The 121,896-nt window shown below is 44.6% G+C and overlaps 3 protein-coding genes and 2 pseudogenes across 10 annotated transcripts; 3 read left to right on the plus strand and 2 right to left on the minus strand.

Annotated features, from left to right (window-relative positions):
- Positions 1-17,325: 17,325 nt before the first annotated feature.
- LOC115328773 lies at positions 17,326-18,743 on the minus strand (annotated as a pseudogene).
- Positions 18,744-39,020: 20,277 nt separating this feature from the next.
- LOC115328783 (zinc finger protein OZF) lies at positions 39,021-75,849 on the plus strand. Of its 7 annotated transcripts, XM_040503585.2 has the most exons (5): positions 39,021-39,145; positions 42,430-42,485; positions 57,554-57,729; positions 60,205-60,315; positions 65,785-68,045. In XM_040503585.2, the coding sequence occupies exons 4-5, from the start codon at positions 60,288-60,290 to the stop codon at positions 67,107-67,109; spliced, it is 1,353 nt and encodes a 450-aa protein (XP_040359519.1). In that variant the 5' UTR covers positions 39,021-39,145; positions 42,430-42,485; positions 57,554-57,729; positions 60,205-60,287; the 3' UTR covers positions 67,110-68,045. The 7 variants fall into 7 exon arrangements, 6 of the variants coding, with proteins under 6 accessions (XP_040359519.1, XP_040359518.1, XP_040359521.1 ...); XM_040503584.2 differs by lacking the exon at positions 39,021-39,145 and having other exon boundaries at positions 42,348-42,485; XM_040503583.2 differs by lacking the exons at positions 39,021-39,145; positions 42,430-42,485 and adding an exon at positions 50,953-51,057.
- Positions 75,850-86,966: 11,117 nt separating this feature from the next.
- Positions 86,967-87,707, plus strand: LOC115328787 (annotated as a pseudogene).
- Positions 87,708-88,279: 572 nt separating this feature from the next.
- On the minus strand, positions 88,280-109,393 carry LOC115328785 (zinc finger protein OZF-like). 2 transcript variants are annotated; one of them, XM_029990184.3, is made up of 3 exons: positions 109,251-109,393; positions 100,106-100,216; positions 88,280-94,666 (listed from the first exon to the last, which is right to left on the minus strand). In XM_029990184.3, exons 2-3 carry the CDS (start codon positions 100,131-100,133, stop codon positions 93,504-93,506), a joined length of 1,191 nt encoding a protein of 396 aa, XP_029846044.2. In that variant the 5' UTR covers positions 100,134-100,216; positions 109,251-109,393; the 3' UTR covers positions 88,280-93,503. The 2 variants fall into 2 exon arrangements, with proteins under 2 accessions (XP_029846044.2, XP_029846045.2); XM_029990185.3 differs by lacking the exon at positions 109,251-109,393 and adding an exon at positions 100,595-100,630.
- LOC120846063 (fatty acid synthase-like) lies at positions 100,170-121,297 on the plus strand. Its single transcript, XM_040217694.1, has 4 exons — positions 100,170-100,236; positions 119,919-120,245; positions 120,559-120,759; positions 121,224-121,297. Exons 1-4 carry the CDS (start codon positions 100,170-100,172, stop codon positions 121,295-121,297), a joined length of 669 nt encoding a protein of 222 aa, XP_040073628.1.
- Positions 121,298-121,896: the final 599 nt, after the last annotated feature.

A 121,896-nucleotide genomic window follows, 5' to 3' on the forward strand; every position in this document is an offset into this window, starting at 1 on the left:
TCCCACATCCGGTTTCTGCGCACGCGCAGTGCCCACACCTGGTGTGGGCACACGCGGGCTTGTTTGTCAACAGCGTGTTGGTCTATAAACGGCTCTGGCCACGGTCGTCTCCGTGCGCTCTCTGGTGCTGCTCTTGTTCGGTGCCTCGGGAGGCGTAGGGATTTTTCGTCTCCTCAACGAAAAACGTCACGAAGACAGACGGATCTGCGGGTTTGTTAGAAAAGAAAACTTCGCAGCAATCTTTCGGCTCCTCCCCCCACTATGTCATAACACAAAGAATATTTTTGTTGACGAGTTTAGCGACCCAGGAGTGAGATAGAGCTGCGTTCGATTTACTTGCAGCTCCTGCACCGGTGCAGAAAAGTGTGGGGCGGTGTACTTCCGGTCGTATCTCATTACATATACCGGAAGTAGACTGCCCTACACTGTTCTGCACCGGCGCAGGAGGTGCAAGTAAATCGAACGCAGCTTTTATCTCACTCTTGGGTGAAGTTCTTGTACCCGCTGCGTTCGAAAACCTACCCGCGTCCAGCGTTGCTGCATCTGTCTCGTCACGTGACTTGATCCGCCGGAGTAACTCGGCGCCATTCGAGTAAGATTCGAACGCAGCCCCAGAGTGCCCATCTGCTGACCGCGATCTGAACAATCTGATCTGCCCCACCTTCGGGCGCAGCCATCTTAACGTCACGTGATCACTAATGTGGCAAACAGGCAAGATGGCGGCAACCGGGGGGGTGCCATTTTTGACCGCTGGTTTACCGCTCTAAGTTTACTCAAGCTCGTTGGGTTTGACTGGGCGCACGCGTCCTGCTTAGCGAGCGCGCCAAGCCGAGACGCGCGTCTAGACGCACTGAAAAACGCGCCATGTGGGCTAGCCTTTAGACAAAAACAACGTACCGCTCGAGTTATTTCGTCTGCCCCCTCTGAAAGGCGAAGTCGAGCTCGCTCGACTTCCGAAAGTCGCAGGAAAGGTAAGCCAGACGCAGACGACGTTGCAAAGGAGCAGACGACGCTCAGACAGGGGGTCGCGATCAGCCAACTCGGCGTTCTGACGTCACCGGTACTTCCTTTCTCATGCGCAGAAGACGAAAATGAGCCCACTTGCGAGGCGTATTGTCTACTTATTTGGGGTACAACAGGAACTACGAATTTTAACAGGTTACTTGTCCTACAAAAGAAAGCGATTCGATGCATAGACAATTTAGATTTTTGCGCTCACACCGCTCTTTCTTTCTCCAAACATAAGATTTTTACGATTCAGCAACAATATAACTTCAAATTAGCCTTATTAATTTATAAAGAGATAAAAAAAACGGCGGGTCCTCGTCTATAGGTATATATCCAAGGAAAATTACGACATATAATTTACGGCATGAGTTATTCCTTCAGGAGGGAATTCGCATAAATTACGGGTCACAGAAATTGAGCTTTTTGATTCCGGAATATTTAAACAGATTTTCAGAAGTATTAGATTTTATAAATTCCTGTTCTTCTTTGCGGAGCTTTAAAAAGAAAATAAAGGAGTACATTTTTACGCTCTCGGCTTAAATATTGGGCCGCTGCTTCATGCTTTCAGATTCAGATGATTACTATTTTATGCATTCATTTATGAAGTGATTTAAGGCAAATCATCCCAGTTTGTGTCTGGTTTGTGTTTAGTTTGTGTTTAATTTGTGCTTTGTTTGTGTTTAATTTATGTCAAAACAGTTTCTGTGAAAATATTTTCACCTTCAATTTTCTATGTATGACTTCCACACTGCTGCTGCGACTGGTGTAGCGCCGAAAAGGGGAATGGAGCCTCGTCAGGTAGCTTCGGCAACCTTTTGCTCCTCCCTCCCCGACATTTCATATGTCAAATAAACTTCAATTCAGTTCAATTCTCCTGGCGTGAATTTTGAGTCCACATTATACTAACTTTTGTCAATCACTCTGTGAGCACATTTAAAAGGCTCTAATACCATAAAATAATTTTAGGCGTTTTTTTTTTCTGTAAGAATGTCAAATACGCCCCCTCGGTTAATTATTGACGAACTTTGACAATTACAATATTGAAACCGACTTAAAAAAAAACAACATTTTTTTCATTTGTTTTCGTTTTTTGTTCAAATGTAGATATGATAGCTGTCTACTCGAAAATCAAGTTGAGAAAGTGTATTTTGTTTGCATGTTCTATATTTAAGCCTCAATATCGGAAAACGACATCTTCGTTTTGCAAGACCTAAGTCAGACATAACGACCCGTGCGTTTATATGAATTGTGAAAAAAAAATTCTTGAATTTTTGTCTGCGTTTTGTAATAAATTATAAACGTATTTTGTGGTATTGAATAGTTATTTATGTTTTGATAACACCAGGAAACCACGAAAAGCATATCTAACCAAATCACCAGGCCTGGTAGACATTCAATATCGAAGAGGCACATACGTTGTATTGTTTCGATTTAGAAAACTTTCACTGTAAACTAGCATGACTAGCTATTAGCTGTCATATCACTAAGACATAGAAAGTCACCACATCATTGATGTATTATATACAATTCGTTCCGAAACCAAACGCTAGGGTTTGTTCACCGCACATCGCACAGATCACCAGGGAATGGTCTTTCACTTACGTAATACACAAAAGTGATGACAACGAAACGGTCCGAAACACACGGAGAGACTATTGCGGAGAAGGGTAGGGAATAAAAAATAAACGAATAAAAATAAGATTACCCAACTCCGATCTTAACGAAAATTGCGTCAAAAGAAGATTTAGGTTCGAGCGGTGGCAAGGCGATAGCTCCACGCCTGGTGGAGAGTCAGACAGAGAAGTCGACGACACGTAAAGCTAAAACAAACAAAAAAATTTAATCAAGACAGAAAAACTCAGCCCGCACACGGCAAAAACAAAAACCAACTCGTCCGGGCATTCCCTAAAAGGGACACAACCAAATGCGCGCGAACACGCTCTCTACAGCATCGTCAGGCCGCTACGCCATGACGAAATAAACCCAAAAACTAAAAAATGCTAACAAACATTTAATAAAAAAAACATTCAGCAAAAAAAAAATGATGCTCACATTTATTCTTCTCTCTCTTCCGCACAACCACAACGGTTGTGCGGAACGGTGGTTGTGTGGAACAGTGGCTGTTCGGAACAAAGTGGAGAATAGATTCGAGCAGCGATGCGCGAGAAGGTAACCGAAACGCAACATGCCTCGAGCTTTATGTCGGGAGAGGAGCTTTCGAGATAATTACTGTAGTTACTCAAACTTTCTCTTTCCCCTTTTTTCATAAGAGCACGTCAAGCGATGCTAACTTTTCATATCGGGAGAAGGCCACTCTTCACGAACGGTTATAGTTGACAAGGATCGAGGCTGACTTCGACCCAATTAGTCTCCGGGCAGAATAAACGCAAGTATATTTGCCAACACGCTCGTTTTTTGTGTTAGTCTCCGGGCTTTGCTGTTTCCCAAAGAAATAACCTTTCGGTGCTATCGGATCTCCGCGGAGACAGATAGAGCGCGGCCGTTTCAAGGGATAGGGTGCTCGAAGCTTGGGCGCGGTATCGTTTCACGCGTGCACGGATGGCTGGTTCAGTGATGGAAGTGCCATTTGACCTTTTGGAGCAGGCCCTGTAGCAGGCAAAATGTTGTTTTGGAGCAGGTAGTGGCTCTTTTGGAGCAGGGTCCGGCATATGTTGGCATATTACTTGAAAATGAAATAATGCTGCATTGCTATATAAAGCCCATCTTTATTATTTGAACACAGCGCCTGTCGCCTTTTTAATACAGGATATATAAAATTGAACAAAGTAGACAGAAAAAAAAAATTTTAAAATAAAGTTTATCTGCTCGTCAGATGAAAAAATACAATTAAATATGTCACACTGAGTTCTAATGGTACAGGATATTTAGTTTTATCAGCCTGCACTTCTTTTAAGGTATCTGCAGCAGCATCTAACGACCCTCACTGTTGTGGAATGTTTTAGTTCAGATTAGAGTCATCTATCGGGCAGCAGCTTCAAATATTGCGGTATCTGACATTCGCATCAAAAATTCCGATTCATTTTCGATGTGCTTGCGAAGCAGACTTGTACCGTACGCATTACAAGTAATCAAATTACTTGTAATCGATTACTTTTTGGAGTAATTTTGTAATCAGTTGATTACTTTTATTAGGCAGTAATCATAAGAGTAATCTGATTACTTATTGAAGTAATAAAATTACTTGTAACCGTTACAATTTGTCCACGGGACCTCCCCCCCCTTCCCCCGGCAAACGCCTTTTTTTATGAAATGACAAAAATAAAATTGGCTTTTTTTTTCGAACGGAAAAAAGAAAGATTTTTGCGGAGCTGTAGGAAACAAGTTCAATCTCTTTCTATGAACATGTTTCTGTGGAATGTCCGTTTTTTTGTTTTGTTTTTTTTGTTTTTGTGTTGTTGTTTTTTTGTTGTTTTTTTTTGAGCTGGGGCTGGGAGTGTGGGAAGCCACAGTGCGTGACAAAGGCCATTCAGGGCGAAGTTTGGGGAAGTATAATGTAGCTTTGTGAGCCCTTCGTTCAAACTAAGCCCCCTCACGCACACACACACACAGAAATAAAAAAAAAATAAAAAAAAAATCCTGTTTAGGGTACCTACTCGCAGCCCGTAGGAGAACCAGAACCGAAGAATGCCTAAGGCCGATGCAAAATATAACAAAAGCAGTTGAAATATTTCCCCATTTCCTCTACGTGGTCTTTGTGACAAGCAATGTTTCGAGTTGAGAAGTGGTCGGGGCGATCTCTTCCGCTAATGGATACTACACATGATCCGTTTCAAATCCTGGAGCTGCTGCTCCTTTCTATAACATGCGAGCTCATCCACATGTGAATAATAAAATGAGCGACGCAAACATTGAGCGACAACCCTTGCTCAAGCTTAACAAGATCTAGAACCCCCCCCCCCCCCCCCCCGCACACACACACACTGGCGAACGCCCAAATCATTAAACGTCTTCAAACGAATTCTATGCTTGTGTCCGCATTGTGAAGGTGCAACGACCACGAAGAGGGGGCCAGTTTTTCTTCTTCAATACTTGTGCAAATGTGAAATATAGGTTGGAAGTAGTTCATCGTTATTAGCGCTAAAGATGTGTCTTCACACAATAAATTAATCGGAAAAGTAACGATTACTTCTTTAAGTAATGTCCAATTATTTTTGCCGTCGACTAATCATCTAATCTAATCGAATACATTTTAGCCAAGAGTAATAGTAATTGTAATCGATTACTTTTTTTTAGTAACGTGTACAAGACTGTTGCGAAGTCACGATCGGATCACGGTGAGTTAACCCGTTGAGTGCGCTCCTTGGCATGCACCGACGCGCTGCAGAGAAGCGACACCCGCAGAGCAGACACCGCAGTCGCGCAGTGCTTTGTGCTCCGAGAAGGACGGTGAGGCTTTACCAGCACTATACTTTGTTTCAGCTTCGGTCCAGACGCAGCCAAAGCTACAAGCGCGAGCTCCGGGCTTTCAGCATCCCTGCCAAGCACGCGCGCTCGTGTAGTGCAAGCACCGTTCTGGGCACACATGCTCGCGCTTGCAGCATCGGCTGCGTCTGGACCGAAGCTGAAACGAAGTATACATCCAGAGTTTGGTGCAACTCAACTATACTTCGTTTCAGCTTTGGTGCGAGCGCAGCCGAAGCTACAAGCGCGCGCATGGAGCCCCTAACGGTGCCCACACTGCACGAGCCCACGCGCGAGTCAGGAATGCACAGAGCATTGGGCTCGCGCTAGCTTTGACTTCGCTGGTAGCTAGCGCACGGGAACAGGGCGGGCCAACATTAAAAACATCCACAAGCACGGCCTACTTTTTTTTTTTTTTTTTTTAAATAGGCTGTTTAGTAAGATGGTTCTTCGCTTAGCCTCTGCGGCTTTGGTCTCAGATGTTGCTAACGTTGTTCCTTTCAATGATGATGATGATAATGCGCCCTCGTAGTTTCGGTTTGCGTAACAGTCGCGGCGCAGAAAAACCGCGGTACCGCCACGCGCTCTTGATAAGACTGTAATTTTTATTTTTTATTGCTAATCTCATCTCGACGCAGGCATGGCGCAATTCTTCAGTAAAATGACAATTTGGCGCTACATGTAGCAGGTTTGCGTCCTTGGCGCAATTTGGCGCAATTGGCGCAGCACTTCAGTCACTGCCGGTTTCAAAATTTCCCCTCATCCCTAATGAAACCGGTCCATCCTCCTGTGTGCGTCTGCAGGATTTTTGTCCCGCGCCGCCGGTTTTAGCGCGCATGCGGCGTTGTTTTGGCAGGCAGAACGCGTTGTTTACCGTCGATATTTTAAGGCCGTCGTGTCCCCATCCTCCCAGGCAACAGTTCCTTTGCTTTCCCTTCTGCAATACTCAAACTGATTGACTCCTCCTGGGAGGCCGTCACTGTTCGCCGCGTCACCGACACATTCGTATCATTTCACTCCTCGTGACACAGGGTGCGCTGCTCGCTTTAATGTCACGGGCCGTCCCATCTCCCACAACAAGCGCGAAAGGTCGTGGTCATCTGCTGGTTCCAAAAGGGCGGGGCGTTCACACACTCTAAAACTGGGCCCTCTTAAAACTCCCAAGCCCTCTTATTTTATGAGGGAAATGGGCGAGATAAAAGGGACCTTTTTTTTTAAGAGTGCACCCAAAAAAAAAGGCGGGGTCTCTCAGGGGGACAATAGCGGAGTTAACAGGGACATAATTAGATTTAAAAAACGCAGACCAAAAAAGGCAACCATCCCTCTTAAACGCCAAGCAACGTCCCTCCGACTTTATTTTTTTTTTTTTTTCCCCGAGGGGCCGAAGGGAGCGACCTTGAACTGGCATGTAGTCCGGCGTCGAGTACGCGAGAATTCTGTATAGGTGCGCTGCAAAAAGTCCCAAATACCCATCTCGCACAAAAGTTCTCGGAGGAAGAAAGGGGTACCGCGGTTTCCCGCTTTTCGCCAAGAAGTTTATACTCCAGAGTCGTTGACTCGTTGTTCGTCCTGGCGGAACTGAGAGGCCATTGCTCTTTGTCTTGGCTCCCGCTTATACTAATACGGATCACCGAATCGTAGGTGAGTTATTCAATTAACTGCATTTCCGTGACGAAAGTCGCCAGCTTTATTCATTTCTTTTTCCTGTTGCGTTGTAGTTCAATGGGGATTGGATGCAGAACAACGACGGAACTTCTTTGCCTCCGCTCTTTGCTGCGTGTCCGTTCTTTGGCGCGCCTCCCGTCGAAACGAACCGCTCTCGTGCGCTTTTGGTACGTTCGGAAGCCTCGCTCTTTGCGGTTTGAATGTCGTTAGTTTTTTTGTTTTGCCTAAATTAGCGCGCCTTCCGTCGTAACTAGCGACTCTCACGCGCTTTTGGTAGTTTGAAAAACCGAGCGGAGCGCTCCTGGCAGTTTGTAAGCGTGTTCAAGCCTGTTTCTTTTTTTATCCATTTTTTTTTTTTGGCGTGTTATTGCAGATATTAGCTACATGCACATGTCGATGAAATCATGTCGTTCAACGTGGATGTCCGGGGAATATGTCGTGGCGCTTGCCACGACTGTTCCTGTATGGAATTTTTGAGGGAAGGAACCAGTAGGAGTCAGCACCCCGACTGGTGTGCTTACTGTGGGCATCCTCCAACTTCACACAATGAAATAGGTAAGTTCCGTTCGGTTCTTCCATATGAAAATGTCATGTCTGCTGTTCTCTAACAAAGTATCTAGACCGTTAACAAAAAAACAAAAAAGAGCCTCTGGCAGGCTTTATGTTCAAAGCAGTGTTGCCAGGTCTACTGATTTATCAGTAGATCTACTGATTTCGTTCCGGGTCTCCTGATTCACTGAAAAAAAAGAAAATCTACTGACTTTTTTTTGTAAACATATTAAAATTTATTATGGCCCCATCAGTTCCTAGGGTCGCCCGGCCATCAAAGGAAACTCATATTCTCCCAGAATTAAAAACGAAGCACTGGCTAGATGGCCCAGAAGCCCGTCCTATATTCGAGTGACTTAGCCGTATATTCATCTATTTATTCACTCAAAGCAGGTTCGACGGTTCAACGTTACGTTGGACGGTTCGACGGTGACATCCGGGCCAGAGCCATGTGTGGTGAGAGCTTGGCCAGTCTATGATCTCGCCGCTGTAACGCCCCCCTCCCAAGTGAGCCAATCAGCCTGCGGCGCAGAGCGAGAGGCGTGAGCGCATGCGCGTGAACTCTCGGCTGTTCTCAGCCATATGCTCCCAGCTGAGCGGAGAGGGCCGCGATTTTCATTAATTCGCCCGGTGGAATGCATGGGACCGACATCCAAATCTTGGTTCTTTACTTTTATTCGGCAGGCTCTGGCAAGAAAATGATATATGTTAATCCTCGGTGGCTTAAGACGCTAACGAACTAAGTTCCTCCACGTTTGAACGCAAACTTTTAGTCAGGAGAAAAAGAAATAAGCCCGTAGCAGACGACGCGTAGCCTCAACAGTACTCCGCGCCGACAGAGTTGCGTCAGAAACCTTCCACAGCCCAGTAAGGAAAGATGGCAGCTTGCAGGGGACTTCCATTGGACATGTACGCGCGCACTTGCCGGAACGTCTTGTTTTGTTTTCGTTTCGAAAATAGCGACAGGTGGATGTCGCACTGTCACCCTCATCTGTTGATTCCAAAAGTGGCTCAGTCTCGATTTCAAAGAATAATCCTCGAAATCGCCACACAAATCAATTACTCTAGACTATTTCTTCGAAGTGTGGTTTAATGGCAATAGGAAAACATGGCAAAACACAGATTTCGTAGAATCTACTGATTTTTGAGCAAATCTACTGACTTTTTGGGGATGAATCTGCTGACTTTTTTTTTCTCCGTCTGGCAACACTGGTTCAAAGTTCGCGCATATGGCGCGTGGTTTGCTCGCTTTTCAAAGCCGCGAATATGTGCATGCTGGACTGTGGGTTTGTAAACATTAAAATGGTGCATTGAGGAAAAGTTTTAGAACGCGGTTCAAAAGCGTTTCGGGCAACAAATGCTAAAATATTCTGTTGTATTGGCACCGACTAGTTTGTAGGAAAGACCGGTCGGTAAATAAACTAGTATCGCTTTAGTTAAGTTCCGTATACTAACAGTTAGGCTAACGTTTTTTACCTTGTTTTTTTTTTCAGAAGATTTGACTGATCTTATGATGTTTGATCATCCAGCGTATGAAGAGGTCACAGACGAGAAGGATGACTCCTTTGAGGACTCGGAACGTAGAGGTAATACTTTTTACGTATAAGTGGCGGCCTCGCGTTTTATTAAAAAAAAAAATAAAATAAAATAAACATTCGCCAGGTGTATTCAAGTGACACGTAGATACGATATACATATAACTAGGCCCTGCGCGGATAACAGTTTGAGTATCTGCATCCGCAGACTTTGTGTCCGCATCCGAACCGGATCCGCAAAATGCGGAACCATGTCGATGTTGTTGCTAACCACCAGAGGTTACCATTATATTTAGGCTAGCAAAATCAGCAAAAATCAAGCCGACCGCGTTCTTCCCCGCCGCACGCGGGATCGGAAACTAAACTTTCACCTAAAATCTAAACGCCTGAAAAAAAAAAAAAAAAAAAAAGGTTTGGAAAGAGAGGAGGGAGATGCAGTGGGTAGGAAGACAAAATCCTTTCTGTGATGTTACCGAGCGTATGCGGCCGCCTCGAGTCTCACGGTGTTTCGTGTCTGCCAGCAGGCAGATGCGCCGCAAAGTCTGAGTCCAAGGCCTGATCGGATCGACTAACGTGTTGTTCGAGAAAGATCGCGGCCTGCAGGCACCCAAATGTATATATGTATATATTTAAAAAAAAAAAAAAAAAACGTTTTTTTTTTTTGTTTGGGGCGGCTACGGAGGTTGCGCGCGGCAGCCGCTGGCATTGCTGGCGTCGTGACCGGACGGATATGAACTACCAGACTTTCTTGGCTAAAACTCTATGCATCCAAAAAAAAGAAAGAACAGACAATTTAAGGGCTGCCTATATGCGTGCGCGGCTGATTCCGAAACTTTGCAAACCACAGGGTCGCACTCGCTGTCGAAGCACTTTTGTTTTTGGTCATGAACTGCATGAACACACCACACTGCGGAGGGGAGGGGGGGGGGGGGGGGGGGGCTTCTACTTTCCTGTGTCTTTTTCGTTAGAGGTTTTGTTTGCCCGAGAAAGTTTTCCGCTCTTTCCCTGCCAAAGAACTAGCTTTCTCGGCACGATTGATGCGCTGCATTCTTTACTTTTACTTTTTCTGTAGATAGCAGTTTTCACGACATGAAATGCACTAACTGAAGCGATCTTCAGTAAGAATCAGATCTTCCTTAGGATACCTATAGCTTCTTCGAAACGCGTTTTGTGGAAATACGTTTCGTGGACAACTTTTCACGGACATGCATTTCATGGACACAAGGTTCGTCGTCGCTGTACGTTTTGTGGGCGGGCACATGCCCCTGCGACGTTTTGTCGACAACAAATTTCTTCTCTGAAAGCTAGAGCGCGATTCACTAAGCCATGTCCAAGCCATGTCCCCCTCCCCTCCCCTCCCCTCCCCCCCCCCCCCCCCCCCCCCGGGTAATCCAGGCGAGACGCAAAAAGTTTGTTACGGAAATAGCAGGGTTGTGTGAGACGAAACGTCTCAGATTTTTCGATGGAACGAACGCGGGAAGCCTTTCAATCAACCGTCGCATGTGGACGAAACGATCTGTAGATGAAACGTCAGTCGACGGACTGAATGCCACCGGGCAAAAATTTAGATACGGATCCGCGGATGTCCGCATCCGCAGCCTCTGACATCCGCATCCGATCCGCAATCCGCCAAAATCCGTCTAATTTTTATCCGCATCCGCCAGTTTACTGCGGATATCCGCGGATAATCGGCGGATATGCAGGGCTCTATGATATAACACCAAGTATCTCTATTATATTGTTTCATTTTTTGTTGTAAATTTGAAGAATTAATACGAAATAATTGCAAAATTACTGAGAAATGCACAACTGTGATGAAGACAGTGAGGCACATAACCTTATCTTATACAAAAAAGTTCGGTCTCTTAACATGGGGATATTTACTTCACAATCCTCAACATCGCTCAAAGTGTGAATGTTACATGTTACAGGACCCCAGGCCTCCCTTGCGTCGGACGAGGCTACGCCATCGACGTCAAGCCAGCCCTACGATGTTGCAGGACCCCAGGCCTCCCTTTCGTTGGACGAGGCTACACCATCCACGTCAAGCCACCCCGACGTAATTCATCGCTGCGAGCCTTGCGCTTTTCAAACACGATTTTTTGTTCGTTTTGACGCGCATTTTAAGCAGCTTCATACGAATCCAGATATTGTGTGCCCAGTGTGCCAGTCTAAGTTCCGTCGCATGAGACGTTACAAGGATCGTTTTAGAGACTGTAACGTTGACTTTACTCATGATCAAAGAGTATCTTTTCAGCCAACCAGCGTTGACAGTAACACCCCCGGGCATGCTCAGGCTGCGGAGGACCACACAACGGGAGAAGTGGGCGGTTCAAGTAACAACGCGGCTAAGCTAACTGACTTATGCAGAATGTTAGAGGGGAAACACCGATGCACTAAAAAAGTTGTTGATGACGTTGTAACCAGGGTCTCAGAAATATGCACTTCGAATGGAGTTGCTGTTGACTTATCAAGCTTGAGATCTGATAAGTTGCGACAGGAGCATTTCCTAAATCAGGGAATTTATGTCCCGCCTGTGGAAGTCACACTTCCCTCGGGCGCCAAAGCATACCAGGTTCCTTTGCAGGAACTGATAACAAACCTGATGAAGCACCCACAGTTTGTGAACCACTTTAAATGATCGTGTATTCCAAGTAGACAATATGGAGTGTTGAGAGACTTTTGCGATGGCACAAGGTTTCAGTCTCATCCTGTCTTAAGGAGATATAAGGAGAACACTTTAACAATGGTACTTTACTGCGACGACATTGAGATTGCAAACCCGCTGGGAATGAAACGAGGTGGAAAAGGTAAGCTAAGCGTGTACTATATTATGTTCACAAACTTGCCCCCCGCCGACAGGTCCAAGTTGCAAAACATATTTCTTTTAGCTGTGGGGAACTCCAGGGAGCTCAAAACAACAGAAGCAAAACGAGTGCTCTTGCTTGACGTTATTCGAACTGTAAACCGTTTGGCCGGTCCTGGTATCAGATTCGATACGCCTAATGAAACGGAGTTGTTTCATGGTTGTATTATAGCATACGCCGGCGATGCTTTAGCATGCAATAATATTGCTGGATTCAAGGAATCTTTCGGTCCGAACGTTCGGTTCGGTTGCCGCAGCTGCAAGTTGCCAACGTCTGACTTTTCGATGTTTTTCTACCATGTAGAATGTCCACTTCGATCTGACAGACAGATTAACGCCGAAGTAATCAACCTGGAGAAAGCTGAAACCCCGGCAGACCGCTGTTCTTTGTCGAAGTTGTCTGGAATTAACGGTAAATCAGTGTTGTCCGAACTTAAATACTTTTCTTTAACATGCGATCTGCTTTATGATCCATTTCATATCTTGTTAGAAGGAATTGTTCCGAAAGAAATCAGTCTTTTTTTGCTTAATGCTATTCGCACGGAACGGTGGTTTTCTCGAAAGCATCTCAATGACGCGTTGTCAAGTTTTGCTTTTCACAAAGCAGAGAGCAAGAGCGATTAGTCAAAATTGTTTGATTCTGAGCTCGCTGTAGTAACCTCTGGAAGTGCGTCACTTGTTCTGCTTCTCCATCTGGCTCTGGTTTTTCGGGATCTGATTCCAACGGGCGAAAGCAGTCACGTTACTTGTCTATCTCTGCTCTGCCAAATAACGTGGCTGATTTTGTCTCCCTCTTTAACTGCAGAAGGTTTTACCGACATTGAGTGCTTGGTAGCCGAGCATCAAAGGCTCTTTATATAGTGTTACGGAGCAGACGCCTTTATTCCAAAGCTCCATATGCTGGTTCACTTCGTTGAACAAATTATAAAGTTCGGCCCGGCTAGACATCATTGGACGATGCGATTCGAAGGTAAAAATGCGCTCCCGAAGTCAAAGAAGTTTTTTTTAATTTCAAAAACATACCTTTTTCTGTCAGTGAGGTCTACCAACTTAGTCAGTCCTACGCACTTTGGAACTCGTACTAGAGAAAGAGACACGACGTTAGAGGAATAAGATGGCCTAGAAATCAACGCCATGGATGAACAGGGTACAGAAGGACACAATTTAGAGAGTTGTTACGACAACACCGGGGGAAGCAGTTTCTTATTCAATGCACAGGCAGGGACTCTTCGAAGACGACAGTGGAGGGCCCACTTCACTGAAGACCTAGAGACTGCTTGCACCAGCTGTGGAGGGGAGGCACATAGTGATGGACTGCCAAGGTATAAGGCTGGAGCGAGGAACGGACTTGTTCCAGGACGCTTTTGCCATTCGGACAGGGGCGGAAGCCAACATAGACTCGGCAGATGAAGCACAAGATCAGACCATTAGAGCAAGAAGTATATAATGTATATTGCGTAACCTCCAAAAAAAAAATGTAATGTTTTTTCACTGGAATAATAAATTATGACTTGCCGAACGTTCATTCAATGCCCAAGCGTAGCGCTAGCAGTCTGAACCAGATGCCAAAATGTCAGAACTAACCATCATCTAATTTAAAAGATTTAAGTGATTTTCTAAAAATTTCAATGGGAAAATGGGGCCCATTTTAGCTCGTTTCAGGCGACTGGTGCCATTCAGCTTCGAGGACTATATTAACTGCCATCTTCCGATAAAAACTTCAGAAATTCGCTTATAACTTTTTAATAAAATAATGGTTAGTTCTGGAACTTTTGCATATGGTTCGGACCACTAGGATATCATTTGCGTGGAGAATGAGCGTTCACCTATGCATAGCCTAGTTTCGTAGGAAAAAAAAATACTGTTTTTGTGGTGGAGTACAGGGCATGGACTCTATTCACCCGGAAAAAAAAAAAAAGGAATGGCCACCACAACCCAATTTAAACCTATGTGCTGCGGTATGCACATCCACTCAGCCGTCAATTTCACGTCTACGAAACTTCCACAGTGAGGTCCCGGCATAGTACAGGATGGCAAAATCATAGAGTTATTACAGTAAACGCTAGAGGCTCAGCTGGCGCTAGTTTCTATGGGACTTCCGGTTGCAAATTGAAGCAGACAGCATGCAGTCTACTTTTCCAGTCTTCCTGTGTATTCCTATGGGAAAACGCGCGTGAATTTTGTCTCTTCGCCGGAAAATAACATTAATAAATTTTGTTATTTCGGTTCTACCGGATAGTATGTACCTTTATTAATATTGTGAAAGTGTAATTGCTTTAGTTACAGCATTTTTCCTTTACCACTGAACGATGTTAAACTTTGCTATATTTCAGGCCCAAACCTCTGTTCCATGGCAGGTATGTAGAAACGAGGGACGATTCTAAGCAAAATAACAATCGATAGGAATGTAGAGTGTGTTCAAAGTTCGCCAGCATTCCTTTGGTGCTTATATATTGCTAATAGGCCTGTCCTAGCTCACTATATGAAAATGCCCCCGTCGTGCATCTTTACGAGTGGTTAAAAAAAAGCTCGAAACGTAAAGAATAAAGTATGTGGGCTACGAAAGGTGTATTTTCTTATTATTTCCTATGTTGGGCAGTTTTTATCGCGCGCCTGTTCTCTGGCTTCCCCCTATTTGCAAAGATTTGGAGCGTGCGGGTGATGATTTGAACACAGAACAAGCATCTTCGCATGCATTCATGAGCAGAAAGAATAAAGCAGTACTTATTTATAGTAAATCGGACTTTCAATTTATTTTGCTCATCTGCAAGCACAAGGAGTTACTTATCCAGCGTTACTGCGTAGTTCTTGCCGTCTCTCATGGTTTTCCACGTGTCCTTCGTTCGTTTGGCACGTATACGCGTATACAGCCATGCTGGAAAGCGCCGGCGCCATGTTCGCGCTAACAGTGTCCGACAGTGCACATAAATACATGTACGAAGCGGTTTTAGGGCCGTTTTTCATGCCACGATTTTAAAATAAAAACGCCGTACCTGACCAATTATTTCATCTGCGTGTCTGGGAAATGTTCCAATGTGCCTTGTACATACAGATTATTCGTGATATTTGCTCTTATAATCGAGCGCAGGGAGGAAATGCACTCACTTTTTTCCGTAGAAATCCATTACCGGAAGTCAATTTCGGACTGCTTGCTGTCTGCTTATATTTGCAACAGCACACTAGCGCCAGTTGAATCTCTAGCGTACATTATAATAACTCTATGGGCAAAATAAGAACTTTCCAGAGAGCGGCTCTGCCAATGGCATTCCTTCAGCTAAGCTATGCAATGGCTGGAAAACACCACTATAACACTGGAAGCTCGAACTGTCTAGCTATATTTGTGAGGAACACCGATACAAAAGTCTAATTACACGTTCATTATCCGCAGAATTTATTCGAGACAAACGAGAGTAAGAAAAAAAAACGCAATGAAGATATATACAAATGCATTGCACAGTGCAATACTAACCACACATTGGCCAACAATACACACGATGCAGTAAACCAAGCAAAATAATGGACGTGTTAGTACAAAAAACATTGTTTGGCATATATGACACATACGGTCCGAGAATTCCGACATACAGAAACACGGAAACAACTGTCGGCAACAAGAATACAAAGCAACAGAAAATGGTGATCCCCTAAATACAAAAGCGATATCTCAAAGCAGGTCTCATATAAAAACATGAGTATGAGGATTCCAGTGTAGGGAAGGAAGCAAGAACACTTCAAATAAGAGCGAGTTCAAGTCAGTTCGGTTCTCTACACCTCTCTTCAAACCAGTGTTGAACACGCATTATGGAGTTTTAAAAATTGGCACACTGTCAGTTGTAAAGCCGCTTGGTGGTGTGGGAATACGATTATACTAGGGGGACAGCTTTTCTTGGCCTTTTGGAGAAGAGAGCTCACGTGCAAGCTCCATCAGTGCTTAAAATTGCAGAAGGCATAAGTGCCAGTGCCTTTAACTGCATTGCGAAGAAAAGTTATCCCCGAGTACAGCAAATTTCAAATCGGGAGCACAAACCACTGCAGTGCACACACACACTCGAAAATCGGTTCCCAGCCGAGTTGATTGCTGATATGGGGAGGCATGCTGTTACAGGACATAAAAATGAAAACCTAAAAAATTGCTCTGAACTACAGTATCAGGATCACAAAAGCAGAAAAAAGCCATTATAGGAATTGAAATCGACACACTTTATTTTTTTAGATAATCAAATTGAAACTGGTCACACATTTATTTACTGCAAGTGCTTATCTTTTATATCGACAAAAGCAAAAACAAACATATTAGACAACACCACAAATGAGCCACACTTACCTATTTAAATCAAATGGAAAAGTTAAAGATTAGTCATTACACTGGACCTCTTTATCACTTCTGGGAAAGAATTGCTCCCTACCCCTCGACACGTTTCTGTGATTACAAACAGCAGTATTCAGATGAAAGGCTTGTGAGCAATGCAAGAGTTTGGCTATGCATGCACAATCCATCTGTTAAACATACTGAATATACAACCAACTGTTCTGAGAAGTCGACAGAGCAAATGCCCACTCCCTGCCGCCTGAATTATGCAACCGCTCTTAGGTTCGTCATCCATTGCTTTGGCAAATGCCCCACTAGGCAGACGCAATAAAAAATATACAGGAATATTGCTGTAATTTTAAGGCACTACATTCCTCTCATTTTAAAGCACTGCATAAATTTCTAAATTTCAACAGAAATGGTGTATATCTCTGCATGAGTCATACAATTCCACATGTTACAAACCATATAAAGCTAACCTTGCAGCTGATTCATAAACCTTTCGATGTAAGTGCACTTGATTGTGGCGGATCAAAATGTGTCATTCTCGCCCATGTTCACTCGGTTACGGAGGGAAACAAAAATTCAGAGCAAAGCTTGCACTTGTATACCCTTTCACCTATGGGTGATCAGATTTCAACTCTGAAGGCTTCGGAAAACAACATCTGCTCATAAGGCTTCTGACCTGTGTGAATTTGAATATGGTGGGCCAGATGAGAATTCAAAGCAAAGGTTGGGGGACAAAGCTTGTATACACTTTCACCTGTGAGTTATTTGTTGTGGTTCATATAATTGCAATTCCACACAGCCCACACTATAATGTTTTTCACAGCTGTGTGTTTGTTTATGGTGGTTCAGATCGGAATAAGCCAAGGCTTGGGGACACAGCTTACACTTGTATGGCTTTTCGCCTGTGCGCTTGATTCTGTACGAGCAGATCACAATTCTAAGAAAAGGCTTGCAGATTGGACTTAAATGTCCAATCTGCAAAATTAAACACACCACTTAAATGGTGTGTTCAATTATGGCTTTGCAGATTGGAACTTTGGGCAAACGCTTTGGGACAGTGCTTGCATTTAAATGGCTTTTCACCAGTGTGTGTTCGATTATGCCTTTTCAGATAGGAATTTAGAGCAAAGGCTTGAGGGCAGAGCTTGCACTTAAATGGCTTTTCACCAGAGTGTGTCGATTATGCCTTGTTAGTGAAAAATTATGAGAAAAGGCTCGGGGGCACAGTTTGCACTTCAATGGCTTTTCACCAGTATGTGTTCGATTATGGCGGATCAGACTCATTTTCTGAGAAAAAAATTGGAGGCACACATTGCACCTAAATGGCCTTTCACCTGAGTGTGTTCGATTATGGCGGATCAGATTGGTTTTCTGAGAAAAGATTTGGGGGCACAGCATGCACTCAAATGGCTTTTCACCGGAGTGTGTTAGATTATGTATTCTTAATTTACAATTCTGAGCAAAGGCTTGGGGGCACAGATTGCACTTAAAACGTTTTTCGCCTGAGTGTGTCCGATTATGGCGGATGAGAGAGCTAGTATGAGAAAAGGCTCGGGGGCACAGCTTGCACTTGAATAACCTATCACTGTTCTGCTTTTGAGTGTTGCTGAGCACTTGCGATCCAGAGGTGGTGACATGGGAGGGTACTGGTACTTGTATTGTTCATCACCATGGGCAACCAGGTGGTTCACGATCCCGTGCTGATCTCTGGTGACATAGCTGCAGGAACAGCACCCGAACCAGATGTCCTCAGTGACTTTCAATGCGCAGCTGGTCTCTTCCAAAAGTGCAGCTCCCCCTCCTACAAGGCCTCATGGGTATTAGGATACATTAGAAAAGCACAACAAAGATAGCCACTTGTTTTAGAAATAGGCAGTCACTATTGTAGTTCTGCCTCAGCTGAGTGCTTGAATATATTTTTTTTCCTTTTTACTTCAGTTCAAAACACTGTATTAAGTAAAACACTTAATTCATGGTTAACTTTATTTAAAACCATAGTTTGCACAAAAATTAAAGAAAACATTCACATGGCCTTCGGATGTAGTGTTGCTCTCTACCTTCCCGAATATGTTTTCAACAATACGACATGTTCAACTACCAAATGGACAAATGACATCTGAAACACAAGTGAATGTTTTCTGTTTGCACAAATTATAGATTTTCACTAAATCTTTGTGGCATGTTTCGCAAAGAAGAAAATTAGGAAGCAATGGCTGACTTTCTACAGTTCATTGTTTCCCAATGTTATCCGTTGTTACAATGTTACAAGCACTGCTTTGGGCTACGACCACCTATAGTCTAGACACAGCCACTGTCCTCTCTTTATGAAAAAGGTTGAAATGAAAAACTTACCAAGACTTAAGGACTGGATTGGTTCCATTCGAATTGTTGGCTGTGATCAGGTTTATATGTAGGGATGGGCGATCACGAAGGAGGTACGGGACAACTTGAGATGACTAGGACCAAATGCAGAGAGCAATCACCGTAATTAAGAACAAAGCAGGCACACCCTTCAAGTGTATCAAGTTAGCAAGAGAGCCATGAGGATAACACACAAGAGACACACAGCTACAATTTTGCCATTTTGAGATAACAATGACAAATGAATTAAAAAGTTGAATGCCGTGTGCTTAGCAATGGGTGCTCGCTTGCATATGTTAACACAATTAGTTTTCTTGATTTCTGCCACATTGCCGTGACAGTACAATTCCTATCAGTTAAAGGGGAGACTGGCAAAATATGAAATTGGTGATAACTACTATGCCACTGGAACCCATTAGCTTTACCTATATATTTGCTAAATTTGTTTTGTAGAGCACTTTATGTTTCTAGTTAAATCGGAGTGAACCTTGGAACCCTCGGATTTACCCATGCAGGAAGCTTCTTTCCAAAAAACGTTACATGTTGCTTAATGCTCAACATTACAAGCATTTGCACACAGCGAAGTTTAAAAAATCTTTAAATTGGATTTTAAAAAAGTTCGAGAACAATTTCGCAGCCAAAGCAAATGTCGAGACTTACAAAAAAAAAAACACTACCGTAAAATATAGGGGAAACATCCACCCCATTTTCACTGAAATTTTGGCTAATCTAGACATGGGTGCTTGTCCAGTCCAACTGGGCAGTTAACCTATAATTACTAAATTCCGAAGTTTGGGAAATGTTATTAGTTGGCGCTGGAATGAAGTGGGCGCTTCTGCGGTATTTTTGGTAATTAGCAAATCAAATACCTAGATTGTGCTAATTTGGTAAGTAGTAAAAATAAACATGGTTTCATTAGGAAGCTTGTTAAGACTCATCAAAAACTCTTAAATCATTCAATCTTAGGAAGAGTTAAAGCATGTGTGAAAGGTGAAAATGAGTAAGTTTCCACTCGTTGAACAGGTGGAAGGCTGGCGATGCAATAAGCACTGATGATTTTGTTATCATCGGCATTTTCACACTGGCAGCCTTCCTCCTGCTTTATGAGTGTGGGAATTTTAGCGCATCCCCACGCTTCACACATGCTTTGTCTTCCTATAATTAACTAATCTTTTAAGTTTGTAATGACGCTCAGCAAGTTTCTAGACAGGACCATTTGTTCATTTTCTCTAATTCGTGGTTCTTTTCTGCAATCTTCGACGTCCCTTGCGGTCGGCAGTTTGTTCCCGAAAAGAGTTTATTTCTCAAACACCTTAGTAGTAGGAACTTTTAAAAGTGTTTGCAGAAACAGCTGGTATAGTCTGCAATGAAGTGACATCAACTTTGGAGGATGCTGCATCCGCATCACTGCACCTGGTCTTACACGAGCATGGGAGAAGGCACATGTTGCAGTTCCCAAACGCACAGTCGAAAAATTGATAGATGAGTGTCACAGTGATGCGATTGGTTTGAGTCATTTTGGAGCAGATAAAGACCATCTTGAAGGAGAAAAAGAATTTTGGAGCACAAGTATACACACTTGATTTTCATTCCTACAACTGTGAATATTATATGTTAAGATTCACGTGATGCCCCGTCCATTAAAATACATTTTTCTACTTTGTTTCATTACTACTGGTCATTATTTTGTTAGCATCAATGCATGGCAGGTTTGATTCCATTAAACGGCTCAAACACAGAACTAACTAGCTGTTTAGTTGCATGTAGAAGCACCAGGCACGACAAGAATATGCTAAGTGGCTAAGTGGTGAAGAACAGTATAAACCTCTGTGAATGGTTATTTTATGCACAGAGACAAAGGCAAGCCACATTACGTTTCATGAAACTAATGTTAGAACAGAATAATATTGAGCACCCAAATGGGTGTTTCATTGAAGTCCTAAAGGTCGTAATAAAACTTTAATTATTCATTCACATAAAAGCAAAGCTTTTGTCATTTGATTATTAACAATGACCTTTTATATGTGGAACTTTATAACTAAAATCGGCATATGAATGATAAATTAAGCTTATAAACAATTCAGTGGAACTCACAAAGCTTGATCCCAAGTTCAGACCCTCTGCTCCAGCTAACTTAGTTTCAATTCACTCTGTTCGCTGTGCCATCGCACGGATAAAAGCTATGCGAACGTGATAACATAACTAAACAAAATAGCTGACATAAAAATATAAGCCTATAAAGTCCTTTAGATAAATCTGCCCACTAATGCACAAATATCCTCGCTAAATATGGAGATTAAAAAAACATTGTCAGAATATTGAAGTCTACCATACGCTAGCGGCAGTTTTATACAAAATATTTTTACTACAAGATAGGGTTTTTACTTCAGCCAAATACGATATAGCTTCGCCAATACTGGAAACTCCTCCAAAAACCTATGGGAGTGGCGGCGAACGTGACAGTGGCACCTCTAGCGGACTCGGAGTCTACGGAAGCCGACGAAGCAATAGAAAAGTATAGGCTCCGCGATGTCCTCGAGCTTTGCGAGCCCCGTTTCTTCCCCCAACAGCTAAAACAATTCATTACGGTCAACCCGTTTGCAAAGCGGAATTCACTGATCGCAACTGCTACGACAAACAAACAACGCGCGCATAAACGAAGATAGAGCAGTTTATTTGGAGGTCTCAAACGCCACTCAGGGGGATCACACGTGTTTGAAGCACATCTGGGAAGCGGAAAAAAAGGCGTTTAGCCACTCGAACTACGTCATAAGAAGTTACTGTTTATCCGTTACAAACTGCAGCGTTGTCACAATTTCTTACCTGAATAGGTGATCATTAAAACATGCACAAATAATGTTAAAATTACCAGAGCAAGCGCACCAGACTCTGCAACATTACAAAAAAAAAGTAACGAGAAAAATGAACGTGCAAACACGTTCCCAACTTTGCAGAAAAGATGGGGTCCCCATCCCAGACGAAAATAAAAAGAAATGGAGAACAGTCGCGAACAGCGGCCGGCGATTGCAACGAAGTTAGCAGATGATACAAAAATACAAATCACCCAGCAAAGACCTTCAAGGACGACAATCGCACGGGGCGTCGGCTGAAAATGAGCAGGTGGTGCTCGCCCTCGGTGTTCAGTCCACAACAAACAAAGCGGAAGCAACACGACGCAACTATTAAAAAAAAAGAGCTTCACTTTTTTTTTTTTTTCAGCTGCACGTTACACGTTTGTTTAATCGCTTTCGCGGCGTTGGTAGAAACTAAGAACAAACGAGCTGCAATCTGCTACGTGCTTTTTTGCTTTCGGTTTTTTTTTCCAGTGATTTTGGCAGGTTGTTTGTTTGCTCGCTTGGCGCAGCAGTTCAAAAGTACATTACAGTACTTGTTGACGTACATGTCCAGGCAATCCTTGCACATCGTACCTTTGTTTTGAGTGTCGATCAGCGGCCTCAAGTGCGTTTTCAGCTGAACTTTTGTTTGGTGAAATATTCGTCTGTTGAGGCGTCAGTGGCGATTTTGAAGCCAGACTTGGATAGCTGTTCCAGTTTAATTTGAAGTAATTTAATTACTCACATTTGTTCGGTCTTCGGGAAGCGAAAGAAGGAATTTCCACCACATCAGAAAAACTTGTCTTCGCAATAATGATGGCAGGCACATGGCATGCCTGCCATCTCCAAGTATGCGCTGGTGTATGCCCAAAGACGGCCGGTTGATCGACCAACGATGACTCATAGCAGACGTGACTGCTTACTCAAATAAAATCCACATAGAAATCTATAACGAGCTTACACTTCTTAATATATTTATTAAGTATCAAAAAGTACATATGAAGATTTCGGATCAGATACTCAATCGAAGGTGAACATAGGAGGTTATCATAGACGACAGTGGAAAAACGACAACAACAACAAGGTTGCAGACCGCCCTCCAAATGTCCAGGCATAGCGTAGCAGACGAAGCGGTGGTAGTAACCGACGAAGCGAAGGAAAGAAATTAAAAACTAAGTCAAACAAGGCAAAACAAAATACGCAATGGTTCGAACGTCAAGTAAGCACAAGAAAGAAAAAAGAAAGCAAAAAAAACATAAACACAGGAGGAAGAAAAACTGCGGCGGCGTAGCGTCGCCTCAAACATAAAAAGAAAGTAGACTTTGAAAAATGGAAGGAGGTGCACGACCGTCCATCGGGTGTTCTTTTTTGTAACTCCGCTTTTATTAGTTTCAGTAATAGCGTCAGATTTGCATGTGCACAATCGTCTTTTTCCAGAGCATACTGACATCGCAGTAAGGTACATGGTTTGAAATTGCCTTTTGCTTCTTCATCCAGAGACATCGGGATATAGACAGCCCGCCTATTCGACGAAACGGTTTTAAGCAATACAATCATGAGAAATTGAAATTGCAGCAACAAAAAGAACTGATTGATATGCACAGTAAAGTTGAAACGTAGCAATGTTCTAAAACATTTTTTACATTGCCCTCTTCAAAGAAAGAGGGCGAAGGTACATTCGTGTCTTGCTTGGCAAACATAAGTTCCGAGTCTTCTGACGGCATGTTTTCTTTGGGAGAGCCCTAAAATTGCACCCTACAAGCTGTAACACCTTTTCCTCGCAAAGAAAATGTCCTTGACTCATGAGGTAGAACCTACTTTTTAACATTAAAAGTAGCGAATACCAGTGACAATTTTTTTTTTCATTGCTCACCTCGCACGGAGATAGGCCAAACAATGCATTGTGGAGAGTTCGTCTGCTAGCGGAGCCTCCAAGCTCGCCAGGGGCGCTGCGATCACTTTTCGCCCGCGATCCACGGGAGTTGCCAGTAATTTGACGTGCAGCGATTCATTCGCATGAATGCCGCAGAATGGATGCGAAAACCATCATGAGATTCTTCTAGCTATTTACGGTCGCAACGTCACTCGTGCTGCAAAAGTGTAGAAGGTAGCGGCGATGATCGACGTCGATACCGAAAATCAGAAGCGGGAACAGAACAAGCGTAACAAGTCGGTGATGGCCACTGGTATCAATAATCAACATCTTGTATCTACTATTTACAGCGAGCCAACTCAAGTCTTTTGAGGCCTGCAATAACTTCTTATTGCAATCACCGGGTCAAAGTTTGGTCTACGGACCGCTTTTGTTCGAACGAGCAGACGACAAAAGGCAGACAAATTCGAAAGAGCAGACGAAAGTTTGAACGATCAGGCGGCCATGTGAATTTGAAGACGCACTCACCCCGCGGGTGGTCCGGACAACTTGGCAGTTTTCTTTCGTTCATGTTGGAACACAACAACTACATCTGGCGAGCATAAAGTGTTGCCCGCACAAGCACTCGTAGTTCGACAGCGTCTGGTTTGCCCTTGTCCACGTTCTCCGACGAACGGAGGGGGCAGAAACACATGAAAACTGATCTTCAAACCTTTCCAGACTCTCTTGGTGCAGCCCCGTCGCAGCATTTTGACGAGAAGGCAGGTTTTCTGTCTGGTTTCTCCCAAAAGAACGCAGGAATGCATGTCTCGCACCGCGACTTCTGCCCATGGGCACCCCAGACCGGAAGTGTGCCCGACGCGCCACCACCGCGGTGTGACGTAGGAGAGTTGGGTTTGTGCATAGGCTATTCTGGCATTTACTACGATTGTGAAATGAAAAATTTTTGAAATGGAAATAATATAAAATTGGCTTACCTATTCTTCACTTTATTTGGTCCAAATAAGCAGCACAGTAAAGGTTGAACCACATGCAAGATATTTAGCGAGCAGCAAGAAGAGCGACGGCGACCAGAGTCAGCGACGGGGATTTCTCACTGTCGCTCGTCGTGTCACTCGGTTTCTGGATTGGCTGTGGCTAGGGTTGTGTCCAGACGGAACAATAGTCACGACTAGAGTTCCGTCCAGACGGAAAGTAGCAAACCTTGTAGAGTTCCGTCCAGAAGAAACGACAAGTTCCGGCCAGACGAAACTATAACTGCTGCTAAAGCCCTGTCAAGATGGAAGAGAAACGCGCCACTGAAGTTTCGTCCAGCAAACACAAGGTTATATCCCTGTGTTCCTCCCCTCACCCATTATGGAGTAACAACTGACAATGTTCCTCTGGTATTGTTAATACAGTCTTCTTGAAGTCATATCCACCTGTCCCACCCAGCAATCCTACAGCATTTCTACTGCTTCCTGGAAAAAAGTTTGTTGAACCTCTGCAAACCACATCCCCGGCCTATATTACGTCATACCGATTAAAAATCACCTCCCATGCAAGTGTATTTTTCTTTCTTTCTTTTTTTTTCGTTTTTTTTTTTCAGAGTATTTACTGGGAGCCAGATACAGTGAATACTGTGGATACCATTTCAAAACATTTATTTAGGAATGGCAACCATTCTAATGCGAGATAAGGCTGGGTGCATTGCCGTAATAAAGCACTCCCTGTTTCAACTTTCCACGATGTCTGTCCTTGATTGTAGCGCATAGTTTTGTAATTACGATCTTACAATAAAAACCTGGTATTGTGGCTCCACCTTGTAAACAATTCCAAGGAAAAAACACCCTTGGCATCCCGACAAATTGATCGAGAGCTTGTTATTGTTACTCCAGCTTGGACGAAAAGAAACAATATTTTCTACTGGGCCCTAGGGCAGAACCGTCTGGAGCTGGATGGATGGATGAATGAATCCGGCTGAGCCCTTTGGATCGGGCGGTAGCTTACGCTACCTAGCCATTTTGCTTTACCATTTAACCTTAGAATATTTAACTGTGAAAACTATAGTCACTCCACACTGCAAAGAAAGTGAGGCTATAAAACCCCTTGCCATCAGTTAAGAAAATACCTAGTTTTCTTTCGCTTTCTGCCACCATTCACTTAATCTTTGCTTGGTAATCTCTACTGTCTTGAAATCCACTCTTCCTTCGCTGTCTCTAAAACCCAATGACTTTATTAAATCTATGTTGTCTTCGGTAGGCATGGGTTAAGCCCTTTACAGTAGAGTATCAAGTGCTCAGCCATCTCGTCCTCCTCTTCACAAGCAGTGCACACTGTATCCATTTCCTGGTACTTCGCTCTGTATGTTCTGGTTCGCAGAACACCCGTCCTCGCCTCAAACAACAATGAGCTTCCCCTAGAATTGTCATAAATGCTTTCTTCGGCAATAACTGTTTTCTTTAATCTATCTTTCCAGAGCCGTCTTTGTCTGCATTCCCTCTAGCCACCAACCGCTTATGGCCTGAATGTCCAACGAGACTGAATGTCCAACGAGCCTGAATGTCCAATCGGTCACGTGACAGGCGAGACGGAATGTACAACGAGACGAAAGGTCCAATCGAGACGGAATGTCCAACGAGCCTGAATGTCCAACGAGACGAAAGGTCCAATCGAGACGGAATGTCCAACGTGCCTGAATGTCCAACGAGACGAAAGATCCAACCGAGACGGAATGTCCAACGAGCCTGAATGTCCAACGAGTCTGAATATCCAACGGATATAGAATGAACCTTGCAAATAATTTAGAAGACATTTTTTTGTTGAATTGTAGGATTACTGATAGTTACGGCGGTGAAAAATGCGTTCGATGAAATGGGGAACGTGACATTTCGGTGCGGAGATATCGGTACGCAATCATTTCGGTATGTGGTCGCTTCGGCACCGGGCTTTTCAGCACCGGGATTTTTAATGCACGGCTATTTTAGTATGCCGCTGAGCTTGTCCCACTGACGTTGCCTCTGTGAAGTCCCCAAAATGAAATTAAAATTATGCTCGCATATTTTGTAGAGTTCGTAAAATCCCCAAAACAATTCATTTATTGTTTGTTTTATATATCTAGATATAAAGATGATTTCCATAATTAAAAAAAAGACGTTTAAAAGGTCACACATGCTACAAGATCAAAGACTGAACTCGTTGACCATTGACAACCTGTCACGCGTTTGATTTTAGAAGGTCGTACCACTGCAGCGGAAACAAATGTGGGACCCACGAGCGTCCTCAGCCACCGTTTTTCCGTATTGTACGAGTTGTATTTTTCTTATTCCTGTCCCTAGTCCCTCAAAGATGATGTCCCTTGCATGGGAGAAAAGCGCCTGATTGAATTTTCAGTATTATAATTATTATTAGGTGAAGTCGGTGTAGTTCGTGTAATTACTCTAAATTGTAGTTTTTGTTTTCTTCTTTTTTATAGAACAAACCTGGAAGTTTTAGACATTTCTGATTGGACTTCTCGGTCACCAGAAACAAAAATTCAATTCTCATATCAAAATCAGCGATAGAATACAACGTTCCTTCCATTAGGCCTTTGTGCAGCTAATCTCCTCAATTGGTGAGCTTTTGTCTGGTGATTGTGCGGAGGGTTCGGCACATTGACGCTTATCGCGACGATTGGTTCCGCATGCTTCGGCCACCAAAGGGATTGCTGTCGCAGTGAACCATGTATTAAGCAACAAGTAGGTAATATTAATAATTATTACAATACTTTTTTAGGGTTAGCTTCTGTCGTTTCTGCCTTTCCTGGTCACGTGGCATGCAGCAATCGCACCGATACGCGCCCAGGTAGCATACCAAGGCTGCGATCGGATTTCAACTGGTTCTAACTCTGTCACAGAGCCGCTGCGACAGTGCGACCGTTATTTATTCATACGGGTACATTACAAGTGCTCATATGACCACGGCATCAGGAAGTCAGCCCCTCGCTCGGTCTTCCCAAATTCCATAATGCTAGAGTTGCGAGTGAACATACTCACGAAGAACCCGACTTTTATCATTTTGAATAACCCGGGTACGATTCACTATCGGACCCTTGCCAATTCTGAGAGCTGCATTCGTCATCCTCTCTATTTCTGAAAAGAAGGTCTCACTGTTGACCCCCTCTGTCACCGGCAATCTACAACCCAATCCTAATCAACTCTTTTCGACAGTTCGACAAACGGGGACTTTCGCCCCATTCTTCATTCTGCGAATCAGGACGAATTGTCCTTCTTCCAGTTGTCCAGAGACCAATGGAATTTCGACGAAGTGACCGGATTCGTGGTGCAATACGCTTACCCCACAAGAATAGAAAGCCACGTGGAACCATCTATTGTTATATTCACACATGATGCAGGCTATTAGTACATCCGGGTGTGAACCTTCTGCTGCACGCCGAGATAGATGCGTTCGCTTCCTTTATCAGCAGTCAAGCTCCCACCTACCAAGACGTCATGAACTACCTCGACAGAATGGCGAGCTTTGGAGTGCTTCCAGAAGCCAGTTAAATTACATGGGCTTCTGAAAACCACTATGCATGTCACATGCAGAAAAAAAAAAAGTTGCGTACGTGTGATACTAGTATTATCGCTCTACTCACTGACATACAAACCTATTGGGCGGGAATGATTGCGTATGTAAACTACTGATGACTGAAGTGTACAGTGAGTAGTTGTCTGTTCCAAAGATAAATGAACAAAAATAAAAATTTCTCAAATTCACACAATTGTTCCGCATTTACTCAGGAATTGTCGGGTCACACCAGCCATTTACGCGCATTTACAGGCGCGTTATGTGTAGATTGTATTTAAAAAAAAAAGATATATATATATTTTCTTTATTAGTGGGAAATTACGCTTGTGCAAACCCTTGATGCCTCGCACCCACGGCTCCCAAAGCTCCTTTTAAAAAAATAAATATTGACTCTGCGCATAGTCAGTGGCGCTGGCGGGCGGTCATGTGTTTGCAATGCGGATCTCCGCATGTAGCTCATCTATATAAATCGAAATGGGCAGGGATGAGGACTGAACTAGAAATTCCTGGGATCTGAAGCGCGGCTTTTATAGACGCCACCCAATTGCGATCCACTAGAATACCCGTACATTGCATCCCTATTATATATTTCAAATTGGCTGACCTATGTCATCGGAACATTCCAAACATTTGAACTGTTAATATCAAAGGAGCGTTTGGCGTCGTACAATCGACACCTTTAACCGATTGGTACATAGCTGCGCATCGGCACTCAGCTAACAACCATCAAGCCTTCCTATAGATCAGGGATGGGCAGCATTTCAAATACAAGTATTTAAAATACGTATTTCAAATACTTTGTGTATTTTGCATTTGTATTTAATTACAAATTGGGTAATATATTTGACGTGTGTATTTAAATACTAAAACGTGGGTATTTCAAATACAATTGTAATTAAATACAGTTTTGTGGGCGAAAATACATCCCTCAAATTTATTGTCACTGTCCAGAGCAGGAAGAAAACTACGTTCTGCACCGAATGCAGTGTCTCTCAATCAAGCACATGCGTTTAGTGACTTTGTGATTACGATGCTAGTCCAGGGCAAGAATAGTGACGAAATCAACGTTCACAGGCAAACTGTCTAAATAAGTGCCTGTGACAACCTGTGATGCTTTCCAGCCTAATTTCCATTTACAATTTTGCCTGGAACATTCTAAATGCGCGGGTCGTCCAGATTTTTGTAACTGGTGCGAGATTCAAACATAAAAGTTCTCTAGCTAGTGCCGCGCGTTTTGGTCCTCTCGGTTCTTTGTTGGTCCATACCAAAATGTAATCGACAAAAAAAGCTGCTTGAAGCTCTGTACTTTTTTCACCTATTACGTCCAAGCTGATTACATTTTTTAGTGATTATATTTCTATTACGTTACTAGAGCCTCGCACACTAACTCCCAAGTGTGCGATGCAAAATTAAAATGAGATACCCAGAAACCCGTTGCAAAAAAAATATCGTCACTTCGCTTGCAGGAGTACGAGACATTGCTACTCACCTGAAAATACATGGCGGGTAGTGCCGTGCGCCGGCCGGAGCGGATAAACGAGAAGTCGCTGACGTAAATTTTGAGGAATGTATTTGAAAAAGTATTTGGAGGAAACCAAATACATTTGGTTGTATTTGTATTTTGTATACTTAAATGCATTTTAGGAAATGTAATTGGATTTGTAATTAAATACATTTTTGACGAAGTATTTTGTATTTGTGTTTCGATACATATTTGCATGTATTTTGCCCATCCCTGCTATAGATGAAATTATAATATTTATGTCTGCTCTGTTTCTTTGTCGGTCCGTCAACGTCGGCTTTCGTGGCACGACATTTTAGTATGATGTAACTACGGCAATGCCTTCAGGAACGCGGACTAAATATACAAAGTCTGTACATTTAGAAAGGCAAATTATTCTAGCACGTGACAGGCGAGACGGAATGTCCAACGTGCCTGAATGTCCAACGAGACGAAAGATCCAACCGAGACGGAATGTACAACGAGCCTGAATGTCCATCGAGACGAAATATCCAACCGAGACGGAATGTCCAACGAGCCTAAATGTCCAACGAGACGGAAGATCCAACCGAGACGGAATGTCCAACGAGCCTGAATATCCAACGTGCCTGAATATCCATTATTGGATCTTTCGTCTCGTTGGACATTCAGGCTCGTAGGACATTTCGTCTCGTAATCGCCACCAACCTCTTTCTGTGGCCTTAACTTTCTTCTTAACTGAGACCTGCTCTTTCGTAACTCCACTATAGTCCAAAAACTTTCCTCTTAATTTCCTAGTGCATTGTCTCCACTTTGTGTTTATACTCCTCATGTATAAATAGCTGAAAACCTTTCGTGTCCATTGCTCCCCATCCATTTGCCTCAACCAATCCTCAAATTCTATCTTGCTCACCGCTTCCCTGCTCTCAAATGACGCCCATCCCATGTCTCCTTGTACTCCCTGGTTTGGTGTTTTGCAATGTGCCCCCAAAGCCAGCCTACCTACTCCGCGCTGTTTTATTTCTAGTCTTGCATGCACTTCGGATTTCATGCATAGCACTGCGTTTCCAAAAGTCAAGCCAGGCACCATGACCCCTCTCCAAATCTCTCTCACCACATCGTATACCTGTTGTAATTCCAAAGTGCTCTATGTTTCATTACAGCTGCATTTCTGTTGCCCTTAACAATTATATACTTTTCATGCTCACTGAGATATTGTGCACCATCACATATCCATACTCCTAGATACTTGTATTTACTAGCTCTCTCGACTGTAATATTCTGTATCTTCAGCCTCGCAACTACATCACCGCTAAAAATCATGGCTGCCGATTTTTCACTACTGAATTATAAACCTAGTTCCTCTCCTTCCCTACCACAGATGCTCATTAATTCCTGCAACTCTGTCCTGTTGTTAGCCATTAGTACGATATCATCCGCATACATCAATCCCAGTAAGGATTGCTGAATTTTTTGGCGTAGCTTACTGTACGAAAGGTCGAATCCAAGCCCACTCTTCTCTAGTCTATCCTCCAATCCTCTCAGATAAACAGCAAAGGCAATAACGGGCACCCCTGCCTAAGGCCTCGTCTTATCTCTATTTTCCCCGTTACCTTTCCTTCCCATGTTATAATCACCTTATTATCTTTGTAAATGTTCCTTAATATTCCTGTTAGTCCTTAATTTAGGTTTAAGCTCTTCACTATGTCCCAGAGGTTCCTTTGCTTCACATTGTCATAGGCACCCTTGATATTCAGAAATGCCAGCCAGAGCTGTCTGTTTTCTTTTTGCGCTATTTCTATACACTGTGTTAGAGAAAATATATTGTCCTCCAACCTTCTTTGTTTCCAAAACCCGTTCTGTAACTTCCATCGTAAACCGGAGACACGGAAAAATAAAAAAACGGACAAAACAACAACAAGTCTCAAACACAGCTTCTAGTTTATTTGAAAAACCTCCGCTCTTATATATACACAACAACCCTCCTCTCCAAAGGTCGACACACCTCCTCTCCACTCCATCAACGACATCTCAATCTGAACCAATGACACATGCTACCTCCCTTCCTTTCCTACCAACCAAAAACTGACCCCTTTCCAATCCATGAAACAGGCACTCAAACCCTGCTAACAATGAAAACACCCCCCCCCCCCCAAAAAAAAAAAAAAAAAAAAGATAGATTTTTTCGGACCCGACCAGCCACAACTGATAACGGGCCTATCGAACAGACACGGTGTTAACATTCAAACACCCCTCAAAAAAAAATTTAGAGACATAGAAAGCGTTTCAGTTCACTTCCGAAACCCAAGGACGGTGTGCTGACACAATTGCCACGCTCCAAAATACATAAAGTCTCTCTCACAACTCTCCTACCATTTTCTTTCTCTTTATGCAATACCTGGGTATCCCCCCCACTCAGGCTGACAGTGATTGCAGTCTACAACAAGTTTAGCTATTTCTGAATACTGCGCATTGTCTTTTACCGCCCTTTTATGTTCCAGCAACCTATCATTCAAACAGCGACCAGTTTGGCCTACATAAGACAATCAACACCGCAACGGAATGTCGTATACAACTCCTACTTGACAAGTTAAATCAGGGTTTTGGTGTTTCTTTAGGCAACCCTGACGACCACCCGAAAAGGGGGTTAAGCTTTCCAATTTATGTTGTGCCTTGAAAACTAAATTTACTCCGAACCTCTTGGCCACTGACTTCAAATTGTGAGATATTCCATGATAGTAAGGCACACAGACCACATTTTTCACAACCGGTTTTTCTACCGGAGCCGAACTGAACTTTCTTAACACCTTGAGCATAACGCTAGAAATCACATCCTGGTGATGGCCCGCTTCCAAAAGACGCAACTTTTGCAACCCTATTGCCTCTCCAACGTGATGTACACATGACTTTTTACACGTGTTATCTACCACAGATGCGATTACACCCCTCTTGACTAACTTCGAGTGACAGCTGTCAGCAGCCAACAAGGGTTTTGCCGATTCCTTACCAAACCTCCAACACAAGCCCTCTTGTGTGTGTAGTAGGAGGTCTAGATACTGAATCTTGCCCTGAAGAGTGCTTCCTTCCGTGAACGTCAAATCGTGGCACTTTTCTATTATACACTTCTTAACCGTCCCTGCTAACCCTTCCTCAAAAGAACAAATCAAAATGTCGTCTACATAGCGACGAACTACAACAGCTCCACTCGGCAAAGACCGCACAAACGCGTCGACATAAACATCCATTTCATTTAAAAAAATCTCTGATAACACTGGCGCAATTGAAGACCCAATACACACTCCCTCTTTTTGGATAAAAAGAGCACCTTCAAAGTCTATAACAGTGGACCCCAAATAAAACTCCAGAATGCTCATAAAGCTATCCACATCAATTCCAGAGGAAGACTGAAATTTTACTAGATGGTCATCACACCACCTCTATTTGGACATTAACACGTGCGGAAAGTTATGGCAATACTATTGAGTATTCAACCTGGCTGCGATTGTTGTCGTCAAAAAGGGAGGCGCTATGGAGTGGGAGCAGAAGGAAAGCTATAATTTCCGTGTCAAAGCGAACTGCATGTGAGGCAACGAAGGTTAGAATTAATCGCCAAGGAATGCCTTTCAACTTGTCGGGAAAGCAGCTAGATAAAAAGACAGAAGCATGTCTGGGGAAGGTACCGAAGTTCTCCGTTAACGTGAAGCCATCTAAGGTGGATATAGTATCTGATGTGCTTGAAATCACGAAGAAAATTTCTGATCAGGACAAGAAAAAAGTTTTTATTGATGAATCAATAAGGAAGGTCTAAGGATAGTGGATCAGACTTTTTCGAGGGATAAGGTATCCTGTAAGATGTTCCGGGATGTAAAGAAGGACCTAGAACAGAAAGAGCTTACTTTACTTCAGACAGACAAATCAGGCAGGTTTGCTGTCCTAGGAAATGACATGTTTAGAGCAAAGGCAGCTGAAGCGGTTGATAAACTTTTTAAGCCGTATGTTGGGGACCTCAAGAAAGCGAAAAGGAATGTGGTAGCTGTACTTAAGGAGTGTGACTTTCAGACGGTGGTAAAGAGGCTAGGGGAGGTTTCACAGGCTACCTTAAGACTGAAATTTTTGTTGAAGGACCACAAGGCTGGCTTCCCGTTGAGAGTAGTTGTGAACGAAAATGGTGCTTGGCAGAGGGTGTTGTCGGTTTTTATACAAAAGTGTCTAACCGGAGTGGAGGTCGATAGCCCGTTATCATTGAGAAACTCTGAGCAATTAATAGAAATACTGAATCCCCATCACAGGAGAAGCTGCGAAGTAATAACTTTAGACATCAAGGATCTTTATTATTCTATGAATAAGTCGGAGCTTTTGAGGAGGGTCAGGAGGTGGTGTGATGACCATCTAGTAAAATTTCAGTCTTCCTCTGGAATTGATGTGGATAGCTTTATGAGCATTCTGGAGTTTTATTTGGGGTCCACTGTTATAGACTTTGAAGGTGCTCTTTTTATCCAAAAAGAGGGAGTGTGTATTGGGTCTTCAATTGCGCCAGTGTTATCAGAGATTTTTTTAAATGAAATGGATGTTTATGTCGACGCGTTTGTGCGGTCTTTGCCGAGTGGAGCTGTTGTAGTTCGTCGCTATGTAGACGACATTTTGATTTGTTCTTTTGAGGAAGGGTTAGCAGGGACGGTTAAGAAGTGTATAATAGAAAAGTGCCACGATTTGACGTTCACGGAAGGAAGCACTCTTCAGGGCAAGATTCAGTATCTAGACCTCCTAGTACACACACAAAAGGGCTTGTGTTGGAGGTTTGGTAAGGAATCGGCAAAACCCTTGTTGGCTGCTGACAGCTGTCAGTCGAAGTTAGTCAAGAGGGGTGTAATCGCATCTGTGGTAGATAACGCGTGTAAAAAGTCATGTGTACATCACGTTGGAGAGGCAATAGGGTTGCAAAAGTTGCGTCTTTTGGAAGCGGGCCATCACCAGGATGTGATTTCTAGCGTTATGCTCAAGGTGTTAAGAAAGTTCAGTTCGGCTCCGGTAGAAAAACCGGTTGTGAAAAATGTGGTCTGTGTGCCTTACTATCATGGAATATCTCACAATTTGAAGTCAGTGGCCAAGAGGTTCGGAGTAAATTTAGTTTTCAAGGCACAACATAAATTGGAAAGCTTAACCCCCTTTTCGGGTGGTCGTCAGGGTTGCCTAAAGAAACACCAAAACCCTGATTTAACTTGTCAAGTAGGAGTTGTATACGACATTCCGTTGCGGTGTTGATTGTCTTATGTAGGCCAAACTGGTCGCTGTTTGGAACATAAAAGGGCGGTAAAAGACAATGCGCAGTATTCAGAAATAGCTAAACATGTTGTAGACTGCAATCACTGTCAGCCTGAGTGGGGGGGATACCCAGGTATTGCATAAAGAGAAAGAAAATGGTAGGAGAGTTGTGAGAGAGACTTTATGTATTTTGGAGCGTGGCAATTGTGTCAGCACACCGTCCTTGGGTTTCGGAAGTGAACTGAAACGCTTTCAATGTCTCTAAATTTTTTTTTTTTTTTTTTTTAGGGGTGTTTGAATGTTAACACCGTGTCTGTTCGATAGGCCCGTTATCAGTTGTGGCTGGTCGGGTCCGAAGAAATCTATCTTTTCTTTTTTTTTTTTGGGGGGGGGGGGGGGGGTGTTTTTATTGTTAGCAGGGTTTGAGTGCCTGTTTCATGGATTGGAAAGGGGTCAGTTTTTGGTTGGTAGGAAAGGAAGGGAGGTAGCATGTGTCATTGGTTCAGTTTGAGATGTCGTTGATGGAGTGGAGAGGATGTGTGTCGACCTTTGGAGAGGAGGGTTGTGTATATATAAGAGCGGAGGTTTTTCAAATAAACTAGAAGCTGTGTTTGAGACTTGTTGTTGTTTTGTCCGTTTTTTTATTTTTCCGTGTCTCCGGTTTACGATGGAAGTTCTTCACCAGCTCGCCTGTGCTTTTACCCTTTCTTCTGTAACTTGCCCAGTATGCCCTCGCAATCTACCCATTCCTCCAGTCTGTTCTTTATAATTTGCACTACCAACCAGTAAATAACTGGTTATGGGACGATAATTTCTAATATCAGACTTATATCCCTTTCCCTTATATATGATACTCATCCTACTAAGCCTCCATTCATCCTGAATATTTCCTTTTGTTATCACAGTGCTCACTACCTCCCTTAGTTTTGCCTTAGATTTAGGACCCAAATTCTTCACCAGCTTGATTGGGATACCATCTTTGCCTGTCGACGTGCCACTAGGGACTCTTCGTTCCACCTTTTCCCATTCTCTTTGTCCAAAATCCGCGATGTCACAAGCTGGGCTGCTACTTCCTTTGGTTCCCCTATCTTCCACATGTACCCGTTCCCGAAATTTCTCCTCCATCACTGCTCCTATATATCGTATCGGATCATCTCCCTCCAATTGATCTCCCTTATGCGAGGGTGTGAACCTCTGTCTAGATTGCGTCAATTCACTGAGTGAGTTCAAATGCTCCCAAAACTTCTTGGTTGCGTTTCTATCTTTCTTGCTTACATTACTCATCCATTCCTCACCCTTTCTCTGAATTTTCGCATTAATCAAACTGGATGCCTCTCGGCGACATGTTATAAAAGTGTCCCATTTTCTTTTTACTTCCGTTTCTGACTCCCCACTACGCTTGGAATGCCTGTGTTCTCTAGAGGCTTCCTGACGTTTTTGTATCGCTTGCTTCACTTCTTTGTCCCACCAGCTTTTTGGTCCATGTCCTTGCTTGCCCTTTCGGTTACTCTGAACTTTGTCTAGTTCCAGAGCAAAAAGCCTGGTTAGGCTCTCATAGGTCCAATCTGCATACCGTTGCCCTGAAACTGCTTCCTCTATTCTTTCAGCAACTATTTTCAACTCTTTGTCGCAGCAGAAAGTTTGCTTTGAATTATGTTGTCTAGATTAAGCATCTACTTCTCTGGCAAAATCTACTGGGCCAGCCATCGTTCCGTCTGGACGGAACTCTCCTGCGTTCGCTTTCATGCGGTTTGTCTCCTCGCGCGACTGATCAAGCGAGAGCGAAGCGGGTCGCCGTCGCTTGTCTCGTCGCTCGCCAAATCGCCTACATGCGGTTTATAGGTTAAGATCCCCATTAATGCCGTCCCTTCAAAGGGCCATCGATCCCTTTGACCCACGCGGTAGTTCCCCGATGTTCCCTTTATCGATATCGGCACTTACCGCTCGCTTGCACAGAGTCAAACCCAGTCCATTCGTATCGGCGCCTTCTTCTGCTCCTTCAAGTGCTTGAAATTTACCACGCAAGAAACGCCCCAATGAACGAAGCTGTCGAAAAACAGCGACCATAAAGAAGAGCCCGAAATTGCAACAGTGATTCGGCAGTGAATTCGCTTACAAATATTTCGCGATTTTGCCATTTTGTTTTGTTCGAGAGGATTTGTAAACTTTATTATAATTATTCTTGATTTATTGTATTATCAATTTTTTTAGACTTAATTTGATTCCTTTCAAAACAGCGTTTAATGTAATACTTACGCAGGAAGGCTCGTTATAATTCAGGAACGAAACCGAAACTAACTTCTATTTTAGTTGTATCCTGCAAAGTAGTCATTTAGTTGACGAAATGGTTCGCGAAAACTTTATTTTGTGACATACGTGTCCTATCCAGACAGTTCAAACCATTTTTCAGAGTTCAGTGTCTCTTTAAAGACGTGGTCTTTCATACACCTTAGTGACGAGTTCCTCAAGATTGGACAATATCTATCACATCTGCAGTTCCTGTTGTTTAGTGATGAGGCAACGTTTCACCTGGACGGGAAGGTGAGCACACAAAACTGCCGCTATTGGAGTTCGACAAAACCGCACTGAACGCTCGAAAAAGCTTTGCAGTCACCGAAGGTAACAACAATCCGGTGCAGAATCTAGCGAGAGGGCGTCGTTGGCCCCTTTTCCTTTAATGATAACGTAACATGGAAGCACACCTACCTGAAGATGATGCAGTTCCTCCCCGAGTTGGAAGCATTACACATGCAGCGGAACGTATGCATCTTTATGCAGGATTGCGCCACTTCGCTGGTCGACGAGCGTAAGACACTGGCTGGACAACACCTCCCCAGGAAGCTGGATGGGCCGGGGATCACTGAACATGCCGTGGCGCGCCCCGATCGCCAAACCTCACGATATGTGGATTTTCGTTTGCGGGTTTGAGAAGTTCCAGGTGTACAAGGGCCGCATCCTCACACTCGACGAAGCAGCACATCAAGGCAGCGTTCGCTCTCATCACGGACGAGATGCGAGCTGCTGCATTCGGTGAGTACGGGACTAGGGCTTGGCCTCCGCATTTGGCGCCTAGGGGGCCACGTCGAAGCCTTGGTTCCAACCGAATTAGAGCCGTATTTCCCTGCCTAGAACTGACCTGACAACAGTCTTCGGAACAACTCACACTTCCTGTCAAGCGTACGGTTTATATATATATATATTTTAATACTGACAAAGGCCCTTTGGCTCTTGTCTATCTACTTCCTCGTCATTGTATTTTTTGCGCTTCTTTAGGTGATCATGAACCAACTGGCCCAAATTGTCATGGAACCTGGCCACTCTTGATGCGCCTGCCCTCCCGTTTCTCTGAATGCCCATGCAAATTATCTTTGTACGTGGCCTCTTCTTTCCGCAGATATCGCTCGCTTTATTAGCCTTATCCTGTACGTCCGGTGTCGCACACAACACCTGCAAATCAGTAAAAAACTCAAGTCACAAAAAAAAAATGCAAAGCCAGCTGGTGAAGCGACAAAACATTAAAATGAAGGAAACACACTGTGTCGTCTGTTTCGTCCTCTTGTGTGTTTCTTTCGTTTCAAGTCAATGTAGATCACCAACACGCTCAAGTCTTTACACTATTGGCTCTCTCCTTCCCCCCCCCCCCCCCCCCAAACCTCTATTACAACGCTTCTCGCTCTCTCTCTCTCTCTCAAGTCTTTAATTAACAACAAAACGTCTTTATCCACAATAAACAAAGACATTATACAAATAAACAACTTAGCGAGCCTAACCTGCGTTTAAAAAACAGTCCACTAACAACCTGGAATTGTACCCAAACCGGAGTACGTGAGAAACGGTGTGGCGGTGCTGTGCCGCAAACCGCTAGCAAACCACCAGACCGAAACCGAAACTAAACACAGGTGTTTCGTCTGCTGCCTCTCACAAACGGCGTCCTCTCCTTAGCACGAACAGTTTTCTACCTCTAACTTTTTGTTCCGGTAATGGTAAATGTGGGCATTTTGGCATCTTGTTCGAACGTCTGGGGCTACGTTTTGACGCAGTTGGAGCTCCCCGCAATGTCTAGTTCATGTCTGCGCTGCGAAAACCCGGTCGTAGCCCAAGCGATCGAGTGCACGCCGATGTAGCGATTCTGGTCTGTTCGTTTCCGAAGGACTCAGGTCAACATAACCAGCCATCTCCGTATGGCAACGACGACGGATGTACAGTTGTGACACAACAAAAATGGAAAAGCAGCGAAACGCAATTGCGATCCTCTGGCGGGTGTGCGCTGAATCGACTGCGGCTACTGAGAGGCGCCCACAGTGTGAAGTTGAACGTCGGTGGTCGCTTGTCGTATGAGTTGCTCTCGTGACTGTCGCTAGTCGCCAGAGCGTCAGTCAGAGAATTGCAGAAGGGAAAGCAAAAGAAGAGTTTCGCGGGCATTGGTATGTGTATGTCGGTATGTCACCTTTGTTTAGGGGAGGGGGGCCTTTTTCACCCAATTGTTCATTCATTCTTCCTGACAAGAGGGCGCGAGCCGCCGCCCGATTCAAAGGCTTCAGCTTCAGCTGCTTCAGCTGTGTGGCTTTGAGCTGTGTTCATTGATCCATGACTCGTTTAGCATTATTTTGATCAACAACAAGAATAACCGCAGCGCGTGAAAGACTTCTCTGCTCAAGCAGAGGTACTGTACCCAAGACTGAATCGTTAGGTGCGAGGCGATAGCGTTGAAATAAACTTCGCCAGTCCCTGCTTACGGCCGCCGCTTCATGTAAGACTTCTTCAACGTTGACTTTTCGCGCTTTTGCCGCGGAGACTTGCAGGTAAACGAGTAGTGGATCAATGTAGCGATGCCGGCGAGTTGGCTCATAATTACAAACTGTTAACAGCGCGCGAAAAATAGAGACAAAGGGAGGAATGGGCAGGGCGGGTGCCGAGCTTCAACTGAACATTTAATGGAACGCAGTGTGTAGAGTACCATCCGACGGCACTCTTGCAGAGCATTCAAGTGCCGTCCGACGGCACTCCACTCACGCCTTCAAATGCCGTCCGCTGTAGCTGTAGCGTAGCTTAACAATAAAAAAAAAAAAAAAAAAAGTAGCGTAGCAGGGGTATTCACACGAGGGAGAAATCCCGGGGATTTCTCCCCGGCACGCGCATCCCACGACGAAAACGTCAGGCTTTGCGCACGCGCTTCGGGCTCCACGGACGCAGATTATTCAACCAGACTTACCCCCCATTCACACTGGAAGCGGATCCGCGTTCGCGAAGCGGTTGGGAACGCGGTTGTATAGGTTGTTTGCACATGACGTCAATCCGCCATTCTGTTGTTAGTTTGTTTTTTCAAACAAATTTACTACATTGAAGGATTACATCGTAACCGGTTGAGTGAAGTCAGCGGTGCTCTACACAATTGAGGGGGCATGTAAATCCTTGGAATGCTCGAGTTTGGCACACGCCAGACAGCTCACAACAACAAAATGGTGGACGAAATTACGTCAGTGAAAACTCCCTATAAAGATCCAGTACAAATGCACGCGCATTTGATGTCATCAAATGCGCGTGCAATTGTACTGAATCCTTATACAACCGCTTCCAGTGTGAATGAGCCCTGAGGGCTCATTCACACTGGAAGCGGATCCGCGTTCGCAAAGCGGTTGCGAACGCGGTTGTATAAGGATTCAGTACAATTGCACGCGCATTTGATGGCTCATTCACACTGGAAGCGGATCCGCGTTCGCAAAGCGGTTGCGAACGCGGTTGTATAAGGATTCAGTACAATTGCACGCGCATTTGATGACATCAAATGCGCGTGCATTTGTCTCATTCACACTGGAAGCGGATCCGCGTTCGCAAAGCGGTTGCGAACGCGGTTGTATAAGGATTCAGTACAATTGCACGCGCATTTGATGACATCAAATGCGCGTGCATTTGTACTGGATCTTTATAAAACCGCGTTCCCAACCGCTTCGCGAATGCGGATCCGCTTCCAGTGTGAATGGGGGGTAAGTCTGGTTGAATAATCTTGCGGGGTGGCGGCCACTTGAGCAACGTCGGCGAATGACTCGCGTGCGCCTGGTTTGCCGCACTCTGGACGGCTCACTGATCGGGTCGTACCTATCAACGGCAGTGCGTGTGAATAGACGTACTGGCCAGCCTGAGCCACTGCATGCCAGGACTGTAAGACATGGTCTGTCCGCGATCCCTGCAGGCGTAAGTGAGCTTCTCTCTGTTCCGCTGAGGGAGCGCAAGGCTCTTCCGCGGGGCAGGGAGGAATCCCATGAGCTATGCAGACGATACGGCCAGCACCTGTTCACAAGTTGATGGCCCGTAAGAGGTACGCCTAAGGGTCTTCGCGTGTGCTCCGTGTCACCCTGGGGCGGGGCGTGGTGGAGGCCGCGGTTGCGGGCTCGGCTGCGCGGGGTGCACCACACACAGCGGTGCGCTCGCGCGTTTGGTCTTGTGGCTGGGGCCTCCGCCGTGGTCCGCGTGGGGGTGGGGTGGGGTACAGCGAGGTTTCTTATCTTCCCCTCTGGGTTATGATTATTCGTTGTTTTTATACATGTATATATGTTATCTTGTACTTACGACTACTGTTTGTTTATGTTTACACCTACTCAGCGGCGGGCTAGCAGGCGCACTTGCGTAAGGGTACTAACCTTTCAGTCTAGCCTTGCACGCCGCTGAGTGGGCAAACTTTCTCGTGCAAATAAAAATTATTATTATTATTATTATTAAAAGCCTCGCGTTTTCATCTCGTGATGCGCGCGTGCCTCGTGTGAATAGCAACTTAGTCCAGATGTCTGCCCCATACGCAGCCAAGGAGATTAGAAGGGTAGGAATTGTATGGGGCATGGGACGTTAGCCGCGTATCCTCCACAAGCCATGCTCCCTTGTCGCCTCGCCTCTTTCTTGTTTTCCTCCTTAACCTCCTCACTGATCGGGCCAACGTGACCACAGCACGTGACCGTCGCGTGGTTCATGGTTGCTGGTAGTAGGAAGCGTGGCGCTGGTGGGTTTCATTTGTCAGTCACCACAGCTAGAAACTGTGGCCCTCGCCCAGCCGACCGATTCTACGCCTGCTGCGCTTCGTTATGTACCTTCAACTATAAAGTAAATGCATTTTGTTTTCTACAGACTGTTACCATCTTGAAAACGACAGTATTCGACTTGGAACATCAGCGCTGTAACGATTGCCTGTTGTCGTGTTTTGGGTAATGCACCTTGCATCTGCGTGCATCAGCGGGGTGTATTTTTTTTTTTATCTCCTGGCCACTAATTAATACACTAACCAAAACAAGAATAAATTACATACACGCATGGGCCGTGTTCCAAAATTTACTCGATCTTACTCCAGGGTAAGAGTTTTGTACCCTTGGCGTTCTAAAACCTACCTGCGTCCAGCGCTTTTCAATCTGTGCTGTCACGTGGTAAGATCCACCGGAGTAACTCGGATCCATTTGGGTAAGATTTGGAACACAGCCATGATTGCATAACTATGTTGACCCGACAGGTTGGACCAATACTTTTACATATATTTTTTTTTTTTCGGCGATGATTTCCACGCCCGCGCTTTCATCGCTCTCATGTTATATCCCGCTGCAATACGTTTGGCTTTTCCTTTTCGTTTCGACCTCTATGCAGGTCGTCCACTGGGACATTTTATTGCGGTCGTGAGAAATTGAACCAGCTTGACCTGACTCGAGGTTGGGTGATGTTTTATTGACAGTTGGAAGTGCATGGAGCACACCATGCTCCACTCCGATGGGGTCCAGCCAGTCATGGGTAAGTTACTTTTAAAAAGTAATTCGTTACAGTTACAGTTACTTTCAGAAAAAAGTAGCAAAGTTACCGTTACAGTTACCACAACAAAAGAGTAACTAGTTAGTTACTTCTAAAAAGTAATGACGTTACTTTTCAGTTACTTTTCTATAACACAAAAATTACGGAAAAACTAGTGTTTGAAAGAAAAAAAAATATAGACACGAATCAGCCGGGCTTCCACCATAGCGGTAAATTCAAACTTAATAATTTAGCTGGAAAATTAGTGAATATTACGAAAAAATTAAAGACCAAAATTCAACTGGATGTGTTTTCTCAGATTTGAACATGAAGACTTCTTGTCGGAGTATTCTTTGTTGCAAAGTTTGCATACTGCGGTCAAATAGTTAGCAGCCACCTTTACCACAAAAAAAATACTCTGTACGCCGGCCATGCTGGTTCTTTGTTCTGTTCTCATCAACATCTTTATCCTTGGTAGCACTAGCACATTGCTGGCTCGTTGACGATTGCACTGGGTTCATGGACTCCTTTCATATATTTCAGTTTGTACCTGGCAAACCAAAAACAAGCCCTGTGCAAACAGCAGTAAATTTTGCTTCCACCGTTGAAAACACGCCGGACTAGTGGCGCAAATCGAAATACGAAACATGCGCAGTGCGGAGTAGTGGCGCTAATCAAAATACCAAACATACGAAGTTCCCTCCGCGTGTATGTTGTTTCACGGTTGATTCACCCAGTTAAAAAGCGTGCGCAGAAAAAAAAATGCAACTGAGATAGTGCTTCAATATACTAAGATGTAAGTGTTCAGTCACAAAGTACAAGCAGGTGCGTAAAGATAACTACATTCTTCTTCTTTTTTTTTTTTTTTTTAAATCTACACGTGGCTACATTTGGATAGTGACTCGCGAGAAAGAATGTATTCTCAAGTTTGTACAAGGCCAACTGACGTTCAAATTGTCGGAACAGACAATTTGGAAAGATCAAGGAATAGCAAGATTACACTCGTTTAATGATATATTATTCACAAAGAACTGAAAAGTAATGCCGTTACTTTCATCGTTACCTCAGAAAAAGTAATAGAACTACAGTTAAAAGTTACATTCTTAAAAAGTAACTCGTTACAGTTACAAGTTACCGAAAAAGTAACTAAATTACAGTAACGTGTTAGTAGTAACGCATTACTACTTAAGACTAGGTCCAGCCACCACTGCGACCATCGGCCGAAATCCATCATTTCCGCAGTGCGGCGACCGTTAAAAATCTAAGAGAATTGTTGATTGATTCCTATTATCGCAAAACTATGTGTATGTAATATGCCATGGGCTTACCGGTGAAAGGTAACCCCGCTCAAGAAAAGTCCGTCCGATTGCAGCAGTCGACCACACTGCAAGTGCCCATCCCGTAGCCGTAGGAAATTAGCGTCCCGGCGATGCCAGGCTTTCGTTTTCTCCGTTGCGATTGCGGCGATTGCCGCGATTGTCTCGTGTACCAGCAGCAGTGTGTCGTCTGCTCGTGATCCGCCTTGACCGCTTGCTTGCTTCACGTCCAGCCGTCGACCTGATAAAACCTACCGGACGGAGTGCGCGCAACCCCTGCAAGGAATCCTTCTAGAATCAACCATCTATTTTGCACGTGACATGTCACACGCATCAATTGTCAGAGGTCTCACGGTCACTCTGGCCGTGAGGCTTCACAAGTGTTGCAACCTATTCCCCCGTAGTATTTGTAACTTCCTTGTATCCAGTGAACCCAGGTTTAATCCACAGTGTGGGCTTACTTTTTTTATTTTTTTTTCTCTGACATTTTTTGTCTTGTTGAGGCATTTGGCAATATTTACGACGTTTTTTTTTTTTACGATTAACACTCAAATTATGAATGTTGACGACAAAACTTCGCTGAACAAAATGGTATAAGACTCCATTTCCAGAGGTGCATAAAGGACAGCGGGGCTTGTGTTGCCGGCTGGACGCCGCGGAGCGGCATGTACGAGGGGGCTAAGTGGGTTAACAATTTTGTAATTAGCAGCCGCATACTGTCGCCGCGAAGCGTCGTGAATGCAAGAAGGGAAGGGTGGGGGGGGGATAACAAGCTCCCCAGTGATAGACGTGCCGTCCGACTTTCTTTCAGACGGCACTTGTAGGCGCAAGTGGAGTGCCGTCGGACGCCACTGTAGACACAGCCTTAATGAAAAGAAAACACTTAAGTAAAGAACCACACCGTCATAGCGTCAACACGTGCTCAAAAAAGTTATCTCTAGTGTAAATACAGCGATGTTTGACACAATTATCACCCTCCTTTCCTATCTCGTAGGCTTCTAGCAATTCTCTCGCAGTTTTATCAGCTCCTTTGCCCAAAATCGTGATGCTGTTAAACTTTGGTTCACACGTGCATGTGACACAGTGTAAAGGAAGGTGTTACCTTCCTTTACACTGTGTGTGGTGCACGACAAGTGCACCACACACACACACACTGGTGCACGACAAGTGCACCAGCGTGGGAGGCTGCTGCACTTGTCGTGCTGGCCTCGCGCTTCGTAAAGCAATGTACCAAATGCTAAAGATTCTCAAAGGCCACAGCATCGTATTAAACAGAAGGGTATTTGTCTCCCAAAAAGTTTTATTAGGTTCCTTGGAGGTGATTCAGGAAGGATAGCCAGAAGCATGAATCGGCAGCTGTGTTGAGGACAGGGTTAGTTATTGTTTCTCTATCTTGTCGCATGATTCAATAATGCAGCTACGCTTACTTTTCACATACTTTTCGTAGATACTTTTGGTACTTTTCATAGATCACACACAGGGATGGGCAGTATTTCAAATACCTTGTGTATTTTGTATTTGTATTTAATTACAAATTGGGTAATGTATTTGACGTGTGTATTTAAATACTAAAACGTGGGTATTTCAAATACAATTGTAATTAAATACAATTTTGTGGGCGAAAATACATCCCTCAAATTTATTGTCACGATAATTCTTGTTTTTATGCATGTGGTAAGATATAGTCTCCATCCTTTATTCGGCCATGGGGCTTTTTTCTTTTCCTCCTCCGGCTTTCTTTTAAAGGCACTGTCCAGAGCACGAAGAAAACTATGTTCCGCACCGAATGCAGTGTCTCTCAATCAAGCACAAGCGTTTAGTGACTTTGTGATTACGGTGCTAGTCCAGGGCAAGAATAGTGATGAAATTGACGTTCACAGGCAGACTGGCGAAATAAGTGCCTCTGACAACTTGCGATGCTTTCCAGCCTGACTTCCATGCATATTTTTACCTGGAACATTCTAAATGCACGGATCGTTCAGATTTTCGTAACTGGTGCAAGTTGCAACAATAAAAAATTATCTAGCTATATCTGCATGCCTTGGTCGTCTCGGTTCTTTGTTGGTCCATAACAGAATGTAATCGACAAAAAAGCTGCTTGAAGCTCTGTACTTTTTTCACCTATTCCGTCCAAGCTGATTACATTTTTTGTGATTATATTTCTATTACGTTACTAGAGCCTCACGCACTAACTCCCGAGTGTGCGATGCACAATTAAACTGAGATACCCAGAAACCCGTTACAGGTGCCCTGAAGTCGCTGACGCAAATTTTGAGGAATGTATTTGGAAAAGTATTTGGAGGAGACCAAATACATTTGGTTGTATTTATATCTTGTATTTAAATGCTTTTTTGGAAATGTAATTAGATTTGTAATTAAATACATTTTTGACAAAGTATTTTGTATTTGTATTTCGATACATATTTGCATGTATTTTGCCCACCCCTGATCACACACGAGAATGCAAGAGTTTCGTGTTGCTTGGGGGAGCCGTCAATTTAAGGGTGGACGGAGCCTGCATGGGGCCCGCAATCCGACGCCAACGTTCTACGATAAGTTCCTAATGTAATAGCCATGATCGTTCCTTATGGCTGTCGACAAAATAAACCCGAATATCCAGTTGCCATTTTTTTAAACAACTTTAAAGTTGAGAATTAAGCTCGCTTTGCTTACCCGCTAATTTTGTTCCCCAATGTCAAAAAGAGAAAGCGAGTAAGCGGCAAAAGACTTGAGGGAAAATTAGGCAGATAACCGTAGCCTCTAGTATTAGCGACGAAATGTTTTGGTGGCTCCACCTCGTGGGCACCCTCATGTGATGGAGCTAATAGGATGCAAGCAGACGACACGCTATGTCGAAGCGCAGAGTAACATTGTTATTTTGCATCTATTCCGATTAAAAACGGGTTATTTATTAAAGAGACATGTATGACGTTTTCTTGAGTGATTTTTGTAATGAATAACAGTGCCTCGAGGTTGCTTTTCATATTAAAAGAACTTTAAAATGTTTAAAAACAAGCATGGAACTTCTTGTTACAGATTGTGTGGCGTGATTAAAGACCAACGACCAGTTCGTGCTATCCACTTTTCCCCCGCTTACTCCTCTTTCTCCTTTTACCCTGTCCACCACTGCCCGTTTTCCCCTCCCCCATGGTGAGGAGGATCTTCTGCCTTGCAGAATCTCGAATCTGGTCTTCGGCCTTTAAGGGCTATTCACAGCGCCTCTGATTCTTTTTTTTTTTCATTTTTTTTTTTTTCCGGATCTGTGGAGGCTGGTGTAGAGAAAGGTTTTGCATTAACCAGAGTAAATGACGTGCTGTCTTCTTAGCTTTTTATGCACGCACAGCTGTGTTGCAAAACGCCGCACACTTGTATTAGCTGCATTGAGCTTGCCGATACCATTGCGACTCGACAGTTCCTGATGACCGAATGCTCGTCAGCAACTGACGCTAGGCTCCTCCCGCATCGAATATGTGACAAAGAAGTTTGTCACAGCGCAATTTCTGCTCGAAAGAAAAGCAAACATTTTCATAAATTCTTAAATAGTCAGACATGGCCCCGGCAATTTCAGGCGATTGATTCATTTGTTCTATTCAATTTTTACTAAGACTTGTTTAGAAATTTAAAATGGCTCGCTGAACAGCGCATCACGCATTATGCGCATTTGAATCAGCAAATTTAAACACACGGACGGTAGTAATGCATAGCAGGTGTACACCTTATTTTTTGGGACGCTGAAGTGTCACCGAGTTAATCGATTAAAGACTTTGATTGCGAGGGGGTCTCGCATGTTTCGTGTTGATTGGGTGAATGAGCAGGGGTTTAATTGAAACAACTCCGGAAGCCAGCAGCCGCTTGTTCCTGCCAGTTGTTCTGAGGAAATGTTTGTTTGTGGGTTACAGAATTTTAAAAAAAGGAATCAGCTCGGAACTAATAAGAGACCAGCACTCACAGAACAGATTGGAACCAACAGGATACACGGAGTCGCTTTCACTGAAGTGTTTACGACACGTGAGAGGTCCTCGAATTTCGCGTTCCTATTTTCATATTCATGAGGCATTCTTTTCTCGGTTTTATATTCTCCAAATCACAATAAAAAAAAGAATGCTTTATTTGCAGTGCAGTGATGTGATTGCTGCACCAATTGCGCCAAGGGGCTAACCCTGCTACATCCTGCTACATTTTGCCAAAATATGGGTAAACTGCGCCAAGCCTGCGCCAAAGGACCAATTTCGGTCGCCTTTCAAAACTGAAACTAAACTGAGTACCGTGATTGAGCACGCGTGAGGTAGGTGGCGCAAGGGACCGCCCGACACAGTACCCTGCATCAATCTTTCATCCAGTGGGAGGGAAAGGCTCCTTAATGCCAGGTAACTTTGCCGCCTTTGTTCGTGGCCGGGGCCCAGGGAACCTAGGCCTGATAATCAACGTCTGACTAAGAGGTTCAATAAGTGTTTACTCTGTTGTCAGAAGAATTTTCTTCTAGAGCCTCGCGGAAGGCAATGTAAATCCTTTGTTGAGATGTGAACCCCTCCGAGTATTATCGGTCGAAGTCTCCGGTGAAAAAAGAAAGGCTCGACGAGCGATTAAACTTAATTGTCGTCGTTCTAATCAACGAAGGAAAGATGGTGAAACTGGGAAGTATGTCACTGGAGGGGTCAGGGCGCGTGGCGCCACCCGACTTCAATTTTCAAAATAGGTTTGAAACGCTGACTTCAGTTTCGGTTTCTAAAGGAGAAAGTTTTGAACTTGATAGTGAAGACGCATTCTCACCGGTAAAGAACTACAAGTTTCGAGCTGTCGCTAGCTGACCCGACGTCTTCCGATGCGGTCTAGTCACGGAGTGGCTGAGCAATCAGCGGCGTTCTTAGTGAAAGTTTTCGAGAAGAAACTCGCTTATCGCACAAACTACTGTGACCATCTGATTTTTTTGCGATGCGATCTAGTCGCATCACGCGAGTGCTCCACATTGCCGGTGTGAACGCGCCTCAAGTGCAGCAGAGGCTGAACTATATTTCGGTCTGGAAGCGACTGCTCCAAATTTGTCCCGACTTGCGACTTTCGCTTTTGCAGCAAAAGTTGTCTCTTGACAGCTACGACTTGCCGGTGTGAAAGCGCCAAGTCCCAATAGACCCACAAATTCATACTAGAGGCTCTTGACGCATACGAATACATTTTTCTTGGGCGGAGCAGCATAACCATGTAACGCTTGATGGAGGCGTCTTCGCAGTCCCGTCTGCATATGTACCTCGCACCGAACGAATCAACACGTAAATGAAAGTAAACATTGATCCTTTGCTCAACTTACGCCACCGGGGCCTGTTTGCTCGAAGCCTGTTGTGCCGCCTTTTTGCCGCTGGTGTGTATAGGTACAGCTGTAGTGCTTTAGTGGGGGGAATTCACTTTCTGTGTTTTGTACCTGGCGAAAGCAGTTGTGAACTTGACAGTAAAAGCTTCGAATATTTCTCGCTCTAACTTCAGGTAAATACCATTCATCCGAACTGGTAATTGGGGTCCCGTCTTCATCTTCCTCTTTTCCGCCACCTCCAGCAAAACTGAAGGTGGGAAGTGCACCGTGCACGGTGCCAAGCCGTTCAACCTGCCTTCCAAAGCTCTTCTGTAGGATATCACGCCAAACGCGTGATACTCTCCAGCATGTCTTTAGAAGATGGCTTTAGAACAAATGGCTTTAGAAAATATTTATCTTGTAACTCTGGTTTCTATGCCGCTAAGGAGCAGTGTCACCTTTGAAGTGCAAAATGTAGGCTTTTATAATAATTTTCGGCGGTTGTTTTTTCAGTGTATGATATTAGTCTTGAGTTTGGTAGGTTCATCGGATTTATATGCATTTATAATGGTAGGCTGGTTCTTGCTGGAATTTTACAGAAATATTTCCAGGCTAAGGAAACTACCCAGTGTAAAATGGGGAGTGGAGAGAGGATTTATACCAATGAAATATTGCGTTACGACTCATATTTCAGCCATTTTTAATACCCTTTGTAAAGGAAACCTACTTTGACTAAAGCCTTGTTTGAGAAGAGTGTGTTCCTTTTACGCCCTTTCTATTCTTATCATAAACGGTAATAATATGCTTGAATATCGAAGAGGAACTCTCGATCACTACCATAAATGAGCTCATTTAGAGATGCAATCACTTTTTCGTTCTCAAGTGATGTGCTAACAGATGTTGGCATCTGCTCCAGAAGCATCAGTGGTTGCTCCAAACCAATATTTTGCCTGTTACAGAACTTGCTACAAAAGGTGAAATACCGCTTCTCTCACTGATGGTGGCAGACTTCTCTAGGTCCGACCTTCATACATGGTGAAGCGATGCTCCCCTTAACTGGCTTCAAGGGAGAAGAATCAAAAGTCAAGAATTCCTTTATAGAGCGAGGGTGACAGAGCCAACACACGTGCTCAGTGAACTTCAATTTTAGGTCAGGAAATGGCACAAACATGCCGTCTTGGTGTTTCTGTGTAAACTTTAGTCGCCCTGAGTGTCGCGTGAAAACATCCAACACTGAATTGACTATGCTATCATTCAAAGCTTCTCGATCGTTTTGGTTACCACCAGGCATTCGTCAACAAATCGAAATACCTTACTGGCACTGCTTGCACCCAAATTCTCTCTAATGGTTTGGTCAATTTTTGCCAAAAATATGTTGCAAAGCACTTGAGCTAGGCATGCACCTAGACAAATTCTTTCTTTTTGTAAATTATACGTGCCTTCAAACAGAATGAGAATCCACTGAAAGTAGAACCTGAGCAGTTCCAAGAAACCACCAACACCAACACTGCTAGTATTTGGAACTTGGCCTTACCGTTTTCGTCGATACACTCACGCATTGATGCGAAGAGGTCCTCGTGGGGAACAGAGTGAACAAATCAACCACCTCGATAGACAACGCAGCCGCATTCGCGTGAGTACCAGAATTCAAGTACTCCACTCCCGCCTGTAAGTTTTGCACCAAAAATGGGTGACTAAGTTGCAGGGTAATTAATTGCTTCAGAAGGTATTGGCTCTCTGACAACTGTCATGCCGCTCTTTCGGTTACAGTGGTCTTAAAAGGTGGACCCTAATTATGGGTTTTACCCGTGAAAAAGGCTTCCATGTTCCCAACATTGCTTTTCTTCTTGTCCCTTTCCAGGCTGCGCGACTCAAGGCCGGTGCACAACCTCAAAGCAAAGCTCTTAACTTTCATCGGATCCAGAGACGTCGGTTTGTGGAGTTCTTAAAAATAGCGGTGCAAGAGAGTCCCAAGGTATCCTGGTGCATAACAGTGAACCCCCCCCCCCCCCCCCCCTCTTCTTATCAGCCTGGAGCAAATTCAGCCTATTTTTGTGAAAAAATGACACTTCTTTGCTCAAGTTTCTTCCATCAAGTGATGAGAACCTTTCTTTAGATTTGGCAGAGGTGCTGGGTTTTGCTGGCAAGGATGGAAGAGCGGAGGAGAAAAGGATGACGCTCGCCTAGAGGAGGTTAGAAGATTGGTGGAAATTATGTAGGGTAAATTGAATGAAATAAAATTAATTAGCGCAGGCGGGGCAGAGAGAACTTCGGACTCCCTCCCGTGTGGCTCCGGCCAAACGACTGAATTTTGTCTCCCAGCGGGTTCAAAAATTCGGTGTTGGGGTAACCAGAGGAAAATTAACGACTCTCACTAGGAGGGGGGGAGGACGGGGGAGAAGGCAGGGAGTGATGTTTGTAGTATCTTTGACTGAAGTGGCAGTGAAAAAAAAAAAGGCAGAGGGGAAGTAAAGTTGCTTAGAAGCGCAACGGGAGGAACCATACTCTTGGTCCTTATTGGTTTCTAGGCTAGGTGGAGCAAGCTACCGCCCGTTATGAAAAGTACAGCCATTGGCATCCGTCCATCCACCCAACAAACATATCCAGCGTTAACCTTCGATCACACTTTCGTGCCTTGTGAGCCTGGAGAGTCCTTGCACAGATGAAGCACATTGGAAGGCAACCAGCGCTGCTGGGGGCCAGGCATACAAAAGAGACAAGCCTTGCCGTTCTTACTCAATCAGTGACAAAAATAATTTTTAAATTTTATTGGCAAAAATTAAGGTACTCTAAATGGCTCACAAGACATCAGCTGCAGACATTTGCCACCCACTTTAAGCATCTTTCCCGATTTACACTTTTGCAACTCGATGCCTTGCCTGTGGCCTGAAACGAAGGCTGCAAACTTTGGCCCTGTTGTCCGAACTCGTGGTTGCATCCCTCTGCCTGCGTTTCCGAAAACCAGCGGTGACAATGTGTCAACGAAATACTCAGAGTCTGTGTACTACATACGTAGCATTTTTTTTTTTCTTTTGTGGAAATATGTATGTGGCAAGCATTGCTGTCATATCAGCTGCCATTGTGATGGCCTTGCTGCTGAGTGTACAACCTTCTGCAATATTCATTTTGCACCACCAAATTAATTGTTCCCTGTAAGAACATATGTGGAGTGACCACCAACATGGTGGCAATGACATCACGGGTTTTTTCTCTCTGCAAAATTAAGCTATGCATCGGCAAGTGCTCAACCTCGTCACGAATGTGGCGCTAGCAGTCCAATTTAGATACCAATGTTTCAGAACTAACCCCTATCTAGTTATAAAGTTTTAAGTCATCTGTAGTTTTCAATGGGAAAGTGGCTGAATACATGGAGCTGAATGGCGCCAGTTGTCGAGTTTCCTATGTTGGGGTGCCCACAGCAGAAGGGAAATGAGCGACCATCCAGTCCAGGCTCCCAGGCAGAAAAACGTCTATCTCGTGCGTTCCTTTTTAGCCGTTCGCACATGTCTCACACCAGCCACGGCGCGCATGGGTCAGTCAACAATCACCACATCTCCCTTTTTTTTTCAAAGCAGGGTAATTGACAAGATATACAAAATATCTAGCTAAATTTAAACATATCACAGAGTAACTTACAATATATACAAAACGTCTGGCCAAGTTCAAACACATCACAGAGTAATTTACAATATGTACAAAACATCTGGTAAAGTTTAAATAGCACATTAGGTGACGAACAATAACTCGGACAACAAACGCATATGGTGCAAAGTATCTTACAAAACCTCTTTTAGAGTTTACATCCCACATCAATCTTCAAAACCCAGTCTGACAGGCTCGCGCACAATTCGCCCTGACCTGTTCACATAAGCCTGAGGCACCCTGGCAGCGTCTGAAGCAGGTCCTGCAACAATGTCACTTTGCGTACTGCCGTCTAGACTTTTGTCCGAATCGTTGGTGTCCTCCTCCTCTCCTACGGGAAAGTCGTACGACTCGCCATTCTGGTGGGAGGAACCAGAAGGAAGAAAGTGTAAAGCACTTCTGTTTCATCTCAGCCTTCTACCAGAATCTGTTTCCAGCAAGTAAGATTGAGGTTTGGGAGCTCGCGCTGCCACTGTGGCTTCCGACTTCCTGTCGTTTACCCATAATTTATCTCCCACTTTCAACGTACGTGGCTCTGTCACTCGGTGTCGTTTGTTGAAGCCACTACGTTGCTTCTCGCGTTTTCGACGGTCCTTTTGTATTACTGTTTTCAGATCAGGGTGCACCTGACCTTGTAACTTGGGGAGCATTGGCACCCTCGTCTGAAGACGTCGTCCCATCAAGATTTCAGCACGACTTCTTCCCATCAACCCTGGGGTGGCTCTGTAAGCCAAAAGGGCTAGATAGGGATCTGTTAACTTTTGAATGAGACGTTTAACAGTTTGCACCATTATCTCTACCTCGCTATTTACTTGCGGGTCCCTTGGGCTAGTCGTAACATGACAAAACCTGTACTTTGATGCAAATGTTTCAAATTTCGAGCTTGCAGATGGGGGTCCGTTGTCTGAAATGACGATTTCGGGCATACCATGTCGAGCGAAGATATTAGGTTGTTCGATGACAATGTCGGCATGAGTGGAAGGGAGCAGGGCTATTTCCGGAAACCGTGACAAGTAATCGACACCTACTAAGTAATCTGAATCGTTTATCTTGCAGAGATCCACGCCCAGTTTTTGCCAGGGGTAGGGGGGGAGGGTGATTGTTGGGATCATTGGTTCCGCACTTTGGTTGCCATACTGTGCACAAACTCGGCAGTTCTGTACCAACACACCAAGTTCCTTACTTCGGCCTGGCCACCACACACATCTCTAGCCCGAACTCGACACCTGGCTATCCCCTGGTGACCGTCATGCAAACGGAGCAAAGCCTCTTTCCTTAGTTCCTAAGGAACAATTAACTGTGTCCCCTTCAACAAAAATCCATCACCCTGGGTTATCAACGCCCTCACCTGCCAGTACGGGCGTAGAAATTCGGGAATTGATAGTTTCACGGGCCAGCCCTTCTCACATAAACGCTGTAGCGACTTACAGACAGGATCAGAGGCTTGATACTCTTTTACTTTGGAGACAGTTTTGTCCAGTTCCTAGCTCCATCAGGCAACCTGGCGAGTATGCGGTTACTTCTCCAACTTTTAGTTCGTCGGGAACTGCCTGTTTGTCTTTGAGTGGAGCACGAGACAAACCGTCAACCGTGATGAGCTGCTTTCCCGGTACGTGAACCATTTTGAAGCGGTAGCGCATGAGCCTCATGCGAAACTTCTGCACACAGGGAGGTAAGACGTCAATAGAGCAAGTTCCCAGCAATGGAACCAACGGTTTAGAGTCAGTCTCAAAGACGGCATCAAGCCCTCTAAGGTACTTATCAAACCTGTCAGCAACCCATGTCAACGCCAGCGCCTCTTTCTCGATCTGTGCGTACCGCATCTCCGCTGAGGTTAAAGAGCGAGAAGCAAATGGCAATAGGTCGTCGGTCGCCATTTTTCTTGGCCTGAGAAAGAACTGCGCCAAGGCCGAACGACGAGGCATCTGCAGAAAGAACAGTGGACAGGGTGGGGTCATACATCGCCATGCACTCAGCCGAGCAGATGCTGTCTTTGATTGCGCTCAGAGCTGCCTCTTGGGCTGGGCCCCACACCCATTCAACATCTTTTTTTAACAATTCCCGCAAAGGAGAGGTCTTGTGTGCCAGGTTAGGTAAGAACCGACCCAATAGGTTGGCCATACCTAGGACTCGTCTGACCTTCAACACGTCTGTAGGAGTTGGTTCCAAAGGGCTCTGACCTTTTCAAGGTCAGGCTTTATGCCATCTGCACTGACGCGGTAACCCAGAAAGGTTACTTCCTTTTCCCCGAAAATGCATTTGGACTTGTTAAGAGTGACCTTAGAGTCTGACAGCTTATCTAAGGTTTTCTTTAACCTTTCATCATGTTCAGCTTTGTTTTTCCCGAAAATCAACACGTCATCCATAAGGTTGACGACTCCGGAAGACCCTCCGAAATTTCTGACATTCGCTTCTGGAAGTATTCTGGCACAAGGCTTATACCGAATGGAAGCCTCGTAAAGCAAGACCTTCCATACGGCGTGATAAATGTCATGAGCTCCTGGCAGGTCTTTGATAACTTGATTTGATGAAACCCTCAGTTTGCATCTAACTTTGAAAAAAAAAAAGCCTCATCAGCGAGCAATCCTAATGTTTGATCTACTGTTGGAAGGACAAATCTCTCCCTTCGCACGCTCCTGTTTCGTTGGGTGAGATTGACACATATTCTTACGTCTCCAGACGGTTCGAACACAGGTACCACTCTGTAGGCCCTTCAACCCGACGGATTATCCCCATTTCTACCATTTTCTCAACTTCGCATTTTACCGCATCACGCAGTGGGATCGGAATCCGCCTAGCTGTGAGTGAAGATGTTCTTTCTTGGAGATTGCGCCAGGACCCGACGGCGGAGGCAGCTGATGGTCGCTGGCGGAAGAATAAACCAGACAGGACTCCGCGGATAGGAGAAAAAAAAAGAACACGTCTATTTACAAGCGAAGCTCATTTTCGAATGTCGCCGCAGAAGGTAACAGCACGTGCTGTCCTTGTCTTCTTCTCTTTTCCAAAGCCTCTCCTGCCCCAGCTCGCACGAGCGTCGCCAGTTCACCCACACACAGGGGCGCACGTGCAAACGTCAACACGCAATGGAAAGAAAAAGAAGCTCGGTCCTGTTCCCGCGTCCACCCACGGTGATGGCGGGGCCGATTCTCACACCTCCCGACTAAGTATATTTTTTAGACCCGAAATGTCAAAAATAATATATAACAACTAAACTCAAACGTGTACACATATCAGACACACCTTACACAGAGTTTGTGACTCAACCCGTCAGAATCCAAACTATCAAAAAAAATTTTCACTAAGATGCAAATCATATGTTAGTAAAGTGATTCTTACTGTGCCCGCCACGGCTCCAAAGGAGTGACAAATGTCGTGCTAAAACTCGCGTTGCATCTAGCCTCCTAGCCTCGGTCTCTTTGCTGACAAGTTATCCAAGCCATCCAGATTTCGACGGGGCTTGAATCGGATGGTGCATAGCCGGTTCCGGAACATCCCCGCGCAAGAGCAACGACAGTTTATGCTCTGTCCTGACTTACGAATCAGGAATGGGCCTCGCTGGCGGTCGTCGTTGTCGATGTCTTTTGCAATCTCAGCTCTCTCACACGTGGCCGGCTGGTAGTTGGTCGAGTTTTCATCGGCGTCCTTAGTTATATTCTGGGACGACTTCATCTCGAAGACCGCTTCCTCGTCGCTGTCCCCGCTTTCCCTGACATCTCCACCGGCCCGCTGTGACGTCAGCCGCTCTGACAAGTTGTCCGACTTCTTGTCAACACCCACGTCCTTGCCGTGGTCGTCATCAGCTTGCCAGAACGTCTGCCACCAAAGCCAAATATCAGGTTCTTTTTTGTCGTCGACGTTCACGTTCTCGTCATGGTCATCCTGTCGACTGCGCCAGTGAAGATGTTCTTTCTTGGAGATTGCGCCAGGACCCGACGGCGGAGGCAGCTGATGGTCGCTGGCGGAAGAATAAACCAGACAGGACTCCGCGGATAGGAGAAAAAAAAAGAACACGTCTATTTACAAGCGAAGCTCATTTTCGAATGTCGCCGCAGAAGGTAACAGCACGTGCTGTCCTTGTCTTCTTCTCTTTTCCAAAGCCTCTCCTGCCCCAGCTCGCACGAGCGTCGCCAGTTCACCCACACACAGGGGCGCACGTGCAAACGTCAACACGCAATGGAAAGAAAAAGAAGCTCGGTCCTGTTCCCGCGTCCACCCACGGTGATGGCGGGGCCGATTCTCACACTGTGTGTATTGCAAATGGTGTAGCGTCGGGAATCAGGTGGATAGTGTATTCGCCGGGAATGGCGCACAGGTTACGAAACATCTGGGGGTACAGCACTTCTAAGTGATCATTGTCCTCCGAGATATCTTCTACAAACTTAACAACTCCCAAAGACTCAGTCGCTGGCAACCTAAGCAAGACGTGGTGCAGTTGGCTGACTACGTACACTGTATGGAATGAAAGGTTTTCTTTCCAATGCAACTTGGCCCTGAACTTTCCCAGTACATTTAGGCTCTGCCCACTCGCGTCCGTTAAGGCTACAACAGCTTTTTTCAGGTGGCCTGGAATGCCCGGGAAGGTTGAGGTTACTACGGATACCTTGGTGCCTGAGTCAATCTTTGCAAAGACTGGTACACCATTGAGAACTATTTTGGTATATCTAGCTCCCGCACCCTCTCTGTGTTTAGGGCTCTGAGAAAGAAGTCTTCAGTCTCTTTGTCGATGGCCGAAACCGGTACCCTCTTTTTAGTTATGCGAGATGTCTTTCGGCAGACCTGGCGGAAGTGCTCCTTATTCTGGCAGTTGAAGCACTTTTGGCTTCTCGCAGGACACAGTGACCGCTGGTGCTGGTCTCCACCGCAGAACTGACACGACTGTTGGAGAGACGATTCGTCCGGAACATTGCCCTTCCTGTCCGGCAGCTTGGAGTGGCGGCGCACAGCGTCGACATCCGGGTCACAGTCCTGGGTATCTTTGGACGGCGGCAGATCGATTGATCGAAGGGTGTGTTGCTGCTCGTGCACTGTTTTCTTTAGTCTCGCCTTGGCTGCTTCAGTGGTAAGAGTAAGCTTGGCGTCCCTCCAGGGATTCGAGAGCTTCTCGTTGAGAAGGCCAACCACGAATCGGTCTCGAATCATTCGCTGTTTCATTTCGCCAAAGTCACGGCGCGGCACATGCCACGGCACATGCTGTGCCGTGAGGAACAGATCGACCGTCTCGCCCTTCTTTTGTTGCCAACGGTGGAAGTACGCGCTCTCGAACACGACCGGGCGTTCCTTCACGAAATATTCATCGAACTTCTTTTTTACGTTGTCAAATTTCTTTGTGTCCGCTTCCGCTAGGCCAAACATTGCCAAAATGTGTCTTGCCTGTTTGCCCATGGAGTAAAACAGGGTACGGACTTGCGCCTCTTCACTTCGCTCGTTGATACCAGTCGCGTAGTGGTACTCATCAAAGTGCAGTATCCAGCCATGCCACTCCGAAGAATCCTTGAAATCAAGCGGTGGCGGCTGCTGGAGGGAGGCGAAGAATCCTGGCGGATTCTGTTTAGCGGCTTCTGCCATCAATCCTCAGTTTTGGCGTGGCGTGGCCACTTCTGACACCATGTCGAGTTTCCTAGGTTGGGGTGCCCATAACAGATGTGAAATGAGCGACCATCCAGTCCAGGCTCCCAGGCAGAAAAACGTCTTTATCTCGTGCGTTCCTTTTGAGCCGTCCGCACGTGTCTCGTGCCAGCCACGTCGCACGTGGGTCAATCAACAATCACCACACCAGTAACCAAGAACGGGTTGTCCCATTTTCCTATCTATACGTTCAGAAAATTGCTTATAACCTTTTAATAAGATAAGAGTTCTGAAACTCTGGCATGTGGTTCGAACCGGTAGTGCTACTTGGGCTCGGCAATGCATCAGTTTTTTCTGCGGTGAAAAAGAAGAGCGTACATTCTTTTAGGAGACATGCTGTTCATTAATACGATTACTAGCTGCAATCATCAGGTTTTGAGTGGTTCCCATTTTAGGTTCGTAAATGTTGAATCCTCGTCAATGAAGCTTGGACCATACGTTTGATTTCTATGAATGCAGATCTCTCTTGTTTGCATGGGACCTGATGCATGTAGGTAGAGCTTCTCCAAAGTATATATCGCTTCATCGCAAACTACATATAATGGTTGATTATGTAAAGGGGAGATGCGGGTCATAAAATAACTATCTTTTGCAAAAAAATTTATTTTTGGTTTTAGGCGTTTAATGATCTTTGAATGTTCATATTTTATTATAAAAATAATAAGGACCATTTATAATTGCAAGATTTGTGAAATAAACACTTTAAAAAACTGACAACCCAGAACTGCATAAATTTGAGCCATTTTTGTGTGCGCGCTTCTTCAAATGGTTGTCGTTGCCACTACATTATCTCTTCTTCATTGCAGTCGTCTGTAGCTTCAATTTCTCACAAGAAATTATTACAAAAAATTATTTTTCCAACCGTGGAAAGGTGTAGCTATGCATTTATGGTATCATTCAGGGAAATTTTTCTCTAATTTTGGGGCATCTTCACAAAATGTGCACAAGAATTTTTAGTTTTGGTATTGTCCTATACAACAAAATTTGACATGCATATGCTTTAGATTAAATGAATTGCAACTATCTAGGTTTGATTGGAATATATCTTATATTTATAAAAAACATTAAGAAATGTTTGTTAGCTTTTCGAAAACTGTGTTTTCCTGGTTTTCATATATTTTAAGCTAGGATAGGTCTAGCACACAGTATTGTTGTTGTCCATTGTAGTCAGTGGTTAAAAAAGAGCAAATCTGTTTAGGCTCTTTTAAGTTTGTTGCCATTATCCGCATGTCTGCAAGATGTTTTTTTCTGCATGTTCAAAGCATCCAAAACCTAAGGAACAAGCTACATCGAAACTAACACAAGACTTATATAAAGCAGATCAAGCATAATAAGATGTGGAAGCTTAATTCAATGATATTAAATAATAATATATAGTTTTCCCTGGTGCAACACCGTAAACATTTTTGTGGAAAGAGGAACATGGCAGCTTTCCTAAATCCGAAGGTTCCGCGGTTCAACGAATTTACGAAACAAATTTGGCATTAATATAGGGACAGCTAATAGGTTCCCATATAGTTATATCAAATTTTGTATCGTGCAAGGCCTCACTCCTTTAACTGTTAGTATTTTTTACAGTAGTGGTAATGCAAGAAGGAACAGGTTGGTTTGAGATACCTTCGAACTCTAAAGGCTGAACTGCGTGAAAGGGATTTAGCGAGCGACGAGACCGGCTAGAGCGACGAGAGTCAGTGGCGAGCGACGGGGATTTCTCACTGTCACTTGTCATGTTGCTCAGTTTTTAGATTTCTAGAAAATATTGCTCAACAACTTGGTCGCTTGCTTCCGTAGTTTTCATGTGCTTGGAGGGTGTGCTCACTTTGTTCTTAACTACTGTCATTACTCATTGCATTAGGTTTCTAGCATCTCAAGTGGTCCCAGGCGTCCCTCTTGCTGTTACGAGACTCCTTACGAACCCAACCTTCGCCAGCGATTCGAATGGAACCAATTCAGTCCTCAAGTTGTGGTGAGTTTTTTTTTTTTTGTTTGGTGATACCTCTTTTATAAACAGGGCAGTGACGGTGTCTATACTACAGGCTGTCATACTCTAAAGCAGCGCTTGTACAGCTGTCCACAGACTCCTAGGGGTCCGTGCCGTTTCGGAGATCCTCTACCGGGGGAGCTAAGAGCCCAGATGATAATGTGCAGGGTGATTGGATTTTTCTTCAAGGAGAGGGAGGCAAGCAGCGAAATTGAAGGAGAGGTTCATGGCAGCCGCGAATTGACTTTGGGCAAGATAAATATATGTTGGGCTCCTATTGGTGGCGTGTGTGAACTACGGGGCGCTTCTCTAACTACCATTATCATTGTTTGTGATGTCACGGGTAGGACAGACTGGGGCAGATTACGTAAATGTTGGATGCTTCGGCTCTTTGGCTCGCTTCATTGCTGCTTGGGTAACGCGCGGGAAAGCGTGTTTCATGCGTTGCGCTTATTTTGGTATAGTGATAATTGTAGTAGGACAATTTACCAAAGCTTGAAACCGTGGCATGTGTAGTCGTGCTAACAAACACTTGGCGCTGAGGTGTCAAAGCGCTCGATCGGTAGTGTGCTGTTCGCTACCTCAATACAAGAAGCTGGATGATGGAAATAGAATATCCAGTGCTTTACCCCGCTATGTCCACCACGGCGAATAGGCTATGTTTTTTTTTTGTTATAAATTGGACTAAATAAAACTGAGAAAGGAATGTCCCATGAAATTGAAAATAGGAAAGCGAAATTCGAGAGCTTCGCATATGTAGTAAACACTGCAATGAATCTGACTCCATGTATCATGTTGGTTTGAATATGTTCTGTGATTCCTCGTCTCTTATTAGTTCCAAGTTGATTCCTTTTAGAATTTTGTTAACCAGTAAACACACATTTCATCGAAATAACTGGCAGGAAGAAGTGGTGACCGACTTCCGGAGTCGCTTTAATTAAATCTCTGCTTACTCACCCAGTCGACGTGAAACGTGCGAGACCCCCTCGCGATCGAAGTCTTAAATCTAGTAAGTTGGTGACAATTTAGCGCCCCAAAAAATGAGGTATACACCTGCTATGCTGTTTAATTTTGCGGACCCAGATGCGCATAATGTGTGATGCACTTCTCAGCGAGTGATTTTAAATTTGTAAACAATTCTTAGTCAAAATTAGATAGAACAGATTAATAAATCGCCTGAATTTGCTTGGCCATTTCAGTCAATTTAAGAATTTATGAAAAGTTCTGCTTTTCGTTCGAGCAGAAGTCGCGATGTGACAAACTTCTTTGCCACGTATTTGATGCGGGCGGAGCTAACTGTCTGTTGCTGACGAGCATTTGCTCATCTGCAACTGTTGAGTTATGCTTGGATAGAAGCGTCGGTATCGGCAACTTCTATGTAGCTAAAACAAGTATGCAGCACGCTTTGCAACACAACTGTGCACGCATGCACAGCGAAGAAGACATCACATAATTTACTCTGGTGAATGCAAACCCTTTTTCTACAGTAGCCTTCACAGATCTGGAAAAAAACAAGAATCGGAGAGGCTGTGAATAGCCCAGATGCATGCCCCGCAAGCTGTAATGTGAAGCTCCAGGCTTGATTTTGAACATTTTGAAGTTTTTTAATATTATAAGCAACTTTGAGGCACTGTTATTCCTTAGGAAGATCGCTTACAAAGATGTCAAAGGCATTTCTTTCATAAATAAACCATTTAATCTGCATAGATGCAAACTAACACAGCCACTCCGTGTTTTAACATAGCACGTCGTCTGCTCGCATCCTACCAGCCGCATCGCAGGAGGGCACCCGCGAGGTGGTGCCACCAAAACATCTATTCGCCAATACACGAGGGATGTGGAGGTGAAAGCGAGGAAGCGAGCTTTCTACCAGGTACTGGGCTAATGCTAGAATAGAATGAAGGGGACAAGGTCAGTTAAGATGGCAGTGAAGGAAGCTGAAAGAGATATGTGGGAATTGAGATTGGAAAAAAGCATGCTATGCAGCAAACTTTAAATTAAGAAAATAACTGTTTTGAAAATGAAAAAAGTGTGCTCTCTATGTGGCAATGACGGGTACGGAGAACCGTGACTTATCGGTCAATATCTGAGGTGACAGATACAGAAACCTTGGGGCAGAGCCACTAGGGAGGAAGTACCAATTTCTCTTCAGCCTCCAGCTTTGCTATTTACCATAAAATACCTGCGAAGCACCTATTTTCTTCAAGTGCCCACTATTAACATGTTCCAAACATGGGAATACTGCAAACTATACACTAAGTGTCCGATTCGACAGAACAAGCACCCCTTTCCAGATTATTCCCATTTTCAGGATAAGTGTGATGAGCATTCTTGCTGTATTTTATGGTAATTGTTCTTCAATCACTTTTTCCAAGCTAATTTCCACCAGCACTCTAACCTCTTCTCCGTTGCATCTACTTTACTGTAATCCAAATTGCCAGCTTCTCCAGCGAAATTCGGGCACCGGCACGTCTCTCACTCCTTTGGGAAGGGCAGCACTAAACTACTTACACATTAGAATCACATGCTCAATTGTTTATCTCCTTTCTACACATAGTGCACATTTTATCTATATCTTCAAATTTAGGCTTGTATGTGTCTATCCTTCAGACTCCTGTTGTGGCTAAGCCAGCTAAGTACTCCCTGTGGAATTATCGCCTTGCCAAGGTGTGCCCGCGTTTACCAGAGTGATTTCCAACCAAAATGTGGCTGCTCGCAAATGTGCATAGACGAAAGATGCCAGACAAGCTAGAAAGTGGCCACAGATGACAAACCCAAAGAACATCATAACATAAGGAAAGAAGGTTACACATTTGGCTGGAGAGCCCCAATAAATTGAGCTAATCTTTGTTGCCAAGGTCACGCCTTTTGAAGGAAGCAAAACCAGCCACTGAAAGTAGTTAAATTTGGCGAACTCCAACCCTAAGGTCTTAACTAAACTCTTTTTATTAGTGGACCATCTTGTGTCTGTAATAATGAGACAAACTTGCATGTATTTACCTAGTTTGTTCCCAGAAGTAGCTGTCCTTAGCCTGCACTCCGGCTTTTAATAGTCACAAGGCAGAGTTACATAGGGAAGGATTGGTCCCCCAAAATTCTGTCTATATAGAGGTGCATCTATATTAGCGGGACATGACTCCACCACACGCTGTAATTCTTTTACTGATAACTTCATGGAAGACTTTCCATCTGACCTGCCATAATCAGTCATTGCCAATTACAAAACAATGTACCTTACAATCTCCAGCAATATTGTTTTTGTTCTATTTTCTAAATATTTAGGTATCCAGCCCCCAGAAGTGTTCAGATCTAGAATCTGAATCCAAAGGCACTGTGGTAAACACATTTTCTTGTGAGAAAAAGAAAATTTTTTAGAAAATAGAAAAACTTTCGAAAGTGAGAAGATATGTAAAGTATAATTTATAAATCAAAATAATAAAAAATGTTTGAATTTTTTAGGATTTTCATTTTTCAAGGTTAGGGGCTGCCCTTAAGGGTGCCAGTTGCATTGGAGTGGTTCTGTGAATCGAAATTCGAAGTGCAGCAAAATATATAACTGTACAGCTGTGGCAAAACTGCATTAGGACTACTCTTTTCCATACTAAGTGGCTATCTTAGTTGGGCTTTCCTTGTGTGTGAATAAAATCATTGCTGCAGTGAGGAACAACAGTGAAGGACACCACGGTAACTTTGTCTAGAGTGATGCGAGTGGTACACAAGCAACATGGCGAGAAAAGAGAACGATTGGCACCTTGCAATAACCTGCCGTCTGGAGGGGTGCCAACCAAACAAAGTTTCCGTTGCGTGGACTCGTTTATGACTGAAACTGATGCACCCGTGTCTATTAATACGGAAAACGTTTGTCCTTTGACGGCTATTGAAACAAAATTTCTTGGGGGAGGCGGAGGCTGGCAAGAATTGAACGAAGCGGCGTTACCTCCTACTGCCGCCGCGTCTAGTTTCCCTCGTTCTGGTAGGAAGTGGATTGCTCATGGGATGGTCGGAATGACGCCGACGAACGTGGCGAAGGCGAGCGCGGACGCCTGTATGCCGATGGTCTTGGAGATGAAGATCGGTTACGAGGTGGGAAGCTTGTTACTGGGGAAGCGTATGGATACGTCGGATAGGCTGGTGGCGAGTTGTAACTGGAGTGACCAAAGAATCCGTAGGTATCTCCTCATTCTTCAGCGATGCGTCGGCGACAAAAGCAAGCAATGTGATTTTGGATTCCGCAGTGGAAGCAGCTGGGGCGGCTTCGAACAGTGGAGGTCCACTGGGCGTTCAAGTAAGTGGTCCTCGGAGGTTCGGTACTCATCGGTCTTTGGAACCTGGGTTGGAAAGAAATCTGGGCAGCTGGCTGGGAAAGAAGTCTGGGCGCTGAGTCAGCATGTAGACGAGGGCTCATTGTAATTGCAGAAATATTAGGAGCTGCGGCAGAAAGCTCCTCTCGAATGGCATCCCTTAAGGACATACGCGTCGCTGCAGTTGTTTCCTCGAGTAATGTGGCACTGTCGGGAAACATAATCCGAAGCTCTTCCTTGATGATGTCACGGATGACTGTGTGTATAGTTTCAGTGACGGGGATTTGCAGTCGCGAGGGTAGCGAGGGTAACCTCGTTGAGGTGGTTGCTGGAATCCTGGCTCTTTTGGTCTTGTTGAGGCGACGACAGGCTTCTATGATGCTCTCGACGGTGCGGGAGTCACGGGCCATGAGGTATTGGAACCCGTCTTCTGATATTCCTTTGAGTATATGGCCAGCCTTGTCTGCCTCTGACATGGTTGGATTGGCGAGTTTACAGAGAGCAAGTACGTCCTCGATGTAGCCGATGTAGTCCTCGTCGGGACTTTGGGCACGGTAGGCCAGACGCCCTTCAGCCAGTTGTTTGCGCTGCGTAGAAAGTCCAAAAACTTCCAGAAACTTCTCCTTGAATCAATCCCAGGAGGTGAAAGCGTCTTCGTTGTCATTGTACCAGATCATCGCCGTGTCTTTGAGGTAGAAATTAACGTTAGCAAGTTTAAGCGTATCATCCCAGCGATGGTGCGCGCTCGCTCGATCATAGTCGCGGAGCCATTCGACGACATCTTGGGTGGCTGTGCCGGCAAACAATGGAGGATCACGTTGACGGCATCTGACGGTCAATGACGTTGTGACGGGTGGATTCGGCATGGTTTGGGATGTTACGGTGTTTGTGCCCAACGATGGCTGTAGACCCCGGTGATTACCTGATCGAAGCTCCGTGTCGGATCCTCAGCCTTGAGGTAGGGGTCGCCGCACCTCCACCAAATAATAAGGCGTGAAAGGACTTGGGAGACACGGCAACCAGGTCTTGTCAGTTCGGTCTTTAATTTACGACCAACTTCCTCTTCCTTATCCCCGTGGCTACTTCGTCGTTCTTTGTATAACCAAATTATGTGATCGTGGTCTAACCGTAACAATATGGTCTTTTCTTCTAGGTGATGGAGCCACATTGTTGGGGGAGACCAGCTGCCCACTGAAAGTCACCGAGGACATCTGGTTCGAATGCTGTTCCTGCACCTATGCCACCAGAGATCAGCATGGAATTGTGAGGCACCTTGCTGCCCATGGTGATGAACATTCCAAGTGCCAGCTACCTCCCAAGTCTGACTCTAAGGCCCAAGTGCTTGGCAACACTCAAAACCACAATAGTGAAAAGCTATATAAGTGCAAGCTTTGCCCCCAAGAATTTGCTTATAATTCTCTTCTGACCTGTCATTACAGAACACATAGTGGTGAAAAGCCATATAAGTGCATGCATTGCCCCAAAGCCTTTGCTCTAAATTCCAATCTGCGACGCCATAATCAAATGCACACTGGTGAAAAACCATTTAAGTGCAAGCAGTGCCCTCAAACCTTCACTCAAAGAAGCTACCTGAGAAAGCATAATCGAACACACATTGATGTAAAGCCATTTAAATGCAAGCAGTGCCCTGAAGCCTTTGCTCAAAATTCTTATCTGAGAAAGCACAATCGATCGCACACTGGTGAAAAGCCATTTAAGTGCAAGCAGTGCCCCCAAGCCTTTGCTCAAAATTCCTATCTACAAAGCCATAATCGAACACATACTGATGAAAAACCATATAAGTGCAAGGAGTGCCCCCGAGCCTTTGCTCGAAATTCCGATCTACGAAGTCATAATCATTTGCACACTGGTGAAAAGCCATTTAAGTGCAAGCAGTGCCCCCTAGCCTTTGCTCAAAATTCCGTTCTACGACGCCATAGTCAATTGCACACTGGTAAAAAGCCATTTCAGTGCAAAGAGTGCCCACGAGCCTTTGCTCGAAATTCCGATCTGCGAAACCATAATCGAACGCACACTGGTGAAAAGCCATTTAAGTGCAAGCTGTGCTCCCAAGCCTTTGCTCGACTTTCCTATTTACGAAGCCATAATCGTTTGCACACTGGTGAAAAGCCATTTAAGTGCCAGCAGTGCCCCCTAGCCTTTGCTCGAAATTCAGTTCTATGGCGCCATAATCGAACACACACTGATGGAAAACCATTTAAGTGCAAGGAGTGCCCCCGAGCCTTTGCTCGAAATTCCGATCTGCGAAGCCATAATCGAACGCACACTGGTGAAAAGCCATTTAAGTGCAAGCTGTGCCCCCGAGCCTTTTCTCGAAATTCCGATCTACAAAGCCATAATCATTTGCACACTGGTGAAAAGCCATTTAAGTGCAAGGAGTGCCCCCGAGCCTTTGCTCAAAATTCATATTTACGAAGACATAATCATTTGCACACTAATGAAAAGCCATTTAAGTGAAAGCAGTACCCCAAACCTTTGCTCAGGATTCCCTTCTACGAAGGCATACACAAATACACTGGTAAAAAGTCATAATGAAACACTGGTGAAAAGTCATTTAAATGCAAGGAGTGCCGCCAAGCCTGTGCTTAAAATTCCTGTATAAGAAAACAATCGAATGCACACTGGTGAAAAGCCATTTAAGTGCAAGTGGTGCCCCAAGCCTTTGCTCAAAATTCCAATCTCGAATCATAATCAAATTCACACTGATGAAAAGCCATTTAGGTGCAAGCAGTGCCTCCAAGCCTTTGCTCAAAATTCCGATCTACAGGGGCATAATCATTGGTACACTGGTATAAAGCCATTTGAATGCAAGCACTGCTCCAAAGTCTGCTTAAAATTCGAAGCCATAATCATCTACACACTGGTGAAAAGCCATTTAAGCTCAATCAGCACCTCCAAGCCTTTGTTTAAGATTCCCATCTGGGAAAGCATAGAGTCACTAAATAAAGCTACGCTTTCAGAGTACCGAAACTTCCAAACTACGCGTCTGAAGCGCGTCAGGCGCCGCCAGCTTGGGTCCACTCGTAGATGGAGGAGTGCTTGTAGCTGAGCCAAGCCGAGCTGTAACCGTCTGCGCCAGCTGTCGTAGCCGCAGCTGTGGCAGCGAATGAAGGTCATGTTGTTCGTATCTTGACGTAAGGAAAAAGGTGCGTGCTGAGCGACAGACTTCAGCATGAGCGCGCAGTAAACAGTAAAACAGCAGCAGGCGGTGGATCGCTGGACCCAAGATGGTGGCATTGCACGATGATGATAGCGACTCACGTGACTGGCGCTGTCCAATGATGCTGCAGCGAACCAGAATATTGTTGAATAGAGCGACTGTATTGTTGGCAAAAAGCCAAAGAAAAGGGATGCGGTACTCTGAAAGCGTAGCTTATTTAGTGACTCTAGAAAAGCATACCGTAATATCCCGAGTCATCGCCCACCCCCGTACCGCCTGAAATTCTTTAAAAAAGTGGGGTGGGCCATGTCTCGGTGGGTGTGCACAAACACTTGAAAAAAAGCGGAAAAAACCGCCTATTTTTCTCTGCGTATCTAGCGCTGATGCACAAGAGATACATCAAACTCAAAACTCGATTTAGTTTCATTGTTTTATAGAAAAAAATGCTCACGAAAGAATATTTAACTATAGCGAAGTCCGTTGCTAGCATACGCGCTAGAAACACCACCGATCTGCATATAGCGCGAACGTTTGTTCCGTGAAAGAATGTCACCATTATGTTCTCCTATTTAGTAAAAAAAAAAAAAAAGAAAGAAAAGTCTACAAGAAAATAGAAAAACCGACCAGGCGCAACGAGCGAGCGAGCGAGCGGACCAAAGAAGCGACCAAGAGCAATGCTCGGAAAGCGGGAAAGCCGGCGGTCGCGTTGGCAAATACTTTGGCATCGGGCCAAGTCGGGCGCCTTGTCAATTGCAAGCTCTTGCGCAACTTGTTTGGTGCGTACATACGTGCGTCCGTGCACGGCGGGCTATCAATGCACGGTTGGGACGCTCTGCAAACGTCTGTGTAGGACGTTCCAGCAAAGCTTTATTTACGCTTTGGCTTTGCCTAAAATATTGCACAACCGCGGTCGCGACGGGCGGGAAGAAGGAGCGGGTTCGCGGTGACTTTACTTCGGCGGAGACAGACTTTGACCTAACACTCCGCGGTTACGTTAACAAACTCTTATTTTGTTATCTCCATCGTTTTCTTTTCGCACGGATACACGACCACTTTGGGGTCGCTCAAGGAGGAAATGCGTAAACAAAAAGAAGTGTCTTTCCCTCCTTCGTTTTACTTTGTCACGGACGTCCTCCAACTGTAACGTCCGCGGCCGCGTCATTCGGGTAGGATGAGTGTTCGCGGATCGCAGAGTCCGCGCTGGGGTATTTGAAGGGGTGGGCGATGACTCGGTGTTTTTTCGGAAATCGATATTGGCCCCAAAATGGGGTGGGCGATGGCTCGGGGATGGGCGATGACTCGGGATATTACGGTAATCAAACTCACACTGAGGAAAAGCCATTTAAGTGCAAGTAGTGCCTCGAAGCGTGTGCTCGAAATTCCTATCTGAGAAGCCATAATCGAATGCACACAGGTTAAAAACTAAAGCAAGGGTGCAGGCGAGCTGGTTCAATACAGGCATTTTAACCCTGGAGAGTGGGGACAAGTGCAAACACGTCACAGATGTCCAAAGCCATTTAAATGCAAGCAGTGCCTTTAAGCTTTTTTTCATAATTCCAGTCTTTTCCTCCATTATCGAACACAGTGTTTAAAACCATGCGCCAAAAGCTTTGCCCAGAATAGAAGTTTATCTGCCAGAACCAGATGCACACGTGCATAATGCCTTGCAGTTAAGCCTGCCCCATGTATAATCATTTAACTCATGCAGAACTTGATGCTATTTCAGTGGAAGGGTACAGATCCAAGAGGTGTCATACTCTGCTCGAGGAGAATTAATGAAGGAAGTGGAGGAGAATGAGAGGAGGAAAGAAGGATGGGGAGGAGGATTAGAGGAGGAGGGGGAAATAGGAAATGCCCCCAAAAGTTTGTTGAGAAAGGAAAGGGAGGGACTTGCAGTCAGGGAAGTCCCCTGGCAATTTGTTGTGGCGAAGCAGACGAATTGGAATGCAATATCTTCTTTTCCCCTGCTTAGAGCGTTCTAGCAGATTTAGAAACTCAGTTTCTGGATGCTCGACTAAACGCCGGCTGTTTATTGTTACAGATAATGGGGTTAATAATTTTAACAACCTAGACTCAGCGCACCGTGGCGATTTGTAAGTTGAACATGAAGAGCTACTTTCAATTAAGTTTGGGAAACAAATTTGTACCCAGGATTGACCCAATTCCCAAAAAACCATAATTCACAAGAAATAAAATAACAAAACAACCCAAAGTCAAAGTCTTAAGAAAGCAGCTATACGAAATCAAAACCATTAACCTAGTACATTCTTGAGAACCTGAGAAATAGGCCCCATGTGAAGAGTGTATGCTTATTGCTCCTGTGCTCCTGAGAGTAAAAATAAGTTCTAAGTTCTATCACTTAAATCTTAAATTGCATCCTCCGAATGCTCTAAGGCATTGGGTAGTGTAGCAAAATGATTTGTTGACCTAGTTGGTTAAACATTACGAAAATTAAAAAGCACAAAAGACAAGGACAAGAGGGAGACAACACAGGACAAGCATTGGGTAGTGCTTGGCGATGATATCGAGGACTCGGAGGAAGGCATTATTGCGGTGGATGGGGCTGTCCATCGACATCCATCTCAGCCAGTTAAGGTGTGTCTGCAGCGTTGCTGCAGTCTTTATTTTGCCAGCTGGCGTCCTCGCGTTCCTCCCGGTGCAGCCCATCCTCTTTCGGAGCAGGTAGAGCTCGTCGAGGGTATTGAAAATATTAACTTCATTAATTGTCTGTAACACTAAGCGACCAGCATTTAGTTGAACATCCAGAAACAGAGTTTCTAAATCTGCCAGAATGCCACAACAAATTGCCAACCACAAATCGCCGGGGGACTTCCCCGACCGCAAGTCCCCTCGTTTTCTTCGCAACAAACTTTCGGGGGCTTTCTGCCATTTCGCTTCTCACTCACTCCTGTCTCTCTCTCCTATCCTCCTCTCCTTCCGTCTTCCCTCGTCTCTCATTCTCCTCTCCCTCCTTCTTTCCTCCTCGAGCGGAGTATGACGCCTCTTCGATCTGTGCCCAATCGAAGTATACATATAACCGAGTGCAACGTAGGCCCCAAAGGCTTTGCTCGGATTAATATTTAAGCGTGCCACACTGAAACCTTTATGCGCAATAAGCCTGACGAATTCCAGCAGCGTTCCAGGTCATTGTTTTAACGGTCTTGCCTCACCGGGCACCTGTTAACATACAAGGTTAACAAACACTGAGGGCACTTGCGTAATGCCTGAACCAAGTGGGCCTTTAATATGCCAGCAATATCCGAGAAACTTGAATCGGAATTCCAGCTTGGTTGACCACATAGAATGTGCACACAGAGCCTCTTGTCCAAATGCCGTTTGTCATCACACAAATGTTTTGGTGCGTAGTGAATGATTCTTCTCTAGCTGTGATCTAGAGGCCGGGTCAATGATTAGGAAACATTGTTTATTATTTTTCAGAGCAACTACTCTGTGTTCTGGAACCTGAGTGTACATTGGGTCATGCTCTAGGTCTTGTTGCAAGCTCCCTTAAACTTGCTCGAGGTGTGCTCTTTGAGGCAACGTCTAATATGTTTGTTAAATTGTCTTTATCGTTTTCTCTGATACTACTTTTATCTATGAGGAAGATACAATTGTAACTATGGTTAATGTGCAATCAGAATTTAATCTTGCTTATTAAAAACAAAAGGTTTGCAGTTTAAGTTATTACATTGTTTCTTTCAGCTGCTACAGAATTTGGTACTGATGTAACGACTCGTTCACACCCTGGTGACTGCTTACGACCAGAGAGGCTAAAAACAGGTTTTTAAGCAGAGTGTCGAACCAGTCATTATTGTTGTTCGGTTCGGGTTCAGTAGCATTCCATTTTGTTCCGGTTCGGTTACGGTGTAGGGTAGCGCACATAATATCACTCCGGTTACCAGTTTTAATAAGCGCGAACCGGTTTGTAACTCGCCCTTTGATAATTGACCGAGCACTTCCTGCAGCCTTTTGTGAGCCTGAGATTCTTGCAATAAACCGATCCCAAAACTACTCCCTCTTTAGACAGATCTGAAAACCCTGCTCAGTGACGTGCGCAAAAGACACCATTAATGTGGGAAGGCTCTTACTTGTATAATACTGCTCTTAAGTGAACTATATAAAAGCGATCGTCTTTCCATTTTTACGGTGTCTTTTGCATACGCAGCTGTGCAATATTTCAAACTCTGCCAGAAGAGGGCGTCATTTCGGGAACGAGAGCTTGTGGCCGGTGCCATATTTAGTGCTCGTGCGTATAGCGCGTACTTTGCTCGCTTTGGCGAAGCGACGAACACACACGTGCTGGGCTGTGAAAATCACAGGCTGGGACGTGACTTTGTAAACAGTAAAAAGGTCTCTAACTGGGTTGCTCTGCCTCTATATGTTTTTGTTTGTTTTGCTCTGCACACACGTCTTTTTTTAGACATGCTACCTGTTTTCGACGCCCGGTAAGATGTCGCAGCTATGCCCCAGAGTGGCTGACAGGGGAACGAGAGGAAACAATTGTGACGTAAAAGTTGAAACAGACAAACAGGTACACCGAGTGCGCAGTTGGGGCAGTTATCGGATCTTGTTAAGCTGTGGTCGTGTATACTTCGGCCAGATTGACTGATATGTCAATGACCGGGCACGTGAACATGCACTGTCACTGCAGTGAACCTCGGGAGGCCATCTTCCTTTATACTGCATCAGTTGCTTGTGTTGGCCGAAATTTGACAGCCTCCCGATTTTGGGGAGTGGGGCTGACAAAACAGCACACAATCTTCTGGAAGTCTACGAGATAGGAAAGGAACGAGTCCAATGCGCCAGCCAAATTTTAATATATAACCTGGTGATTCGGTTGTTTTTCTTGGTGTTTTCTTTTCATTAAACGTTCAGTTGAAGTCCAGTGCTAGTCTGTCGATTTCTTTCCTGCGTCCATGTTTGTTTGCGCGCTGCCAGTTTGTTACCTGTTTTCATTGTAACCAACCTCTTATGAAATACCGCCGGGGATGCTTAAAGTGTTTAAACAAATAAATAAATGAAATAAAAATAACACAAAAAGCGGGGGCATATTAAAATTATTATATATATTTTATCCCACAGCGAAAGAGGAATATATTTGATCAAACCCCACTAGAGCTTTTACATGTCATGACGTTTCATAGCGTTATATATGCTTATGGCGCTTTTCGCGCGGATGAACGTGATGTTGTCTATTGTCGACTCTTTCAAGTTGGCTCAAAGCAGTGAAAGCACAAACCCGAGACCTGAGAGGGTTCACTCTACGCTGACTTTGCGTAGCTGGCGCTGCCAGAGCAACATTGTTTAGCTGATAGAGTTCTGGTCGTTCAAGCTTGTGGTTCTCCCAGTAACGAAAAATGTCTTCGTTTTTGCTGAGGCGCAGCTCCTCAAGAAAAGATTCCAGTAGGGGACTGATGCTCTTGCTCGCTGCAGTGCAATCACGCGGTTCGGCCTTCGTCAACTTTTCTTGGGCTTCTAACAACGTGTTGAGTTTGTCTACTTCCTGAGCACCGCATTCGATGACGTTAACGTTGCTTTTGCACGCTTTCTGACGGTCGCATTTGCTAAAGTTGAAACTTGGGCAAGTTGGTACGACATACTTCAAAATTAATTGTTTCACTGATCTCTTTTGCGCTGTTTTTAATCCCGATGTATATTATGCCCATGTTTTTTCTCTTTTTTTTAGTTAAGTTCGCACTCTTCCTTTCTCTTTGACCGACAGCAAATATTGTACCTCGCATTTAAAGCGCAGAAAACGCCGTTGCCAAGAAGCATTGTTTCTCTTCTTTTTAGGGCTTCTACTAGGCTGCGGCCGAAAGCAGAGGTTGATTTCAATGTCTCTTTATGGCACCTAAGCCACGCCCCCAAAAATCCCCTAGAGTCAACTGCTCTAACTGAAGAAACTTTGTTGTATCTCGGGGGCTGCGGCCAAGCGGTGCTTTGAAATCGCCGCCGCCACTACTGCGCCGCTGGGGTCAATCCAAGAAACAAAGTAAAACTGAAGCTCTCCAGATGCCTAAGTAGAGGTGAGAACTGAGCGAGCTCGCTGACCACGCCTTCTCTTTGTGTTTGTGCTTATGATGATGATGCATTTTTATTACGTACGCAATAAAAACAAAACGTAAAAATATCCGACAGTAAGGATTAGTCTTGGCAGTATAAGAAAGAAATACGCCCGCTACTTTGCCCATTAAGATCAATTATTGACAAAATTGGCCCTGAACCACTTTCGTTGAACCGGTAACCGCCACATCAGGTTATGGTTTCGTTCCAGTTCGGGTCCAATATGAAGCAATCGATTTCGGTTTCGGTCTTGTACCGGTTTGGTCAAAACGGTTTTGATCCGGTTTCGGGTTCGGTTCGACACCCTGTTTTTAAGGCTCTAGTGAGAGCTTATGACTTTCTGCATTGTTGTGCAGCCGGTCGTGAGCAGTCACAAGACGCTTAAAAGCCGGTCTTGTCTCAGTCGTAGTCAAACGCAAGTGTGTGAACGGGCCTTAAGGAAGGACACTACCTAAAAGGGTCAGCTTTTGAACCTTTGGCTTAGTATGAATGAAAATCACAGTATATACTGGTAGTGGCGAGACAAAATGCACTGCAAAGTTTCATCTGTGTACATGAAATGTGAAGGAAATTATTGTTGTTTTTATTAGAAATGCGCTGACGTTGTTTAGGAAAAGTATTGTTAGGAAACTAATGTAATACCCAACATTTTCCTTCGCTAGATACAAAGCAGAATGCCCGGAGAGTGCAACTGTGAAAAAATTCCTGGAAAGTAATTTATTTTATGCTTACATCACACTTAAAAATCAAATAAATTTTTTGTGTTATGTCGTCGACGAAACCTTAACATTTTTTTATAAAAGAGATTCATAAAGTAAAAAAAGATAATGCCACAGTTGCAGTGCCCATTAAGTTCCAGTTATGAAAAACGAGTAAGCCTTTCCTTTTGTCTAATTACCTAACGATAGCTTTTCTAATCTGAAATTTATGCCAAAAATGGAACAAAGAAAAAAAGCGCTCAAAGTGCTTGAATCTCTACTTTTTCTTTAGCATTGGTGCACCGAAAATAATTTTTAAATAATAACTATGCAGTGCAAACAAATAAAACATTCTGGGAATTTTCTCGAGGTGTTGGTGGATTTAAACATGGCTTTTTTCAAAATCTACTTTTTTTTCAAAAGTTTCTTTTTCTGGGTAGTGTCCCCCATTAAGTGGTATGAGGTAAATTTTTCCAAGATTTTTCTTTTTATGTCCTGTACCATGCCAAGACCTTATTCTAGCAGTTTCCTCAGTGGGGGTGTGTGTGGTTTCACCATAACACTTCCCTTTAGTGGTTCGGACATTGCTATTTGAATATTCCTTGCACAGTCCAGCAGGTTTTGCTATAAATTGGCACTGTACCCATTTTGAATACTGTGCAATGTCCCTTTGGGACTGCGTTGGTGAAAGGTGTGGAAAATTTGGAAATGACTATCATGTTTATACTCCAAGTTTTTTCGCCTTTCTTCTTTGTACTGGCATTTTCGCAATCATGTATTTATATGACACCTGCTTTGAGATGTAACTTTCCGTTCCGTTAGGTGTTCCCAATACTCTCTTGTTCCGTCTTCATGTTCCTGGCAGTTGTCTCCGTGTTGCCTGGCTGTCTGCATCAGAATTTTCAGACCTTAGGTGTCCTTGTATGCTGGAAAATTCCTTTTGCTTGTTTTTGCGTAACACAGGTTAGTAGTTTGTTTCTCTGCTTCACTGATGGCTAACATTCTTATATTTTTTATTAGAATGAGGAGGGTTGGTGAAGCTAAGTTTCAATGAATACTAACTCAGCCATGTATTTTCTTTGGTTACAGGGTCCTTTGAATTGTTCCTGAAGGCATGTTTATTTTTTTATTGTGCAATTAATTTCAAAGCCTATCTTTATTGAAATGTTTTTTCTTTTTAGTTTTATGTTGTTTTGCTCGAACAAAATCTGTGGATAATAAATATGTAATCAGACTTTTGTTTCACTGTTTCTCAGAAATAAAGGTCTATAGTAAATTTCCCTCAGTGTTGTTAACTTTTTTGTCTGCCATTGCATACCTTAGTTAAATCAAATGTGCCACAGGCAGAGTATCTCTTTAGAAAGTTCCCACTTTGCCATCCTGTTTGATGCTGGGATCTCGCTGCAGCAGTTAAAGGGCCCATGAAATGAATTTTGGGCTGGTATAAATCACTTTAGATTGAGATTTTACTAATAGCATATCGTTCAGTGGGCCAAAAGAAAAAATGTAGAAAGTCAAATGCCTGACTTTCAGTGCAAAAAGTTAAACCCAGTGGACTATTTTGTACCTCCTCCCCTTCGTAAGCTCTCTGCCTTTTCACTGTGATACATCCGCGGTTCCCAAAAAGCGTCACTGTGTCCAAACGCACGTCACACGATACCGGACCTCCCTTATTCCCTTCCCCCCTAAGCTGACATTGTGGTGGAAGCTACGCGCTTGCCCGACCAATCAGCCGCCTCCCTTTCATCACCTGACCTCATTCTCTGCGCGTGTGTATGCACAAGAGAGCGTGACCACGTGGGAAAAGTGTGGCTGGCCCAACGATCATGTAGCTTCCACAGCACTAGCTGTCAGCTTCGGGGTGTACTGGGTGGGGAAAACAACTTTTGTCTGAATTTTGAGCAATGGGCTAGTCTTCTAGGGGGACAATGGCTCTGTCCGGGTATACAAACGAGATTCTGAGCAAGAGGGGACTCCCCTCTTTTCGTCTTCTTGAACTGTTTAATAGATTGTGCGATTTATGAGTTGAGGAGGAAAGCTAAACAGGAACAAGTTAGAAAATTGTTTCATGACCCCTTTAAAGGGGTCATGAAACAATTTTTCAACTTTGTCCTGTTTAGCTTTCCTCAACTCGCAAATCGGGCATTGTACCCGACAGTTCAAAAAGACGGAAAGGAGGAAGTCCCCTCTTGCTCGGACCCTCGTTACCCGGACATAGCCATTCTCCACCTAGAAGATTATCCCGTCGCTCACAATTCAGACAAAAGTTGCTTTCCCCACTCCGCTCCCTTTACCCATAAGCTGACAGTGCTGTGGAAGCTACGTGCTCGTTCGGCCAGCCACACTTTTGCACATGATCACGCTCCCTCGCACATACCCACATGCAGAGAATGAGGTCAGGTGATGAATGGGAGGGGGCTGATGATTGGTCCGGCAAGTGCATAGCTTCCACCGTACTGTCAACTAAGGGCTGAAGGAAATAAGTGAGGTCTGGTGTCGTGTGACGTGCGTATGGGCCTGGTGACGTGCTTTAGGCGCCGCGGATATATCAGTGAAAAGGCAGAGAGCTATCGAAGGGAAGGACGTACCAAATAGTCCGGTGTGTTTTCAAATTTTTGCACTGAAAGTCAGGCTTTTGACTTCCTATTTTCTTCTTTTGGCTCACTTAACGATATGCTATTAGTAAAATCTCGATTGAAAGTCATTCATCCCAGCTGAAAATTCCCATTAGATCCAATTAGAATTCTAACTGGTTTTGATTGGAACCAATCGGTTTTAGTGGGTTCCAATTGGAAGCACACTGGCCAATGGGTCTCACCAATTGGAAAAACTTTTCCAGTTGGAATCTTAATGGGTTCCAATTGGTTCCCATTGCAGTGACCAATTGGTTGTCCCAAAACCTAGCTGGTACCAATTGGAAATTCCAATTGGAATCTAATGGGAATTTTCAACTGGGAGCCCAAAATTTGTTTCATGGGCCCTTTAAGAGAATGGTGGCTTCGGGTGTAGGTTCTGACAGTTGCCCAATTCCTGCCTTCCACGGGGTTTATGTATGAGGTGACATAGGCGGAAAGTTTTTCATTTCCTGGGGGGGAGGCCGACGAGCTTGCTGCAATTTCCACCGTATATACATATACACTAATTTGAGAAAAAGAATAAGGTTGGTAACATAAGTAAACAACTGTGTCATACCAGCCGGTGGTGGCCCAGTTACATGGCGAGCACTTTCCGACGGCATAGAGCGGTCTCCCGATGGCCCGCTACACGGACTCGCCAAGGAAGTTGGTCAGTAGGCTTCATACAGAAAGGAAGCGGTAACGCTTGCATGCATTCACTTAGAGCCAATCAAATTGGCCGCCTTCGAAACACAAACAAATCACAGATGGGTGTCGTCAAGTTTGAACACTACCCGGAGCGGAGCCTCGACCGAAAACAACAAATAAATGCGGTGTAATGGGCAAGTCCAGTTAGCGGTGCCAGAGCTCCTTTTTTGTTTATTTTCTTTTACAAGATCGCTCCAACGATTGCCGGTGCCGAGGGAGTCTTTTCCTGTGTATTTTCTATCTTGCAATTTTCTTGCTATTTATTTTTATTTTGGTCTAGACTGACCCCCCAAAAATGCCGCTTCTGTAATGATTGCGAATTATTTGCAGGCGCATTTTTCTCGTTACTTCAGCTTTTGTTATGCTACTGGCATGAGCTGCTGGACAGCCTCGGACAACTAACGATATTTGCATTCAGCCAAGATATCGTGACAAAATTATTGCATTGTGCCGAGAACATCAAGAGAAAGCTTCTAAACTGTTGTTTAAAGCGCTTAAATATTTTTACACTTGAAAGAGACGTCCCAAACTTGTGTAATTTCCTGGATAACGTAGGATAAGGATACTGATGGCTCAATACCTAAACAAATGTCTGCTTTTCTGACCCTATAATTTAGATGTCATTGCAGTTATGATCAGTGAATTCCTTGGTTCAAGCGCACTGACCGTAATGAATTGTTTCAACATTTCGGAAACCAAAATGGGGCTTACAAAACGTATTGTGTCGTCTACTTTCGTAGGCTGCAGGTACGCTTGAGGTGCCACTGTCGTCATTCGCAACTACTTTCAATGGCTTTCAAGGGAATGTCCAGCACTAGACTTTATCGTATTTGCTAATACTACGTAGGGTTTTTGAACAGGACTGTGCGAATAGTTTAAAAAATGATCCACTGGTCGCCAACTATCGATATGTGCAGGCACCAGGGAGCACAGATGAGAATAATGAGGTGCACCCAGAGGTTCCGGAGGCGATGGTATTTGTTTTTTTGAAGAGCTCGGGAGAGGGGGGAGGGGGTAAGGACCCCCATGTCCCTCGTAGTCGGCGCCTATGTGAGGTGACATCATGTTTTCAGTAAGGTTGTTTAATACATGTGAAGACATTGTGTTACATTCTCAAACGGTCTGAAAAAGAGACATGGGAGTCTAGAACTATAAACTGATTTTATTGGGCTGATACTCCTCAGCACAGGCGTGTTTGTAATTGCACATAGTTTAACGACAGCTGCTTTTCAGCCATCACTATCTTTCACTCTTTTTACCACAATATTTTGTTGTACCAGACACTTGTTCCTTGGGGCTGTAGCTGTGGCTCCTCGCGAGAATTTATAGGTTGGATGTCGTTGTAGAAGTTGCAGTGTTTCTTATTCACTTTCTTAGCTTCAAAAACATGGCAGCTAGTATCTGGTTACAGGGCATCTGGAAAATGACAACAGATGTAGGTTCAAAGTCTGATGGCAGTTTCGGTTGTTTGCAGTCTGTGCCGAGTTGAAAGGGGTTGGGCCCAGTCTGGATTTGCTGAAGGCAGGAAAGGCGTGTAGGAATGCTGACAAAACGAGAACGTCGGCGCCTGTCTTTCGAACACCCAGCCTCCAGCGTGCGCTCCATGTCTTCTGGCGTGATTTTGCAACAGGTACGCACTCAAGGTCCACGAGGCTCCAAAGGGTTCTTGAACCTGTGTGTCGAGAAACGGAGCGAGAGGAGGAGACGAGAATGGGCGGGGACGTCGGAACACCGAGCTCTGATCATCGAGTTATTGTAATGTGCACTAGAGGTCCAACCGGCGCTAGTGTGCTGTCGCAAATTAAAGCAGGCGGCAACCAGTCACAATTTGACTTCCGGTAATGCATTTCTGTGGGAAAAAGTGAGTGCCTCTTCTCAGCGCACTCGGCTACAAAAGCAATCATCCCAAATACTTCCTAGGTACTAGGTAGCTTCATCTTGAATAACATACAATGAGCATGACAAAACAGCAGTAGTAGTCTGCTACAGTCAGGGACAGGTTCAGGGAAACCTCCTGCCCCTTTCCTCTTTAGCAGAGTGGATGTGTCTCCTCTCCAGCAGTCACTCTTCTAAAGTGGAAAGGGGCGGGAGGAGTTTCCCCTGAATTCCTCGCCTGTCACCGACTATAGAGTCACATTTTTTCTGACCATTTTATATGAGATCACTTGCTCAATAGCTACAGGGCAGTATAGATGCCTGGCACGTTCACTCGTTCAGAGTACCGGATGTAGATATTCGATGACAGCACTTAAGAACAACAAAAGAGTGTTTTTCCTATTATGCCGTTCTAAATAAAAAAAAATTTACTCCACTTAAAATTGTTTTTTTTCATATGCACTAAGCATTGAGATAGTCGCATCATATTGCAAATTTATGCTTGCAACAATATAGACTGTATTTTTCTGTAGTTTTATATAATGTTAAAACTGATCTTGCACCAAATATCCAGGAAGTCGAGTAAATCCGCACATATTATTAAAAACGCCATAAGGCAGATGATTTTAAGCGAGGTAAAAAAATTAATTAGATTTATTTATTTTAAATCGGACTAATTTTATTTAAATCACTAGCTATAAAATAGCAACTCCTTATCAATAGATGTATTTTTTTAAACATGGGATATATTGATCAATCTGTCCTATCGCTGAAAACAATGCCGAAGAAAGAGTTACGCAAACTAAAGTTCAATTAGCAAATTTTTATTGATGTAAACCCAGCCATACTAAAAAATTAGCTTTATTTTTTAGCTGCTGGAGAGGTTCATTGGCTTCTTATTTTGCGTTCTGATTTGCTTGCAATAAATAGGATACGCTACATAACTTACGACCGAGGTGTAAAAGAGAAAGAAAGCTCCGATAAAACTCCGCTTTGCTCAGAAAAGCACTGCTCTTTGCCCACATTTAGTCTGATATAAATCATCCCTGCTCGATGATTCATTCAAGTGCACATAGAAAGTATAAAGTGACAGACCAATGCTAATTATAAACAATATTGTTTTGTTTAATGACTAAAGGTTTTCTGATAAATTAATGACATATTGACATTAAACAAGTTTATTAGCAAAATTATATGTAAAAGCTGAGATCGAGCTGCAAACATTTGACACAAATATCCCACTTCCTCGTTTTTGAAGCCTAGCCTTCCACCATCATCGTTAATTCAGCCTTTATCTCTTTTTTTTTTTTTTCTTGGTAAGAACTAGACAAGAGATGTAAAAGCATTGTCGAAAAAAGCTATCAGAATTCAGCCTTTCGGATACTGTGTTAAGATAGGTTGAAGCAATCAAAATATTTCCCAAATTTAGTATTGCAGTTTTGCTACATTTCATACTTCATTACTTCATTAGGCAATCATTTCATTGCCTAATGCTTCATTGCTTTCTGTAGGCGGTCACGGACCCGTCAAGCTGTACCTGACAGCTTTTTTCCCTGATCGCCACCATCTTATGGTGGAAAATAAACATTATTATTATTATTATTATTATTATTTCACACACTGGAGTGTCCCCCAATAGAATTAACGCGGACTTACGTCTTGGAGGTGAATAAAACCGGACACCCCACACCAGAGCTAAGCAGTATCGCGATACAAATGTATTGCGATACTATTTCAGAGATACTTTTGAGTATCGCTATCTCTGTATCGAAATACATTTCAAAAATGTATTTGTATCTCAATAGTGGAATACACTTGCTATGTATCAGTTGTAACGCGATACTCGGCCAGGTAAAGGTATCTCGTTGCATTCGGGGAGGGGGGTTGGCAGCTTTCTGAAGACGTCACCAAAAGATCGATGAGATAAAAAGGGCCAAATAAAAACCCTATTTTTCGGAGAATGTCATTCTCGCCTTTGCTGTCTGCTTCGTTTTACAGCGGATAGTGGTTTATTGTCCTCACGGCAATCGTCAGGTTTCCTTCATAAAGAGGATGCTGTGAGGAAACCAGGGTTTACTCCTTTTGTGAAACGATCGTCCTCCTTTGTCCTCTCTAGGGTTCACTGCGGAACATAATGGTTTCTTATCCGTATCAGAGAGCCCTTTTTTTTTAGAAAACTGTGCTAAAAATTAATAATAAAAAAATTAAATTTGATGAATGTGGGTTTCATTGACTACACAAAATTCAAAGTTGCGTTAAAATTTTTCAACAAAGAAATTTAAAAAAAGGGCTTTGTTATGCCCTGGGGAACCTATCCAGGGGTCATCATAACACATTTTACGTCGCTACTACCTTTTTCAAATTCTCCAGACCTGGGATAAGGAATGTATATGGACGATTTTGATAAATATTTGTAACTTGAGAAATAATATGCACAGATCCATGAAACTTTCCAGTTACTCTTATGTATGTGCTATAAACACACCCTGTATATTTCGTTCAGATATCTCTAGAAATAAGAAAGTTCATATTTATTCCCCACCTCCTCCCTTAATTCAAACTTATGCTCCTCTGCAGCGGTGGAGAGACTGTTCTCGTTCGCGAGTCTTGCACTAAAACCGCACTGTCGCTGTCTTGACGACGAACTGTTTGAGAAGCTTCTCCTACTCAAGGGCAAAGTGCAATTGATTTCATTTTTCCATGTTTGCAAGAACCTTTTGTGAATAAAGAGGGATGTTTTTTTCGCTCGAAATTTCGTGTTTGTTCGTTTCTTACCCCACATTTGGTACTTGAGTTTTGTGGGTCATTACGTAGCTTATAGTGCATTCTTAAATATTTTTACGGAACATGACGTCATTGAAGGAATAAAAGTATTTCAGTATCTGTATTCTCGGATACATTCTTCCTCTTTTTGCAGAGTATCTCCGAAATTTCCCCATACAAAAAAAAGAAAAGTATTTCAGCATTTCTATTTCGGAATACTTTAAGTTTCTCTGCCCAGGCCTGCCAGTGTAGTAACAGGGGAGCTTCTCCTTTAACAGGTAAGAACTGCGGGAAAGTAGCAGGGAGGGAGGCTCCTCCGTTGTCCCAATCCTTCTCGTTCCCATCAAATTAAAAAGGTGCCCATGTAGCTGCTTTTTTTTATGTTTCATGTCGCAGTTGGTGAGTTTAGGGCGAGGAAAATAAAAATTTCACACGCCGTGGCTATTCATCGACCGCCGCACCGCATGGTCAGGCTTCTCTCCGGCGTGCGTGCGCACTGGGAGAAAGTATGCCTAAGAGAACCATGGAACGCTTTTCTTCATTTTAATTGCTGCTTAGACTCGATGTAATCGTGCATAAGACGCCTTTGTTTTTAACTCTATCAGCCTCGCAAAATACAAACGCTGAAAGACGAACACAAGAAACTGAAAGCTGATGCCGCATTCTATTGTCACACCCTCTGTCCTTTGACGCCTTATTTAAAGCAAGTTCAGTTCATCATCACCTCCATAAACGCAATAATTATGAAGAACTTTGGGTGCTGAAAAAGAAGCCTCGTATTTTCTTCGAGTTGAAGTATATGCTTTCACATAGTGCGAACGTTTTACACTAACCAGATAGAGTTCTAATTTTTCTGCATCAAGTCCCCCGAGCTAAAATAGGACCACGAAATGTAAACTGTTTCTGATAGAAGTCTCCACGTTCCAGAGTTCGGCATGTTTGATCTACATCCAGTTTCTACATGGGCTAGTCGATTCATAGCTCGTCTGGAAGGGACGATCAGACAGAGCGCCTTGCAGAGCGTGTTATTTCCCGCCCTTCGATACGCCTAAATTTACGTATTCTTTATTTAATTTTTGCTCGAAAATATTAAATATTGTTTTTTTGCTTTGGGGTAAGGTATCATATCTATTAAACGAACCTCGAAACAGACGCCGGCGATGCAGAACTGGATTGACTGACCATTTCCGAGTTCTACAGATCCAAAGTGTTCAACGGCCGGCTAGCCAAACAAAGCGAAATATTCGTTGCAAAAAAAATTTGTCTACTCCGTTTCAGCCAATGTTTCTAGAACCCTCAGTTGGGAAATTCACCGTTGAAACTTGGGCCGCTGGCGTCCACCGAGACCGAGCTAAATACGACAACAGCGCCACTCTGTCTTTACTGTGGTCACCTTGACCTTCAGGCGCATGTTTTTGCGTAAAAAAACAACGGGGAAAAAACTCTTTTTGTAGTAACTTTTATTGGAGTTTAGTACAAATTGAGGGCGTGTGATGTTTTCTAAAATCTTCAGTTTGCAAGGTTTTGCGACACAATTATACAAACATGCTTCAGCAGTGCTTTCAGGTAGCGTGTCACGATTTAGGTGCATTTTAACTTCGGTAGTAAGTCGCGGCGTGTTTGCTGGGGAGATGGGAGTGGCACCCCTGTAACTTCTTCCACTGGATCTGTTACAGCACCAAAGTGGTCGATTAAAGCCAAAATAGACGTCACGTGCAGTTCCTCGAGTGGCTGCCGCAGGAGAAATGGCGGCATTGCGATCGCCATTAACTCTTTTCTCGAGGACAGATCGGGGCCACTTTTTTAGAGCAGGCTCGCACCAAGCGAGCAGATGAATGACTCTCGTTCACTTTCTTAGCTCTGCAGTGCAATTAGCCCCGAGAGCGAACACAAGCGTCACTGCAGTCGCCGTGCCCCGATTGGGTGAGGAGTGCCATGATGTCCAGGGGAAGGACTCCTGTTCGTGATCTCGCATGATCCGGCTGGCTTCCCTGCCCCGGTTTCCTGGGTTGGGTTAGATGCTGTCACCCCGTCTCGTTCCCCGCACTGCTGGGTTAGACACAGGGTTCGGCCGATACCGACTTGCCCCCCTCAGTCCTTTCATAAACAACAAACTTTCACGAAAGAATGCGCCAGCACAAGAACAATGTGCGCAACCTCGACCGTAAACGCAGCGCCGTTGCTGAACATTGCGAAGCGCGTGACCATCCGATTGACTTTTCTCATGCGCACGTGATTAACACGGAGCCAAAATTCCGGAAAAGGCTCCTCTTGGAATCTTGGCACGTCCAACAGACGCCAGGAAACATCAACTTAAAAATGTTGCTGCTCGTAACCGACGTTAAGCTCCTCCGCATCGAATATGCGGCAAAGCTTGTCAAATTGTGATTACTGCTCGAAAGAAAAGCAGAAATTTTCACTTCTTCCATTGTCCGACATGGCCCAGCAAAATCAAATGATTAATTTGTTCTAACCAATTTCTTCCGAAAATTGATTACAAATTTAATATTGCTCGTCGAGAAGGGCATCCTGCATTATGCGCAATTATTTGCGTTCGCAAAATTTAACATACAAAATGAAGCAATTCATAGCAGGTGTATACCTGATTTTCTGGAATGCTGCGGTGTCACCGACTTACTAGATTGAAGACCTCGATCGCGAGGGGGCCTCGCACGCTTTGATTGGGTGAATAAGCAGAGATGTAGCTCAAACTACTCCAGAAGACAGCCACCACTTCCTCCTGCCAGTTATTTTGAGAAAATGTTTTACGAGGTTTACGAAATTCAAAAAGGAATTGGCTGGAAACTAATAAGAGACCAGCACTCGAAGAACACAATGGAACCAACAGGACACACGGAGTCACTTTCACTGAAGTGTTTACTACACATGAGAGCGATTCTCAAATTTCACATTCCTATTTTCAATTTGATGAGACATTCCTTTCTGTTCTATTTTGTCCAAATTATAATAAACCCACCATAATTGCCGTGGCAGATGTAGTGGGGTAAAACACTGTACATTCCATTTTCATTATCGAGCTTTTTGTACAGGGGTAGAAAACAGCAGCACACCATCGTACCACCACTTTCGCACCTCAGCACCAGAAGGGTTTGTTAGCATAACTATGCGTGCCATGTTTTCAAGCTTCATTAAAATGTCTTAGTATGTATATCACTTCACCAAAAATTAAAGGAAGATCCATTGTTGAATCCTTGGTGAATGCGTCAAAGGGAAAAGTCACACACGTTCCCCTTTGAGAAACGCTAACGCTGACCCTTCACTTTTGTTTTGTCTTTCTCTATTTTATGCTGCCTCGTTTTGACTTCAGTACGATTCAGTGTTAGCGTTTCTGAAAGGGGAACATATGTGGCGTTTCCTAAGAGTCATCCCGACGTATTCCCCAAGGAGCCATGAATGTATCTTCCTTCAATTTTCCTCCGCTTACTTATACCAGTGCTGGCACTTAGTTCACAATCCATTTTGTGACACAATCCAAGGCATACACTCCACAAACGCTGCAGCAAGTTCACTCGCCCCAGCACCCGCGCGTGCATTGGCTCCCGCCCCTTGACGTCGCCTCCCTCTCGCCTTTGTCGTTCACTACTCTCCTCAATGCAGCACGCTTCCCTTCACACAATTTTGTCCACAGACGAATGCCGTATATATTTCCCTGCCATGTCTGTACTAATGCTAAAGCATTAATAAACAATGCTTGAAACAGGCTTTGCCACGCATTACCAAACCAGTGCTCTTTTGCAATCTGACGAGTTGAGGGATCCAAGATCTGCGTGGTCTGTCCTACTTGTGACGTAACAAACGAAGATGATAGCGTGAGAAACACCCCCTGTGGTTCATGTACACCGCTAATTGAGGGGCTGTTCTGATCTACGCACATGCCGACTCAAACACTTGTATATCCCTGAATGGCACGTCCTCTTATATTTTAAGGCACTCAGAACGCACAAAACAAAGTGAACACGAAAGAAGGTTGTCACATACTGTTTTGCTTTCCATCTGCCTTCTGAAATTGCAAAATAGCCAACATGAACTTTGCCTTCAGTTCCTGGGTTCATGTGCCATACATCGGAAAATAACAATGAGTCAAGAAGACAGCGGGGGCACCAGGTTTCCGGAAACGTCTACAGCAGGGTGGGCGCAATTATCTGGCACAACACGAAGAACAGCTCTGCAAAAGAGTAAAAGAGGGAAAATAGATCCTTGGAAGGAAGTCTATTTGGGCCTTCAACTGTTTTGAAGTGTTGTGAAGGCTGCGGAAGGTGGCAGTTATTCCAGGCATCACTCACGGGAATAAGGCAACTTGCCTCGAGTCAAATGCGCATAATTTTCTAAAGACAAGGCAGCAAGAGGTGGGAAGATTGGGCCCTAGAGCTCCCTCCAATGGCTCCGATGAAGCAATTCAAGTAGACCTCAGATGGTCGAGCATCGAGGCCAAGGAGACAGTGGTGAAGACCTGCTACAAGAGGCGCCCAAAACAGGTGGATCCGACAAGGTGGACGACAAGATCTGGACCTACATGGTCTACAGGGACCAGAACACCACGCGGTGGAAAAGAACAAGGTCACTCACACATCACTGTCCCATCCCAACACGACCTTTGATGGATAGCAAGGAGCCGGAGGACAACGCTGCAGCCAATGCCTAAAAGGCGAGGACACTCACGCAAGAGGAAGAGACACGACACTGGAGGAATAGGATGGCTTAAAAATCATTGCCATGGATGTACAAGGTACAGGACAGAATTTGGAGTATTTACGACAACACCGGGGGAAGCGGTTTCTTATTCAATGCATGGGCAGGGACTCTCTGAGGACGTCAGTGGAGGGCTATCTTCACCGAAGACCTAGAGACTGCTTGCACCAGCTGTGGGACGGAGACACAGTGATGGACTGCCAAGGTATAAGGCCGGAGCCAGAAACGGACTTGTTCCTGGAGGCTCTTGCCATTGGGACAGGGGTGGAAGCTGACATAGACTCTGCAGATGCAGCACAAGAACAGAGCATTAGAGCAGGAAGTATATTTATTATGTATAATGTGACTCCCACAAATAAATGTAGCGTTATTTTCATTGCAACAATAAACTATGGATTGTCAAACGCTCATTCAAAGCTTAAGTGTAGCACTAGCAGTCTGGACCAGATGCCAAAGTTTCAGAATTAGCCATCATCTCATTTAAAAGTTCAGTGATTTTCTAAAAATTTCAATGGGAAAATGGGGCCCATTTTAGCTCGTTTCAGGTGACTGGCGCCATTCAGCTGTGAGGACTTAATTGACTGACATTTTCCGATAAAAACTTCAGAAATTCGCTTATAACTTTTTAATAAAATAATGTTTAGTTCTGAAACTTTTGCATCTGGTGCGGACCTCTAGGATATCATTTGCATGGAGAATGAGCGTTCACCTATGCATAGTTTGCTTGCGTAATAAAAAAAAATATACTGTTATTTTTTTAATTTCTTGGGGGGGGAAGGGGGGGGGGGGGGCGACAGTGCGTGGACTCTATTCACCCGAAAAAAAAAAAAAAAGGAAGGGCCACCACAACCCAATCTAAACCTATGTGCTGCAGATGCACATTCACTCGGCAGTCAATTTCACGGCTATGAAACTGCCACAGTGAGGTCCCAGCATGGAACAGGATGGCAAATTAAGAACTTTCCAGGGAGCTGCTCTGCCAATGGCATTCCTTCAGCTAAGATATGCAATGGCTGGAAAACAACACTATAACACTGGAAGCTCAAACTGTCTAGCTTTATTTGCGAGGAACGCCAATACAGAACTTTGATGACACATTTATCTGCAGAATTTATTCTTGACAAACGAGAGTAAGAAAAAATCCACAATGAAGATATATACAAATGCGTTACACAATGCAATACTGAGCACACATTGACCAACAATACCCAGAATGCAGTAAGCCAAGCAAAATATTGGATGTGTTAGTACTTGAAAACTACGGTCCGAAAATTCTCACATACAGATACACAGAAACAACTACTGACCCTCTATGTCTATTTGCTGATCGCGTTTGACCAGCTCCGCCTATGGACGGCATTGCGGCCACGGTCGGCCATCTTTTTGGTAGAGTGTAATATGGCGGACAGCGCTATGGCAGCAGGCTGCCATAAAATAGCCGTGGATCTAGTACACTGTACAGTGGGTGATATCTCGTGCTCGAGTGAAGTTGTTTGAAGAACAGATTCTTGAAACCCGGCGTGAATGGTAGCCTCTACTTTGAGGACCCGGCGAAAGTTCTACGAAAGCGCAGCACCAGGGGAAAGAAGCACAGCTCGTATCGGAAGCAGACGCCGTTACGGCGTCTGTTTTCGATGCTTTTTTTATGAGACTTTTGATGCATGCTGTGCTGCTTATTCCCCGATGCTGCGATTTCGTGAAACTTTCACCGGGTCCTCAAAAATCAAGCTACCGTTCACTCCAGGTTTCAACAAGATGTTTCGTCAAACAATTTCAATCATGAACGAAATATAACCCACAGCTATTTCTGCCACAACACAGTCTGCCATGGATGGATGATAGTGGCTGCACCAGCTCTACATGGTTAGAGGTAATATAACTCTACCAAAAAGATGGCCGTTTGTGGCCGCATATGCAGAGCGGGCAAACGCGATCCAAACAGACATAGAGATCAGTGGAAACAACTATCAAGAACCAGAATACATAGCAACGGAAAATTAAGATCACCCAAACACAAGAGCGATACCTCAAAGCAGGTGTCATATAAATACATGACTATGAAGATGCCAGTGCAGGGAAGGAAGCAAGAACACTTCAAATGTGAGCGAGTTCAAGTCCGTTCAGTTCTATACACCTCTCTTCAAGCCAGCGTTGAACACGCATTATGGAGAATAAAAAATTTACACGCTATCAATTATGAAACGTGCTTGGTGTGGGAATACGACTATAGTAGGGGGACAGCTTGGCCTTTCGGAGAAGAGAGCTCACGTGCAAGATCCATCAGTGCTCAAAATTGGAAAAGGCATAAGTGCCAGTGCCTTTGACTGCATTGCCAAGAAAAGTTATCCCCGAGCATAGCAAAGTTCGAATTGGGAGCACGAACCACTGCAGTGCGCACACACACACACACTCAAAAATCGGTTCCCAGCTGAGTTGATTGCTAAAATGGAGAGGCATGCTAGAGAAAATTAAAAGCTAGAAAATCATTCCATGTGATGAGGTTCATGTCAATTGGACAAAAAAAAGGAAGACGGCGCAAGAGGCACAAAAAGGAATAGCACAAAAGATTCGAGGTGGGACAGCCAGCGACCAACGGGACGCCTTTTTTGGAGGTTGACACGGGGCAGTGACGCCCGTGACGTCACTGCCAAAAACGCATAATTTTTTTTTTTTTTTTTTTTTTTTATGTTTTGCGGAGCTTGTTGCAGGTTGCTGTGTCTAGTGTTGGGGTGGGGGGACAACAGCTCCGGAGTTGTCTTTCCACGATTAAATCAACATGACCTACAACGTCGACCAACGGACATTTATTTTTTTATGTGCTCTTCTCGCGGGTCCCGATTTCAAGCAGCAAGAAGAAAGAAGGAAGTATTCGAAACCGGCCACGACGAACATGAACGCTGGATCCACAAACACCCGGGAAAAGGTACAATAGCAACGATGCCACCGACCGAGCGAGCTCGAAGCCTAGCAGGCAGTCCGACTCGTCGCAGCGTTGCCGGCGTTGCTCCGACGGTCCTTGGCTGAGACTGTCTGCCCACGACCGACCGGCTGGCTTGCTGAATGAAATACGTGCCCGCGCGGCCCTTTTGGACCCTTTCTGTATTATAGTTCGATCGCTCACCTCAATTTCAATTAAGGGGTCATTCTCTTGCCCTTGTCATCTCCTTTTCCGAGGCAGCAGTGACGAACGCTGTCGTCGATTCTATCTCCTTGTTTTGTGATATGGAGCTCAAATAAACGCCGTATGGATTACATTTGCAACACGGTTTGTACACTTTGTTATTAGTGGGCCACTTTTATTCTGACACGCTTGTCACCGCGGAGGTGCGTTCACGCCCAATTGCTTCCGATTGTGCATTACTGTCGGGCTATAACAGTTTGTGAGAGCTACGCAATGCCAGTCCCACCTTTCTTTGCCGAGAGTCACGTCAGTATCGACCGGTGCTCGTGAAAGATCGGTCCTGAAGCCCTTCGATCAAACGTGTACGTCCGCTCCAAGTGTGCACAAGCATTTACGTGGCTCTTGCTGACACTCTCGTAGTTGAAACATATCTTTTTTAACGTCGGCTCGCTCCTGCATCTAAAACGCAGCGGCGATTTGTTTCCATCTACGTCGCTTTGCAAACGACTGGCACAGGCCGTTTTCTACCAACTATGACAATTGTATTGACTTCGGAGGAATGAGCTGGGAACATACTCCGGAGGAGTACGCGAAGTGAAGAGGTGAAGATGTCCAGGTAACAAAATATCTGCAAATAGCTCTATTTTGACAAACCCGGACAGGACGTCGCAGACGTCAAACTACTACTCTGCTACTTTGCTCTGCCCCGCATCGACCTCCGAAAAAGGCGTCCCGCGATTGACAGCCTGGCCATGGTGCTCGGGTCAACGGCCTGAACAAGGACTGGGTTGCAAGTCGCTGGTAACCAAGAACCCGCCGGATCAAGTCTCCAAGGCAGCGGACCATAGAAACCTCCGTTCGGGGAAAGACCAAGTCGCCGACACATCCGCCCAGCCATTCGAGCTCCGTTTGAACTGAAGTAGTACGAGCAACCCAGGACACCCGACACTGCCCCATGAGCCTCCAAACTTCATTCTCTCTCCGGCACACAGGAACTCGAAGACTAAGGTTAAAAGAGTAACACCTCCACCGGAAGAAACCAAACTGAACACTGTCGCTTCTGCTGTAAATATTTCTTTTTTTTTTATTGTATTTTATGTTCTATGATTAGCTTCTTTTCTATGATCACAAATTGCTGAAATTCAATTTGGTCTCGCCTTTCATTTTCTTAACATCTTAATTTAACACGAACGAACGAACCTTGTGACAAGTCATCCGGGACATTGTCTGGGAGGGGCGTCAAAGGCTTCTCCCCATTGCTGAGCACCCGGCCTCGCTTTCATTCGCCGGAGTCGCACGCAGTGAGGTTTAGCGAACATTGCAACTGAAAGTTCCTGTCAAAGTGGCCGCCCCGAAATATCCGACGTTGACCTACGTCGCCATAATCCGACGATTTCAACCGGTTGCCCGCCAGTACCCTGCGCCTTCACGATGCGGCACGCCTGTATTCCAGTATGTGAACGCCAGTTAATTGTAGCAAGGTTCTTTAGGGTTAAACATAGACCAGATACACATATCCTTAGTTTTTCTTAAAACATCTATTTACAAACGAAATTAGGAGTTCAGATGCTTATACTAAAAGAAAACTTAGTTAAAGAAATGAAAGGGGAATGCAACAGTCACCATGTCTTGGAACAACCATGCGCAACAGCGGGTCTCGTTTTTGTAGCTGCTGTTATCGGGCCACGGTTGTGGCTGGCAGTCAGGAGCGGGAGCGGTTGGCTTTCGTATATGACCCAAGAGTCACCGTGCCATGTGCTCTCGCAGTAGGAAACAAAACAGTGTAGATTTCTATGCGCTGCCCTCACTGGGACAAGGTCAGACCGCAGGAGCGAGCCGCCGATTGCTCTGGCCGATAGTGCCTTTCCGACCCAGCACGTTCTCCTGGCCAGTCCTTCGCATGCTCTCCGTGCACGCGCACTCCCCATCTCTTCTCTTCTGTGTCGTCTTCCCTTGTCCCTCCGAGCTGATCCATGGACTGACCCACCCTTCTTTTGCACACTGAGTCACATCAACACACTCCACACTAGAGTACCAGGTTTTCAAAAGCAGAAAAAAGCCAGTACGAAAATTGAAATTGACAGACATTTTTTTTAGATAATCAAACGAAACTTTGGTCAAACATTTATTTTCTGCAAGTGCCTATCTTTTATATAGACAAAAGTAAAAACAAACATATTAAACAACACCTGAAATGAGCTACACTGACCTATTTCAATCTATTGAAAAAGTTAAAGGTTTGTTATTACCCCAACCAACCTCTTGATAACTCCTGGCAAGGAATTGCTCCCTACTCCTCAACACATTTGTGTGATTACAAACAGTAGCATTCAGATGAAAGGCTTGTGAGCAATGCAAGAGTTTGGCTATGCATGCACAATCAATGTAGTATACAACTAACCGTTCTGAGAAGTCGACAGTGCAAAAGCTAATCCCTGCCACCTGATTAATGCAATCACCATCAGGTTTGTCATCCAGTGCTTTGGCAGATGCCACACGAGGCAGAGGCATTAAACATGTACAGGAACATTTCAGTCATTTGTAAGGCACTACATTCCTCTCATTTTAGGGCACGACATGCATTTAAATATTTCAACTGAAATGGTGCATATCTCTGCATGAGTGAAATGATTCCAGTGTTACAAAGCATGGAAGGCTAAACTTGCAGCTGATTCATAAACCTTTCAATGTAAGTGCACTTGATTGTTGTGGACCAAAATGTGTAATTTGGCCAGTCGAGAATTCGAACCAAAGGTTGTATTTGTATATGTTTTGCCTGAGAGTGTTTTGGTGTGGTTCATAAAATTGCAATTCCACACAGCCTGCACTATAAGGTTTTCACAGCCGTGTGTTCATGGTGGATCAGATCAAAATGAGCCAAGGCTTGGGAACACAGATTACACTTGTATGGCTTTTCACCTGCGTGAAGATTGTATATGAGCAGATCACAATTCTCAGAAAAGGCTTAGCACAAAACTTGCACTTAAATGGCTTTCCACCAGAGCATTTGATTATGGCTTCCAAAATGAGAATTCTGAGCGAAGGCTCAAAGTCTAAGCTTTCATTTCTATGGATTCTGACCCGTGTGTGATTGTATTTGATCAGATTACTACTTTGAGCAAAGGCTTGGGTATACAGCTAGCAGTTAAATGGCTTTTCACCCGAGTGTGTTTGATTATGGCAGATGAGATTGGAATTCCGAGAAAAGGCTTGGAGACATAGCTTGCACCTAAATGGCTTTTCACCTGAGTGTGTTTGATTATGGCGAATGAGATCACTATTCTGAGAAAAGGCTTGGGGGCAGAGGCTGCACTTAAATGGCTTTTCACCAGTGTGTGTGAAATTATGCCGTGTTAGTTGAGAATTCTGAGAAAAGGCTTGGAGGCATAGCTTGCATTTAAATGGCTTTTCACCCGAGTGTGCTCGACTATGGCGTATCAGACTGATTTTCACAGAAAAGGCTTGGGGGCACAGATTACACTTAAATGGCTTTTCCCCTGAGTGTGTTAGATTATGGCGGATCAGAGCACCATTTTGAGAAAAGGCTTGGGGGCACAGCTTGCACTTAAATGGCTTTTCACCAGTGTGTGTTCGAATATGGCAGATCAGATCGCCCTTCCGAGAAAATACTCGGGGGCACAGCTTGCACTTAAATGGCTTTTCACCCGTGTGCGTTTGAGTGTGGCAAATGAGATCGCTATTCTGAGAAAAGGCTCGGGGGCAGAGGCTGCACTTAAATGGCTTTTCACCAGTGTGTGTGAGATTATGCCTTGTTAGATGAGAATTCTGAGAAAAGGCTTTGACGCATAGCTTGCACTGAAATGGCTTTTCACCTGAGTGTGTTCGATTATGGCGCATCAGACTGATTTTCACAGAAAAGGCTTGGGGGCATAGCTCACACTTAAATAGTTTTTCATCAGTGTGTGTTCGAATATGGCAGATCAAATCACCATTCCGAGAAAAGGCTTGGGGGCACACCTTGCACTTAAATGGCTTTTCACTAGTGTGTGCTTGATTATGGCAGATCAGATCGCCATTCTGACAAAAGGCTTGGGGGCACAACTTGCACTTGAATAACCTATCACTTTTCTGCTTTTGAGTGTTACTAAGCAATCGGGATCTAGAGGTAGGTGATATGGAAGGGTGCTGGTACTTGTATAGTTCATCACCATGGGCAACCAGGTGGCTCACAATTCCATGCCGATCCCTGCTGACATAGGCGCAGGAACAGCACCCGAACCAGATGTCTTCAGTGGCTTTGAATGGGCAGCTGGTCTCTCCCAAAAGTGCAGCTCCTCCTCCTAGAAGGCCTCATATGTATTAGGAACATGGGAAATCACAGCAAAGATAGCCACACGTTTTAGAAATAAGCAGTCATTATTATAGCTCGGCATTAGCTGAGTGGTTGAATTTAATTTTTTCTTTGTTACTTCACTTCTAAGAAGCACTGAAATAAAGTTTGCTCTATTAACTCTTTCAATAGTGTGCTAGAGATAAACATGGGCCATAAACATTTTTGGGTCAGGATAATTAAATTTGGAATTGTATTTTAGTATAGCATATGATTTCATAGGCAAAAAAGCAGTCAGAAGCCTGCTTTTTAGTACACAAATCTGAAAACATAGTGAACTATTTTGTACCTCCCATCTTTCAACAGATCTTCGCCTTTTCACTGCGATACACCTCCGGTGCCCAGAACATGTCACCCCGACCCAAAGCATGTCACATGATCTTACCTGACTATATTCCGTTAATCCCTACGCAATTTGTCACCAAAAGGTATACCTACTTGAAAGTTTCTTTGCATGCTGTGTTGCCTGGCTCATTTTCCAAATCGTACTTCAGCGAAATGTTTTTGCAAGTACGTAATCAAGTGTGGCATGGTGGTCAAAATGATAATAAAAAGAATGAGCTCGAAGCACCCGCTGCATTCTTCGAAGCAGGGCTCCTGTCCACAGAAAGAATGGATATCCTGCATAACTGGATTTTGAGATGGATGAACCCGCAACTCAACCCCACAAACCCTACCTCACACTAATATCATTGCATCTTGCCAGTGATCTATCCTACTTGTTCATCCCGAGAAAAATAAATTTGGTCGTGCGAAATAATAGTGCAAAGGTACATGCTCAGCAGCATAACAAAATTTATATAAGGAATCCACTGAACTGGCTGCAATGAAAGTTTTCACCAAGTTGTTTTAGGTGGGGCTTTAATTACATTCAAATTTCATGGGTGCAGATTTTAGCTCAGCTAAAACATCTTTTTGCCAAAGTACAGAGAGCAAAAAGGTAAGACTCAGCTGGTTGGAACTGCCACTAAAAGATGGTGCCACACACTCATCTGCTGGATTTGCTTTTAGGTGTTCATCTCAAAAAGACTTCAATGTCTTTGCTTTACGTTGCGCCATCTGTAAAAAAAGTTTTGATTCAGTGCATAACAAATTTTCAGCCCTACAGTTTTTCTCTAAAACCTGCACTCACCAAATTTGAGCATGATAAATGTGCCACCAAAAGACATTAAAAAGTTTATTGGCCTTCCACTGCAAATTTGTTGAGCCCAAATACTGCTGGGAGACACCCTCTATACACCCAAATAAATAAAAAAAAGTGTTGCGTGATAGTGCGCAAATTCTAAGTACTTTGTTGGCACTCTGTTTCTGCTTGCTTTCAAAAAGGTATCTGCAAGGCTCAGGGAAACAGTACACATTACAGACAACTCAGGCAGAGTTTGCAGCCTTGATTTCAAGCAAGATTATCACACAAGACTGTTATTATGCCGACAGGCTACTTAATGTTACATATGATTCTAAACTGTAGAGCAACGAACGACAAAATACAAACACGTCTCAATGGTATTCTGAATTTGCAAGACATGTGGAAGAGGCAATATTTGTTTGCCAGTGTGGGAGGACATTATTGTGTTAACTAAAGAGACAAATTGCACAAAACAGGTTTAAGAGACTATTAGGATTGGCTCTGTAGTAAATTGTATTGTCAAAAATCCATAGCACTGGATGTGGCGATGCAAAGGTTTTTACTTTTGTAAGGGGTAGAAAAGGGAAGAGAAGCATTGTATAAAACATTGTTTTACTTGACCTTGACCAAAGGCCTGGTTCAAGAAAATTAAGGGCGGCCCCCTTTACTTTGTAGCTCACAGCTACTTGGCATTTATTTCAGTGAAACAAGTACAAATTATTCTTCATGTTGAATTTCTACATACTATGCATTCCATCATTCATAAGGTGATGTTAACGTAAAGAAATATATCTGTAAAACTTTCCTACTTTTCTATAGCGAAATGCTACCACAGATATACCAATGATGAGACCGTCTACGCTGGCTTGACCCATCCAAACAACGAACCCTGTGAACAAGCAAGCCACGTGCTACACAAGTCACTGCGAATCGCTCAAATAAACATATATGCACTTATTTTCAACATTGTGTTTACTATGATGTGTTGTCTATGACTAATTTGTTCCTACATATTTGCTGACAGGGTGATCCCTACATAGCCCAAAAGCCTGAAATAGAAACTGAATTTCGTTAACACTAATATATGGAAACATATTTGATGCCTGCAGGTAATAATGAACTTTACAATGCTCTAAGCCCTTCAACACCATAGTTCGGTCCACAAGGTAATGCAGTTAAGTGCTTCTCATGAGTAGCACTTTGAGCACCATGCACGAGAATAAAGTGGGAACCATTTCGGTCCAGGCGGCAAGCTCTGCATTTTTATCGCAGTGGCCATCATCCCATGACGGCAGTGTACTGTTGTCCCTAGAGTAACAGCTAGCATTATAATTTGGTGAGTGCTACCCAGAGTTTTTGCTGGTCTCAGAAGAAAACAGCTGGAAATAGGAGGTAGCCTTCTGGTAACCAGCAAGACGGCAGTGTGAAATTTAGATGTAAAGATACTTGGCTCGACAATTTTTTTGCTTCTGGATGGATGAGTGAAAGAATTAGGTCAGGGCATTTGATTTGAGCGAGCACTTGAGCAACTGTGCCCAAAGTATAAAGCAACGTCCTCTTGTTTTTTTTGTCTTTCATTCAATAGTCTCCTTGAGCCCTTCCCACCAATCTTCCAGCATTCATTAGTTTGCTTCAGCCTTTCGGAGGCCTCCTATTCCTTCATCAAATCCTCCCACCCCGAAGCAAGCTTAGGTATGTGGCTCAAATAGGTATTACACCCTCTACTGTAGCCGAAAAATAAATTTAGAAAAAGCAGAATCCCAGTTAGGCTACATACCGTAGAATACAGCACCTCTGCCCGTATCACACTAAGTGCCCACACCCACATTTGTAAGATCTGAAAAAATACGCACAGTACATTAATATATAAAATTGATGACCGGACAAGTGCCTAGCCCCATTTTTTCGCAATTATCTCTAAATTTTGAGTGGGCACTTGCCCGGTATTTTACGGTATATGGTGCCAGCGCACGCAAACAAACTTTACGACGGTCCGAGCCCTTCTACACCATTGTTGGGTCCACACGATGATGCACTGAAGTGCCACTCATGTGTAACACAGTAGATTTGCTTTGATCCTTACAAACCCCAATAAACTTAGAACCACTTTGGCCCATTCCTCCTAGAGGTGGCAAGCTTTGCCTTTCGTAACGTAATGTACATCATCCCTCAGTGGCAGTTTACTGTTGTCCCTTGGGAAAAGGTTACCATTATTATTTGGTCAGTGCTACCCATAGTTTTTGCTAGTCTCAAAGGAAAACAACTGGAAATGAGAGGCAGCCTTCTGGAAACTAGACAGACAGCATAGTGTGAGATTTAGGTGTAAAGATTTTAGGCTGAACAATATTTTTTTTCCTGGATGGATGGATGAATTGGAGCATGGAACTTTGATTTGAGCAAACCCTTGAGGAACTCTGCCCAAAGTATAACTAAACTTCCTCCTTAGTTTCTTTTCTTTTTTCTTCAATCGTTTTTTGCTCTTTTTAGCTTTTCCCACCATTCTTCCAGCCTTCTCTTAGTTTGCTGAACCTTTTGGAGATCCCCTATTCCTTCATCGATCCCTCCCATCCCACAGCAATACAAAAGCCCACCTCGGTTTGGGTATGCAACGGACTCGTCATACTTTACATGCTCTGGTGTTACCTTTGCCTGTACCCAGAGTGTCTCTTCATATCTCTAACAATAACTTGTGGTCTTTAGTAACCCCTTCCCCTTTACCTCAGACGATAATTTTATTTTGAATTGTTAAAAAAGTTCTACTTTCTCTATCTCAATATTTATGTGCAGTAGCCTGGTAATACAAGTTTCTTTTGTGCTTTCCGTTATGGGCTACAAAACTGAACCACAAGCCTGGCTTATGTTTGAGTTTGGAAGCATATTTGTGCACTTTCCAAAAGACGGCGCTATTTACAAGCTTTTGTAGTACGTTTCATATTTATCACTAAACTGTAATCCCCCTGCCCCCCCCCCCCCCCTACACACACAACGTGAAAACAAATTAGATGTCAAAAACATGGGAAAAGCTGGCATGGCCTTAACACGCATGTTTTTAGCCGATGAAGAAATACTCAAAAAATTTTGTTTGCAAGTGTTTGCAATCCCCCCTTTGATACCCTGCAAACTTTATTTAAGAGAAAATATCGTAAGGGTGCAGCAGGGCTGGTGAATATTAACCATGTTAAATTAAACAGAGACTGTGGTTAATGTTTTGATGCTTCCTCTTTACCCCAGCTTCAGGTTAATTCAACATGGTTAACTTTATTTAAAACCATAGTTTGGACAAAAAATAAAAAAAACATTCACTTGGCCTCCAGATGTAGCGTTGCCCTCTACCTTCCAGAATGTTTTCAACAATACGACATGCTCAACAACCATAAATGAACGCATCGGATGGGCAAGAATATATAATACAAGTGACAAATGACATCTGGAAGGCAAGCAAATGTTTTCCCTGTTTGCGCAAATTATAAATTTTCAATAAAAGTTTGTGGCATGTTTTGCAAAGAAAACATATTAGACAGCAATGGCTGACTTTCTACACTGTTCATTGGCACCTCGCACAAAGCCCACTTCCTCTATCTCACTTTCACCTTCCGGTATATAAAGGCCCGTTCACACTCTTGCGACCGAGTACGACTGAGAGAGACGAGATCTCTTAAAACTTGTTAAATGTTTTTAGAATGAGGGAACACACTGGCATTGTGGCGCCATCTATGCGGTGACCCTGGAACTGCATTTCACAAGAGCGAAAGTTTTGCGGGATTTCCGAGGTCAAATGTGCGTAATACCCATAGAAAGGCTCGTTTATAACATTGAGAAAAGTCTTTCGAGCCAAGAAAGAAAGGATAATGCGCGAGAAATTAAAAAAAATATGCCGGTCCGCCGAGTTTACACTGCTTCCCAATAGATGGCGCCAGTGTGTTCTCTGGTTTAAGAAGTTTTAAGGAACCCAGGTTTAAGAGGTCGCAAGAGTGTGAACGGGCCTTAAGAACTCAAAATTTACCTTGGCTCACGCACATTTCCCGCTGCCATGAACTTCCTCTTAACTTCAATCCTAGTGCTTGCTTTCCTCTTTGGGAAGCATAATCCGTTTCACTCCACATTTTCATCTGAGCTCTGGGCTCAACTGAGGACGCATCCCTAATGGAGGATCTCCGAATCGGCACGGATTTGTACAAGAAGCAGTGCTTTGGGCTATGACCATCTGTAGTCTAGACAGCCACTGTACTCTCTTTATGAAAGAGGTTGAAACGAAAAACTTACCAACACTTAGGGACTGGATGGGTTCCATTAGAATTGCTGGCTGTGATCAGGTTCGCAAGTAGGCATGGACGGTCACGAAGGAGACATGGGACCACTTGAGATGACTAGGACCTATGCAGAGAGCAGTCACCGTAATTAAGAACAAAGCAGGCACACCCTTCAAGCACATCAGGATAGGTAGACAGCTATGAGGGTAACACACAAGAGAAACCCACCCACAATTTTGCCATTTTGAGATAAAAATGAGGAATGAATGAGAAAACAGAATGCTGTGTGCATAGCAATTGTGGTAGCTTGTATATGTTATCACAACCCAATTTCTTGTTTTCTGCCACACTGCAGTAAAATTCCTATCAGTTAAAGGGGAGACTGGCAAAAAATAAAATCTGAGATAACTATACCACTGGAACCCATTAGTTTTCCATATATATATTTGCTAAACTTGTTGTGTAGAGAGCACTCTATTTTTCTAGATAAATCGGACTGAACCTTGGAACCCTCGGATTCACCCATACAGGAAGGCCGCCATGTTGCTTTAAAAAAAAAACAAAAAAAACACTGAGTGTTGCTTAATGCTCAACAATATGAGGATTCGCACACAGCGAAGTTTAAAATTCCTTTAAATTCAGTTGTTGAAAAACTATTTTCGGGAACAATCTGGCAGTTATGGCAAATGTCAAGAATTACAAAAACAAAAAAAAAAACCACCACCATAAAATACCGGGAAAGCGTCCACCCCATTTTCACTGGAAAATGGGTTAATCTAGACGTGGGCACTTGTCCAGTCCAAATGGATGATTAACATATAATTTCTAAATTCCAAAGTTTGAAAAATGTTAATAGATGGCAATGGAACGAAGTGGGCACTTCTGCAGTATTTTTTGGTAATTAGCAAATCAAATACCTAAATTTTGCTAATTTGTTAATTAGTAAAAATAAAAATGGTTTCATTAGGAAGTTTGTTAACACACATCAAAAACCCTTAAATCGTCGACCTTGGGAAAAATGAAACGTGAAAATGTGTTTGAAATTTCCATTCATTCAGCAGGCGGAAGGTTGGAGAAGCAAAAACACTGATGATTTTGTTATCATCGGCATTTTCACATTGCCAGCCTTCCTTCTGCTTCATAAGTGGGAACTGTATCGTGTGAGTCGCATGATAAGACGCGGCGTGTGACTCAGCAACTACGGCGAAGCCCATACAGTGTATATAAACGATAATGAAATAAACACCGGCCCAGTTGGGCTGCCCGGCACATCACATTGTGTGTCACTACGCAACAGATACAGGAACTTCAGCGTGGAACTTCAGCGCGGAACTTCAGCGCATGCCCACGCATCACACATGCTTTGTTCTCCTATAATTGAGTAATTTGAGTTTATAACAACGCTCAGTAAGTTTCTACTCAGGACCAAATGTTTATTTTCACTGATTCGTGCTACTTTTCTGCAATCTTCGACGTCCCCCGTGGTCAGCAGTTTGATCCCAATAAAGAGTTTCTTTATTTCTCGAACACTCTACTGCAGACAGGGTGTCTAGCAAATTATCATTTTCAAATTCCCTGACTTTTCCAGGTTTTCCCTGACAATTTTAGGTGAAATTTCCTGACCACTGTAGAGGCAGTCAAATAAGACGATTACAACACAAGGCATTGAGCAATGTGAGGATAATTTTGCACGGGCTTAATCCAACTTGCACATATTCCAAAACATTCGGGTCCGTCCAGTTCGGATTAAACGAGCACTTTTTCGCCGCCGACATCGTCAGTGAAGAGGCCAATTCCGGAAAAACAATGAAAACATGACGCTCAACCACACAGGTCAATAACCGAATGGCAGCATGGCCGGCATGGCCACCAGATGCATGCTTTTGGACGCTTTCGGCTTAAGGCTTGGATTGGGGTCTGCGGCTTTCCCATTTTTTACTAAATCTAATAGCTCTAACTGGATCTAGCCTATAGTGTCGCGCCCTCAATCCAATTCAAGGCTTGGACAGGATTTGTTGGCCGTTTTCTCTGCATCAAATACCACTCTGCATCGGGTGAGCAGAGCCCGCACTTTTCTCTAAACAGAATTCTTTACCTGTTTTTCTGCCCCCAAGTTCTTTAGTCTTTGCTCAGGGTGCCCAATGGCATTTCCGGCTCATTTTCCCTGACTGGACTCGCTTTTTGACGAATTCCCTGACAATTCCTTGATTTTTCCCGGTAATTAAAATTTCCCTGGCAATTCCCGGTTTTCCCGGTCGCTAGACACCCTTGCAGAATAATGCGCATCTGCCCATTCCACACTAAGCGCCCATTTCCAAGTTCGTAAGATCTCAGAAAATATGCACAGTACATTTATATGCAAGATTGATGACTGGACAAGCGCCCATCCTGTTTTTTTTGCAATTATCTCGAAATTTTTAGTGGCCCTTGCCCGGTATTTTACGGTAGTAGTAGGAACTTTTAAAAGCGTTTGCAGAAACAGCTGGTATAGTCTGCAAAGGAGTGACCAACTTTCGAGGACGCTGCATCCGCATCACAGCAACTGGTATCTCGCGAGCATGGGAGAAGGCAGATGTTGCAGTTCCCGAACAAACGATCCAAGAATTGATAGATGAGTGTTAAACAGTTACAAAGTTGAAATGCAAACTGCACAGAACCTGATCGTTGCAGATAGTTATCGTGGCCTTACACATGGCTCAGTCTAAACACCCTAGATTGGCTCCACGTAGGGGAGCCACAGTTGTGTGTTTGTTTTCCATTGGAACCGCACCACCCGTCACAATCCAACTCGTCACCAGAAAACTTGTTACAACGGGTAACAGCGGCCTTCTCGATCTAGGTAATCTTATTATAGTAACACTCGGTACAGGTGGCCGCTTGTCACCAGAAGACTGTTTGCACTTGTCTTTGTTTTGAAAGGAGCAGGATACACCCTGCTTTACACCAAATAATCACAACGCTCAGAATTAGCGCGACCATGTTTTTGCTAACAAGTGGAATTTGAATTGGACTTAAAAATACGCTCAGGACACTCGTATTTGGTAAGACTACGTTCATTAGTGTGGAACTAATGAACGCACAACGTATGGGGCTTTGATGCTATCATACTAAAATTGTTTGTGCCATTGTACCAAGAAATGTTCTACACAGCTAGCAGAAAATGCAGTTCTGGAATTCCTTCCGTATGTAGGGATACAAACTACTGCAAACCAATAAATAATGTTTTATTTGAACCCTCAAGGCAGTCGAAAACTTCTCCTCCAATAGCACCCCTGGAATTGACGGTATATCTGCCAAATTTGTAAAACTGACAAAGCACTCAGCATCAAATATACTTGCCTTTCTTTACCAGCAAAGTCTGAGTTCTGGTGACTTACCTTCTGGTTGACGCTTCTCACAAGCTAAACCCATATTCCAATCAAACAATAAATCAAATCCATCTAACTACAGACCTATTTCGCTCACTAGTGTTCCCTTTAAGCTCATGAAACATGCTCTTCATACTAAAATTAACTCATACCTTGACCAATGCAACTTTTTTCCCCACCCAGCACAGTTTCAGAAAAAATTACTCCTGCAACAGCCAAATACTGGAATTTGTCACAGATCTTCCTTTCAATTGTCTATCATCGGTAAAAAGAGACATCATGTTTATAGACTTCACTAAGGCATTCAACACCGTTCCTCACCAGCGACTGCTTTTAAAACTATCTCTTCTTCAGACTGACCTGTTAGTCATCAGCTTAGTAAAGTTGTTTTTAACAAACAGACAGCAGTCGATCTCGGTTAACAATTCATCACAATCAGTCCCCGTAACTTCAGGTTTCCCCCAAGGCAGCATCCTCGGTCCACCCCCCCCCCCCCCCCTTTCTTAATATGTATACACGAACTCATCTCTGTGACATCACGGCGCGGTGGTGGCGCGTCGGTCGCACTTCCGGTCTGGGGCTGTGGGCAGAAGTCCCCATGCCAGACGTGTATTCCTGCGTTGTTTTGAAAGGAACCAGACAAAAACCTGCCTTCTAGTCAAAACGCCACGACTGGGGCCGTACCAAAAGTGTCGAGAAAGGTTTGAAGGTCAGTTTTCCCGTGCTCGGCTTGTCCGAGAATCTGGATATGTGCCGTGAAAAGGGAAAAGCAGACGCCGTCGGACAACGATTGTTTGAGCGGGACGCCCTCTGGGTTGAATTCACGGATACTTGTGGTCATCAGATTTATTTGTTTTGTTCCAACATGAACGCCAGACAACTGTCAAGTTGTGCGGACCACCTGTGGACTACGTTCAGTGTGTCTTCAATTCAAACGGCCGCCTGATCGAATTGTCGTCGGCTCTTTCAAACGCTTCTGCTTGTCGTCTGCTCTCTTAGACGACGCCGGTCCGTAGATTAAATGTTGGCCCGGTACTTGCGATAAGAAGTGAGTGCAGGCCTCAAAAGACTTAAATTTGAAGGTTGGTAAGCAGGCTCGATGTAAACAGTAGATACAAGGGGATGTTGGTCATTGTTACCAGTGACCAACACCGACTTGTTGTTATGCCTAATTCAGTTGGTTCGATTCTGCTTGCGATTTTCAGTATCGTCGTCGACCATCTCAGCTACGGTTCACGCTTTTGCAGCCCGAGAGGCATCGCGACTGAAAATTTTGAGCGAAATCTCATCATGCGAATCAGGCTTTATCGTACAATCTGCGACGTCCGCGCGCGGAATGAATCGCCGCATGTAACATTATTCACGCGAAGTTTTGCGGTGTAACGAGCCTCGGTAATTTTGCTGACGCCGCTCAAGATAGTCAGACATCGCCAGGAAGACGTAGAACCAACAATTCGAACGCAAAAAAGGGCAGGGGGACTCACACCGACGCCGACAACATCGCATTTCAATGGTTTGTTTATGGGCGACGGCGAGCTTCCTGCCCACACCCCCATCGCGCATGCGCGGCGGCGGTGGCGTCCGCTAGGGGCGCTCCGGTTTGTTTGTAAACATGAGTTGGTGTATAAACAATCTCCCATCTTTATTTAAATCAGCTTTTCGATAATTTGCAGACAACAGCGTTATTTATCGAAAAGCTTCTAGTCCCATAGACCATCACATCTTTCAAAATGACCTTGACGCAATAAGTATAACAGCAGGTGAGCATTAACCCCACGAAATGTAAGCTAATGAGCACTGCCACAATCTCAAACAAATCCTTCATCCAATAGCTATTACTAACATAGCAACTAGAGCCAGTGCTATTATACAAATGCCTTGGTGTTAATTTTTCTGAAACAGTATCATGGAATCAACACATCGACAGCATAATCAACAGCTCACTAAAATCTCTCTATCTTTTAAGGCAGAGCTATATCTGGGCCCCACAGCAACTGAAGTACTGTCTTATAAAACAATATTTCAACCTAAACTAGAATATGCAAGCCTTACATGACATCCAGATCAAAACTACATAACTTCTAAATTAGGCTGTTCAAAACAAGGCTGCTCGGTTTATATTAAGCAATTCCTCGCCTGAAAGTAGGGTCTCTGCTTTAAAAATCAATATCAATCTTCTTTTATTATCTAACGGGCATAAAATACCGAATGTTTTTTTCTATGTAATGTACTACAGCAACTCATTCTTCCGAAACACTTATTGCCATTCTGCCCATTACATTTCTCCTCGAACCGATACTTTATGTAAAGTTCAGCAATTCCACTATCCCACTAATTCTTTTTTTATTTTCTCCCCTCGTACTATCGACTACAGAATAGAATGACTTGCCAGACCACATGGTTACTAACACAAATCATGAGTCATTTAAAGAAAAGTGCAAGCCTCTGTATCCCGAGTAGAACATGTATAATTTCTTATGCTTTCTTTTTCTGATTTCCTTTTTGTGCTCAGTTAAAGATGAGTTCTGTGTAACGTGTTAATCTGATTTTGTAACTTTTGCTTTATTTACATATGGGGTAATATGCTGTTATGAATGTACTCTACCACCAAACTCCCTGCACCTTTGAAGTAAGTAAATTAAATGAAAACGTAGTAGATCAATTAAATTTGTAAACATTAATCAAAATATGATAACAGAGCACAGTGCACATTAATGCTTGTTTCAAAGCACCATTTTTTCAAAAAAAATTGGAAAGAACTGAGCTATCCGCTTAACCCTTCGTTGACGAATGTTGCCTGCAGGCAATAAACTACATATTTATTTGTGTTTTGTTTAATTGTTTCAGTTATATCGCATGTTTTATACTGTAGTCTGGCAACAGTCTTGAAGATTGAAACTACAGCACCATCTAGTAAAAAGATATGCAAATAGTTGACGAGAAAAAAGAAGTTTGGTGCGCAAATAAGCAGTGACTGAGAACGGCGGAACAGCAAAAGATATGGATAGGTATTTTTCTCTCGCCACTAATATTTTACGATAGGTGACCGTTTTACTCGAGGCTATCACATGCGCAGATATTATTGACATTTTATAGAGATCCTTAAAAGCTACGCAAGAGAGCCACTTTGTTGCCCACAGGCAACAAAGCTATAACTTGGAAGTTTACCTTACAATCCTTTTAAATTTCAGCTGTTTTCTTATTTGATCTTCTTAAACATTACTATCTTAGGAAATAGACTACGTCCATAAATTCTTGAATGCAACACTGTGTGCGTTGCACATTTGGAACTAGTTGGCCTGGGATGAGAGTGGCATGGTTTCGGTTTCGATCGCCACGTCGACAAGACAAGATACACAGAGCGTGGACTATAAACAGCCTTTATCTCATGTTTCCTGCTCCCGAGCGCATTGTTTTTGGTCTCTAAATTAACCCAAATGGCCAAACTAGGAAGCTTTAGCAGAAGCCCGAACTATACATAAAAGTTGCATCGACACATGCTTGTTGTATTTTTGTCCTCGAGCCTCTCTGTTGGCGTTCTGAGGTCTGTGGACGAGCCAGTGATGGGAATCTCGATGCTGCGAAGCTCGGGGATATCGCTTGTGTCGGAGTCAACAGGCTGTAGCAACCAATAAATATGCGTACACCGAGCTCACACCTTATACATTAGTGTTACTGGTCAGGAGGTTTGTTACTTGTTTTGTGCGTCCATTGACGATTGAAAAACAGTAATTGACTTTTGATAATTACTGTTTTTCTTAAAGAGGCCATGAAACAAAAATGTATTGACCTCATTTTAATTTTCTTATATTCATTAAAGCCCAAAGATGTTGTTTCCTAAACATTTTAGTGAAAAACCCAAGACTGAGGTAATGACAGACGACGACAAGAAAGAGAAGGAAAATGTCTCAAACATAGCCTAACTTTTATTGAGGAAAGAAACCTTTATATAGGGTTGAAAAAAGAAGGTAGGAAAGGGAATCCTTCTTCACATCATCTCTCTCCACAAAAGACACTACACCAGATTTCTAACAATGGGGTCAAACCAACAAAAGTACTGACAGCACCAAAAATGACACATCATTAAAAAGAAAAAAACATGGTGGAAAAACTACAGATTGCACTGGACCTTTCACTGAGAAAGTCAGCTATAAGACTACACATTAAGAATGGAAGCGATTTCTAAATCTGTAATGGTATCGTTAACATTATTTTCTTTTTTTTTCTTTTTGTGTAGTCTTATACCTGACTTTCTCAGGCCCGCTTCAGACGGGGCAACTCTTCCAGCAATTTTGAGGTTGCTGGCGGGTTGTTCCCTAGCTTTCCCTAGATCGATGCATATTGCTGAGATCGGGTCCGGCTCGAACAAGCGAGCAACTCAGAGCAATTCGAAGACGGTTGAAGCGGCTGCAGCCAATCAGAGACGCAATATTTTCACGTGGTACCCCTGTGGTGGTGATGATGGCAGCTAAAGACTTAGTTCTGGTTTGGAATGGATCGTTTTCGGAAATAAAAAGTTTCAGAAAAATTAGTTAGTATTCTCAACGCCGTTCAAAGATATAAGAACGCATTTTTAGCGCGTAGCTGGGCGTCTAAGTAGTTAAAGAAGAATCAAATTTAATGATGATGATAGCAAGTCGGAGCAATTCGGTTGCTGCGTGTGTACGCGGGCGGCCGGTGTTGCTGGTGTTGCGACGTCGAATTGCTGGGTGAAATTGCTCCGTCTGAAGTGGGCCTCAGTGAAAGGTCCAGTGCAATCGGTAGTTCTCCCAGCAACCAGAGCCAGCGACAGGGATTTCTCACTGTGGCTCGTCATGTCGCTCGGTTTCTGGATTGGCTGTGGCTACTAGGGTTCCATCCAGACGGATAAATATTCACCATTAGAGGTACATCCAGACAGAAAGCTAGCAAACCTTGTAGTGTTCCGTCTAGATGTAATGACAGTCCCCACTAGAGTTTCATCCAGCATACACAAGGGTATATCCCTCCCCTGACCCACTAATGAAGTAACAACTCACAATGTTCCTATGGCATTATCAATGTACTCTTTCAAGTCAAATGCATTTCTTCCAGCAATCCTATAACATTTCTACTGCTTCCTAAAAAAAAGTCTGTCCAGCCTCTGAAACCACACCTCTAACAATCACCTTCCATGCAAGTGTTTCTTTATTTATTTTTTATTTTTTAAGAGTAGTTACTGGGAATTAGATATAGTGAATGTGCTGCAAACCATTTCCAAAGCTGGGTGCATCGTCGAAACGAAGAATCATTCCCTGTCTCAACTTTCCACGATGTTTCTCCTTGATTGCAGCGCATAATTTAGTAATTAGGTTCGTATAATAAAACCTGGTATTGTGGCTCCGCCTTATAAATAATCGCGAGGAAAAACACGCTTGGCATCCCGACAAATCGATCAAGAGCTTGTTATTGTTACTGTAGCTTGGACGAATATTCTCTACCGAGGGACAAAACCGTAGCTTGGACGAATATTCTCTACCGAGGGACAGAACCGTCTGGAGTTCCTGCGTCTGCTACTGTTCCGTCTGGACGGAACAGTCGCTCATCGCCTTGGTCGCTTGCTCCCGTCGCTTTCATGCGGTTTTCCTCCTCGCGTGACTGACCGAGCGACAGCGAAGCGGGTCGTCGTCGCTTGTCTCGTCGCTCGCCAAATCGCTTACATGCTGTTTATACATGAAGAACCCGATTAATGTCGTCCCTTCAAAGGGCCATCGATCCCTTTGACCCACGCGGTAGTTCCCCGATGTTCCCTTTATCGAGATCGGCACTTACCGCTTGTTTGCACAGAGTCAAACCCAGTCCCTTCGTGTCAGCGCCTTCTTTTGCTCCTTGAAGTGCTTGAAATTTACCACGGAAGATCCCAACAAACGAAGCTCTCCAAAGACAGCGAACAGCGACAAGAAAAAAGCGCCCGAAATTGCGACAATGATTCGGCAGTGAAGATATTCAAATATTTCCCAATTTTGGCAATTTGTTTTGTTCAAATTAATTTGTAACCTTTATTTTTAATAGTTTTAATTAAGTAAATAATAAATTAGTTTTTTGTGTAGTCTTAATTTGATTTCTTCGATAGCACGATACTGGCGCCATCTAGAAGTTGCGCGTTCAACCACGCTTCGAGCCGCGCGCCATCTGGTGGCTGAAACGGACGAATAAATAGAGGTACCGCGCCCTCTTAAGGCCCGATGTAATGATAGAAATAAATCAAATCTAAAGATGTCAATGGCTAAACTGTGAGTTTACAAAAAGCATGGAATACGAGGTAGCCCCTCTTTCAAAACTTTAAACCCCCCCCCCCCCCCCTTTTACGTTGGCCCTCGACCTTTCCGGTGTGGGCTATCTGTCCCCCTCACTCAAATGAGTTTGAGACCACTGGTCTATACTCACATTAGCCTATGACCGCACCGGGTTATGCTCACGTTGATCTGTGCCAGGGTTGGGCAGTATCGCGATACAAATGTATCGCGATAGAATTTTAGAAATACGTTTCGTATCCGTATTTTTGTATCGCGAAGTATTTGTATTTCTGTATCGAAATACATTTGGAATGTTTCTTTCCAATGCGATACAATAAGGATGAAATGTATTTCGTTACATTTCATGAGAAATATCCCCCCTCCCCCACCCCCCCCCCCCCCCTCCACAAAAAAAAAGTCCATCCGGATTTTTTTTTTTTTTTTAATGCAATAAGGTAAAGGAGATGCTGGGGCATTGTTACTGTGCTGACCAAGGTTCCTTCCGATTCTCCAACCTCTTTTTTTATGCGTCCTCTTCTCTCTTCTGAGAAGCGTTGCGTAGTCGGGGATTCGAACCAGGTGGCGTGCCAGGAGTGGAGTCAGAGTCTCTTCTGCCGCAGGACCCTAAGTAAGGAGTTGATGAGTCATTGTTTCTTGGCAGCCAATACTCGCTGCTAATCGTCTCTCTTGCCTTAGCGTACACCCAGCCGGCAAAGCTGAGTCACAGTTCGTTGCAGCACGAGCCTGGCGGTGGTTGACTTGTAATAATAGGAAGACTTACGCTGTGAAGTTCAACACATCCGAATGCGTCTGCGCTCGTAATATTGCACGCCTCAAGGGTACGTCGTCAGTCGACGTGAACGTGACCCGCTGCTGTGGTGATCCGATACCAAGGAAGGAGGCCAGACGTGGCCTCGCTTTGCCGACCCAGACTTCGTACACTTGCGACTTGCCTCGAGCGCGCTGTTTCTCGGAGACATCGCACCTGTGTCAGAAATATCAAATCGCAATCCACGATGTCTCTGTTTGGATAACGCAAGGCGAAACTTGAGGACTGCAATCCATGCGTCGGTGGCGGAGGGTCGGCAGGAAGGCCCTTCACAACAGGGATGCCACCGTATCGTGTTTTCAACCGTAACAGAAGATAAGACATGAGTTCCAAGATGCTTCAGGTGGTTCACTATTCTTAAAAATTCCAAATTACACTGCCTGCGCGGTCTTCAACGAGGTCACCTACAACGAAAGTACGAATTCTCCTTTCATACAGCAGCGTGGTAAAGTTTCATGTTCAAGGCCAGATTTACAGATAAAGAATACCAGACCATTCCACCGTGACGTCATGTAATGAATGTTGACAGGGGCGTCCTTATTGAACAGGGGCGTGGTGACGTTTTGATGTGATTTAGAATTATATAAAGTTATTTAGAGGTCGAAGTCTTTTTGCATCCCTCATCAGACAGACAGTGTCAGGGAAGCAACGATGTAGAGTGGCTTAGAGTGATAAACCGGAAGTTCGGAAGTGGTACCCCCCGGTTACTGCCATGTTGTACGCAAAAGTGTCCACACGTCCCGTGACCTCACAAGAACCGTGACGTCATCGGTAAGATAGCAGCGCCCAGAGCTGGCGGATGCCAGTTTGTTCGGTGTGCGGTAGCCGTGATGCGCAGCTGCTTTCCGACGACTGCGGGCTTCTTCATGCTCGCTGGCGCAGGTAGAATGCAAAATATGAAAGAATGAGACTTCATACCCTTTTTGCGGAAGATCGCTTTGGATCATCCGGATATTAACGCCTGTGAGACAGCATCAGCCGTATCGCCGTACCGGTGTTCGAATACCCGGATGTGTTCGAGGATCGGTAGAACTTTGAGTGCTTTTAGCATTAAATTTTCGTATTCTATTGGTGTTGCTTGAACCTTGGAATGTCTGAGAGTCGACGCGAAATGTATGCGTCGAACGTAGGGCCTAGGCGAAATTGTTTCAGCCCTAGGCAACTGCATAATCTCAGTAACTTTTAGCGAGGTAGCTCCTGCGATTGTTGCGTTTTGCAATTATCAGCAATCTTACGATATACCTTCTAGCATAAAACATTCGCATTTTCCTAGCTTCGTTTGGACGTTGGAATATCTGACAATTGAAGCGAAAGGTATACGTCGCGTTAGGGCCTGGGGGAAGTTGGTTCAGCCCTGCGTCTCCGAATAACCACAGCAAATATAGCGAGGAAGCTCCTGCGATCTTTAACCTTTTGTGCTAATCGACGACTCTACATTCGATCGCAATACTTTGTTGAGGTGAAAAGCTGGCGTTCGCTTAATTTATGTGCATGTAAACTCTTACAAAGCATCTGAACCAATCATTCGAAAAAAAAAGTTCATTACTTATGTTCATAAAACAGTTTATTTGTCCCCTTGAAACCCAGAATACAGCAAGTCTTCACATTCTTGATTGGTCAGTGCACAAAATGTTGCATTCGATGTCCCCTAGCAACTAGTATTAGTAGGCCCTTTACCTTGCTGACCGGTATCAAGAGTCCACAGTAACAGGCCCGCAGCCAGGGGGGGGGCATGGGGCCCGGCCCCCCCCCCCCCGAAATCTTCCATTTTGCTGCGACCTCCTCTCCCCCCCTCCCCCTCATACAGCATTTTGTCATGGGCGCCCCCGCCCCCCCCCCCCCCCCCCCCCCCCCGAAACGAAATCCTGGCTACGTGACTGCACAGTAACCTCTATGTGTAAGATCATGCTCCTCTCAAATGGTTGTCTAATCTATCATGCTAACATCTAGATTCTTAATATGAAAAAATTCAGCTTCACTCTTTAGAGTTCCAGAGATAGAACCACAGATATCATCAATGCGTTAAATGTAATGCAACTCGGAAATAGAGGATTAACTGCACAATTTTCTCTTTCGTAGGATTTATGGCAGCAATACTTTTGTTCATCAAGAGTGCATTGTATTAGTCGGTCAAATATTTAATTGTGCTATTTACCTGGACAAGATGGTTCATATTTGTGTTCATCCCTTGCCCGAAGAGAAGTCTTGTTAAAAAATGTTGACTACCATTCCTTTCAGTCTCTTCAATAGACTTTTTTCAAAGGTGTAGGCTGCCAATACAATACTTCATTTCGGCCTAACTTGGAAAAGGGCAACTGCCACAGTCCCCACGAGCCAATCAGAGAGACGGAGTGAAGGTGTGCGATAAATCTGTACAGACGAGCACTCTGGTGATATGTTGTCATGTGTCTCTCTGCGACGTGCATATTGACTCACCGAGACTGTAGCCTTTGCCGTTGGCCATATTGTGATGAAACGAATTACAGTATACTACTCTAATTACACAAGGCCTTCATACTTTGGGCATTTGTTCGACAAGAATGTTATGTAAGCCATCACTGTGAACTCGGCTCGGCCCCTATTGGACTCGAATGCTGCATTATCTTTCGGCGTGAACTCGGGCCCATTCGTGTGCTTTACGCCGGAAAAAGACTGGTGACAGTTGTGTTGCTAGATGGGTTTTTGCAAAGGATGTTGGGTCATCTGTATAGGAAGTATCCTGCTATATAACAATGCATCGACACATACTATTAAACTAGATGCTCAGAGGTATGTTCATCTTTGTATTACAAGTTACAGCAAAAATTACTTCTTACAGGTGTAATATTTATTTTTAGCAGCTGGGCCCATTTTGTGCTCATTAACGTCAGTGTGCTATGATGGTATTATAATGTATGTATAGTTTTAAATATTCTCTCTGCAATGCTTCCAAGGGTCTTTGAAGAGAATAAATTAATAAATAATATTTTCACATCACTGGAGTTTTCTTTCGGCGGCACCACATGCTCAGGAGAGGTGGAAGGAGTGCAGCCCCGTGCAACAAGTCTGCCAGTCTGGTTTGTCCCATTTATTAATAGTGGGGGGTCAGATATGCAAGTGTCCTCAAAAGCTCCGCCGCATGCAGTGAAGACGATTTTCGGTCTGTAGACTCTGAAGGCGTAAAGGCAGGCAGAAATATGTTTATTTGATTAGTATATCAAATATGTGTATTTCCACTTGATTATATAATTATTTATTCTTAGCAAATGTTTCCATAACGAGTTTTTTTTTTGCGACAGTCTCGTGTCAGGCGTTTTGTCCTCCTTGCTGTCAGGTGACGCTCCTGGCACGTTGGTGTTCAGTTTGGTCGATTGGCAACTTTGACTGACTGATGCCGTCTTGTAATCGTACGTCATGTGCGGCCACTGACATATCTCATGCACTGAAGCTGCAGGGCTGGCGTCTAATCTGCAAACTTTCCTGGTGGTTTTCTGCGTCATTGCAGCAAGCTCGGGCATGTATTGCTTATGTGGCTGTGCCTTTTGCTCTACCGTTGACTTGGCTCGCAACAATGTTTGTTTGCTATCCAAGCCATTTCACTTCCATTTCGTAATGGTGATTTCTTCTGCATCCCGCGACCACTGCAACTTGTGTAAGTTCCGTCTGGCAAAGTCATGTAGGGTTTTGCTTGGTGTCCACTTTTGAGAACAATCAACCATTCTATTTCTTCAAGTCACTCAGCGGCATTCTCCCTCAAAGTTGAAAACTGTGTGCTTCGTGGAGTGGACGCAGATAATTTGTGTCAGCAAATTATTAGGTATTGTCCTTGGACGCCAACCGACACCAAATCAACTGTCATTGCATTGCCGCTCATCTGCCCTGTCGTGCTTACCTCCCGTCGAGGTGACGAGGATCAGGAGCTTCGGGGTAATGTCGGCACAAAGGACAAAGGCCGCCCAAGATAATCCTCAATTTCCCGCAGTCTCTCCTCGAGACGTGGTCGAGGGTCGTTCGGCAAGAACCCTCGTAAGCCAATGCATTGGTACGGGCAGCTCCGGTGGACATGGTCGGCCTCATGCAGTGGTACCAGAGTGGTTTTCGGTCGGACATTCGCAACACCTCCGTTTTCCTCGGTGTATTTTGTTCAGCGCAACCTACACCCGATGTCGAGAATGCTTTGGCATTGGGGTGTCTCATTGAATTGGCATTGAATACTAAGGGGCAGCCGGTGGTTGTCATGGTGGCGTAAGTCGCCCTCGGTTCGTCAGATGCAGCTTTGCTCGCTTAGGTCTCCGGTTGAAATGCCTGTCGAACTTGTTCCGAAACAATTTCAGCAATCAAAATAAAAGCCAGATAACTGATAGCAGGAAGTAGCTTCCTAATCTCCACCCGGACAGCGTCGTAGATGATGTCGCGGACGCCTGGGAGGCTGGCGTCGAAGTTGCAGCTGGACGACTCTAGTGTCGATACGCCGGGAAGTTGTTGATTGTGACAGGCTCGGGCATGCAGTGCACGCTCAATGTTGGAATTAAGCCTCGGTGATATCAACCCTTCGGCTGTTGTCAGGGGATTGTGGAAAAGGCTGCCGAAGGTGTTGTCCCTCACATGATAGACATGGAATTTTTAGCTTCTTGTCCTCTGTAGCATCAGGGTCGGCGTAGGCACACAATCAGGCGCAATATATCCTCCACGAAAGCGGTGACGCTCTCGTTGGGGCCGTGTTTTGGACAAAATCAGGAATGCAGCTCTCTCTAGTCGATGTTGGCTGATGAACATGCGCTTCAGCTCGATCTTGCAAACTTCCCACGACGTTAAGGGGAATTCATGGTTCTCGGAAATGTGCCTGACAGTTTCTTCCAGGAGAAGTATAGGTTCTGCAGGAGTGTGCTGCCTACCCACACATTGTGGCGGGCAACACGGTCATATTGTTCGATCCAGTCCTCGACGTCTTCAAACACCTTGCGTGAAAAGGCGTCGGAGTGTGAGGCGCGACGGGTATGCAAACAATGGTGGGAACGGACGCAGTTTGCTGCTACAGGTTTCATTGTTAGCTTAGCTTCGGTGTTTCTGGAAGGAGACCGAATTCCGGTGGTTCTTTTAGGTAGCAGCGACTGGCTCGGACTTCAGATTCTTCGTGGTGTATTTGCGAGATTCGTTCTTGTGGTACTCGCCCGTCTTGCAGTTTTTCAGCCGGGCTCGGGATACAAATTGGTTCACGGCTCGCCGGTGGTTTAAGACGCGGGATAGTCTGCCACCCGTGTCCTGTTATCGGGCAACTCGGCTGAGGAGCCACCAGGGTGCACACAGAGTGAAGGGCCACGGGTAAAGTACCCAGCACCTCCACCAGAACATACGATGATGGCCGAGCATGGCCTGGAACTTTCCAGAATAGTAAGTATTGAAAGAAGATAGGACTGAAACAAACATCCGTGACAAGATAACAAAACTGACAGAGTAGAGTCTATCCTGACCATTAAAGTAGCTGCATTGCTTTAGTGGCATTGTGTCCGAATAAATCCTCCTCTTTTTCGGGGTTTGGCGACTGCTGTGGACGAACTGAACTGAAATGGATGTGGAACCACTTTTCTGGTAATAAGCCACTGCAGACTGTTGCCGCAAAGCGGCATCAACGGGTGAGCTGGGTAGGTAACACGAGGAAATGTCCATACAGCTTGCAATTCGCGTAAGGAGTGTTGATGAAACGTTTGTGTCGACGAAACGTGCGACAGACCAGCGGAATTAATACCAACTGCAGCACCTGTGCTCCATGAAAGTGCACGTCTACGCCTGATCAATTTAATAATTGCAGCACAGCTTCATTTTAAGCACGGCACAGGAACTACCAGCTTAAACGCAGCTCTTCGGTGTGCCGCACACCTGTGCTCCGGGAAAGTGCACGTCTCCACCGGAACAGTTTGGGAAGCAAAACAGCATCATTCAGCACGACACGGGACCTACCAACTTCAAGGCAGCTCTCCAGTGCGCAGCACGACCAAAGTGAGCCTTTGGTTATTTGAACGAAGCTGCACCACGATTGCACACTGCCAAGCCCGACTCACGCAATTTCTGTATCTAAACTGTATCCAGATACATTGCACACGCTTCACCTCAGACCTTGAAGATTCCAGTGGTCAACGAGAGCACAGAAACTTCGCCTTAAAATTTATCCCAGCGATATCCGAATCAATCTGAAAACCGAGCAACGAAGGGCCGATTGTCTCTTTCGTGGCAATATCAATGTCGATCACCAGCGAAATGCACACCGTTCCTTCGTATTTTCACATTATACTTACGTGAGACACCATGCTGAACTCTGAAGTTGCTTTCGACCGGCCTCATATGACGGCTTCCGCGTCTGAAATCAACGGGCCGAGGCAAACGACAACGAACAAAGCATCCGACCATCTCCGGCCAATGCTCCGGCTCAGCTGGGGCCAGTCGCTGCCTGGGCGCTGCCATCTTTCCTGTGACGTCACGTATTTGGTTTGGTCACGTGACAAGTCGTCACATTTGCGTACAATGGCAGCCCCCTTATAGCCGATTCACACGACGGACTGATCCGCGGACGGATTGATCACGTGATGACATATCCGAGGTTCATCCGTCTCCCAAGCGCATCCACACGAGGGAGACGACGAGCAGACGCCAGCGAGGACGGACCGATCCAGCTCGCCACCCCACAGTGCCGCGAAACTCCAACATCGCACCGTGGCACCGTTGTCCAAGAGAGAAATCGACGTTTGCTACCGCGATTGAGAATCGTACGCTGCTGTTACGCGCAGTTCGAGACAAAACACCGGGGCAGGCTTCGCACCAAGCGCCACTAACTTTACTAACCAAAAGCATGACAGTGACAGGCATGGTCCTGCTCGAGAAAGCCTCGGCGTAGACACGACGAAGTTCTGGGCTCGCGGAGGGGCGTTTGGAGATGCCTTCACGCACTCCGCGCTCGTGCACAACACTCAAGCACACCACATTCACAACTTACAAGAGAGGTCTTGCTCGGTGAAATCCTGATCGGACGTGCAAGAATTACCGCGGCGTGCCAGACAAATTTTGGCGGGAGCTTCTTGACACGGACCCGGAAGAGTACCGAAACCTGCGTCGCGTCAGCCAGACAAGTTTCTAGAGTTTCTTTCACTCGTGGAACCAAGAATCGCGCGTCAAAATGAACCAACAACGCACAAAACACAACGACGCGCCATTTTGTTTTGAACGCCCAGAAGCAAAAAAAACCAAGAAAACAATGTACCGTTGCCAGACTAAACGCTTTCCAAGTCAATCTGCCGCCAAACGTCCGCGAGTGAAAAAGGCGCTCGACTTTATCAGTCCGCGCCTCCGCGGAGGAGGCGCGGATCGCAGGAATCGGTGACGTGCCGGTCGCGTGGTACACGGTCCGCGGACGAAAATCGCGATTCGGTCCGTCGTGTGAATCGGCTATTATCGGGGTCGCTTTTGAGTGCAGACCGGAACCCCTCTACCTCGTTGCAGGGAGGGGACCACGGACAGTCGTTGATGGAACGCTTTTTTGAGCCCATTGAAGACTCCTCGACGTCCGAAACCACTCCCTTCAAGGCAAAGTGCCAAGCCTACGGGAAAGTAATTTCGGGATCAAAAACTTCCACTTCAGACTTGAAGCTTCACCTCAGTTGGCGTCTCAAACAAATTTGAACATGTATTGCTGTCTCAGTATTTCTGTATTTGTATGTCTGCCCTCCCTAAAATGAATTCCCGTATTTGCATTTCCAAAGACTTTTTCCTCTTTTTAAAATGTATTTCCGATACGTATACCGCGATACATTTTTACAGATATATTTTGGTATCAGTATTTTAACTAATATTTTAATGTGTCCCAGTATTTGTATTTCCAAATGCATTTGGGAGTATTTCTTCCCAGCCCTGATCTGTGCTCACATTTGGCTGTACTCACATTGGGTTATGCTCATATGTTCACGTGGTGCGCAAAATCATCCAGTTATCCAGACTGTTTATTTGCTAAGCCCTTCCAATCTCCAGAATTACCTACGGCTGGGATATTCAGAATTTGAAAAAAAAAAATAACACGATATAACCAATCAGGTGTTTGGCTTTGGGTAAGTGCCAAAAAACGTTCGGAGACAACTACACCTGAAGCTTGCATTTTTATTTTTCCATAAGATATCGAGCGCCGAGAGATGCGAAGAAATGCACGGACCCTTTTTCTATAACGAGGTGTTTCATAGAATTTACAGCGCTAGCCTCAAGAGATTTTGTATCCGTGGCACAAAGCTTTGATGGCATCATGTGACGATTTGACGTTACCCGACTCTATAACGTCCTGTGCCAGATATTAGAGAGTTTCAGAATAGGAAGCCCCAATGTTTGGGTTCCTCTAAGAAATGGGGGGACCCAAATGCAACAGGTTGGCGTCGACGGCTTATAGAATAGGTGTTTCGCAACGTAGCGCAGCTCGCTTACGTCTCCCGCTTGCTGCACCAATGCGGCAAACGAGCGTAATAATCAAAAACAAAATATAAAAAAAGCGTAAAACATGTGCGCTTAGCAAGTACTTTTTATTTAGAAGTAATAGTTAATGTAACTCCCAATAAAGCCGGCTAAAACAAGAGGACAATCTAAAATCAGTATAGAGGTTGTTGGCTGTATACTGCCGAAACAATCCAATCCGTATCGCTCGAATTTGCCGCTCGTTCTCGGAATCTGGGGCGTTCGTGTGCGCTTTGACCGTATGTCGCTGAATATTGAGGCCTTCAGCTATGCCGAAACTTAGACGAACGAAAGCGAGCCTACTCTGCGACAAGCTGCTCTATTTAGATCTGAGCTGGAGCGACCTTGAAGCCTTGAAATACTTGTCTTTAAGCTGCAGGTATCCGTGCCACGGACTAAATCCACTCAAACGAAACGGTTACCGCGTCTCTTTTGGCTTAGGAGTGACCAGAACCAGGAACGATCTTTAAAATGGGGCGAGCCCACCGCTCATTCTTTGTGACTTGAGCAAGATAAAGCAAAGCGACAGCCGGTTGAATCATTCATTTGCAATTAAATTGGCTAATACTGCAGCGACCATGACGAATTTGCTTTGAAGCGAGCGGAAAGGGCGCCGCCATGTGTGCCGACGCAACCTGGCCCCAAGCAATTGGGGGCCCTAAGCTATTTCTCTAATATTGCGTGGGGGGCGAGCGCCAACATAAAACCCCAAACGGAGTTTTGGTTCTGCGCATGCGCAGGGGTGATCCCACATTTCTTTGAGGCGCCTAAGTTTTGGGGCCGCCTATTCTAATACTCTCGATTCACAGAATCCTCGCATTGTCCCGCTGCCCGCAAAAGAAAGAGCGCGAAGAGGGGTGTGCTGTTTTCAGACTTTTCGGAAAAAGACAGTCATTTTTTTTCTTCTTGCAGGGCTGCTGGGCCTTCCCGAACGGTCTGGCAAGATCCGGGACCTGTCCCAGTTCGACGCGCAGTTCTTCGGCGTGCACCCGAAGCAGGCGCACGTGATGGACCCGCAGCTGCGCCTGTTCCTCGAGACGTCGTACGAGGCGATCGTGGACGCCGGCTACGACCCGGGCACGCTGCGGGGACGCAGGATCGGAGTCTTCATGGGCAGCAGCGAGTCCGAGACCTTCGAGGCCTTCAGCGTGGACACGGACAAGATCGACGGCTACGCTCTGGTCGGCTGCTGTCGGGCCATGTTCTCCAATCGGGTCTCCTACTCCCTCGACTTCAAAGGTGAGTAATTTCCTCAGGGAGTAGAATGGCCGGCCCTGGTTGTCCTATTTGAACGTCCCGCTATCCGTTGCCTTATTGGATGGACGCCGAGACTGGGAGAGGGTCCCTCCGCTGCCACTCGAGCCAATTGAGGTTCCGCAAGGTTGAAAAGCTTAACTTTTGAGGCCGTTCGTCATACATAAAGTTGGTGGCAAAGTCTAACCGGCGGGCTCCGTGAACTTTCGGCTTCAACGAGTCTAGAGAGACTCGGTAGCGTTCCGGTCTCCGGCGTGGGAGGAGGCTTGACGGGCGGCGTGCCTGGATAATTTCCCAGGGCCGAGCTTCACTGTGGACACGGCCTGTTCGTCGGCCATGACGGCGCTCAACCAGGCCATGCTGGCGCTGCGCTCGGGACAGTGTGAGGCGGCCCTGGTCGGGGGCAGCACGCTGACGCTCAAGCCCGCCACGGCACTCAACTACTACCGCCTCGGCATGCTGTCGCCGGACGGCAAGTGCAAAGCCTTCGACGCTGACGGTAAGACCACATTTTGTCGGCTTTCGGAAGCCTGTTTTTCTTTTGCCTTCTTTTGGACGAGAACCGCTCCATGTTTTCCGCACTGTGCTCTGGCTGCATGCGCGCGCTTGAGGTGCGCGAGACACACAGAAGCCTTGTCGAAGGCAGTGAAAGCTACACTAATGCGGTCTGTCAAGGATCTTTCTCGGTTAAAAATTAAATAGACCGAGCAGTAAATGTCGTACCGTTTAATCGGTCGTTCTTATACAATCTTCCTGCCTCGTCGTCGTCTTCAATATATCCCTGTTGTTTCCACTTCATGATTCTTCATTTTCCACATCCTCCCGAGACGGAGAAGCGGGATGAGTCTCAAGGAGATATAGCTTTTGAACTGGTCTTTGAAAGACATTTCCGTGTTGGTCCCTGACGATGCACGCTCGCAGGTGACCATCTTCTCTTTTGACGATCTTCGTAACTTATACCAGTTTTCAAAGATATCGTGGACAGCTATTTTCTTCAACAAGTACCACGTCACCTACATCCAGATTTATGGACTTGATATTGGGATAATGATGAGAAGATCGTAGTTCCAAGGTGTGTTCTTTTCTCTGCCTGGGCCCGTTTGCTCGAAGCGCTAACCGCGGCTACTAGCATCTTCGTTCAACTCGCACCGGAATCGCCCTGAAACCAGCACAGTGCACAGCGCTCCTCGGTCGTGCAGCGCGATGTCGGTGCAACATCGAGGACAAACTGCGCCTCGCCGGTGCACCGCGGCGAGCTCCACCTTGCGTCACTTCGCGTTTTGTTCGTTTATTTTGCGTAGGTCAGCGCACGGTGCCCGTCTGCTGTCAATTTCTTCTATTTTTTTACTCGCGGATTTGACGGTCCCACAGAAGTAAACATCGTGGACGTGATTGTCGATGGGGTCACGAAGCGGGTGACAATTCCACATGTATATGTTGGCCATCATTATTAGTTCAAGAAAACCAAACACGAGGTAATCGCCGTACCTCGCTGTCATCGAAACGCCTCGCACCGCTTTCCACGAAGTTCGTGCTTTTCGGGCGCTCCTTGCCACCGCAGCAATCTCCAGTAATCGCGGCGATGGTGAGAAGCTCGTCGTCTCGCCGTCAGAAGACCCGAGGAAATCATATAGTG

The sequence above is a fragment of the Ixodes scapularis genome, unplaced genomic scaffold (genome assembly GCF_016920785.2).
Source record: "Ixodes scapularis isolate PalLabHiFi unplaced genomic scaffold, ASM1692078v2 PGA_scaffold6__148_contigs__length_123643588, whole genome shotgun sequence".
Taxonomy (NCBI): domain Eukaryota; kingdom Metazoa; phylum Arthropoda; class Arachnida; order Ixodida; family Ixodidae; genus Ixodes; species Ixodes scapularis.

What these genes read in the sequence shown, in the direction of transcription:
- LOC120846063 (XM_040217694.1), top strand. Translation starts at nt 100,170, where the DNA reads ATGGACGGTCACGAAGGAGACATGGGACCACTTGAGATGACTAGGACC. An exon ending in CTATGCAGAGAGCAGTCACC is followed by an intron (nt 100,237 to 119,918) that starts GTAATTAAGAAC and finishes TTCTTCTTGCAG; the next exon opens with GGCTGCTGGGCCTTCCCGAA. An exon ending in CAAAGCCTTCGACGCTGACG is followed by an intron (nt 120,760 to 121,223) that starts GTAAGACCACAT and finishes AACTTATACCAG; the next exon opens with TTTTCAAAGATATCGTGGAC.
- LOC115328783 (XM_040503585.2), top strand. Translation starts at nt 60,288, where the DNA reads ATGGAACCAATTCAGTCCTCAAGTTGTG. An exon ending in AATTCAGTCCTCAAGTTGTG is followed by an intron (nt 60,316 to 65,784) that starts GTGAGTTTTTTT and finishes CTTTTCTTCTAG; the next exon opens with GTGATGGAGCCACATTGTTG.
- LOC115328785 (XM_029990184.3), bottom strand. Translation starts at nt 100,133, where the DNA reads ATGGAACCCATCCAGTCCCTAAGTGTTG. An exon ending in CATCCAGTCCCTAAGTGTTG is followed by an intron (nt 94,667 to 100,105) that starts GTAAGTTTTTCG and finishes GAGGCCTTCTAG; the next exon opens with GAGGAGGAGCTGCACTTTTG.